General features: G+C 52.7%; 8 protein-coding genes and 1 non-coding gene across 14 annotated transcripts; 5 read left to right on the top strand and 4 right to left on the bottom strand.

Annotated features, from left to right (window-relative positions):
• Window positions 1-26741: 26741 nt before the first annotated feature.
• On the top strand, window positions 26742-32259 carry Entpd2 (ectonucleoside triphosphate diphosphohydrolase 2). 2 transcript variants are annotated; one of them, XM_004654108.2, is made up of 9 exons: window positions 26742-26884; window positions 28336-28453; window positions 29032-29182; window positions 29341-29500; window positions 29580-29807; window positions 30301-30555; window positions 30642-30761; window positions 31451-31585; window positions 31672-32259. In XM_004654108.2, the coding sequence occupies exons 1-9, from the start codon at window positions 26768-26770 to the stop codon at window positions 31873-31875; spliced, it is 1488 nt and encodes a 495-aa protein (XP_004654165.2). In that variant the 5' UTR covers window positions 26742-26767; the 3' UTR covers window positions 31876-32259. The 2 variants fall into 2 exon arrangements, with proteins under 2 accessions (XP_004654165.2, XP_045015765.1); XM_045159830.1 differs by lacking the exon at window positions 28336-28453 and having other exon boundaries at window positions 26794-26884.
• Window positions 32260-35754: 3495 nt separating this feature from the next.
• Window positions 35755-41791, top strand: Npdc1 (neural proliferation, differentiation and control 1). 2 transcript variants are annotated; one of them, XM_004654107.2, is made up of 10 exons: window positions 35761-36071; window positions 38767-38913; window positions 40015-40149; window positions 40244-40417; window positions 40523-40589; window positions 40667-40751; window positions 40845-40924; window positions 41182-41278; window positions 41387-41526; window positions 41698-41791. In XM_004654107.2, the coding sequence occupies exons 1-9, from the start codon at window positions 35960-35962 to the stop codon at window positions 41477-41479; spliced, it is 990 nt and encodes a 329-aa protein (XP_004654164.1). In that variant the 5' UTR covers window positions 35761-35959; the 3' UTR covers window positions 41480-41526; window positions 41698-41791. The 2 variants fall into 2 exon arrangements, with proteins under 2 accessions (XP_044997689.1, XP_004654164.1); XM_045141754.1 differs by having other exon boundaries at window positions 35755-36071; window positions 40247-40417; window positions 41387-41791.
• Window positions 41792-49130: 7339 nt separating this feature from the next.
• Fut7 (fucosyltransferase 7) lies at window positions 49131-52027 on the top strand. The gene is given in 4 exon segments (XM_012947818.2): window positions 49131-49202; window positions 49984-50088; window positions 50897-50909; window positions 51012-52027. Coding segments are annotated over 4 exon segments (1206 nt in total).
• Window positions 52028-55853: 3826 nt separating this feature from the next.
• On the top strand, window positions 55854-76434 carry Abca2 (ATP binding cassette subfamily A member 2). 3 transcript variants are annotated; one of them, XM_045149875.1, is made up of 49 exons: window positions 55854-55962; window positions 59371-59464; window positions 59775-59777; window positions 60502-60613; window positions 60710-60873; window positions 61114-61241; window positions 61402-61512; window positions 61797-62015; window positions 62395-62762; window positions 62984-63143; window positions 64168-64296; window positions 64400-64567; window positions 64648-64744; window positions 65070-65243; window positions 65314-65416; window positions 65510-65624; window positions 65743-65933; window positions 66110-66260; window positions 66352-66556; window positions 66700-66864; window positions 66970-67150; window positions 67234-67446; window positions 67705-67901; window positions 67993-68175; window positions 68408-68592; window positions 68704-68824; window positions 69130-69366; window positions 69445-69651; window positions 69910-70012; window positions 70104-70423; window positions 70503-70716; window positions 70805-70910; window positions 70997-71108; window positions 71214-71274; window positions 71362-71536; window positions 71622-71737; window positions 71814-71961; window positions 72042-72165; window positions 72294-72426; window positions 72505-72622; window positions 72747-72925; window positions 73710-73851; window positions 73971-74105; window positions 74240-74343; window positions 74424-74516; window positions 74610-74712; window positions 74805-74942; window positions 75019-75219; window positions 75708-76434. In XM_045149875.1, exons 1-49 carry the CDS (start codon window positions 55897-55899, stop codon window positions 75741-75743), a joined length of 7308 nt encoding a protein of 2435 aa, XP_045005810.1. In that variant the 5' UTR covers window positions 55854-55896; the 3' UTR covers window positions 75744-76434. The 3 variants fall into 3 exon arrangements, with proteins under 3 accessions (XP_045005810.1, XP_045005816.1, XP_045005803.1); XM_045149881.1 differs by lacking the exon at window positions 59775-59777; XM_045149868.1 differs by lacking the exon at window positions 59775-59777 and having other exon boundaries at window positions 61057-61241.
• Window positions 76435-84905: 8471 nt separating this feature from the next.
• Window positions 84906-86885, top strand: Clic3 (chloride intracellular channel 3). The gene is made up of 6 exons (XM_004654106.2): window positions 84906-84955; window positions 85765-85874; window positions 85954-86079; window positions 86218-86324; window positions 86399-86574; window positions 86672-86885. Exons 1-6 carry the CDS (start codon window positions 84920-84922, stop codon window positions 86828-86830), a joined length of 714 nt encoding a protein of 237 aa, XP_004654163.1. The 5' UTR covers window positions 84906-84919; the 3' UTR covers window positions 86831-86885.
• Window positions 86886-87644: 759 nt separating this feature from the next.
• Paxx (PAXX non-homologous end joining factor) lies at window positions 87645-89172 on the bottom strand. Of its 2 annotated transcripts, none has more exons than XM_045131963.1 (7): window positions 89017-89172; window positions 88865-88925; window positions 88635-88684; window positions 88352-88542; window positions 88189-88251; window positions 87953-88037; window positions 87645-87864 (listed from the first exon to the last, which is right to left on the bottom strand). In XM_045131963.1, the coding sequence occupies exons 1-7, from the start codon at window positions 89133-89135 to the stop codon at window positions 87825-87827; spliced, it is 609 nt and encodes a 202-aa protein (XP_044987898.1). In that variant the 5' UTR covers window positions 89136-89172; the 3' UTR covers window positions 87645-87824. The 2 variants fall into 2 exon arrangements, with proteins under 2 accessions (XP_044987898.1, XP_044987899.1); XM_045131964.1 differs by having other exon boundaries at window positions 89013-89160.
• Window positions 89173-96244: 7072 nt separating this feature from the next.
• On the bottom strand, window positions 96245-99788 carry Ptgds (prostaglandin D2 synthase). Its single transcript, XM_004654104.2, has 7 exons — window positions 99582-99788; window positions 98637-98776; window positions 98450-98526; window positions 97691-97807; window positions 97418-97519; window positions 96823-96877; window positions 96245-96286 (listed from the first exon to the last, which is right to left on the bottom strand). The coding sequence occupies exons 1-6, from the start codon at window positions 99693-99695 to the stop codon at window positions 96858-96860; spliced, it is 570 nt and encodes a 189-aa protein (XP_004654161.2). The 5' UTR covers window positions 99696-99788; the 3' UTR covers window positions 96245-96286; window positions 96823-96857.
• Window positions 99789-114046: 14258 nt separating this feature from the next.
• On the bottom strand, window positions 114047-114153 carry LOC123458327. Its single transcript, XR_006635604.1, has one exon. It is a non-coding gene; the product is annotated as a U6 spliceosomal RNA (small nuclear RNA).
• Window positions 114154-129165: 15012 nt separating this feature from the next.
• Lcn12 (lipocalin 12) lies at window positions 129166-132651 on the bottom strand. The gene is made up of 6 exons (XM_045144345.1): window positions 132523-132651; window positions 131975-132111; window positions 130980-131071; window positions 130809-130916; window positions 130573-130674; window positions 129166-129231 (listed from the first exon to the last, which is right to left on the bottom strand). The coding sequence occupies exons 1-6, from the start codon at window positions 132637-132639 to the stop codon at window positions 129203-129205; spliced, it is 585 nt and encodes a 194-aa protein (XP_045000280.1). The 5' UTR covers window positions 132640-132651; the 3' UTR covers window positions 129166-129202.
• Window positions 132652-136496: the final 3845 nt, after the last annotated feature.

Genomic DNA, 136496 nt, shown 5'->3' with positions numbered 1-136496 from the left:
GGCGAGCGTCTTAACTGCTAAGCCATCTCTGCAACCGATTTTTTTTTTTCTGGTTTTCTGACATAGGGTCTCACTCTAGCTCAGGCTGACCTAGAATTCACTATGTAGTCTCAAGGTGGCCTCAATCTCATGGCGATCCTCCTACCTCTGCCTCCCAAGTGCTGGGATTAAAGACATGAGCCACCACATCCGGCTCTCCTTTTTTGTTTCTTCCTGACTACTGATTTTTGGTTTGCCTTGTTCTTCTTTTTCCAAGGCTTTAATGTGAAGCATTAGGTCGTTTACTTGTGACTTTTAAAATTTCTTAATATAGGCACTTAAAGCTGTAAGTTTACCTCTTAGGACTACCTTCATTGTGTCCCAGAGATTTTGGTATGTCGTGTTCTCATTATCATTTGACTCTATAAATTTTTTGATTTCCTTCTTGATTCTTTCATTGACCCATTCATCATTTAGTAGTGTGTTGTTTAATTTCCATGATTTTGTGTATGCTCTGTAGCCTTTCTTGCTATTGATTTGTCGTTTGAGTCCATTGTGGTCAGATACATGCAAGGAATTATTTCAATTTTCCTGTATTTGTTAAGATTTGCTTTGTGTTCTAATATATGGTCTATTTTAGAGAATGTTCCATGTGCTGCTGAAATGAATGTATATTCTGTAGCATTTGGATGAAATGTCCTGTAGATATCTGTTAGGTCCATTCCTTCTATGACCTCATTTAGTCCAGATGCCTCTCTGTTTATTTTTTCCTAGGATGACCTGTCAATTGATGACAGTGGGGTGTTGAAGTCACCCACCACCACTGTGTTTGGTGTTATCTGTGACCTTAGTTCTAATAGCGTTTGTTTGATGAATTTGGGGGCCCCAATGTTAGGTACATATATGTTTAGGATTTTAATGTCCTCCTGTTGGAGGGTGCCTTTAACCAATATATAGTGACCTTCCTTATGTTTCTTAACAAATGTTGGACTGAAGTCTACCTTGTCAGATATTAGGATAGCAACCCCTGCTTGTTTCCTAGGTTTGAAACACAATTTTCCAACCTAAGATAGTGCCCATCCTTTGTAGAAAGGTGGGCTTCTTGGAGGCAACAAACTGAAGGATCCTGCTTTTTAACCCAGTCTACAAACCCATGCCTTTTCCTTGGGGCATTGAGGCCATTGATATTAAGAGATAATATTGAAAGGTATGTATTCATTTTTGCCATTTTTTTGTAGTTCTTCCGGTTTTACCTTTGCTCTCTTGTGTTAACTAGTATTTGAGTATTGTTTGTTTTTTCCCAGTTCTTTATATATGTGCTTTTCTTTTTCTTCAGCATGGAGGATTCTTTCAAGTATTTTCTGTAGAGCTGGTTTTGTCTTCAAATACTCCTTTAGCCTGCTTTTGTTGTGGAATGTCCTTATTTCTCCTTCTATTTGAATGGATAGCTTTGCAGGATAAAGTAACCTTAGTTGACAGTTGTTATCTTTCAGGACTTGAATACATCACTCCACGCCCTTCTGGCTTTTAAAGTTTGTGTTGAGTAATCTGCTACAACCCTGATAGGATTGTCTTTGTAGGTAACTTGATTTTTCTCTCTGACAGCTTTCAATATTTTGTCTTTGGTTTGTGTGTTTGGTAGTTTGATTATAATATGGCGAGGGGAGGTTCTTTTCAGGTTTTGTCTGACTGGTGTTCTAAAGGATTCCTGTATCTGCCTTGGCACTGCTTTCCCAATTTGGGGGAAGTTTTCTTCTATGATTTTGTTGAAGACGCCTACTATGCCTTTGGAGTAAAATTCTTCTCCTTCTACTATGCCCTGAATTCTTATGTTTGATCTTTTCATAGTGTCCCGAATATCTTGAAATTCCCACTCATACTTTTCTATTAGTTTGTCTTTCTCTTTATTGGACTGGATTAGATCTGCCACCTGGTCTTCTAGTTTAGATATTCTGTCATCTCCTTCATCCATTCTACTGGTGAGATTTTCTACAGAGTTTTTTATTTCATTAATTGTGTTCTTCATTGCTAGTAATTCTGACTGATTTTTCTTTATTATTTCTATTTCTTTATTTATGTCTAGTATTGACCTCTTTATTTCATTAAATTAGTGTCCTGTGTTTTCTTTGATTCCTTTGATTTCTTCGAACATATTTATAATCATTCTCTTGAAATCTTTCTCAGGCATTTCCTCTAACTCATTCTCACTGGAGGTAATTTCTGATGTATTAATACTTTTTGGTGGATTTATATTGTCTTGATTTGTGGTGTTTCTTGTGTTATAATATATATATTTTTGCATCCTGGATTATTCAATGATTGGATTTTCTAGTTAGCTGGGTATTATTACATGTATCAGACAATCTGATGTTATATAACTTCAGGGTAGGAGCTTAAGGCATTAGGTGTGGCTCTCAAGACTCTCAGAGTATCTACAAAAGTGACCCTAGGTGTTGGGTTTGCCTGCTATGAGAGTATTCAAGTAGGCTGAGTGGAACAAAATACAGGCAGATTCTAAAATTTAACTAAACAATGTACACTTTCAATGAAAAACAGCTAACAGTATTTATCTAAGAGTAGGTATTATGACAACCAGATCCTGTAACTGCCCCTTAGGTGTTGGGAGCTGTAGCTGCTCTTTGACCATGTGAACTGAGGCTGTTTTTGGATCTCCGGGCACAGAGACCTTATCATATGGCCTTGGCAAACAGTCTTCAGACACAGAGGCATTTGTGGAGCAGACTTTAGGCATGTAGGCACTGTCTAGAAAGTTTTATTTTCTGTATATAAGCTTGTGCTTGCCTGAATAAATCTGAGACCTTGATCAGAATATAGACTTGGTCTCCTTCTTTGTGTCTCTTGTCTCCCATCCAGGTTAATTTCCCCTCAGGTCCTTGTTTAACTCTCTGCTGGCCAGAGCACTTAGGATGTGTGTGCCCCACCGCACCCTTAATCCTGACAACAAGGAGGTTAAGATTTCTGATCTGTTGAGGGTTCCAAGTCAGCTGTGACCAGGTGAGACCCTTCCCTGGTGTAATCCCAGTTACCTCTGCTCCTGCTTGGGTCCCCCTGTCGGTTCAAGTTGGTGTGGCCGGGTCCTGGGACCGCTGCTCTGTTCGCTGGAGCTGGGCACTGGCGGTGGGGGAGGGGAGGCTGCTGATGCTGCTCTGATTCTCTCGCTGTTCCACGTGTTCTTCTACCTTGTGATCTGCTCCTCCGTTGCTGACTGCCACTCTCCCTTCACATTTCTTGAGTTTGCGAGAGCTCCACTGTGAGTGGAAGATCCCCTCACCTGGATTTTCGTGCGTCTCAAGCCGAGTCCAGCGGCTGCAGTCCCACAGACCTGGCGCCGCCGCTGCTGGAGCTGCTTCTGCCAGCCTGTGCGGGCTCTGGATGCTCTGCATCTCTTCTACTTCTCCACTCCGTTTCAATTTCCTTTGGCTTTGTAGGCAAGTGCCTTAACCACCAAGCCGTTTCTCCAGCCCTAAACATCTCATTTTATCATGTAGCAAGAGAAAACCAGAAAACATCAGTCAGACACTCATTGGCAAGCATCTCTAACCACTGAGTGATCCTTTCAGGTCCTATGTGACTGACGTTAGCACTCAGCTTGTTCTCTGAGCCTCTCATCCTGCTCCTGCTGAGCAAGTGACAGCCACACGGCTCCTTCCTGTGGAGTCTGGCTGTGGCATGGGGTCTCTCTGCCACTGTCTTGCTGTCACTCACCACCTGGCATAGGTCACCACAGGTGGAGTCCTGGGTGGAGTCCCACGAACACGAGTGCCTTTTCACGCATACTGCTTGAATTCGTGTCCCACAGCGCTGCCTCCTCACACACAAACCCAGCACAGCAATCCCTGCCTGACCCTGTAATCTCCCACTCCCTCCCTGGATCATTAGCATTTAAAACTCATCAGTGGGGCTGGAGAGATGGCTTAGTGGTTAAAGGTGCTTTCCTCCAAAACCAAAGGACCCAGGTTTAATTCCCCAGGACCCACGTAAACCAGATAGATGCACAAGGGCGCGCATGCATCTGGAGTTCTTTTGCAGCAGCTGCAGGCTCTGGCATGCCCATTCATTTTCTCTCTCTGCCTCTTTCTCTCCTCCCAAACAAATAAAAATTAAAAAAAAAAAATTAAACCTCATCAATGTTCCACAGAGCAAACACAACATATATACCCACAAAACTCAGTCAAGGTTCTACACACAATATTTCCATATGGTTATTGGCTTTTCAAGTAGGCAAAAAGAGTAAACAGAAAGTTTGAATGTGTGTCTCCCCATAGAAATTTCCCAAATCTGCCATTTATCTAAAAATATGCCCAGTTCCCAAGTAAAGAGTTGACTAGAAGGAACAGAGAATTAGAGGACAAAACAGATTATACCTCTTGCCATACCTGGCAGTCTCAGGCTTGTCTCAAATTCACAGTGATCTGAGCCGGGTGTGGTGGCGCACGCCTTTAATTCCAGCACCCAGGAGGCAGAGGTAGGAGGATTTCCATGAGTTTGAGGCCAGCCTGAGACTACATAGTGAATTCCAGGTCAGCCTGGGCCAGAGTGAGACCCTACCTCGAAAACAAAACAACAACAACAACAAAAAAAACCTCATAGTGATCCTCCTATTTCAGCTCCCGATTATTAGGATTAAAGGTGTGTGCCACCAAGCCTGGGTCTCATTTAGTATAATGTTGGCTAAAGGTTTATTATATATAACTTTTGTTGTGTTGAGATATGCTCATTGTATTTCCAGTTTATTACAGACGTTAAAAATTATTTATTTGCAAAGAGAGAGAGAGAGAGAGAGAGTAGGGTCATGCCAGGACCTCTTGCTCCTGCAAACAAACTCTAGACACACGCACTCTGAGCCATCTCCCCAGCCCCTTCAGAACTTCAATCATAAAAGGATGTTGGATTTTTGTCAAATATCTTCTCCATGTCTATTGAGATGATCATATGATTTTTGTCCTTGGAGTCCATTATATGGCATATTTCATTTTTCGATTTCATATGTTGCACCATCCCTGCATCTCTGGAATAAACCCCACTTGATCAGGATGTGGTAGTTTGAATATGATAATGTAAATGTATGGCCCCATAGGTGCAGGTGTTTTATTAAAATTAAACTTATAACTTGGGTCCCCAGCTGTCTGGCTGGAGGAGGTGCCACTGGGGGTGGATCATGGAGTCCAGCCCTAATGTGGTTTGGGACAGATATGGATTACAGCCTGAAGGTGTGGAGAGAAGAGTTTGAGCTCTGGCTATTTGCATTTGTATAGCTGGCTGTTGGTGATTTCTCTCTCAACTTCAACCTGTGAAAGGGGGCCAGCTTCTTCTGCTATTGATAGAACTTTCCCTGGATCTGTAAACTTGAAATGCATCCTTCCTTCCATAAACTATGTCTTGTTGGGTGTTCGTCTCAGCAATGAGGAGCTAACTGCAACACAGTGAGTGATTTTTTGATGTGTTCCTATATTCTGTTGGTAAATATTTCATTGATTATTTCTGCATGTATGTTCATGAGGGAGATTGGTGTGTAATTTTCTTTTGTGTGCATGTCTTCTTTTAAATTAAATTTAATTTAATTTCTAAGGAGAGAGATTGAGAAAGGGAGAATGGGCACACTAGGGCCACTGCAAACCAACTGCAGATGTCCAGACGTGTACCACTTTGTGCATCTGGATTAACATGGGTACTGGTGAACCAGTTCATTTGGTTGGTTTTGCAGGCAGGTAAATTCCTTAACCACTGAGTTATCTCTCCAGTCCTGTCTGTTTTTTTTTTTTTTTTTTTTGCGGTGGGGGGTGTTGTTTGTTTTGAGGTAGGGTCTTGCTGTAGCCCAGACTGACCTAGAAACCTGGAATTCACTCTGTAGTCTCAAGGTGGCTTCAAACACAGTGATCTTTCTACCTCTGCCTCCCAAGTGCTAGGATTAAAGGCGTGGTGCGTGCGCCACCACTCCTGGCCTGTCTGTATGTTTTTGATATTAGGGTAATACTAGCTTCATAAAGGGAATTTGATAGTGTACCTTCCTTTTCAACTTTATGGAATTGTTTGGGAAACACTGGTGTTAGTTATTCTATGAAGGCCTGGATTCACCAGTGAATTTGTCTGGGTCTGGACTTATTAATGTTTTAGATATTTATTTATTAGAAAGAGAGAAAGAAGAAGAAGGAGGAGGAGGAGGAGGAGGAGAAAGAGAGAGAGAGAGAGAGAGAGAGAGAGAGAGAGAGAGAGAGAGAGAGAGAGAGAGAGGGCAACCAGGGCCTTCAGCAAGGCAAATGAACTACATATTCATGTGCTACCTTGTGCATCTGGCTTATGTGGGTCCTGGGGAATCAAACCTAGGTCCTTTGGCTTTGTGGGCAAGGGCCTTAATGGCTAAGCCATCTCCCCAGCCCTTACATAGAATCTTGAGAGTCAAACATGGGTCCTTAGGTTTCACAGGCATGCACCTTAACCTTTAAGGTATCTCTCCAGCCCTTTTGGACTTCTTTGAATATATATGTATAAATATATGGCTATTGTTGTTTTGTTTTGTTTTTCAAAGGTAGGTTCTCACTGTAGCCTAGGCTGACCTGGAATTCACTATATAGTCTCGGCCTCAAACTCACAGAAATCCTCCTCTGCCTCCTGAGTGCTGGGATTAAAGGTATGTGCCACCATGCCTAGCTTGTGTGTGTGTGTTTTTTAAGAGTCTCCCTGTAGTCGAGAGGCTCACTTGGAATTCACTATGTAGTCTTTAGGGTGGCCTCTAATCCACACAAAGGATCCTCCTATCTCTGCTTCCGGAGTGCTGGGATCAAAGATGTATGCCACCATAGCTGGCTCTTTAAAAGTTATTTTTTCTCTTTTCTTTTGAGGTACAGTCTTGCTGTAGCTCGGCTGATCTGGAATTCACTATGTAGTCTCAGGATGGCCTCAAACTCATGGCAATCCTCCTACCTCTGCCTACTGAGTGCTGGGATTAAAGGCATGAATCGCCATGCTTGACTAAAACATTGATAGTGTTTGGCTAGCTGTGTGACAGAGAGATTTAAGTTTTACCTTATTAATAGCTGAGAAACTTTGTGCTTCATTTAGAGGGGCTGCTGAGAATGTGTGACCAAGGCCTGAGGCAGCTGCTTGGAATCTGAGTGGCCTTCTTACTTGGAAGTGGCTTGATTGAACTTTTGTTTTGTTTTGGTTTTTTGAGGTAGGGTCTCACTCTGGCTCAGGCTGACTTGGAATTCACTATGTGCTCTCAGGGTGGCCTCAAACTCCCGGTGATCCTTCTACCTCTGTCTCCTGAGTGCTGAGATTAAAGGCATGTGCCACCATGCCTGGCTCAGTGAACAATTTTTAAAAAAGAATTTCCTAAAGGAAAGGTGGAGGGAGAGCTAATCAAAATCTAAGTGGATATAAATAAATCATATGGAAGCCTACTTTTTTGGACAATGGAACACACAGAAGGCATAGATTGTTACTAAAAAAAAAAAAAAATTCAGTGCCAGGGATGGGTTACGTTCCAGTGAGTTGTTGGCCAGGGAGGTCCCTGATGACCCCAAAACATTATAGGCCATTGCTGAGGCCCTTGGTTTCCCACCAGGAATAGACAGCAAGACACTATTGCTGAAGACTCCATATACTTGGGCTGCAAGGCCGCTGAGAAATCCTGCTGGAGCTGAGCTGAAAACCTCCTCCATGTAGGCCAGCTGACAGAAAGCTGGAAGAAGCCATTCTACATGTAGTTCAATGGGAGAGAGAGAATTGACCAGTGAAAATACTCAACAGTAGATACTGCAAGCCTTAGATTTGGCCAGCCAGGTCAAATGAGCCAACAGGTACAACAGTGGCACATCTGTCATGGTGGAAACCAACTGCCCTCCAATTGGACTGGAGGCCTTCTCCATGGGAGGGAATACATCCCTGATACTGAAAACCTACAACAGGGGTAGTCATGAGCTCTAGGGGTGTAATGTCTGCTGTTATCTGGCTAAATGTATATACTATGCTCATCAAACTGCACAGCAAGCACTTCTCTTCATGTTCATATATATATATTAATGCTACTTTCACTTTTGGTTAGAGAACCTTCTCTTTTCAGATGGCAGTGATTTTGGGATGACTCAGAAGGAACCATGGTGCTGAGACGTGACAGACTGAAGTATCTCTATCACACCTTCCATGGCACAGGGTCCATTGTGGAAGAGGTGGTGGAAAGAATGTAAGAGCCAAAGAAAGGGTAGGACTCCTTACAATGTGCTCCCTCCAGACACAAAATGGCCTGGATATCCATGACCTCACAGCGCCTGACACTACATACACAAGACCATCATAATAGGAGGAAAAGATCATGACATCAAAATAAAAGAGACTGATTGAGAGGGGGAGTGGATATGATGGAGAGTGGAGGTCCAAAGGGGAAAGTGAAGGGGGGAGGGAGGAAATTACCATGGGATATTGCTTACAATCATGGAAGTTGTCAATAAAAATAAATAAATAAATAAATAAATAAAAGAGTTTCCTTTGGTCCTCTTTCACCGGGGAATTAGATTTATATAGGATCTTTCTTTAGGAGATTTTTTTTTTTTTTGGACTTCAAAGTGAGCTGGTATTTTCATACAGATGCTTCCAATTGCTGCATATTCCTGGCAGGAGCCTGTATCCAGGGAGGGGCCAGCCCTGCACGCATGTTCAGATGTGATTAGATGTTACAAGTTTATATATATATATCTGTATATATAATTTATAGAGTTTTTACAAGATGTTTTTGCCATAGCCTTAACACTTCTAATGCAACACTTCTAGACTTTTATAGCCTGGACTAGCTTGGGAGAGAAAGCCGCAAATTCAGTTTTGTTACTTTTTGTACCGTTACTGGGTGCCAAGCTTGGGTGGCTATTCTGGGTCTGCCAGCCAGCAAAGCCAGAGTAACGGCTCCGGGCAACTCTTCTCTGAGGCACAGCATATGGCTTGTCAGCCCACACTGGCAGACTTGGTTTCATTAACCCAGCCAACAAACTTTCCAAAAAATAAAGACACAGTGGCTTTGATTTCCAAATATATATATATATTTGGGCGGAAAGATGGCTTAAATCACTTGCCTGCAAAGCCTAAGGACCCATGTTGATCTCTTCAGATCCCATGTAAACCAGACAAAAAAAGTGATGCAAATGCAAGGTCACACATGTGCACGAGGTGGCGCAAACTTCGCGAGTTTGATTTCAATGGCTGAGGCTCTGGTGTGACAATTTTCTCTCTCTCTCAAAAACATTTATTTATTTACTATTATTATTATTTTTTGTTGTTTTTGTTTTTGTTTTTTTCCGGTCTCATTGTAGCTCAGGCTGACCTGGAATTCACTATGTATTCTCAGGGTGGCCTGGAACTCACGATGATCCTCCTACCTCTGTCTCCCAAGTGCTGGGATTAAAGGTGTGCCCTACCATGCCTGGCTTTTATTATTTATTTATTTATTTATTTGAGAGAGAGAAAGAGGCAAACAGAGAGAGGGTGAGAGAGGGAGGAGAGGATGGGTGCACCAAAGCCTCTAGCTACTGCAAATGAACTCCAGATGCATGCACCACCTTATGCATCTGGCTTACAGGGGTTCTGGGGAATTGAATCTGGGTCCTTAGTCTTCACAAGAAAGTGCCTTAACCACTAAGCCATCTCTCCATCCTTTTCTGCTTGTTTTATCAGCTATATTCCTAGGCTTGTAGGTCAGAAGTTATATCTTCAGGGCAAGAGCTCAAGCAGCTAGATGTGGTCTCTATTGACCCAGCCTCATAGAATTGCTTGCTGTGCAAATGTCCTAGTGGCAAATTAACAACAATGGTCCTTTTGACTTCAATAAGTGCTGATGGGTAAATGAGCAAATGAAATATGCTAGGATTTTGGCTACTTGGAAGTTGGAGGAATGTAGAGTGAGTTGAGGGCGAGTATTCACTTTGAAAAGGTAGAGGTGACACAAGTATCTGAAAGAGGAAAATTGGGGATTTTAGAGGTTACTGAGGCTATAGAAGGTAGTAGTATGGCGGGGAGGGGGAGGGATAGGGAGGAGAGAAAGTGGAAAACAAGTTAGAAAAGGACAGAAAGTAAACTGGATGTGGTGGCTTATATCTTAATCCAAGCACTTGAGAAGCTGAGGTAGGAAGAGTTCAAGACAAGACTTGATACGTAGTGATACGTAGTGAGTTCCAGGTCAGCATGGGCTGGAGTCAGACTGTGCCTTCACTTTGTTGTCTCAGGGTGGCCTCAAACTCACAGAGATCCTACGGCCTCCCACATGCTGGGATTAAAGCCATGCCCCACCATGCCCAACTCAAACATCTGTCTAAGGGTGATTTGCCCAATAACTATGGCATGTTCACACCCTGGAATACTAATCATCCATAAATTGGAGAAGGCAAGGACTTGGATGGGCTTCGGGGAAATTATGCTGAGTGACAAACGGCTAATTTCAAATTCATATACTTACATGATATTGTTATATACTATGCATCCTTCCACCGTGATGAAATACCATGATTAGAGACACAGAATTGCCCGTGGGGTCCAGAGTCTGCGGTGGAAGAGGGGTTGGGCTAGTAAGAGAGGCCTTTCAGCCATGGGGAAGTTGAGTGTCACAGTAAGGCACTGTTGTGTAAGCCTGCATGTGATAAGATCGCATAGAACTGCACACACAGAGATGAGCATGTCTAGTGTAGCACAAACAAGTTTCACAACCTCTTGGTTTCTTCACCCTTGCCCTATTGTTATATTCAATGTCAGTACTAGTGAGCCTCTGGAAGAGAGAACGGGCTCGCCAGGGCCTCCAGTCATTGCAAATAAACTCCAGATACATGTGCCACCTTGTACATCTATCTGGCTTACTTGGGTCCTGGGGAATTGAACTTGGGTCCTTTGGCTTTGCAGGCAAGTGCCTTAACTGTTAAGACATCTCTTCAGCCCTCACTCTTTTGGGAGGGGAGGTTGAGGTAGGGCCTCACTCTAGTCCAGCTGATCTGGAATTTACTATGTAGCCTCAGGGGAGCCTCAAACGCATGGTGGTCCTCCTACCTCTACCTCCCAAATGCTGGGATTAAAGACATGTGCCACCATGCCTGGACCCCCACCCCTTTTAAAAAATGTTTTTGTTATTTTTTATTTATTAATTTGAGAGCAACAGACAAGAGAGAAAGAGGCAAATAGAGAGAGAATGGGTGAGCTGGGGCCTCCGGCCATTGCAAATGAATTCCAAATGCATGCGCCCCCTGTGCATCTGGCTAATGTGGGTTCTGGGAAGTGGAGCCTCCAACTGAGGTCCTTAAGCTTCACAGGCTAGCACTTAACTGCTAAGCCATCTCTCCAGCCCCCACCACTTTTTAAAGCAAGGCCTCTCTCTAGCATGAGCTGATCTGGAACTCATTCTGTAGCCCAAGTTAGCTGCAAACAAACTCCAGACACATGCGCCCCCTTGTGCATCTGGCTAACGTGGGTCCTGGGAAATCGAGTCTTGAACCGGGTTCTTTAGGATTCACAGGCAAGTGCTTAACTGCTAAGCCATTTCTCCAGCCCCAAAATATATTTTTTTTTAATTTGTGTGTGTGTGTGAGAGAGAGAGAGAGAGGGAGGGAGCATGCCAAGGCCTCCAGCAAATGAACTCCAGATGCATGCACCACCTGGTAATCTGGCCTACATGGGCCCTGGGGAATTGAACTGAGGTCCTTTGGCTTTGCAGGCAAGCACCTTAACCACTAAGCCATCTCTCCAGCCACCATAGGTCAGGCTACGGGTCACAATACCATACCATATACACACACTCATACACACAAGCAAAAAAGGGAGGAAAAAAAAAAAAAAGAATCAGAACTTGGCATGATGGCACATACCTGTAATCCCAGTTGAGGCAGGAGGAGTCTCACAAATTCAAGGCCAGCCTGGATTATATAACAAGTTCCAGGCAGTCAGGGCTGCAGGTAAATGAGACCCTGGTCCAAACAAAAATAAGCAGATAATTATTAAATTATTACATTTATTCAGGAATATACGAGAGGGGGGACCCCATCCCAACTATATATATTTAAAACATAAAACACCCCCAAAATGAAAACAAGCACAAAACATGTTGATTTGTATATGTTTCTTGGTTAAGGGTCTCACTCTAGCTCAGGCTGACCTGGAACTTACTCTGTAGTCTAGGCTTACCTTGAACTCACAGTAATCCTCCTACCACTGCTTCTTGAGTGCTGGGATTAAAGGTGTGCCCCAATAGTTATTTATTCATTTGCATGCATCTTGTATGTGTCTGTCAGGGTCTCTTACTGCTACAGATGAATGCCTGTCTGGCTTCACTTGGTGGCTAGGGAAGTGAACCCTGAGCTAGCAGGCTTTGTAAGCAAGTGCCTTTAACCACTAAACTATTTCCCCAGCCCCTAATCACACTACTTATTTCTTGTTTGTTTGTTTTCGAGGTAGGGTCTCACTCTAGTGCAGGCTGACCTGACACTCACTCTGCAGTCCCAGGCTGGTTGACTTCCTACATCTGCCTCCTGAGTGCTGGGATTAAAGGTGGGTGCCAACCCCAGCTAAGCACACCTTTTTTTTTTTTAAAGTTTTTTGAGATAGGGTCTCGCTCTAGCCCAGGCTGACCTGGAATTCACTATGTCTTAGGGTGGCCTCGAACTCATGGCAATCCACCTGCCTCTGCCTCCCGAGTGCTAGAATTAAAGGTGTGCACCAACATGCCAGGCTTTTGTGTGTGTGTGTGATTTTTCGAGGGAGGGTCTCACTCTAGCCCAGGCTAACCTGGAATTCACTATGTAGTCTTAGGGTGCTATTGAACTTACAGCAATCCTCCTACCTCTGCTTCCCAATGTTGGGATTAAAGATGTGTGCACCACACCTGTCAAGATTTATTTATTTTAGAGAAACTGAGTGAATGAGAGAGACAGAGAGAGGAGAATTGCATGCCAGGGCCTCAGCCACTACAATTGAACTCCAGATGCTTGCCTAGTAGGCATATGTGCTTGCTTCACCTCTGTGCATCTGGCTTATGTGGGATCTGGATAGTCGAACATGGGTCCTTAGGCTTCATAGGCAAGCGCCTTAACTGCTAAGCCATCTCTCCAGCCCAAGATTTATTTATTTATTTTTGTTTGTTTTTATGAATCAGGGTCTTGCTCTCATCCAGACTGACCTGGAATTAACATGTAGTCTCTGTGTGGCCTCAAATTCATGGTCAATCCTCCTACCTCTGCCTCCCAAAGTGCTGGGATTAAAGGTGTGCGCCATCACGCCTGGCTCCCAAGCTTTGTTTTTAAGATGTAAAGTAACATATGTGGGCTGGAGAGAAGGCTCAGTGGTTAAGTGCTTGCCTGTGGAGCCTAAGGATCCCAGTTTGAGGCTCAACTCCCCAGGACCCACGTTAGCCAGATGCACAAAGTGGTGCATGCATTTGCAGTGGCTGGAGCTCTCTCTCTGTCTCTTTCTCTGTCTGTTGCTCTTAAATAACTAAATAATAAATAAATAAAAAGACGTTTAACATGTGTATCACAGAACATTAGAGTTTTGTAGATCAGGTGAAAATAGAAGAATGTCTAGATAAAACATGAACAAACAAAGACATAGAAGTCTGAGGATGTGGCCTTGGAATAACATTTAGTCTGGCAGAAATGTGTATAAATAGAATCATTTTGAAAAGAGGACCAGGAGAGAGATTTTTTTTGGTGGGGGGGTTCGAGGTAGGGTCTCACTCTAGCTCAGGCTGACCTGGAATTCACTCCGTAGTCTCAGGGTAGCCTTGAACTCATGGCGATCCTCCTACCTCTGCCTCCCGAGTGCTGGGATTAAAGGCATGCGCCATCACGCCTGGCTAGGAGATATATTTTTTTTAATCATCTTTTTTTTTTGTAGCTTTTTGAGGTAGGATTTCACTCTAGTCTAGTCTGACCTGAAAGTCACTCCGTATTCTCAGGGTGGTTTCAAACTTACGGTGATCCTCCTACCTCTGCCACTTGTGCCTGGCTTAAAATCTTTTTATAGGTGTGGCATAAGCAGTAATGATCTCCAGAACAATTGTCACAACATCAGGAGTGGGCGTGGTAGAGGTGGAGACGGCAGCAGCCTCTCCCACCGCTCACCTCTGTCCCCACAATTGCTGCCCCTGTCCTGAGGGGTGGAGATGGGAGAAAGGGCAGCAGCAGTAATGGCAGTTGGGGGTGTCTGGACTACACAGGTCATCTTTAGGTATTGGATACATAAAATTTGTAAGGAATGAGAGAGCTGTCACTACTCTCATGCCTACGTATGTAAGACCCTATGGACTCTACTAGAAAACCATGGACCTGATAAACACTTTCAGAAAAGCTGCAAGATACAAACCATAAAAAGAAGTACCCTTTGCCAGGCATGGTGGCGCACATCTTTATTCCCAGCACTCAGGAGGCAGAGCTAGGAGGATCACCATGAGTTCAAGGACACCCTGAGACTACATAGTGAATTCCAGGTCAGCTTGAGTTAGAGACCCTACCTTGAAAAAAAAAAACCTTTTTTATATATTCCATATATTCCAATAATAACTTCCTGAAAAAGAAATTAGAAAAAATATCCCATTCACAATATCTTAAATATTAAATATTTTATTTTTATTTATTTATTCGAGAGAGAGTATAGTAGGCAGCTTCAGGTTTGCTGAGATGAACTTCCAGACCAGGCACAGTTATGGAGGAAAGGATATTTATTGAAGCTTACAAACCCAAGGGAAGTTCCATAATGGCAGAAGAAGCTGGCTTGCCTTCACAGGTAAAAGCAGAGAGAGAAGCATAAGCCAAAAGCCAAAAGCCAAAAGCCAAAAGCCACACAGCACAGCACACTTCAGGAACTCCAGTTAGGCACTTTGCATATCTTTAGATTGAAATCTCAAACCCACCATTGCATCTTTTTTTTTTTTTTTTTGGTTTTTCGAGGTAGGGTCTCACACTGGCTCAGGCTGACCTGGAATTCACTATGTAGTCTCAGGGTGGCCTCGAACTCACAGTGATCCTCCTACCTCTGCCTCCCAAGTGCTGGGATGAAAGGCATGCGCCACCATGCCCGGCTTCCATTGCATCTTAAGATTTGCCCAGTGACACTGCCTCCAGCCAGGTGGCTGTAGATGTAAACTACAAACTAATAAAACACTAAATAAATTGGGGGCCATCTATTCAAGCTACCCCACACACAGAGAGAGAAAGGCAGGTAGAGAAAGAATGAGTGTGCCAGGGCCTCCAGCTACTTCTAACAAACTCCAGATGGGTGTGCAACTTGTGCATCTGGCTTATGTGGGTCCTGGGGAATTGAACCTGGGTCCTTTGGCTTTGCAGGCAAGCACCTTATCCACTAAGCCATCTCTCTAGCCCTCAATATTTTTCAATGTGTTGTAGTGAATTATATTAATGAAAAACCATGGCTTCCTCAAGACATGCAGAAAACACGCTACAGAAAACTTAGGCTTTTTGAGGTCCACGTTGTGTTTGGAAATCATGGCAGGTGGTGGTTCTCCATGATGTGCGTGCTGGGAAGCCTTGGGCTTTTGGTGATGGCCTGTGTGTGGTTTCTGCTAAGACCACAAGAAGCCAAGCTTCAGGTGCCATCTTCAAAGTGATAGATGGATCTCTAAGAGTAACAGTGGAGACAAGCAGGACCTTCCTGAGTGGGCACCAGAAATGAGAAAACCATAGCGTAGTGGCCTATCTAACTTGGCTCTGAAGCTAAGATCAACTGAATACATGTTGACTCCAAAGTCTGGCTAGGATTGAATGTACTGGCTATGGACTATGTGGACTATGTGAAATACGCTGAGCTTACGGATCTTCCTGATGATATTTCTGCACATGTCTTGGCCTGTTACTGAGGCTGAAAAGAATCTAGTGGCCATGCTGGCAGCCTCCCTACACCTGGACTTGGACTTGGTCCCAAAGCGGAAGAATGCTGTCTCCCAGGATGGGTAGAGCCCTGCTGCTGTTGCATCGCCCAGAAAGGTTAATCAAAGAACCCTTGGGTTTCCTCTTCAGAAGTTGCCAAGGAATTTGAGTGATGGAGATCATCCCAGAGAACCTTTGGAAGTACATGAAATCAAGGTGTGCCTAGAACATGCTATTAACATGTGTGCTCTGTTGCCAGAAGTGAAGGGGGAAGAGATGCTAGACCTAGAAAAACATTTATCAAATGTGGATTTCTTGGGTTGGAGAGATAGCTCAGCGGTTAAGGCACTTGCCTGCAAAGCCTAAGGACCCAGGTTCAATTTCCCAGAACCCAGGTAAACCAGATGCATTTGATGTTGCATGCTTCTAGAGTTCGTTTGCAGAAGCTGAAGGCCCTGGTGTGCCCATTCTCTCCCTCTCCCTCCCTCCCCACCCATTTCTCTCATAAATAAATAACAACAAAAACAAAAAAAGAACAACTCAGAAGCCAGGCATAGGGGCACACACCCTTCATCCCAGCTGTCAGGAGGCAGAGGTAGAAGGGTCGCCGAGAGTTCAAGGTCACCCTGAGAATACATAGTGAATTCAGGTCAGCCCGGGCTAGAGCAAGACCCTACCTCAAAAACAATAACAACGACAACAACAACAACAAAAAAAACTCAGTCTAAAATATTATTCAGCGTTAAAAAGACATGAACGGGCTGGGGAGATGGCTTAGTGGTTAAAGTGTTTGCCTGTGAAGCCTAAGGACCCATGTTCGACTTCCCAGATCCCATGTAAGCCAGATGCATAAGCTAATGCATGCGCAAAGCTGCACATGTGTGCAAGATGGCTCATATGTCTAGAGTTTGATTGCAGTGGCTGGTGGCCCTAGTGTGCCAATTCTCTTTCTCTCTCACTGACTCTCGCTCTCACTCTGTCTCATAGAAAAAGAGAAGCCGGGCATAGTGGTGCACACCTTTAATCCCAGCACTTGGGAAGCAGAGGTAGGAGGGTCGCTGTGAGTTCAAGATCAGCCTGAGATTACATAGTGAATTCCAAGTTAGCCAGGGCTAGAGTGAGACCCTACCTCAAAAAAAAAAAAAAAAAAAAAGAGAGCAAGAGAGACTGATTGAGAGGGGGAGGGGATATGATGGAGAACAGAGTTTCAAAGGGGAAATTGGGGGAGGGACAGCATTACCATGGGATATTGTTTACAATCATGGAAGTTGCTAATTATATTATATATATATATCTCCAGTCTGAGACTGGAGAGATGGCTTAGCAGTTAAGGTGTTTGCCTGCATAGCCAAAGGATACCGGCTCTATTCTCTATGACCCATGTAAGCCAGATGTACAAGGGGGCACATGAATCTGGAGTTTGCAGTGTCTGGAGGTCCTGGTGCACCTGTTCTCTCTCTTTCAAATAAATAAATAAAATATATATTTTTTTAAAAAGGGTCAGTCTGTTGGGTTTCCCCCCCACCAAAATAAAAAGACATGAACAATTGGGTGTGGTGATACATACCTTTAATCCCAGCACATGAGAGGCAGAGGTAGGAGGATCACCATGAGTTTGAGGCCAGCCTGAGAATTAGCAAATTACAGGTCGGCCTGGGCTAGAGCAAGACCCTGCCTAGAAAAAACAAAACAAAACAAAAAATAAAAAGACATGAGCTATCAGGCTGTAGAAGAGCATGGAAGAAAGTTAAACACACATAATGAGGTACAAGGAGCCCCTGGAGCAGGCTGTGTTCTGTGTGGTTCCAGCAACATGATGTTCTGCAAAAGATGACGCAAAGCTGGGAGTGGTGGTACACGCCTTTAATCCCAGCACTTGGGAGGCAGAAATAGGAGGATTGCCATATGTTTGAGGTCACCTTGAGACTACATAGTGAATTCCAGGTCGGCCTGAGCTAGAGTAAGACCTTACCTTGAAAAAAAAAAAAAAGTCATGCCAGGCCAAATGAGCCAACAGGTGCAATAGTGGCACATCTGTCATGGTGAAAACCAACAGGCTTCTAATTGGACTGGAGGCCTGCTCCATGGGAGGGAATACATCCCTGATACTGAAAATCTAAAACAGGGGTAGTCATGAGTCCTGGGGGTAACGTCTGCTGCTGTCTGGCTAAATGTACATACTATACTCATCAAACTGCCCAGTAAGCATTTCTCTTAATGTTCATACACGTATATTAATGCTACTGTGACTTTTGGTAGAGAAACTTCTCTTTTCAGATGGCAGTGACCTTGGGATGACTCAGCAGGCATCATGGTGCTGGAAAGAAGTGGCAGGAGTTCTCAGCACTGCAATATCTCTATCACACCTTCCAAGGCTCAGGGTCTATTGTGGAAGAGGTGGCATAAAGAATGTAAGAGCCAAAGGAAGGGTAGGACTCCTTACAACATGCTCCCCTCAGACATAAGATGGCCTAGATATCCATGACCTCACAGTGCCTGACACTACCTACACAAGACCATCATAATAGGAGGAAAATATCATGATATCAAGATAAAAGAGAGACTGATTGAGAGGGGGAGGGGATATGATGGAGAATGTAGTTTCAAAGGGGAAAGTGGGGGAAGGGAGGGCATTACCACGGGATATTTTTTATAATTATGGAAGTTTTTAATAAAAAAATTGAAAAGAAAAAAATATTTGTTCATGAGCTGGGCATGGTGGTGCACACCTTTAATCCCAGCACTCAGGAGGTAGAGGTAGGTGGGTCACCATGAGTTCGAGGCCACCCTGAGACTACATAGTGAATTCCAGGTAGCCTGATCTACAGTGAGACCCTACCTCCAAAACATATACATACATATATATATGGCTTAGTGGTTGAGTGCTTGCCTGTGAAGCCTAAAGACCCCGGATCGAGGCTCAATTCCCCAGGACCCATGTTAGCCAGATGCACAAGGGGCGCACGCATCTGGAGTTTGTTTGCGGTGGCTGGAGACTCTGGCGTGCCTATTCTCTCTCTCTAACTGCCTCTTTCTCTCTCTTTCACTCTCAAATAAATAAATAAAAATACACAAAAAAATAAAAATATTCAAATAAGTAAGTAAGAAACAAAATATTTTTAAAAGGAACATTGTTGTTAATTTGCTACTAGGAACATTTTTGTAACAGGCATGTCCAACAGCTTGGGTCATCCCTACCTGTACTCTGGGAGTTATATAGAAGCCACATCTGGCACCTTGAGCTCCTACCCTGAAGCTGTAATTTCTTATCTACACACTGATAGCTAGAAAGCACAGGCATTGCAATAACTCGAGATGTAATAACTCTATATACAATAAAACAGGAAACACAAAAAAATCAAGGCAATACAATTCCTCCAAAAATTTTAAGTCTAAAATAATGACCTCCAATGTGACTGAATTAGGTGAAATTCCAAAGAATTTAACAGAATGATTGTAAGTTGTTTAAAGAAATCAAAGGGGCTGGAGAGATGGCTTAGTGGTTAAGCGCTTGCCTGTGAAGCCTAAGGACCCCGGTTCGAGGCTCGGTTCCCCAGGTCCCACGTTAGCCAGATGCACAAGGGGCACACGCGTCTGGAGTTCGTTTGCAGAGGCTGGAAGCCCTGGCGCGTCCATTCTCTCTCTCCCTCTATCTGTATTTCTCTCTGTGTCTGTCGCTCTCAAATAAATAAATAAAAAATAGACAAAAAAATAAAAAAAAAAAAGAAATCAAAGGATGCTGGACATGATGGCGCACACCTTTAATTTCAGCACTCAGGAGGCAGAGGTAGAAGGACTGCCATGAATTTGAGACCACCCTGAGACTACATAGTGAATTCCAGGCGAGCCTGGGCTACAGCACAAGACCCTACATTGAAAAAGCAAAAATAAAAATAAAATAAAATAGGGCTGGAGGCATGGCTAGGCGGGTAAGGCACTTGCCTGCAAAGCCAAAGGATCTAGGTTCAATTCCCCAGGACCCATGTAAGCCAGATGCACAAGGTGGATTTTGTTTGCAGTGGATAGAGGCCCTGGCATGCCCATTCTCTCTCTCTCTCTCTCTTTCTCTCTTTCTCCATATATATACATCTGCCTCTCTCTTTTTCTCAAATAAATAAAAATATTTAAAGATTGAGACTACAGAGTGAATTCCAGGTCAGCCTGAGCTAGAATGAAACCCTATCTTGAAAAAACAAATAATAATAATAATAAAATACAGAAATCAAAGGAATTAAGGAAGCTGATATAAACTATGAGTAAGGAAATAGAAATAGTGAAAAAACACCAATCTGAAATAATAGGAATAAAAAGGCTCTATAGAGCATGACTATAATCCCAGCATTTGAGAGGCAGAGGTAGGGGAATCACATGAGTTCAAGGCCAGACTGGGACTACAGAGAGTGTTTCAGGTCAGCCTGGGCTACCCTACCTTGCTTAAAAAACCAAAAAGAAAAAAAAGTCTCACAAATAGAATGGATCAAGGAGAGGACAGAATATCTGTGTTTGAAGACAAGGTGAAACTAGAGCATCCCAACAACACAACAACAAACTAATAAGAAGGTATGAGTGGGAATTTAAAGACATTCAGGACACTATAAAGAGATCAAACGTAAGAATTCAGGATATATCAGGACTGGTGGTGCATGGTTTTAATCCCAGCACTTGGGAGACAGAGGTAGGAGGATCACAGTGAGTTCAAGGCTTCCCTGAAACTACATAGTGAATTCCAGGTCAGCCTGGGCCACAGAGAGACCCTACCTCAAAAAGAAAAAAAAAAACAAAACAAAACAGAGCCGGGCATGGTGACACACCCCTTTAATCCCAGCACTTGGGAGGCAGTGGTACGAGGATCCCCGTGAGCTCAAGGCCACCCTGAGACTACATGGTGAATTCCAGGTCGGCCTGAGCTAGAGTGAGACCCTACTTCAAAGAGAAAAAAAAAAAAAAGGACATAGTGGTACATGCTTGGAATCCTAGTTACTCAGGAGGTTGAGGCAGGGAGATTGTGAGTTTGTTGCTATTCTGGGATATACAATGAGATCCTGTCTTGAAACAAAACATACAATAACAACAACAACATCAAAGTAGACAGAAAGTTTTCTTCCCTAAGGCACTGGGAATGAATTCCATGATGGGGGTAGAGTACCAGATTCCTGAATGGAGACTCTGCCAAGCACAGCCTCATATCTGACATGTGTTGGGGGTTAGACAGGAAGACAGGACACTCACGACACACAGGCCCATGTGATGATCATTCTGGGACACCCAGTTCTCCACACAGAAAAACATGAGCTGGAATCGTTTCCTCCCATCCCACGCACTACACCACCACCAGATGGATGGAAGGCTCTCCACCAGCCAACCACAGGTCTCTAGGGAATATCCAATGAGTTCACTGTAGTTTACTCAGACACGAGCCCAACCGAGCTGACCTGGACAAGAGGGCAGACTCTTTAAGGGTTTCCATGATTTCCCTGCCAAGCGCCTGGTGCCCAGACCACACACATGAGTCTGTGAGTCAAGTAGTTCATGATGTTCCTGGAAAGACTATGGCAGGCTGGAAGGGAAAAGACTCGCTCTCTCTTCAGAAACAGGGGCAGAGTGCAAACGGAAGCCTCAGAGGGTCTACTCCACCCTCAGCAGCTCTTCAAAACCTAACAACTGTACAATGTCAAGTGTGAACTTGGTGGCAGAGAGAGCAGAGCCTTAGGGAAAGCTCACCAGTGTCAAAGGTGCCATCATATTGGATCACAACTTGGCATCTAATGACACTGAACACACACCTATGCTGTGACCATCAATTTGGCTTCAAGTCCACTGTTCATAGCAGCTCCCTCTGTCCATTTGGAATACTCATGTAGCAGAAAGATCCAGCAATGAGAATACACAAATGATACACCTTCAATGTCAACAGGACTGAGTCTCAAAACCCCAATGTGCTGGACATGTGGTGTACACCTTTAATCCTAGCACTTGAGGCTGAGGTAGGAGGATCGCTCAAGGCCAGCCTAGGACTACAGAGTTGAGTGAGACCCTACCTCAAGAAACAACAACAACAACAAAAATCCAATATGATGAGTTAGGGAGGTGGCTCAGAAGTTAAAGGCATCTGCTTGAAAAGCCTGATGGCCTAGCTTTGATTTCCCAGTACTCATATAAAGTTGAATGCATCACATGTGGCACTCATTTGCAGTGGCAAGAAATCTTGACAAGCCCATACAAACATACACACATGCACTTAGATATATACACACAGACACATAAATAAATAAAAACAGCTGGGTGTGGTGGTGCACGCCTTTAATCCCCGCATCTGGGAGGCATATGTTGGAGGATCACTATGAGTTCGAGGCCACCCTGAGACTACATAGTGAATTCCAGGTCAGCCTAGGCTAGAGTGAGACCCTACCTTGAAAAACCAAAAATAAATAAATAAATAGTAACAACATATTCTTAGGGTTGGAGAGATGGCTTAGCAGTTAAGGCATTTGCCTGCAAAGCCTAAGGACCCAGGTTTGATTCCCCAGTGCCCACGTAAGCTGGCACAAGGTGATACCTGCATTCGGAATTCATCTGCAGCAGCTAGAGGCCCTGGCATGCCCATTCTCTCTATCCCTCAAATAAATAATTTAAAATATATACATATATCTGTCTATATAATGCTTTTTCTAGGTAGGGTCTCACTCTAGCTCAGGCTGACCTGGAATTCACTATGTGGTCTCAGGGTGACCTCGAACTCCTGGCAATCCTCCTACCTCTGCCTCCTGAGTGTAAAAAACATATTTTTAAAAACTGCAATGTGAGCTGGATGTGGTGGCTCACACCTATAACCTCAGGACTTGGGAGGCTAATTAGGATTGACCACCATGAGTTCAAGACCAGCCTGAGTTACAGAGTGAGCTCCATGCCATCATGGACTAGAGTGAGACCCTGTCTCAAAAACACAAGAAACAGAGCTGGAGAGATGGCTTCGCGGTGAAGCGCTTGCCTGTGAAGCCTAAGGACCCCAGTTCGAGGCTCGACTCCCCAGGACCCACGTTAGCCAGATGCACAAGGGGGCGCACGCATCTGGAGTTCATTTGCAGTGGCTGGAGTCCCTGGCGCGCCCATTCTTTCTCTCTATCTGCCTCTTTCTGTGTCTGTTGCTGTCAAATAAATAAATAAAAATTTAAAAAAAAAACACAAGAAACAGAAATGCAATGTAAGGATCTCTGTGAGTTCGAGGCCACCCTGAGACCACATAGTGGATTCCAGGTCAGCCTGGGCTATTGTGAAACCCTATCTTGAAAAAAAAAAAAAAAAGTAAATGAAAGAGAACACTTCAGAACAATGTCAATATAAAGCTGAAAACCAGAATAAACAATGCATTATTTAGTGAAAGAAAAGCAACAGGAGAACTGACCAGCACCAGTTCAGGAAAGTGGGTCATCAGGTGGAAGAGGGGAGCCCAGCACAGGACCACAGAAGGGCCGTCGAATCTCTAGGTGCTTATCTATACACCTGTTTCCTTCATTCTTTTTCATTTTGCTATTCTTTCTTTGACATGTGTGTGGTGTGTGTGCATGTGTACATGTATGTGTGTCTGTATGTGTGGGAACGTGCATGTACACATGTACGCACATGCATGTGGAAAACAGAAGTCAATGTTGGACGTCTTCTTCAGTCCCTCTCCATCTTATTTTCCTTGCTGAGGCAGGGTCTCACTCTAAACCAGGCTTACCTGGAACTCATTCTTTAGCCCCAGGTTAGCCCCCAACTCAGTGACCCTCTTAATTTAGCCTCCCAAGGGCTGGCATTAAAGTCATGTGCCCTCATACCTGATTATTATTATTGTTGTTGTTGTTGTTATTTTGTTTGTTTTTTCAAGGTAGTGTCTCACTGTAGCCCAGGCTAACCTAGAATTCACTATGTAGTCTGAGGGTGGCTTTGAACTCATGGCGATCCTCCTCCCTCTGCCTCTTGAGTGCTTGAATTGAAAGTGTGCACCAAAAAAAGGAGGGGGGCTGGAGGGATGGCTTAGCCGTGAAGGCGTTTGCCTGCAACGCCAAATGACTCAGGTTCTATTCCCCAGGACCCACATAAGCCAGATGCACAAGGTGGTGCATGCTTCTGGAGTTCCTTTGCAGTGGCTGGAGGCCCTGGAGCACCCATACTCTCTGTCTGTCTGCCTGCCTCTCTCTGTCTCTGACTCTCTCTCAAAAAAAAAAAAAGTGTGCCACCATGCCCAGCTCTGCTAAATTTTACTTTTATCAACTCGACCTGGGACAACACCCACTCAGTTACAAATCCATCACATTTCACAAGGCAGACCACTTCCCCTGCCGGCCTTGCCCCCCCCCCGCCGCCACCCCAGCCTTTGTAAAGTCCACTCTGTAGAACAGGTGGACTCCTCCCCATGTCCACAATCGGTGTTCAAGAACATGGCATGCTTACTGTGTATGCCTGGAACCTTGGGCCTGCAGTAGGCACCCAACAAAGGCTTATTGGCCAGTTGAATGAATCCATGAAGAAAGGAAGCCCTAGAGAGGACCTTTCCCAATGAAGGTGTCAGCCACTGGACACAGTAGGAAGACTGAGGAAAGGGCAGCCAAGGTCTGGGCAAACCCAGCGGGGGGTGGGGTGGGGGAAGGCCGAGCCGGCCCAGGGTAAGGGAGGTGTCTGATTCTCTGCTTCCACATTCCTCTGCCTCAGCCTGAGCCAAGACACACATAGCACACATCTGGAGCCCACCCCACCCGGGGCCCAGGGCCACTGCTCCCTGTACAGCTCCAGCTTCCGCCTTCATCCTAGCTGTTCCCAGCTCTCTGCCTCCCGCCCTTCCTGGCAGGCTAGTCTGGGCACTTGGCCATGAGGTTGTCTCTTCAGGGCAGGGCCAGGCAACCTTACCTCTGTCTCTGGCCCCATCTTCTCAGACTCTGTACAGAGTCTTGCCGCCTCAAATCCCTGCTTACTCATCCAAAAGCGGTTGAGAGCATCAGCCCTGGTAAGAGAGGGTGAGCTGGCAGACCTGTGACAGCAGCCTTTTTCAAGGGCTGTCCCCTCCTCTTCAGGCCTCTGGTGCTGCTCTCTCCTCTGGACTTTCTCGGGTGGAAGAAAGGGCTTTTTTTTTGTTTGTTTGTTTTGAGGGAGGGGGATAGGGTGGAGAGAGCTAATGGAAAACTGGGGTCTGGTGCCCAGTGCTGACCACACCAACAGATTCCCTTCTGGAGCCCCACAGGCTGGGCTTTGAGGAGCCTGAGTGACCTCTCATGTTCCCACCACTCCCTCCAGGGTCCTGGGCTGGAAGAAAGACGCCTTTGCTAAGCTCGGGACACCAGACCCTCAGCCTGGGCGGCAGTCCCAGCCCAATTGTCCCTGCTTGCTCTTCTGGTCAGTGCACTGCCTCCTTCAAAGGCCATTCAGCTCCCGCCGCCCTGATCCCTGGTGGTCTTGCCTCATGGCTCCCTGCTGCCCCATGGATGGGAGTCTTTGTGTTGCTGGAATTCCCATCTTGTAAGGGCATGAAGCAGCATGCATGGCTCCTGGCCAGGAAGTCCTGAGTGCCTGGTGAGGCCAACTTACTGGGCAGAGGGGAAGGGCAAGCTTGTATTTGATCCAGCAGAGAACCCTTGTCTATCTCCCAGTTAAAGTCCAGAAACGTGTTGCTGACCTGCACCCTAAGCTTGCCCTGGGACTCCTTTCCTTATTCTGTAGAGTAAGGCCTAGGCATAGAAGACCCTCCTACCCTCCTTTGAAAATCTTGTCTGGTCTCCTGATTCTAGACCTTTATGCCTCCTTCCCAGGCAATAAAGGCAGTGAAAGAGTTAAAGCGCAGGGCGTAGGACCCCACCAGCCCTCACTTTCTCCTCTTTCCTGAGCTTGGTATGACAGTAGGCCATCCCTGCCCCTTTCTGCCTATGTCCTCCACTGTCACCTTAGAACAAATCTGTGTGAGGCAGTCGGCCCTAAGCCTTCCTGCTGCTCAGCTCATTGCCCAGGCCAGCAAGAACAAGTCTCTCTGTGCATCTGTGTGCCCGGAGCTCCCTGGGCTGGCAGGCCAGGGAGCCCAGGCCTGGGTCAACACAGCCACCAGGCTGGTCCTATCTTTTGGGGAGGGTACCCCAGGAACCACCTGGCGCTTACCAGCCCTGAGAGTTGGCACTGGAGCCAACTGCAAGTTCTATTTTTTTTAAAAAAATTTTAATATTTTATTTATTTGCAAGAAAGAGAGAGAGAGAGAAAGAGACAGAGGGAGAATGGACTCCCCAGGGCCTCTAGTCACTGCAAACGAACTCCAGACGCATGTGCCACCTTGTTTGTGCATCTGGCTTACGTGGGAACTTGGGAATTGAACCTGGGCTCTTGGGCTTCAGCGCCTTAACCTCTAAACCATCCACCCAGGCCGCTCCTGCAAGTTCTTCAAGCAGATGCCGAGCCCCTGCATCCTCCTGAACCTCCCGTCAAGGTCTACGGGGCTCTAGTAGCTGAAGTTTAGTTCTGCTAGCGAAGGAATCCGACCTCCTTTCTCCAAGCCAGTGTTAACTTTGGCTCCGAGGGCGCAGAACACCTCAGAACCAGGCTGCCTGCGAGTCAGCCTAGCCCAGGTATCTTGCGCCTCCCACGACTCCCCAACAGGCCTGGGCATTCCCTGGTACTAGGTGGGCAGGAAAGAGGAGCGTGGCCGATGGCTGCGGGGAGAGCCCCCCACGGCCGCCACCCCCGCACGGACCGAGGGCGGCTGACTCACCCGCGCCGCTTAGGTCACCTGCACCAGCGGAGGGGGCGGTGCGGGTTCTGGACGGGCCCCGTGGTGGGCGGAGCCTTCAGTGGGCGGGGCTTACCCGAGCCCCGCCCCGGTTCCTAACTTGGCGGGGTCCCCGGGCGCCGGGGCCTTCCCGCTGCCCGCCACCCCCGGGGTCCCCGCCGCGTCCTTTTGCGCGCGCCCAATGGCCGGAAAGTTGCAGTCCCTGTTGCCGCCGATCCTGCTGGCTGTGGCGGGCCTCAGCGGCCTCTTGCTGCTGTGCGTCCCCACCCGTGACGTCCGGGAGCCGCCCGCTCTCAAGGTGCACGCGCCAACGCTCGCGCGCGTCCGGGGAGCAGCGCGCCGGGGCTCGGGGTGGCGTGGGCTCGGGTGGGGCAGGGGAACGTGGAGCATGGAGATCTCCCGCGCGGCACCCCCACCCCCAACCCCCGGGCAGGGTCCCAGGACCTGCGCCGATCCCCCTGCGTCCTCTGGCGGCGCTTCCGGGGCCGCACGAAGCTAGAGGCCAAAGTCATGGCAATCCCTCCGGCCGTCCCCACGGCCACTGAGCCGGTCAGTGCGTCCGAGGAGCTGTCTGCCGCGCCCCGCACAGGCGGTCTCCGTCTCCCCTGGCCGCGGTTAGAGAACCTTGCTAAACCCCGGTTGGGGGGTGGGGGGACGGGTACCTGGAGCCAGAGCCACCTTTGCCCTGCGCATCCGCGTGGCAGCGCTCTGTTAGAGGAGTTTTGGGCTCTGGACTCAGCCCTAGATTAGGGGTGATCAACACTGGGCAACTAAAGACCCTTCCCAGCCTGGGGTCCGAGCAGCGAGAGGGAGCACTGCCTTGGGAAGGGGTTGGAGCCTCCAGGCAAGACCTCTGCCCCGCCTCCCTTCTCACTCCACCCCAGGTCCTAGTCCTGAAGCCTCCGGCCAGGGCAGACTCCTTTAACTCTTTACCGGGTGTGTGAGAGGAATGGAGAGCCAAACCCCATGAACGCAGACAGAAAGGGGAGTTGATGGGGGAAGATTTGGATCAGCGGACCTCCCTGGCTCTGGAGGAGTTCCCTAGTGTGGGGGAGGACGGGAACAGCCTTTTCCCAGGCTGGAACTGGCAACTGCCCCAGGCTGGTCTCCAGCCAGGCTCCCCCAGCTGGAGAGCAGGCCCTTGGGGCAGATGCTAGAAAAGGGCACTTGTATGCTGGGCACAGAGAGATTCCCTAGCCTGCAAGGAAGATGCATCCAGTACCCTCTCGGCTCTGCAGAACTCACCTTTAACTGTCCCTGACTTTGAGACCCAGGGATGGGCTGTGGATTGGAGGCTCACATCCACCTTCAGCAAACTTCTTCCTGGGGCCCCTTCCTTCCACATGCTCAGATTGAGCAAAGGCTCAAGTAGAAAGAGGCAGAGTGGGGAGGAAGCAAGAATGGCCACTCAGCTTTCTTCGCCCTTGAACGGAGGACCTTGTGTCTCCAGGGCAGAGTTCCAGATGTGATCCTGGGACCCTCTGTCCCTGGCACAGTCCTCCAGTTGCCCTCAATAGGAAGGCTACTTCCTAGTGCCTGGCATGCTGGCTTCAGGCCCACAGTGGGGAGGGGTGACCGCAGGAGATCTTGATGACTCTTGTCCCATGCAAGCTGCATCACTGTGGTTGCCCTTGGCCTTGTCTAAGCACCGCCACATTACAAGGTGAGGGTAGAGACATGGTGCATTAAAGGGCATGGCTTTGAGAGTTCTCAGATCCCTCATACTGACTGACCACCCCCCACCCTCAGTATGGCATTGTCCTAGATGCTGGCTCTTCACATACGTCCATGTTTGTCTACAAGTGGCCAGCAGACAAGGAGAATGACACGGGCATCGTGGGCCAGCACAGCTCCTGTGATGTTCAGGGTGAGGCCTCCCCAAGCACCAAGTGTGCTCCAGCCTCGACACTTTAACTCCCAGCCGGCTCTTGGGGGTCCCTGTTCCGCCTTAGCCTTGCAGGCACGCTCAGTCGTGCGCCTCTTCTTGATGCTGGGTGGGGCTCACTTCAGGCCAGAATCCAGAAAGAGAGGCTGGGTCCTCTGGGCCTGGGAGGGGTTGGGGCACTTGTTGTTCTGGAATGAAAGCCCCAGGGAACTCGTGGAAAGTTGGGGGTTTGCCCACAGGCCTCTATTCTGTGGATGGAGCAGGAGTGGCTTTGAGGATCTAAGGGGCACATCTAGGCAGGTCCCATGGAGGCTGGGCTGGTAACAAAGCCCAGTGCTTTGTCCTGGCACCTGTGCCCACACCCACCAGGCAGGTAGCAGCTTCAGAGACTCTGGGTGGCATCCGGACCCCTTTGTCTCCAAACTGGGTGTCTCTGAGAGTAAGCTGGGAAAGGTGTGTCTCAGCTGCCACCTGCATAGGAACTCAAAACCTCAGCCCCCCGCTGGCTTGTGTCCCACCTCGGGCTTGGGCCTGGGCCCATCTCCTCTCTCTCTCTCCAGGTGGGGGCATCTCCAGCTATGCAGACAATCCTTCTGCGGCTGGCCAGAGTCTGGTTGAATGCATGGAGCAGGCACTTCGGGATGTGCCCAAAGACAGACACTCCAGCACGCCCCTCTACCTGGGAGCCACGGCAGGCATGCGCCTTCTCAAGTGAGTAGCTGCACTCTGACCTGGTCCAGGGGTCCACACAGCCTTCTGTGGCAGCACTGGGTGGAGACCTCCTCCCTGGGTAGGCTTCAAGGAATGTATGGGAGCAGGATCATGACCATCTGGGGAGGAGACCCCTCAGAGTTCTCCCCACTTCACAGCCTGACCAGTCCGGAGGCTGCATCAAGTGTGCTAGCGGCAGTGACACGGACGCTCAGCCAGTACCCCTTTGATTTCCGCGGTGCGCGCATCCTCTCTGGCCAGGACGAAGGGGTGTTTGGCTGGGTGACTGCCAACTATCTCCTGGAGAACTTCATCAAGGTGGGCCCCACAGCTGGCCTAAGGAGCCTGAGGGCTTGTGTGCCTGCTCACTGGCTGACCCAACCTTCACTCTCCACAGTTCGGCTGGGTGGGCCGGTGGTTCCGGCCAAGGAAGGGGACGCTGGGGGCCATGGACCTGGGGGGTGCCTCCACACAGATCACCTTTGAGACAACTAGCCCAGCTGAGGATCCAGCCAATGAGGTCCACCTTCGGCTCTATGGCCAGTACTACAGCGTTTATACCCACAGCTTCCTCTGTTATGGCCGAGACCAGGTCCTCCAAAGGCTGCTGGCCAGTGCCCTCCAGGTACCTCTCCACTGCCCAAGTGCCAGGGACAGGCCCCAGAGCAGAGCCTAGAAAGCAGCTTAGACTGACTTCAGGGGACTCAGAAGGGCCCTTCTCCTGTGCGGACACACACATAGTTGTGAGGCCCACAGTAGCCAGGCCTTCATGATGACCTTCCTCTGTGGTACCAGGTATCTGCTCAGGGTTTCTCCAGCCAGCCAGGTTTTCCTTAGCTGGAGGATAGGTAGGGAGAGGCCCTGCAGGAATAAGGCCCTGCAATGGAAAATTAGAGAAAGGAGAACCAAGGATATCCCAGAGATCCCCGAGTGCTTGACCAAGAGGTTCAGTGTTTGTTCAGCAGGTAGTGAGCAGTCATAGATTGATTCCAAACGTAAAAGTGATGCTAGTCAAGTTCAGCTTCTGGGGAGTTTTTCATGCTGTCACTCTGGAATGGGGTGGTAGGCAGTGACTGGAGAGGGGATACCTACCATCTGCACTCTGGATGTCCCTCCAGACATATCACTTCCATCCCTGCTGGCCGAGGGGCTATTCCACCCAAGTGCTGCTCAGGGAGATATACCAGTCACCGTGCACCATGGCTCAGCGGCCCCCGAACTTCAACAGCAGTGCCCGGATCAGACTGTCAGGGACCAGCAACCCTGCCCTCTGCCGTGACCTCGTCTCTGGGCTCTTCAATTTTTCCTCCTGCCCCTTCTCCCGCTGCTCCTTCAATGGGGTCTTCCAGCCCCCTGTGACTGGGAACTTTATCGTGAGTCCTGGAAAATGGAAGCGGGAAGCAGGTGGCCCTACATGCCCCTGAGATCTGAGGATGGTATGACTGTCCCCCCCTTGTAGGCCTTCTCTGCTTTCTACTATATTGTGGACTTCCTCAGGACTGTGATGGGGCTGCCTGTGGGGACCCTGCAGCAGCTGGAGGCAGCCACAGTGACTCTCTGCAACCAGACATGGACTGAGGTGAGGTCTGCTATCCACCTCTCTGGTCTGTGCAGGAAATCATGGCTACCAGGCTGCAGCTGTCCCAATCATTCATTCATTTGCTCTATGTGCTGAGAGAGTCCATAGGCCTTTCAGAATGCCCTGTCTGGTGGGATAGCTTCTGTAGACTCAGGAAAGAGCCAGGAAGTAGTGGGGGATAAGGAGCTAGGTGAACTGGGACTTCTGTGGTTTCCTGGAGGCCTGATCCTACAACCGAGATCTGAGGGACAAAGTAAAGGGGGCACCCGTGAGATTGGAGCAGACAGGAATAGAGGGGTGTGTATCTGGGACAGAGTGTGGCGGAGAATGGCCCACCAGTGGGAAAGGAATACTGGAGACTCCACAGGGCTTGGGAGGTGAGGTGAGGTGTTGAAGATCGACTCCTAGGTTTCTGACCCTGCCGTTGGTGGGACACCAGTGCCAGGTAAGAAAGCATAGAGAGGTCTGGTAGCTGGAATGTGAGGTGCCCATGTGAGAGTCCTGAAGAAATGTGACAGGCCCCATTCTAGGCTTAAAACTTCCTAGGGAGTCTCATAGAGGTGGAGCCAGGAAGTCCTACTCAAGCCTGAGCCCATAGCAGTAATGCTGGGAAGGGCCTATAGTACCCTGTGGGCCACGATTCCCCGTGGTCGGTCAGCCCAATGGTGTCTCTCCTGCTCACATCCTAGCTGCAGGCCCTGGGGCCCAGGCAGGAGAGCCGCCTGGCCAGCTACTGCGCGGGGGCCGTGTTCGTACAACAGCTGCTCAGCCTCGGGTACCGCTTTGACGAGCGCGCCTACAGTGGAGTACTCTTTCAGAAGAAAGTGAGTGATGGGCGGGACCGAGCCAGAGGAAGGGTTGGGGGTTGCTCTCAGAAGCTGATGCCACCTCCTCCCCCTCCCCCCTCCAGGCAGCAGACACGGCGGTGGGCTGGGCCTTGGGCTACATGCTGAACTTGACCAACCTGATCCCTGCGGACCGGCCGGGGCTTCGCAAGGGCACCCACTTCAACTCCTGGGTCGCTCTCCTGCTGCTTTTCTCCGTGTTGCTCGTGGCTGCTCTGGTCCTGCTGTTGCGCCAGGTGCGTTCTGCCAAGTCACCCGGCGCCATCTAGGGGTGTCGGGGGAGCTGCTGGCGAATCTGCAGTACCCCTCACCCTCCATCCACCCACCATGTCTCTGGCCCTGAGCTAGCTGGCACCGAGACACTCCGATGCCCACAGGCACAACAACTTGCAGGTGGGCTTTTGCGGCTCACTCCAGCTTGTTCAGTCCCTGAAGCCCCCCCTCCTTCACGCCTGGAGTTCACATTATTCCTCCTCTCTCTTTTCTTGGGGTATCCTTTGGCCTGGGACTCAGCGTCAGGCATTCAAGGAATGGGACCTTTGTTCTGATCATCCGGGCCCTGGGAACTTCCCCTCGGGTCTGGGCTTGTAAGTGGAGCATCAGAGCCTACTAGTTAGGAGCCAGCTCAGCACCTACATGTACAAATTTTGTAATAAAAGTGTTTTTTTTTTTTTTCCTAGAGCAGTGAATTGTTCATAGGGCGGGGCATCTTTGTTGTTGCCTGTCCTCCCTCCTTGCCCTTGTGCAGTCCATTCAGACCTGGTCCCAAGAGAAAACACTCCCTCTTCCTGCTTCCTTCTTTCAGGTGCCGACCGACCGTGGGGGTGATGGGAGCATGGGGTAGTATCTTAGTCTCCTCTGATCTGCAGAGTCACCCAGGCCCCCAGGTCCCAGGCTGTAACCTAGATGGAACTTGAGGTTGAGCCCCAAATTCATTGCACCTGTAGATCTTCTACAGCCCTGGAGGACTACATGTACCTATAGCCTAAAGCTTTAAGTTCTTTGTTCTCTCGGGATGGAAAGGTGCGCCTTCTGCTACTTCTCCCCTGCCCACTTTCTTTTTTTTGAGGTAGGGGGTCCCACTGTAGCCCAGGCTGACCTGGAATTCACTATGTAGTCTCAGGCTGGTCTCTAACTCACAGCGATCCTCCTACCTCACCTCCTCATTGCTGGGATTCAAGGTGTGTGTCTCCACGCCTGGCTTTTCTGCCCACTTTTATGAGAAGTGAGCTCAGACACTATTTCTGTTTCCTTCGTGCCCTGTGGACCGGAACAGAGGTGGTCCTTGTTCTGCACACACCTACACACACACTTGCACACACACGCACATATACACTCCCCTCTGCCATTTAAGAATGTTTTTATCTATTTATTTGCAAGCAGAGTGAGGAGAGAGGCAGACAGAATGGATGTGCCAGGGCCACTTGCTGCTGCAAATGAAATCCAGATGCATATGCATCTGGCTTTACAATCAAACCCAGATCATCAGGCTTTGCAGGCAAGCACCTTAACTGCTGAACAATCTCTCCAGCTCCTTTCTGGCTTTTTTTTTTTTTTTTGAGACATTTTGCAAACCTGCAACAGCTAGTCCCAGCTTTGATGTTGTGAGACTGAGGGAATGAGAGGAAGTTAGGGTTGGGTAACTCAACCTTGTCTTTCTTTCTTTCTTTTCTTTTTTCTTTTCTTTCTTTCTTTCTTTTTTTTTTTTTTTTTTGTTTGTTTTTCTAGGTAGGGTCATACTGTAGCCCAGGCTGACCTGCAATTCACTATGGAGTCTCAGGGTGGCCTCGAACTCTTGGCTTGCTGGGATTAAAGGCATGTGCCACCATGTCCCCCCCCCCTTTTTTTTTGCTTTTGTTTTTCAAGGTAGGGTCTCTGCTGTAGCTCAGGCTGACCTGGAATTCACTACGGAGTCTCAGGGTGGCCTCGAACTCTTGGCAATCCTCCTATCTCTGCCTCCCATGGGCTAAGATTAAAGGCATGTGCCACCACATCTGGCTTCTTTATTATTAAAAGTTTTTTATTTATTTTTTTTTTTGAGGTAGGATTTCACTCTAGCCCAGGCTGACCTGCTACCAGGTCACCACCAAGCCCAGCTATAAATATTTTTTAAATGTCTTTTATTTATTCATTCATTTATTTATTTAAAAGTTTTTTGTTTATTTATTTGAGAGTGACAGACACAGAGAGAAAGGGAGAGAGAGAGAGAGAGAGAGAGAGAGAGGGAGAGGGAGGGAATGAGAATGAATGGGCGCACCAGGGTCACCAGCCACTGCAAATGAACTCCAGATGCGTGCGCCCCCTTGTGCATCTGGCTAACATAGGTCCTGGGGAATTGAGCCTCGAACCGGGGTCCTTAGACTTCACAGGCAAGCACTTAACCGCTAAGCCATCTCTCCAGCCAAAGCCATCTATCCAGCCCTTATTAATTTATTTTTATTTTATTTTATTTTGGTTTTTCGAGGTAGGGTCTCACTGTGGCCCAGGCTGGCCTGGAATTCACTATATAATCTCAATCTGGCCTCGAACTCATTACGATCCTCCTACCTCTGCCTCCCGAGTGCTGAGATTAAAAGCATGCGCCACCACACCCAGCTAAAAGTAAATATTTTTTTAAAAATATGGCTGGAGATATGGCTCAGCAGTTAAGGTGCTTGCCTGCAAAGCCTAAGAACTTGAGTCCAATTCCCCAGTACCCACACAAAGCCAGATGCACAGAGTGGCACATGTCTGGAGTTTGTTTGCAGTGGCTGGAGGCCCTGGTGCACCCATCCCCCCCTTTCTCTAGCTGCCTCTTTCTCTCTCTCAAATAAAAAAAAATTTAAATAAATTAATAAGCCAGGCGTGGTGGCACATGCCTTTAATCCCAGCACTCGGGAGGCAGAAGTAGGAGGAACACCATGAGTTCAAGGTCATCTTGAGATTCCATAGTGAATTCCAGGTCAGCCTGGGCTAGAGGGAAACCCTATCTCAAAAAAACAAAAAAAAAAAAAATTTTTTTTTTTTTAATTTAAGAGAGAGGCAGAGAATGGGCAACCAGGGCTTCTAGCCACTGCAAACTAACGCCAAATGCATGTGCCATCTGTGCATCTGGCTTTACCTGGGTACTGGGGAATTGAACCTGGGTCATTTAGCTTTGCAGGCAAATGCTTTAGCCACTAAGCCATCTCTCCAGCCGTTTTAAAAATGTTTATTTAGATGGGGAGGTAATATGATGGAGAATGGAATTTCAAAGGGGAAAGTGTCAGGGGGAGGGAGGGAATTACCATGGGATTTTTTTTTTATAATCATGGAAAATGTTAATAAAAAATTTAAAAAAGTTTATTTATTTTCAAGCAGTGAGAGATAGAAGAGAGACAGAGAGAACATGCCAGGGCCTCCAGCTGCTGCAAATGAACTCCAGATGCATACACCACTTTGTGCATCTGGCTTTACGTCAGTACTGGGGAATTGAACCCTGGTCATTAAGCTTTTCAGGCAAGTGCCTTAACCTCTGAGCCATCTCTCCAGCCCCCAACCTTGTTTTCTTGAGTGAGCCAGAGGGACATTTGTGAGTGAGATGGGGAGTATGCTCAGGTAACAGCAGATGAAGGCTAGAGAAAGGCACCGTGGATGCTCTATTGTCGTACTTTAGGGAGCTGAAGACCTTCACCTGAAGTTGTGACCACCTTGGACAGCTCCCAGCTGGCTTTCAGCAGCAACTCCAGGTCACTTTTGCCCCCTGGTGGCCTCATTCGGGAACCGGCCTGGATGGTCTATAATTGTGAGCCTTCTGAGTTTGCTTTTATCCGTGAATCCCAGAGTCCTCGTGCATTTTGGGGGACATGAATCTGTACACCTGTTTACCTGTGCGCTCTGGATGTTCCCCTAATCCAGGATCCTCTGCTCCAGAGGAGTGGGAGGTGAGGACTGAGCAGTCTGGCGGGGAAGAGGAGAAAGGAAGGGATTGCATCCTGGGTACGTCCACTCCCAGCCAATCCCAAATCAGATTTCAGGGGAACGAGGGGACGCCCTGCTACAGAGGTCGCCGGAGCGGAGGTGCGGCCGAGAGGCCTGGAGAGAGGGGACCAGAACTGGAGAGAGGGGACCAGAACTGGAGAGAGAGGGAGGGCGGTGGCGTAGCGGCGCCGTCCCGCCCCCGCAGGTGGACCGCGCAGGCGCATTCCCGTTGCGCTCGCCTGCGATCCCCGGTGCCTCTATCCCGGATCCTTTGCCGCAGCGTCAGCGCCGACGCCTCCTCTTTTCCTCCTCCGCCCCCTCCGGCTCGTCGGCTTCTCGCGTCGCCGGTGTCCGGAGCCTGTACCGAGCCCAGGAGCACCGGGTGCCATGCTACCCGGGCGGATGCGCTGAAGGATGGCGACGCCGATCCCTCCGCCCGCCCCGCGGCACCTGCGGTTGCTGCGGCTGCTGCTCTCCGGCCTCGTCCTGGGAGCGGCCCTGAGCTGTGCGGCCGCCAGCCGCCCCGGTGAGCGTGCAAGCGAGCGCTCGGGGCGCAGGCTGCGGGACGCTGGGGGCCCGGATCGCCCTGCGGGGACCCGGGCTGCGCAGCGACGACCACGACCTGGCCTCGCCCGGGCCCTGGGGCCACGCAGGCCTGGAAAGTCGTGCAGCCGCGCAGGCCCCACCTAGCCAGGGATGGGGGTAAACAGGCCAGGCCCGATGAAGGCCTAGCTGCATGAGTCTTCTCTCTCAGCTCCCAGGAGGCGAACCTGGATTTCACGTGCTTTGTGTCTTTGTCTCTGGGTCCCTGAGCCAGTCCCGTGTGTGTCTCAGGAGGTCTGTGTGCCCGCAAGGATCTGGCGTTCCAGGGGCTAGTCGTGGAGATAGATAACTGTGCTGCTGTGTCTCTGGGGTTCCCGGTGTGTGTGTGTGTGTGTGTGTGTGTGTGTGTGTGTGTGTGTGTGTGTGTAGGTTGCTTTCCAGTGCTTGTCGGCCTTGCTTCGTGTCTGGCTTGCCTCAGGGTAACCCAGGCCTGGCCTGGCCTGCTTTGACTGGGTCTGAGGGCTCCAGGTCTGGGGTCTCGCGTTTTACTTAACGTGGTAGACGCCCCCATCCCTTGCCCTGTAGCGCTCTAATACCTTTTGGACTGAAGGTTGTGAGTAGATTCTCCAGGACAGTGATGAGCCCAGGGATCATGGAGATCTTGCTTCACAGATGGCTCCTGAAGCTCCAGGATCCACATCTCCCCAGGGGCGATCAAGTGGGACATGGTGCCCATATAGTCACTGAGTTCTCCTGGCAGCCGTGCAGGAGAGGTGCTTTTATCCCATCTTACAGATGAGGAAACTGAGGCACAGCTGGGGTGATAACTGATCTCATTCTGAATGTATGGCCTTAAGATCTGGGTTGGCCTCCTGAGCACAGCAACCCTGGACAGGAGGTTGCAGTGACCAGAGGAAGCTCCCGAGGAGGCTGGAGGGCCAGATCAGGCCTGGCCAGAGGTGGTGGAGACCACCTGCTGGCGCCTCCTCAAGGAATGGTACTATGGGGCGGGGGGCAGTGCTGAGCCTCGTGGGCAGATGGTGTCCTTACTTGTCCATTCTGCAGCTGCATGCCCTCCTTACTGGGAGACCTGACACCACTCCCTAGGCATCCCCCTTCTCACACCCAGTGCCCAGGAGTCAGTAGCCCTGAGTGGGTGGAATGCCAGCCACTCACCAGCTGCTATTGCTCCTGAGACTCCTTTCCACCTCCATGTTGGAGGGGGAGGTGTTTCCACCCAAGACTACACAGGCATCAGCCATATCCTCCTGAGTCCCTGGTAGGTAGGAGGGGGAGTCTACAGAGCCATGGGAGCATCTGGAGCTCAGTCAGTAAGCCTTCTGCTACAGACCTCTACTGCGAGCCTAACCGGATTATCAGCACCAGGACAGAGACTGCCTGGCTCCCTGATACCCAGCTGGTGGGTGGGGTTGATCCAGGCATGTGTCCTGGCATGGGTTTAATGTTTAACTAGCCCAAGTCTCAAGTCTACCCCACTGATGCTGGAAGCTACCGACCCATCCTGTGAAAGGTAGTGTGTGTGTGTGGGGGGGGGGGAATGGTACCTGGCCTGTGACCCTGTGCCCTCTTGCCATCAAAGCTGCTGGGATTTATTTGCAGGGGCCTCTATGCTAGGTTACTAAGAAAACCAGGCCAGACCCACCAAAGTCTGCAGGGCACTTTTCCCCACATCCTTCTGTGCTGTGGTGGCCCTGCCTACAGTGTGGGTGGCAACTGGACTACTGAAAGGAAGGATCCAGATGGCCAGAGACACCCACCAAGCAGGATTGATGGTCCTGCTGGTTACCCCCTTGACTACAAGGAGTAGTCAAGGATTGCTAAAACAGACTATGGCTTTGGGTTGGGAACATTCCTTAACTTTGAAGCAGCCAAGCTTCTGCATTCTCCTGGGGAAAGTAAGGCACAGAGGACCCCTGTTTCTATCCTCCAGCATCAGGATGGGTCTGATTAGCATGTGTAAGCAGAGCACACCGGGGTCAGGGCTCCAAATCAGGTAGATGAAAGTGTGGCTGGGAACTAGGGCCTAGCCTGGAGTCCCCAGCACTGCTTAGGCCAGACCTGTCCAAGCTTTGGGTGAATCTAGCCACCTCTATCTTAGGTCTCTCCAACCCCAGTGACCCCGCTGCCCTAGCAACAAGCCAGGAGCTAGTTAAAGGCCAGCCAGACTGAGCGTTTCTATGGCCTTCCAGATTCCATTTGAGGTCTGTAGGATGATGTGGTGAGGTCTTGAGGGTAGACACCCAGCATCTTTGCTGCTCCTGAGCCAGAGAACAGTGCCCCACCCTCGGCGGTTCCCTACAGGGTTTCTGCTCATTCTGAGACACGTGGAGGTCAGAAGGCAGCTTTGGAGGGCTGCACATCCCTGCCCTTGAGGGCTGGCTGGAAAGTTAGGGTCAGTTTCCCTTTGAGGGTTGACTCAAGCCTGGGAGGTGGACTGTGGGGATTGGGTGGGGCAGGGTAGTAGCTCCCATAAGGCTTAGGATTGTTTGCTTCCTGGTTCTGAAACTTGGCAGTGGGGAGGAAGAGCCTGCCCAGAACAATGGCCGGAGCTAGGCCTGGCCAGCTCTGAGTGGGAGGGGCTTGTGACCAGGACTGTTGCTGCTCAGGGGCCAGGCCAAGCGGGCTGTGACTGGCCCTGCCTTCTGCTTCCTTCTCAGATACAGCCGCCTGTCCTGGGAGCTTGGATTGTGCCCTGAAGAGGCGGGCAAGGTGCCCACCAGGTGCGCATGCCTGTGGGCCCTGCCTTCAGCCCTTTCAGGAAGACCAACAAGGACTCTGTGTACCCAGAATGCACCGGACTCCTGGTATGTATGTGCAGATATAGGGGAAGTGGATGGATGAGGTGACCTCTCCTCCCTTCCTGTCCTAAGGTCCTATGGGCCTGTACCCCTAAGCACCTTACAGTCTCATGTCAGTGGCCACCAGGTCCCCTGAGCTTTGTGGGGTGCTCAGGTCCAAGGCCAGGGGGCTGGTTCTTACAGCTCTGGGAGCAGTCCCTTCATCCTTTCCAGATGTGCTGGCCTACAGCCTGCAGCTGAACTGAGGCCTAGGGCAGTGAGTCCCTCCTAGGCCAAGGGGTGACCTCAGGAGAGAGGAGGTCAGAGTATTTAGGCCTGGAACCACCTGGTCTGCCAAAGCCCCCTTCTAACCCCCTCTGCCAGATGCCCACTTCTGTACCCTGTGCCTCTCCGTTGCGCACTTCACTGGCACGTTAGTGAGCCCTGGGGGTAGCCATCCTCCCATCTGTCTGACTGGATGTCCCTTTAGGTGTGATGGGGGCTTTACATAAAAGTGTTAGGTGTGTGGCCAGCTAGGTTACCTAGGAGGAGGTGGCAAGGAAGGGGGTACTGAGAAAGAACAAGCAGGGTTTCTGTCAATGGGGTGCCTCCTGCTTCTGCTCTTTTGGGCCTGTGCATGTGTGACCACACGGGAGCTTCTTCCTGGAGTATGACCTACCCAGTGGGAACCAGATGGGGTCCAGGCACCTGCCCAGCCTTACAGGAGCCCGTCTTTGTGACCATTTAGCTGGTGAACGTTTGGGCATACATTAGCTTCTCTCTACTCCTGGGAGAGTTACCATCTTCTCTGGGCCAGAGAAAGTGCCTGTGGGCTGGCCAGCAGAGGGAGTATGCTCTCCCTGCACTCAGACAAGGCACTCCCTTCCCTCTCCTCTTTGTGGCTCTCTTCACAATCTTCTAGTACCTTCCCCCGTGCCCCTCCCCACCTCTACTTTTCCTGGGTACCACTGCTGCTGGCAGGGAGCTCTCTCAGTTGCTATGGCAACACGGGAAAGAGAAAGCTGGGATGGGTTCCTTCATCTCAGGAGACCACCTGTGGCAGGTGTTGTCTGGGGACTCTTGAGAAGCTGGGACCCTCCACACCACGGCCCCCCTCCCTCTCCTCAGGGGTGGGCTTGCCAAAACCCAGACTGGAAGATGAGATCGACTTCCTGGCCCAGGAGCTGGCCCTGAAGGAGGCGGGACACGTGAGGCTCACCGTACAACCCCTGCCTGAGGCCCGGCAGAAGCTCCTGGAGCCTGGTGAGGCCCCTCTTCCATTGCCCTGTACCTCTGTACCTGCAGCTTGGGTCACAGCCCGAGTCCTAATGACTTCACCTGTCTGTCTCTTTCTCAGCAGCTACCTTGGGGTTTTCAGAGCGGGGTCAAGGACTGGAGCCGAGCCTCCCCTCCACTCCGGGAGCCTCCCCACCCACGCCGCGTGCCTCCTTGGGTTCCCCTGTGTCATCTGGGCCTGTGCACATGTCCCCGCTGGAGCCCCAGGGTGGGCGTGGCGATGGCCTGGCCCTTGGTAGGTCCCGCTGAACCGAAGTCTGGCTGGCTGGCTAGCTGGCGGGGGCAGGCTGGAGCAGGCCCTGCAGGACGCTGTCCCTCACCGTGCCCCTCCCTCTGGCAGTGCTGATCTTGGTGTTCTGCGTGGCCGGCACCACTGCCCTCGCCGTGGCAGCCCTGTGCTGGTGTAGGTGAGCCGCCAGCTCCCGCGGCGGGTGGGCGGGGCAGGGCACCACCTGTGCCGCGGCCTCAGCTCCACTCCCCGCAGGCTGCAGCGAGAGATCCGCCTGACTCAGAAGGCTGACTACACGATAGCCAAGGCGCCCACCTCACCGGCTACGCCGCGGATTTCGGTGGGTGTCCCCGCTCCGGTCACCCCTATCCTGCCCACCTTGCCCCCAGCTTGACACTCACACACACCCCCACTGCCCTGCCCTCCTCCACAGCCTGGAGACCAGCGGCTGGCACACAGCGCTGAGATGTACCACTACCAGCACCAGAGGCAGCAGATGATGTGCTTGGAGCGGTGAGCGCCCCCTCTGGGACCCAGCTACTGCCCCTGCCCTGAGGCCACACCACTACCTGCACCCACTTGTAGCCCCCACACCCCACCTGGCCATCTTAAACCCTCACCTATCCGCAACCTCTTATGTCCTGGCCCACCACTCTGACCCCAGCCCACAGCCCCCACCCAGGGCTGTGGTACGTTGAGCGCCCAGCTCTGGTCTGGGCCCATGGCCCCTGGAGAGTGCGCAGAGGACCCAGCCATCCCGCCCCCACCAGGCATAAGGAGCCTCCCAAGGAGCTGGAGTTGGCCTCATCGGACGAGGAGAATGAAGATGGCGGCTTCACAGTGTACGAGTGCCCCGGACTGGCCCCAGTGAGTGCTGGGCTAAGATGTAGCGGGGGGTTACCCACTTTAGGGTCCCTCCTCAACAGGACTGCTCCTCACCCTGCCTCCTTGGAGCCTGACCTAGCATCTTTGCAGACCGGAGAGATGGAGGTGCGCAACCCTCTGTTCGACCACGCCTCGCTGTCAGCACCAGTGCCTGGTCCCAGCTCCTCGGCCCCTCTGCAGTGACTTGGAGGCCAACACCCACTCGCCAGCCAGCCGGTTGCAGCCCACGGGTGGGGAGGGGCAAGGCCTGGCGTTTCCCATCGAAAGGAACACGTTGTGACCCTCTGCGTGCTTCTGGCTGGGGGGGGGGGAGGCACCAGCCCCCAGGGCCCCTTGCCAGGGAGATTCCCCACCTTTTGTGGGAGACCTAGCATCTGCTTGCACCTCCTCTTTCCGGTCAGAATCCCCAGGCTTGAGGAAGTCTTGGATCCCTACAGCCCAGACATGGATGGGGAATTCTGAAGAAAAAGCCAATTAAAGCCTCTTTCAAACCTGCATGTGGTTTCTAGTTTGTTGATGGTGTAAGTTCTCAGCTGCTTGCCTCCCATTGAAGCCCTGGTGGATAGACCCTGTGTGAGGGACTTGGGGCCTCCTCCTGAAACCCCAGAGAGAGAGAGAGAGAGTACCATTGTAAGGGACTGAGAGGCTGGGGGAGGTGGATACAAGACCAATCCTATTCTCTGAAGTGGGGCCTTTCCCCTGAAAGGGTTTATGTTGGCTTACAGACTCGAGGGGATGAGGAGAGGGTGGACATCACCTCCTGGCCAACATGAGGTGGACAATATCACCAGGAGAGTACGCCAAACACTGGCAAGGCGAAGCCGGTTATAATACCCATAAGCCTGTCCCAACAATACACTTCCTCCAGGAGGCTTCGATTCCCAAATTGCCACAAACTGGGGACCTAGCATTCAGAATACCTAAGTTTATGGGGGACATCTGGATCAGACCACCACAGAGTAATGGCTAAAGCTGTAATTTGGCTTGCCACTATCCCATACTTGGGGGATGGGTGCTGTGTGCTCAAAGATGCTGGAATCAGGCCAGCACTAGGCCAGACTATAGAACAGGGTTTGGGAGCCAGAATCATCTGCAGCACTAAGGCCAAGGAAGGCAAAGATTGTGTTCAAAAACCCCTCAGTTGGGGCTGGGAAGATGACTCAGTGGTTAAAGGTGCTTGCTTGCAAACACTGTCAGCCTGGGTTAAGTTTCCAAACTAGCTGGGTGTGGTGGCACACGCCTTTAATCCCAGCACTTGGGAGGCAGAGGTAGCAGGATCACCATGAGTTCGAGGCCACCCTGGGACTACATAGTGAATTCCAGGTCATTCTGGGTTAGAGTGAGACCCTACCTAGAAAAACCAAAAACTAAAAAAATAATTTAAAACATCCCCAAACTGTCCATGTAAGTCAGACATAAAAAGTGGCTCAAGTGTCTTAATGTTCATTTGCAGTTGCACAAGCCCCTGGCATACCCATAAACACACACATGCAAGTAAAGACCCTTATTTGTTGCTGGGGTCAGGGTGCAGACTCTAGACAGCACAATAGGGAAGACAGAGCTGACTAAGGACCAGCAGGGCCCTAAAGATTGAGTGGAAAGGGGGTTGCCCCTGCTTAAAGCTACTAGCTTGTTCCAAGCAGTATATTTTTGGGAGCCAAGTCCCTTCAACCAGGAAGTACCTCCTGGACCCATATGTAACCATAAGCTGGTCCTCTGTGTAAACCTGCTTCCCTCTGGGCATTAGTGTGGAGGATGGTCAGGAGAGAGCTGAGCAGCAAGCATGGCATGTGTATGTCTACGGTCACTTATCTGCAGGGGAGAAGACCATAACGGAAATGGGATGGCTTCATTGTTTGTTTTGTTTTTCGAGGTAGGGTCTCGCTCTAGCCCAGGCTGACCTGGAATTCACTATGTAGTCTCAGGGTGGCCTTGAACTCACGGTGATCATCCTACCTCTGCCTTATGAGTGCTGGGATTAAAGGTGTGCGGCCCCATACCCAACTAATGCCATTTTTTAAACTTTATTTTGTGTGTGTGTGAGAGAGAGAGAATTGGCACTCCAGGCCCTCTAGCCATTGCAATTGAACTATAGACACATGCGCCACCCACAGCCTTGCGCTTGTGTCGCCTTGTGCCTATGGCTTATGTGGGACCTGGGGAGTCGAACATTAGTCGTTAGGCTTCTCTGGCAAGTGCCTTAACTGCTAAGCCATCTCTCCAGCCCTTTATAAACTTTAAAAAAATGTTTTGGTTATTTACTTATTGGAGAGACAGAGAAAGAGGCAGAGAAAGAGAATGGGTGCACCAGGGCCTCTAGCCACTGCAAATGAACTCCAGATGCATGTGCATCTGACTTTCGTGGTTACGGGTGAATTGAACCTGGGTCCTTAGGCTTCACAAGCAATTGCCTTAACCACTAAGTCATCTCTCGAGCCCCCCTTTTTAAATTTTTTTAAATTATTTTTATTTATTTATTTGAGAGCGACAGAGAGAGAGAGAGAGAGAATGAGCATGCCAGGGCCTCCAGTCACTGCAAATGAATTCCAGATGCATGTGTCCCCTTGTGCATCTGGCTAACGTGGGTTCTGGAGAATCAAGCCTCAAACTGGGGTCATTAGGCTTCACGGGCAAGCGCTTAACTGCTAAGCCATCTCTCTAGCCCTCCCAGCCCCTCTTTTTAAAAAATAGTTTTATTTATTTGAGAGAGCAAGAAAGAGAGAAAGAGGCATACAGAAGAGAGAGAGAGAGTGAGTATGGGCACACTAGGGCCTCCTGCCTCTGCAAAGGAACTACAGATGCATACACCACTTTGTATATCTGGCTTTATGTGGGTACTGGGGCATTGAACCCAGGCCTCTAGTAAAAGTGTGTATTTTGCTGAGTTTTTTTGGACTTTTTCCCCCCCTAGGCTGCTTTGGCGTGGTACCTACGCCGCCATCTTAACCGGAAGTCAGGCCTCTAAGCTTTGCAAGCAAGTCCATTTAACCACTGAGCAATCTCTCCATGCCTCTTTATTTATTTATTTATTTATTTTGGTTTTTCAAGGTGGGGTTTCACTCTAGCCCAGGCTGACTTGGAATTCACTATGTAGGCTGGTCTTGAACTCATAGCCTCCCCAGTGCTGGGATTTAAAGCACCATGCCCAGCTACCCTTTAAATTTTTTATTGACAACTTCCATAAATATAAACAGTATCCCATGATCCCAATCCCATCCTACCACCTTCCCTTTCTCCCTCTCAAATACTCCCTCCACTGAATCCCCCTTTCCAGCTAGTGTCTCTTTTACTTTGATGGTATCAGTTTCCCCATGCCCTCTATTGTGCAGGTCTGTGTGCAGCAGCCACTGTGGGGTCATTTGAATACCACGGCCACGTTGTGTCTGGAAGACAACAGTATTGCAAAACACTCCTCTTCCGTTGGCTCTTACATTCTTTCTGCCACCTCTTCTGAAATGGTCCCTGACCCTTGGAGGGTGTGATAAGAGATGTCTCATTTAGTGCTAAACACTCTTCTGTCACTTTTTAGCACATTGATGTGTTTTGAGTCACCCCAATGGTTACTGCCATCTGAAAAGAGAAGTTTCTCTTACCAAAAGTGAGAATAGCATCACTATATGGGCATAAACACAACTATGTTTTTGTTTATTTTTATTTATTTATTTGATAGTGACAGAGAGAAAGAGGCAGAGGGAGAGGGAGAGGGAGAGGGAGAGGGAGAGGGAGAGGGAGAGGGAGAGAGAGAGAGAGAGAGAGAGAGAGAGAGAGAGGGAGAGAATGGGCGCGCCAGGGCCTCCAGCCACAGCAAATGAACTCCAGACATGTGCGCCATCTTGTGCATCTGGCTAAAGTGGGACCTGGAGAATCAAGCCTCGAACCTGGATCCTTAGGCTTCACAGGCAAGCGCTTAACCACTAAGCCATCTCTCCATCCCTCTAAACACAAGATATGACAGCTGGTCAATGGGGAAGAGGCTTCCAGCTCAGCTGCAGCTTGATTTCTCAAGGGTCATACATTTCTACTGTCACCCTTTATGGTCTGACATTCTGGGCATCCTCAGTCTGTTCCTACAATCCCTGTGCCCGTTTTCTGAAGCCTTGTGGAGGAGGCGTCCCCCAGTAGCAGCTGCAGTGAGCTAGGAACCTGCTGGCTTGAGCTACAATGGCCCCTTGGCTCGCTTACCCGGCTAACCTCTGCAGCTCAGTTCCCCTCCCTACCTGCCTTGTTTGTTCTTCTTGTGTGTGTGGAGGGGCAAGGGGCACTGTGTGTGGCGTGTGCATGCGTACATGCCCGTGCGGCACTCACGCACTCACTTGCCACAGGGTGTGTTTGCCTGCAGTGGCTGGAGCACGGCGTTGAGTGTCCTGCTCCATCGCTCTTCCATCCATTCTTACCTGGGCCAGATTCTCTTACTGATCCTGGTGCTTGCTGGTTTTTTTTTTTTTTTTTTTTTCCCCTTGAGTTCTAGCGATTTTTCGCTCTCTGCTCCCCCATGGGACTGGTGATACAGACGTGTGTGGCCTCGCCCAACCTGTGGGTCTCTCAGGCCTTTTCAGGCTCTCACGCTTGCACAGGAAGTGCTCTTAATAGCTGAGGCATCTCCCAGCCCCCACCTGCCTTTATATCTTCTATCTGTCCCAGGTGAGGACCAACACAGAGTCCCTTGAGTTTATCCAAACTCCAAACACACAAACTTCATTAGCCGCCTTCCCTCCCACAGGCCCTCCTGTGCGGGTGGGCTGCTTGGAGCCCCCACTCACTCCTGTGGGTGAGGAGCCTAGTTCTCACCCTCTTTCCCTTTGCTATTAGCTCTCACTGCTGCCCTGTTCTTGTTTCAGGGCCTTTGCTGAGGGGAAGGTTGTCTGGCATCAGCAAAAGTCCAGTCTTTTAAAAAATATTTTATTTGTTTATTAAAGAGAGAGACAGAGAGGCAGAGAGAGAGAGAGAATGGGCATGCCAGGTCCTCCAGCCACTGCAAATGAACTCCAGATGCTTGTGCCACCTTGTGTGCATCTGGCTTTACATGGGGAATTGAACATGGGTCCTTTGGTTTTGCCAGCAAGCACTTTATTTGCCAAGCCATCTCTCCCGCCCTATTTTCACTTATTTATTTCAGAGAGAGGGAGAGAGACAGAAAGAAAGGGAGTGAGTATGGGCACACCAGGGTCTCCAGCCACTGCAAACAAACTCCAGACACATGTGCCACTTTGTGCATCTGGCTTATGTGGGTACTGGGCAATCGAACCTGGGTCCTCAGGCTTCACAGGCAAGCACCTTAACCACTAAGCAATCTCTCCAGCACCAAAGGCCAGTTTTTTTAATTATTTATTTTTAGAGAGAACGAGAGAGAGAGAAAGAAACAGAGACAGAGAGAGGAGAGAGATTTTTGGCCCAGGGCCTCAGCTACTGCACTCAAACTCCAGATGCTTGTGCCACCTAGTGGCCATATTCGACCTTGCATTTGCCTCACCTTTGCGTCTGGATGACGTGGGATGTGGACAGTAAGAACATGGGTCCCTAGGCTTTGCAGGCAAGTGCCTTAACAGCTAAGCCATCTTTCCAGCCCAAGAAAATTTATTTCTATTTATTTACTTCTGAGGAAGAGGGAGAGAAAAGGAGAGAGAGAAAGAGAGAAGGAGAGAGAATGGACATGGCAGGGCCTCCAGGCACTGCAAATGAACTCCAGACACATGCACCACCTTGTGCATCTGGCTTACATTGTTTGGTCCTGGGAATCGAACCTGGGTCCTTTGGCTTTACAGGCAAGCAGCTTAACCCCTAAGCCATCCCTCCAGCCCCAAAAGACCAGATTCAATGCTTCCCTGAGCCCACCTAAGCCCATCTGAACCTTCATTAGGCCTGACCCCCAGCATCCCATCAAAGGAAACCCAGCAGGATGTGCCTACACTTTACAGCTTCCGTGTCTTAGCAGAACCTGCCTGATGCCACTCTGAATATGGATGTCAGAGGGTGACCACTTCCACCCCAGCATAGCTATACCTGGGGTAACAGCCATCTGCTTGCTTGGAAGATACTCTCAACCTAACAAGACTCTGGCTCGAGCTACAAAGGCCCCTTGGCTCACTCTGCAGCTCAGTTCCTCACCCTACCTGCCTTGTTTTGTGTTTCTTGTGTGTGGAGAGGTAGTGGGCGGGGGGTGGCGCATGCGTGCGTCCACACCCGTGCGGCACTGTGTGTGTGCGTGTGTGTGTGTGTGTGTGTGCGTGTGTGTGTGTGTGTGTGTGTGTGTGTGGCACAGCACGCAGGGTGCTGTGGTCCTCCACTCAACAGCTCTAGAAGACGGAGCCTCCCAGCTCCAGCACCTGGGAGGTGACGTCCCTGGACCTGCCAGCCTGCATGGGGGGGGGGGGAGGGCTGCACATTCTGGGTGCTTCAGCCTTCCACCAGCTGTGTGGCTCAGTGGTATGTGTCTTGGTGCAGAACAGGGAAGGACATGCAAAACGTGGGGTGCAGTGCATGGGTCCCCAGAGAACCAGCTCTTGGCAGATCTTGGAGCTGGCCTGGGTGCAGCACCTGGACAAAGACGAGGATACGTTGGTGGCCCGCTGGCTTGATTGGAAAGAATGAGAAGGGAGCTGCGGACACATTACAACTCTCTCCAGCTCTCAGGTGGCCCAGAAGTTGATCAAGACGGCTGGTTCCTGGGACTACCTTTGCGTTGCCTGTGGGCCATGCTCCCCACATCAAGGCCTCCTTCTCTGCCTGCCAGCCTCCAAGGGCTATTTTCTAGGTACACACAGTCCCAAAAGCAAGCCCAGACAATCCCCAGAGCTCCCAGCCCCCAAATCCTAAGACTGTATTCTCGGCTGAGTGAGGCTCCAGTGGGGCAAAGCCACCCAACCGTGGGATTTATGACTGACAGCCCAAACCCTTAAATTTATGTGGGCTCACTTTTGGCACGAGTACGTGGCTTTGGAAAATGGCCACTAGGCGGCGATCGAGATGCATCAGGACTCTGCCCTGCTTAGTTTGGGGTATATGTGGGGGGCGGGGGATTAGGCAGGCAGGCTCTGTCTGGCTCCCAAAGGCACCCTCAGAGCGCATGTCCCTAGTTCTCCTAATGCCCCAGATGCTGTTGTGCGCAGGACATCAGTTTGTAGGCCAAAGGCCTACCATGGTCTAAAGCAGGGTCCATGGGACCTCTTCACTGATGTTACTCTTCCCTCTGGAAGGGTCTGCCTGGGTTCTGAGAGCTCCAGGCTGCTCAACTGGGGTTGGCTGCCCATTATGTCCCAGAGAGCCCTGTGATCCAGGAAGCCTGGGGAGGATGTAGGTTGCCTCCCCCAAGTTTTCCCTTTGACTCATGCTTTCTCACTCCCCCTCCCCCCCTTTTTTTTTCTTTTTTTTTCTTTCTTTGTTTTGTTTTTGAGGCAAGGTCTCACTCTAGCCCAGGCTGACCTGGAACTCATTCTGAAGCCTCTGGCTGGCCTTGAACTTATCTACTTCAGCCTCCTGGGTGCTAGGGTTAAAGGCGTGCACCATCATGCCTGGCTCTATCAACCCCCCTCCCCCGCCCTTTTCCTCTTTCACTCTGACCCATTTCTGGGCCAAACCTCAGAGCCCATTTCTCAGTTAACATGTTCTCACGATCAGGGGCCCCACCATGGCTGCCAACCTGAGCTGGCATTCTGGGTGTGGGGGGTGGTGGTGACAGCGCCCAGGGCAAGGTGGGGGTAGGCTCCTTCAAATTTGACAGGTTGTGGGTGTGGGCGAGGCAGTGAGGCAGTAACAAGGGCCCTGGGTAGCCGGGCAGCACAAACAGGAAGGACAACAGGCCCTGACAGCCAGAAGCCAGTGGCCCCAGGCTGGCAGGATGGCCCCCTTCCTGCAGTACCCAGAAGCCTGCTGGTGCCCACCACAGGGAGAAGAGGTAGAGCTGTGTGAAGTGAGGCCACTCCCCTGGGGATATCCTGTTGGGGGAGACCTGGGGAAAGATGCCAAGGGTAGGGCCAAAGGCCCTGGTGCCATTGTGGTCATCTCACTAAACACAGAATGACTGGAAGGCCACGTACTTCTGCTCCATGGCTACCTTCAGATGAGACTCAGGCTGTCTGGATGGTTTCTAGTGGCTTCCATACCCTCTCTTCCCCCTTTAGGCATTACACAAGAGCTCCACCACAGCCTAGAGGTTATGCCCAGTTGTGGGGGGTGGAGCACCTCTGAGGGGCCAGACAGCCACCCTCTTCTGCTCCTTCATGAGTTTGCTGCCAGCCGCTTGGTTCCTGTCTTAACGGCAGCCTTACTGTCACATGAGGCTGAGGCTAAGGTAAGCCAGCAACTCCGAAGACCCAGGGCTGAAACAGGACACAGGGCTGGGAAAGGAGGCAGGCCCTGAGAATGGCGTTTAGGCAGCAGATCTCATTCACGTTTCTTTCCTTCCAGACTCCTGGATCCCATGTAGAGTCACAAAGCGTTCTGGGCAACAGAGTGGGAGGCGGGGTGGCAGGGGGTGGAGGAAGCCAATGGATGACACCTGGGGCTGAAGCTCTGGGTCACCCTGTTAGGCCACCCCCACCTGGCCTACACTGGCTAGCTGCATCTCCTGCTCCGTGGTGAAAGGAGAAGGGATCTGGCCCCTAGGCTATAGGCCAGACCACCAGGGTTGGTTGGAGGGAGGCCAAGGGAGACTAAACCTTAGGCTGGGACCAGCCTTCCTGTTTCTGGAGTGGACACCAGCCCCCTGCCCACCAGCCTGCCTGTCCTCGCCAGGGACACACTGACTCCTTCCTTTTCCAGCCTGGAAAGCCCCTTCCTAGGGCAGCAGGAAGGGAGTAAGTGACCCAACGCTCTTCCCAGTCCTCCCCCCCGCCCCCCGCCACCAGGACCCTAGGCCCAGCCAACGTGCAGGGCGCCTACGTGCATAGGTCTCTGGGTGGAGAAGAAAATGTACCCCCAGCCCCTGTTCGGACTCTATACAGCCCAGGTCTGCCCTTGTGGGCACGTGTCTTTTAGGATCTGTGATGGGTCCCCAATCTGGGGATAAAAGAGAAAAAAGAAAAAGAAAAGAAGATACTGGGGACAAGGAAGTGCTCAGAGGTGGGGTGGGGGTGGGTTCTGGTAGACAGCTGAGCACAGCAGTCTGTAACACCCAAGGATCTGGGACAGCATGGCCAGCCTGACGGGGAGAATTGGGGAAGTGGGCCTGTAGCCTCGTGGAGAAGTACAGGTGTCCTGGGGCTGTGTGGTGAGCTGTGGCTGGGGATGCCCATCTGCAAATCGGGCACTTTCTCAGGGTGCTCACCCTCCTCCTCTGCATGCGCAGCCGCTCATCTCTGAGCCTCTCTGGGGAACAGCAGTGGTGGGCAGGGGTCCCTGACTTTTGGCCCTCTTCCTGTGACCATCCTCTCTCCTAGAAGTGGGGGAGGGGTTAGTGGTTGATGCCAAAGGCCGCAGGGGCGGGGTGGGGCAGGAGTGGGAAGGTCCCCGGCTTCCCTCACCTTGGGTAGATGAAAGGAGCGTGCCTCTCGGGGCAGAGGTTGAGTGGAGGCATAGCTGTGATTTTAGGACGCCTTGGTCACGGAGCCTGCTGTGATTTGACAAACTTCGGTTTCTTGAGTGACTGATTCTGGAAGTCCCTAGATGAACAATGCTGGTGAGTGACTGGGCCTCACGGAGGCCTGGCTGGGGAGGATGGGCACCGTGGATGTCCCTGCGCCTGAGGTAACCAGGCTGTTCTGCTCTTGTTCTGCTGCAGGGTGCAGCTCCACCCGGAGGCTTCGGGCCTGGGGGGGCCTGGTGGGGGCTGTCATACTCACAGCCCTCTGGCTTCTTTGGCTTCTGGGATCAGATCCTGGGGGTGTCCTGGAGCCCCAGCCAGTAGTTACCATCCTCATCTGGCACTGGCCTTTCACCGACCGGCCCCCAGAGCTTCCTGGAGACACCTGCATCCACTATGGCATGGCCCAATGCCGCCTGAGCGCCAACCGCAGCCTGCTGGCTAGTGCAGACGCTGTCGTTTTCCACCACCGAGAGCTGGAGACCCAGAAGTTCCACCTACCCCTGGCCCAGCGGCCCCCGGGACAGCCGTGGATCTGGGCCTCCATGGAGTCTCCCAGCAATAGCCACGGTCTCCGCCACCTTCGAGGCATCTTCAACTGGGTCTTGAGCTATCGGCGTGACTCGGACATCTTCGTGCCCTATGGCCGCTTAGAGCCCCGCTCGGGGCCCACGCCCCCGCTGCCAGCCAAGAGGAGGATGGCCGCCTGGGTGGTCAGCAATTTCCAGGAGCGGCAGCAGCGTGCGAAGCTGTACCGGCAGTTGGCACCTCACCTGCGGGTGGATGTGTTCGGTCGTGCCAGTAGGAGGCCCCTGTGTGCCAACTGTCTGTTACCCACCATAGCCCAGTACCGCTTCTACCTGTCCTTCGAGAATTCACAGCACCGAGACTATATCACTGAGAAGTTCTGGCGCAATGCACTGGCAGCAGGTGCCGTGCCTGTGGTGCTGGGACCCCCTCGGGCCACCTACGAGGCTTTTGTGCCACCAGATGCGTTTGTGCACGTGGATGACTTCAGCTCTGCTCGGGAGCTGGCTGCCTTCCTTGTCAGTATGAACGAGAGCCGCTACCTTCGCTTCTTTGCCTGGCGTGACCGGCTCAGTGTGAGATTGATGCATGACTGGAGGGAACGCTTCTGCGCCATCTGCGCCCACTACCCACACCTGCCCCGAAGCCAGGTTTACGAGGATCTTGAAGGCTGGTTTCAGGCCTGAGCTCCTGCTGGCAAGAGAGGCTGTGTGACTGGCTTTTGAAATAAAAAGAAAAAACCACCACACATCCGGCCTCTGTGGGCGCCATGGGGCTAATGTGAGGCTGGGGTCAGAGACCAGAACGCAGAGAGGAGTGAGGAGCAGGCTGGGCTGGGAGGCCAGAGGAGAAGGCTGGTGGGCTTCAGACAAAGCAGGATCCCGAAGAGAAGAGCAGGGAGGGAATTAATGGGGTGCATGTTGCTAAATCCAAGAGGGAAGGTTGCTGAACGTTCCTGTTCATATCTGAAGCATGTCCTGGGTGGATCGAGGCTCAGATGAAGGGGCGCAGGTGGTGTCTTTGACACCGATGACACCCCAACCTGTGGTTTGTGAGGATGAACCCCAGACCCCTGAACCTCCAAAACTGAGGGTCCCTGGCTGGGCACAGTGACTCACACCTTTAATCCTAGCCCGTGAGAGGCAGAGACAGGAGGATAGCCATGAGTTCAAGGCCACCCTGAGACTACATAGTGAATTCCAGGTCAGCCTGGGCTAGAGTGAGACCATACCTTGGAAAAAAAAAAAAAACAAAAGAACTGAGGGTCCCCGGAACTCTGGGTACAGTCTGCGTGACAGGCCCCGGGGAAGGGAGTGAGCACAGTGCAGCTGGTTTTAGCAGCCACAATCCACTCAGGAAAAGACTCATCCAACAATAAAAACAGGGACATGAATCTCCTGGATCAGGTTTCCAAGGCAACAGAACCTTACCGGCTAACCCTCCCCTGCCCATTGTATCCTTTGCAGCCAGGAGGCTCTTGAGTTTTTGACTCCATCTTGCCCGCTTAACCCCGGAGCCTTTACTCACTCCGTGTCTAAAAGCCTTAAGTAGCATTTTAACAGGGACTTCCCCCCCCCCACTTACTCCTTGCTCCCAGAGGTGGGAGGAGAGTTGAGAATCAAAGTCAGACCCAACTCGCGTTGGAGGTGCCACATAAGACAGGACTTAGGTTGGAGAAATGTCTGGTGCAACAGGGCCCGATTTGTCACTTGGAGTTCCTTTGGGATGGCTGGTGACAGCATGGGCCATGGGGGTGGTGAGGGGGGATGAGCTGGGAGGACTCTGCTGCCACGGGGAGCTCCTTGTGGTGGACTGGGCATAGAGAGAGGGGAGGCAAAAAAATGGGATGAGCCTGTGGGTATACAAACAGGGGTCCTACAGGCTGAGGTCCTTGGGTGGTTGGGAGCTCAGGTTTGTTCCTGCCTAGGGGGTGGGGTAGCAGTGCAGGCAGGAAGCCCCCCTTCCTCTGTGGCTTGTGGGAAAGGCCTGCCCATGGCTTCCTGCTCTGACCCAGCTCCGTGGGCTCGCTGGGGAGAAGAAAGTGTCCTGAGCCTGGGAGCACGGAGAAGGGGTGTGTGCTTACCCACCTGCCTCTCCTCAAAGAAGGAGCTGGGAAGTGGTAGGAAGCTACTCCTCTGAGGCCTTTCATTTACTCTAAGGGCGGCCTCTGTGTATCCTCAGCTGGACACCACACACCCTTGCCCCTCCCATTCACAGGTGGGAGACCTAGCCTCTTAATTAGCTATCAGAGCCGCTCACAAGAGCACTGGAGCCAGCGGACTCTGCTGCCCTCTGCTGGCCACATGAGGCACAGACCCTGAAAACAAAAACCTTGTGCCAAGCCTTCTGAGTCCCTCCCTGGGCCTGGATCCAGCAGGTGTCCTGTCACCCCTGTGGTCTGACTCAACACCAGACTCCTTGAGCAGAGGCCAGACTTGCTGGTCATGGGGAGACATAAAAAGCTATACAGAGAAGGGACAGCCTGTCCCCACGAAGCACCCCTTCTATCCGGGAGCCAGCAGTTCTTGGGGTCCCTTCGAGTTGTCTTGTTGCTTAGAGCGGCAGACTGGGCAGAGCAGCCAGGCCCGTCCTGCCAACCACAGTGGTTTCCTAGAGCTTATAATGCTTTAGCACTATTTTGAATATAAATCTCAGGATAGAATTGGAGCTCTCACTGACCCTGGCAGTTTCCAGTTCTGCCCTCCAGTCTCTCATGGGGTCCACCCAGTGATTACTACCTGATGGCCACCTTCCTGGTGGACATTACACACAGCCCACTGACCCCAAAACCCACATGGATGATACAGGTAGGCTACAGTGACTGCCTGCTAGTGATGCCAGACAACTCCAGTCTGCTTACTGTAAATCCAGTTAAAACTCTTTGTGAGGGGCCTGGAGAGACGGCTCAGTGGTTAAGGCATTTGCCTGGGAAGCCTGAGGGCCCAGGTTTGATTCTCCAGGTCCCATGTAAGCCAGATGCACAAGGTGGCACCTATATCTAGAGTTCAATTTGCAGTGGCTACAGGCCCTGATGCACCCACTCTCTTTCTTTCTCGCTCTCTGTCTCAAATAAAAATATATTTTAAAAACCTCTTTGTGAGAACCCTTTTGGATGACACCTGGGCCTGTAAAGACTTGACTTAGGAGCTGTCCCCACCTGCACTCCTTGTGTGTGAGCGCCTCTGCACCCCCAGACTCTGTCAGGCAAAATGCAATCTTCATTTCCACCTGCGTGTATTCTGATCATGGAAGGGTATTCTCTATCCCCCACCGCCCTTTTTGAGACCAGGTCTCATGGTAGCGCAAGTTGGCCTTGAACTAGCTATGTATCCAAGGATAGCCTTAAAACTTCATCTTCTTGGCGCTTGCCTCACCTTTTGTGTGTCTAGCTTATGTGGGATCTAGAGAGTTAAACATGGGTCCAAAGCGGGGCTGGAGGGATGGCTTAGTGTTTAAGGTGTTTGCCTGCAAAGCCAAAGGACCCAAGATCAATTTCCCAGGACCCACATTAGCCAGATGCACGAAGGGGGGACGCAAGCATCTGGAGTTCATTTGCAGTGGCTGGAGGTCCTGACGTGACACGCCCATTCTCTCTCTCTCCCTCTTTCTCTGTCAAATAAATTAATTAATTAAAATAAAATATTTTTAAAAAGAAAGCTACCTTCATCTCGCCTCTACCTCCTGAGTGCAGAGATTACAGGTGTGCACCACCAGGCCCGATTGATAGTCTAAAAACCGCCAGTCACCAGTGGCTCATCAACAATACAAGGAGCAGAGAAAGTCCTTGGGGTGGGGGGCGGGGTAGATAGACAAGGTCAGCTCCTCACCAGGCTCCTGTTCAAGGTCATAAGTAAAGGAGTTCTCATAGGATGCTGCCTCTCGGAGCCTTGAGGCCACTGCCTGCCCTGCACAGATGGGCTTTCCAAATGGAGGTACGTCTGTCCTGTGAATGGACCACTGACCCTGGCCCACAGTGCTCCTGCCTCCCCACAGGCGGAGGAGGGCCAGGCCAACCATGCCCTGATGGGGACCAAGCCTCCTCTTCTAGCTATCCCTCAGGTCTCCAAGGGGACAGTGACCACCTTGTTGGAGTCCTGCTGTGAGAGTAGCTCGATTGGGGGAGGGGCACAGGTCTGGAGGCCCCTGGGAGGAGCGTAGAGCGACTCGGGTCTCCCAGGTCCCAGAAGGCATTTAGACTTTGGCTTGTGAGGGGCCCTGAACATTTCACATCCACCGCGTGGGGGGGCTGAGCTGGGAAACCTAGGGCTTGGGCACTGCGCGCAGGTGTGGGCGGGGCCTGGGCGCGGCGGGGACCCGTGCGCCCTCTGGCGGTCACGGGCGCGCCGCGGTGCCTTTAAGCGGGGGCGGCGGGCACGGGCTCGTGAGTCGTTGTCGCCGCGGCCGCCGGGGCGGAGCCAGCGCGGATCCGGTCCCGGACGCCCGAGCGCCCCGCCCCCGCGCGGGCGATGCCGAACGGCGCGGCGGGCAGCGGGGCCCGGCGGGGCGCGCAGAGGAGCGGGCCGCGGCGCTGAGGCGGCGGGAGCGCGGCCCCGCCATGGGCTTCCTGCACCAGCTGCAGCTGCTGCTCTGGAAGAACGTGACGCTGAAGCGCCGGAGCCCGGTGAGCGACCCGTGCACGACCGACCGACCGGAGCCGCAGGCCGCGCGCTCGGATCGTCGGGGGGGGGGGGGGGGGAGGTGCTCTCCGCGTGCACGTCGGGCGGCGGCCGGGCGCGCGCAGACCTCGGGCGGGCGCAGCCGGAGACCTTGCTCCCGGGGCACGTCGCCCCCCGCGGGCGCCCCGGCCTCGGGGAAGGGGGCTCGGGGGCCGTGCCCGAGCGCCGCCCGCGCCCGCTGACACTCGCGGCGCGAGGCTGAGTCACGGGCCAGCGCCCTCCGCAGCGCTGTCTGGCCGGCTGGGGTGGGGGGCAGGTGGCCCCTAGACTCGGCTCAGGGGCGGCTTGGGTTCCTGGGGCAGAGCGCTGTCTGGGGCACATTATTCGGCTCAGGGGCTCTGCGGGCTTGGGCTCCCACCACCCCTGGGCAGGGACCTGTCCCTTCCCTTCTCTACTCTTCTGCCCTTGGGCACGCACCTGAGGCTGAAGCTGGCCCCAGACAGCTTCTCCTCCTCCGCGTCTTTTCTGCGTCCATCCTGGCATGTCCACAACCCTTTGCTCCTGTTTTTCTCACCCCTGAGAATGTCCTTGTGGTGCCAGCTCAGCCAGCCAAGTCCCAGCACCCCTTTGTCCTTTAGGGCCAGTTTCCCCTGAGGCTGCTCTGCCAATCCTCCTGCCCCAGGCCTCCCCTCTGTGAGCTGGGTCCTGCTGAATGGAGCAGGGCACCAGGCTCCTCTGCACCTGTCCAGGGCAGCTAGGACACACGACTATCATGGTCAGGAGCCCTGAGCTGGGAGCAGACTAGGGGACGCGGAGAGAGGAGGGTAAAGACGCCCAGGGGGCCTAGGTCAGTCTGGGTGTCTAAGGAGGCTTGGGATTTTTCCAGGGTGGAGTCCAGAGCTGGAGGAGAGCCTGAGGAGGGATGTTGCCCAGAGTAGACCCTGGGGACCCCATGGGCGTCAAACTCCCCTTTTCTGTTCCTCTCTTCAAGTGCACAACACAAGACTTTGGGCTGCAGGCAGGTTGGGGGGCTGTGGTCATCACCACAGCCTGGCAGGCTTTCTCTGGGCACCTGGTCCTGGCTGATAGCCAGGGTTGAATACATATTCCCTGCTCAGAATGCCTGGGGCTAGCTGGAGTGGGGTCTGAAGGAGCAGCCTGTGCCTCTGGCTGTTGGCTCACTGCGGACAGTGTGGCAGAGCCAATGCAAAGGAGTGAGGATGAGGGCATCCTTTAGTATTAGCCCCAGGATGCCATCAGGAAAGCACCAACTCCCCCCCCCCGCCCCCGAAAAAAAAACACTTGGGAGCAGAGCAGAGGTTAAAACACGACCCTGGAGGCTCTGCAATGGCAATGGATGCAGTGATTATGGGGACACATGGTAGTCAGGTGGAGGTGTCCACTGCCCTCCCCCCCAAGACTGACCTCTACGTGCTAGGCTGGAGCGCCCCATAGGACTTTACCAGGCTCCCATAGTACAGCATTCCCAGGGGCCAGTTAGACCACAGCTGAGGTCTTTAGCCTGCGGCCGCAACCAAGGACTTACTTTCTCCAGGAGGTCTGAACCCTCGCTGGGCTCACACCAAGGTGCTGGGGTTAGTGGTCACCAGGCTGATTTCCTGTGAAGGACCTTGGGCTTCCAAGCTGGGCTCCTGAGCCAGGTCTGGGTGTGTGCGCTATGCTGGGGTCAAGGTTTACCTGTGGCAAGTTCAGTCCAGAGGCGTGGGACTTGGGGCCTTTTTCCTGCCTGCCTCCTGTTCTTAAGTGCTGTGCCTCAATTTTGTTGTCTGTGAGCTTGACCCTCTCCAACAGCTGGATGTGAGTCTACCTTGGGGCCACCGTCCGACCTTGGTCGAGGAAAGGGGTCCATCTGCACTGAGTAGCCATGGTGGAAGGCTGCAGCGTCACCCTTTGGTCTTGCCTGCTCTTGCTCTTGGCACAGCATAAGGCCTAAGGAGGGCAGCCCAGGCTGAGAGTGATTGTGTAGGCCCTGGGACATTGTAGAGGCACTGAGCTGGTCTTGAGGGACAGAGGTTGATCACTCGCCGTCACTCAGGTTGGGGCACCTATGTGCTGCTGGACCTGTGTGGCCTGTCTGTAACCAGATGCCCCTGTGGTACCCGCTGCCTGCCAGCTAGGGATCTCCTCTTCCCAGCAGCTCCTGTTCAGCTGTTGCTATAGCAATGGGGGAGGCAGCCTGGCCTGTCTGTGCTGCAGTTACTGGGGCGGAGGTACCCATGGCAGGGCGGGTGTTAGTGGAGCTGACTCTTGGGCTATGACCCTTGCCCCCTGGCCATCCTGTGTGTATAGACACACCCCTGTCCCCTCAGCTCTGGTTGGGGGGGGGTGTGCACACAGTGCCTCCTCCTCAGCTGGGCCTGGACTCGATCCTGGGTGGGGAGGGAGCGGAGGCTGGCACGGGCTGTGGCGGGCGTGGGGTGTGGACACACAGCAGGGTGTTCTGGATCACAGAGTGCTATTGTCAGAGCGCAGCAGGCCTAGCCAGGGACAAGCCAAGCGTGACCCCACAGCACTCCCGGGGGCAGGGACGCCCGCTCCAAAGTTGGCTCCAGGGTAGTGATATGGATGAAGAAGACCTGTGCTGCGGAGCCATGGAGGGGTGCTGCCTCGGGTGGGGGAGGGTCAGGCCCCTTAGAGGGCTGTTGGCGGGGCCTGCCCCACACATCACTTGGCCCTCCTCCAAGTTGGGATGGGGGCAGGAGCTGGTGAGGTTTTTCATTTTCCAAGTGACATTGGGAAGGAAGCCCGAGCCCAGGGTCTCAGTACTTCTGGCTCACCTTACTCCAGCGGGTTGAGGGGGGCCGGGGGGGCTGCCTCAGGGACCCATGTGTTAGAAGCTCAGGGCCCTGGGCTCAGGCTGGACCTCACTGACACTAGGCTTCATTTCCCCCAGACCCTTGCATAGAGCTCCGTCCACAGGGGTCCCAAAGGTGCAGCAGCAGAGGGAAGGGGGCGCCCCCGGAAGTGTATGGGGAGCTGAAGGCAAGCTGAGAGCCTGCATGGCAGAGATGGTCTCGCTTAACGGGCTGGACAGGAGAAGATGAGCTGGGTGAATGTGTGGGTCAGAGTCGACGGCAGGCTGGCTCATTCGTCCCCGCTGGCTCTTCAGTTTCCTCATGGGGCCGGTGGTCCTCGGCTGGCTTGGAGAATCCAGGCTGGGGACCGAGTTGTTGGTCACAGACAGCTTTCAACCTCTTGGTGCTGTGGGAGGGGCCAAAACCTTGGCTGGACCCAAAGAACCTGTGCTGAGTTTTGTGGTCCCTGGGAGCACGTGGCTGGGCTGATCTTTGGAGAGGTTAGGAAGGACAGAAGTCAGCACGTGTCCATCGTGTCCAGTCCTGGGCAGATGGTGGACAGACTGCATGTGACCTCATATGGCCCACCCTTTCCAGTGGGTCCTGGCTTTTGAGATCTTCATACCACTCGTCCTCTTCTTCATCCTGTTGGGGTTGCGGCAGAAGAAACCGACCATCTCTGTGAAGGAAGGTGAGGCACGGGCGTGGCTGGGCACAGGAGTGAGCGGGGAGGGGCAGGGATCCTCCGCACACGTCAGCACGAGCGTGTTCCTGTCCCCGTGACTCCTTGAGGCTCTGGCCCATGGGCCTCCTCCCCACATGGTCCTGGCCGCGTCTCCTGGCTGGGCTGTGGAGGTCATGGCTGGCCATGGTGGCCATGAGTGACAATGGTGCCTATTCCTGGCAGGCTCAGATACTCACTGGTCTCCTCTGTTCTGTTTTGACCCCGCCCCCCCACCCCGCATGGTCTCTTGTCCTCCTTCGGCCCGGCCCGCATGCAGTCTGTAAGTGAGCGGCCACCTCCTCCTTGCTGGCCCGGGTGGCAGCCGTGGATAGCCCGGCGGGTTGTCCTGGTGCGGCTTAAGCCCCCTTCCTGCTTGCATTAACAAGTCCCTCCTAGTAGCTGGGTCCTGAAGAAACCCTTGCCCATGGTCAGGAACTACTAGCTCACGACTTGGGAGTCGCGGGCTATGTACAATATGGGTGGTGGTGGATGATGAAGGGTTAGGCTGCTTGGCTAGCTTGTACCCTGGTCAAGAAAGGGGTGTCTCCCTGCCAGGGGAGTACGTGGGATCACCTGACCATGCCTTCTAAAGATGGGGTGCCTGGGCTAGCCTGGGCTGGGGCTGGGTTGGCCTGCTTCTCACCCTTCAAACTCCTGTGGGCTCCTGCACTCACTCTGCTAATGAGTTGACCTGAGAGGTCAGAGGTCACCACCCAGGGGATACCTTGTATGCTCCCCTGGGCGCTCTGGGAACAGGTTGGGGGGAGGGCTGCCAGGGCATTTTGGGCTTTGCAAGAGGTCAAGGAGTGATACTCGGGGAGACAGAGGGGAAGGGATGGCAGGTGGCACTCTGACCTCTGACCTTCAGAGTCATTTGCCTCAGCACAGCTAGGGGCCAGCTGCTCCGTGCCTCCACCCTATCTGCCTGCAGCTGCTTTTCCTTCCTGACCTTCTCTAAACATCCTTCTCAGGCCCCTGTCTCCCCCCATTCTCAATTCCCCCAGCCTTCTACACTGCAGCGCCCCTGACATCCGCTGGCATCCTGCCTGTCATGCAGTCCCTGTGCCCTGATGGCCAGCGTGATGAATTTGGCTTCCTGCAGTATGCCAACTCCACGTGAGTGCCCCCATCTTGTTCCTCAGGATTCATCCAGCCCTCCCACCCCACCCCACCCCCCCGTCCCAGCGAGTGACATCTTTTGTGATGGGGCAGGGTCACCCAGCTACTGGAGCGCCTCAACCGGGTGGTGGAAGAGAGCAACTTGTTTGATCCAGCACGGCCCAGCCTAGGCTCTGAGCTCGAGGCCCTGCGGCAGCGCCTGGAGGCCCTCAGCTCAGGCCCCGGCGCCTGGGAGAGCCACTCCTCTAGACCTGCAGGTGCGTCCTGTAGGGGGCGGCCGGCGCGGGGGTGGGGGGGGTGGGGGGGGCTGAGCACTGCTCTTAGCTAGAAGGCTGCCTCTCTGCCCCTGGGTCCCTGCATCGGCACTGTGCCGAGTCCCTCACCTGTGCACTGGAGCTGGGCCCAGCACAGTACTGGTGGCTTTGCTCTGAGCCCTTCAGGGACACCTCAGCCCCAGCTGGAGCCGGCCCCTCAGTCCCATCCTCCTGCCTGTCCAGTGTCCTCCTTCTCTCTGGACTCGGTGGCCAGGGACCGGCGGGAGCTCTGGCGTTTCCTCACGCAGAACCTGTCACTGCCCAACAGCACAGCCCAAGCCCTCCTGGCTGCCCGCGTGGACCCTCATGAGGTGAGGAGGGGCATATACCAATGGTGGACACCCTGGCCGTGCTTCTGTGCCCTTCACACAGCCCCTGGCCGTGGCAGTAGGGAAGGGACTGCAGAGGCAGCTGAGCCACCCTCAAGGCTCTGGAGCCCCTGCCTAAGCTGCTCTCCCCCACACAATACAGGTCTATCGCTTGCTTTTTGGTCCTTTGCCTGCCCTGGATGGGAAGTTGGGTTTCCTCAGGGGCCAGGAGCCCTGGAGCCGGCTGGGGGGCAATCCTGTGTTCCGGATGGAGGTAAGGGGCCTGTCCCTGGGAAAGAGGTGGAAGAAAGAGACCTCTTTGATTATACAGAACTCCTCCTGGGGGGGGGGGGGTTGTCATATGCATGGGGAGGTGGAGGTAAGATGACGACATAAGTGTCTCTCCCACCCCACCACAGTTTGTGGAACCCAAGCAGAGTCAGAGCAGTGGCTGGACAGGGACTTGGGCTTAGGGGGCCTTGCTCAGGCCCTTGGTCACCTCTGGGTTAGGATAGAAGCCCCCTGTGGCCTTAGTTGTCTCCTGTGACTTACTTCCAGGAGCTGCTGCTGGCTCCTGCCCTTTTGGAGCAGCTTACGTGTGCACCGGGCTCCGGGGAGCTGGGCCGGATTCTCACCATGCCCGAGGGTCACCAGGCAGCCCTGCAGAGCTACCGCGATGCTGTCTGCGGCGGACAGGCTGCGGCTCGTGCCCAGCGCTTCACCGGGCTGGCCACTGAGCTCCGGAACCAGCTGAACTTGGCCAAGATTGCCCAGCAGGTGAGGCCATGCCTGCCAGCTGGCCGGCAAATCTGCTGACCAAACTGGAGGAGGTACTGGGGCCACTGGGAGCCCAGGTAGACAGGGAGGGCTCTGATCTCATGATGTGCCTGGGAGGGCTCCTGCGGTTGGGAATCAATGCCCCCTCCCCAACCAAGACTCATGCCCCAGCCATGCCCATCTCTCTCACCCTAGCCTGTATCTCTAGCCCTAGCCGGGACTCCCCTCACCTGAGGCCAGCCTCTCCTTCCCCCAGCAGTGTTCCCTGAGGGTGTCAATCTGGCTCCAGTTCTCACCTCCGTCATGTCCTTGAGTCATCCCTAGCCAAGCCCACCGTGCCCCCAACCTTCATTGTTCCCTATCTTCTGTTTTCCCTTAGCTGGGCCTAGATGCCCCAAATGGCTCCGACTCCCAGCAGCAGGCTCCCCCGTCACAGAGCCTGCAGGCGCTTTTAGGAGACCTGCTTGATGCTCAGAAGGTTCTACAGGATGTGGATGTCCTGTCTGCCCTGGCCCTCCTGCTGCCCCAGGGCGCTTGCACTGGCCGGGCTCCTGCGCCTCCAGCCAGCAGCCCGAGTGGGGTGGCCAACAGCACCGGGTTGGGGACGAGCACAGGCTCCAATGCCACTGCTGAGGAGAGCACCCAGTCACCAGCTGCCCCAGCTTCTGCAGATACACTGCAAGGCCAGTGCTCAGCCTTCGTGCAGCTCTGGGCTGGCCTGCAACCCATCTTGTGTGGCAACAACCGGTAGGTTAACGGCAGGGGGGATGAAGGGTTAGGTGCAGGGTGTGGGAACAATAGGGAGGTGACCCCATTTTCTGACCCTCGTGCATGGCCCACAGTCAGCAGGTCACACTTGGCATCTGCCCCCACGTCTAAGCCCACCCCATGCCCACCAGACACACCACCTCATCCTGATGCTGTGCCCCTAAGCCCCACCCCTGCTCCTGACGCTCTGCCTCCCCCAGTACCATTGAGCCTGAAGCACTGCGGAGGGGAAACATGAGCTCTCTGGGCTTCACAAGCAAGGAGCAGCGAAACCTGGGCCTTCTTGTGCACCTCATGACCAGCAACCCCAAAATCTTGTATGCGCCGGCGGGCTCTGAGGCTGACCGTGTGATCCTCAAGGTGTGTGGGTCAGGCACATTTGAGTCTTGAGCTATGCCTGTCTTCCAGCAGGAGCACAAGCAAGGGTCTGGGCCCCCATGCGGAGGCAGATGGGTAAAATTGGCAAGGATTAGGAGCAGCTTTGTGCAGGACCTGGCCACTGGCCCTTGAGGTGTTTTTTTGTTGTTGTTTGTTTTTGTTGTTGTTTTGTTTTGTTTTTCAAGGTAGGGTCTCACTCTAGCTCAGGCTGACCTGGAATTCACTATGTAGTCTCAGGGTGGCCTCGAAGTCATGGAGATCCTCCTACGTCTGCCTCCCGAGTGCTGGGATTAAAAGCGTGTACCACCACGCCCAGCTGGCCCTTGAGTCTCAAGGTGCCTTTCAGAAGGAACTGCAGAGTTTCAGAGCCCAGTTGCAGAGGCTGTTGGCAACTGAACTGCTGGGTGCTCCTGGGGACTCTTATGGAGTTGCATCAGAAGGGTTGGCTGGCCTGGCCAGCGTGTTCCCCACCCCTCAGTCTGAGACTGGCCAGGGCAGTGCTGGCAGACGAGGGGAGGTGTCCAGAGACAGCACTCTCCCCAGCAGAGGCAAATGGGCGGAACATTGAAGAGGTTCATTAAAGGTTGGGGAGAGATCTTATTTGGCATAGCCTAAGCCAAGGCTAGAAATGGACCCATCAAAGCCTGGGCATAGGGAGTTTCTGGGACAAGGGAGAGAGATGAGGGCTACACATCAGGGTGCTTGGAGAAGGTTTGAGGAAGAAGCTTATCAGGTATGCATGGGTGCTAAGGGAGGTGGAGGTCAGAGCAGCTTTGTTGCCAAGGGACACAGCAGAAGGAGTCTATGTGGGTGCTGCAGAATGTGGGGAGGTGTGTGGGAGATTCTGGGTGGGAAGTTTGGCCAGAGCTGGGTGGGTGGCTGTTGGGGACAGGCTGGTCATTTGGGAAGGTGACTAACTGCTTTGAGGAGGGGAGTAAATGGAGGATCACTACACTGGCTGGAGTCCTTCCCGGAGCCCCGTGCCCCACGTCTTCACCCTTCACAGGCCAACGAGACCTTTGCCTTCGTGGGCAATGTGACACACTATGCCCAGGTCTGGCTCAACATCTCTGCCGAGATCCGCAGCTTCCTGGAGCAGGGACGGCTACAGCAGCACCTGCACTGGCTGCAGCAGGTGCTTGGGGCCCAGGGCTGGAGTGGAGGGTGCAGGTAGAGGGCCCCTGTGCCCACGGCCGGCAGGCACAGGCCATGTCCTGAACCATCCCTTCACTCTGCAGTATGTGGCTGAGTTGCGGCTGCACCCTGAAGCACAGAACCTGTCACTGGAGGAGTTGCCTCCTGCCCTGCGCCAGGACAACTTCTCACTGCCCAATGGCACGGCCCTCCTGCAACAGCTAGACACAATTGACAATGCAGCATGTGGCTGGATCCAGTTCATGTCCAAGGTAGGGGTGGGGGAGCCCTGTATCCCCTTCTCCCGCCCCATGTGTGACCAGGGCCAGTTCCAAGAATGCTCTTTTCCCAGGTGAGCGTGGATATCTTCAAGGGCTTTCCTGACGAGGAGAGCATTGTCAACTATACACTCAACCAGGCCTACCAGGACAACGTCACTGTATTTGCCAGTGAGCTTCTCCCCTCACTCCTGCTCTGCCTCATGTCCCCTGGGACCGTTTTCTTGCCATCTTGTCCTTTCCTCATCTGCTATTAACCCTTCTGTTCCATGGCCTGACCCTTCTCCCAGCCTGCCTCTTCTGCCCCTACATGCTAACTACACTCCGGTCCCATTCTTGGCTTTTTAGCCCTGCCCCACCTTTCTTGGATCCCTTTCACCTGCCCTTGGCTCCACCCCTGCCACCACCGTCTCTATAGTACCCCCTTCCCAGCATGTTCTGCCCCCTCTTTGCCCTCCTGCCACACCCCTCAGCCCCACCGGCCTCCTGTCCCCAGGTGTGATCTTCCAGACACGGAAGGATGGCTCCCTTCCTCCCCACGTGCATTACAAGATCCGCCAGAACTCCAGCTTCACTGAGAAAACCAACGAGATCCGCCGTGCCTACTGGAGGCCAGGGCCCAACACGGGCGGCCGCTTTTACTTCCTGTACGGCTTTGTGTGGATCCAGGGTAAGGAGCTGAGTCCCGGTGAGGTGGGGGAAGGGGGCTCACCTGACCCTGAAGCCACCTCTGCCCACAGACATGATGGAGCGTGCCATCATCAACACGTTCGTGGGGCACGACGTGGTGGAGCCTGGCAACTATGTACAGATGTTCCCGTACCCCTGCTATACCCGCGATGAGTGAGTGTCAGTTTGCAAAGGGACGGGGAGGGGGAAGGGCTCAGATTCGAGTCCCCCCTCATGCCTGTGTCCCCCCCACACCACCACCACCAGCTTCCTGTTTGTCATCGAGCACATGATGCCGCTGTGCATGGTGATCTCATGGGTCTATTCAGTGGCCATGACCATCCAGCACATCGTGGCAGAGAAAGAACACCGGCTCAAAGAGGTGGGCCTCACGGCTGGCTGCGGTCACCCCTTCCGGCAGGCGACAGGGAGGGTAGCATTGTCCTCCCCTGCCTGGCCCCTTCCCCAAGGTGCTCTCTCTCCTGCTCCCAACCCCACAGGTGATGAAGACAATGGGCCTGAACAACGCCGTGCACTGGGTGGCCTGGTTCATTACGGGCTTCGTGCAGCTGTCCATCTCGGTGACGGCGCTGACCGCAATCCTCAAGTACGGCCAGGTGCTCATGCACAGTCACGTGCTCATCATCTGGCTCTTCCTGGCTGTCTACGCCGTGGCCACCATCATGTTCTGGTGAGCGCTCCAGGGGACCTGGAAGTTTGCCGGGTGCAGGCATAACGCTCCCTTGGAGCTGCTTTGAGTCCCGTCACCCCCCACCTCCCCCTCCGGCAGGGCCCCTGTACACAGGTGGGCTGTGGACAAAGGGCCGAGGGTCACGTGACTGATCGCCACATGGCTGCCTGCCCCAGCTTCCTGGTGTCCGTGCTGTACTCCAAGGCCAAGCTGGCCTCAGCCTGTGGTGGCATCATCTACTTCCTGAGCTACGTACCCTACATGTATGTGGCGATCCGTGAGGAGGTGGCCCACGATAAGATCACAGCCTTCGAGAAGTGCATCGCGGTGAGGGGCTTGGCCGGGCTGGGATGGGGCGGGGTGCCTTCCTTCCCCTCCCCTCTCCCCACCAAACCCACTGACACCCCTGTCTCCTCAGTCCCTGATGTCCACAACGGCCTTTGGCCTGGGCTCCAAGTACTTTGCACTGTATGAGGTGGCAGGTGTGGGCATCCAGTGGCACACATTCAGCCAGTCCCCAGTGGAAGGGGATGACTTCAACCTGCTCCTCGCTGTCACCATGTTGATGGTGGACACAGTGGTCTACGGCGTGCTCACGTGGTACATCGAAGCCGTGCACCCAGGTATGGGCCTACCTGTGGAGGGGCCCAGGGTGGGGCTGGCTCTCTGGGCTTGCTGTTGAATGAGGCATGGGTGGCCCTTGTGGTGAATGGTCACCTCCAGGCTGTAAGTCAGCCTCCCCTCTCCTTGTCTTCCGGGCCCCCAGGAATGTATGGGCTGCCCCGGCCCTGGCACTTCCCATTGCAGAAGTCCTACTGGCTGGGCAGTGGGCGGGCAGAGGCCGGGGAGTGGAGCTGGCCGTGGGCACGTGCTCCCCGCCTCAGTGTCATGGAAGAGGACCAGGCCTGTGCCATGGAGAGTCGACGTTTTGGTGAGCAGAATGTTAAGCTGGGGCAAGCACTGGGTTTGTGGGGGGGGGGTGTCCAGGAAAGCCTCAGTGCTGCCCCCAACCCTGCTGACTGCAGTCCTCCTGCAGAGGAGACGCGTGGCATGGAGGAAGAGCCTACCCACCTGCCCCTGGTCGTCTGCGTGGACAAGCTCACCAAGGTCTACAAGAACGATAAAAAGCTGGCCCTGAACAAGCTGAGCCTCAATCTCTATGAGAACCAGGTGGTCTCCTTTCTGGGCCACAACGGGGCCGGCAAGACCACCACCATGTGAGTGTCTTGGCACAAGAGGACGTAGCCGGGGAGAGGGTTAGGGTTCCTGCAGGGAATGGTGAGCCTCCTTGTTCTCCCAGGTCCATCCTGACCGGCCTCTTCCCGCCCACGTCGGGCTCGGCCACTATCTACGGACACGACATCCGCACAGAGATGGATGAGATCCGCAAGAACCTGGGCATGTGCCCGCAGCACAACGTGCTCTTCGACCGGCTCACTGTGGAGGAGCACCTCTGGTTCTACTCGCGGCTCAAGAGCATGGCACAGGAGGAGATCCGCAAGGAGATGGACAAGTGGGTGCAGTGAGGGGCAGGACACGCCTGGGCTGTGGGGTGTGAACAGAGGCAGGGGCTGTTCAGATGTGAAAGTCAGTCCAGGGCGTGGCAGTTGCGGGTGGGGGGGGGCTCTCTGTGGTCCTGTCTGTCGCCCTTCCATCTTTCGATCACCCTCTTGTCCATCACCCTCCCATCCGTTGACCTCCTACTCTCCTGTCCACCGCTGTCCCATCCATCACGCTTCCATCTGCCCGTCGCCCTCCTGCCCTGCCCCAGGATGATCGAAGACCTGGAACTCTCCAACAAGCGCCACTCACTGGTGCAAACACTGTCCGGAGGTATGAAGCGTAAGCTGTCGGTGGCCATTGCTTTCGTGGGTGGCTCCCGAGCCATCATCCTGGATGAGCCCACTGCCGGCGTGGACCCCTATGCCCGCCGTGCCATCTGGGACCTCATCTTGAAGTACAAGCCAGGTGAGTGGGTCCTAGGTTAGCCAGGGTGGGTACAATTACCCCTACCTCCCTCCATGCCCTCCCCCGCATCCCGGATGTGGATCTGCCCTAGGCCGCACCATCCTCCTGTCCACCCACCACATGGATGAGGCCGACCTGCTGGGGGACCGCATCGCCATCATCTCCCATGGGAAACTCAAGTGCTGTGGCTCCCCGCTCTTTCTCAAGGGTGCCTACGGCGACGGGTACCGCCTCACGCTGGTCAAGCGGCCCGCAGAACCCGGGGCCCCCCAAGGTCTGTGCTGAGGCCGCCCTGAGCTGGCCCTCTGGCAACCCCTGCCCCAGGGCCCCCTACCTGTGACCCCAAAGTGGAGAGGGGCACCCTAACCCTCCCTCTATTAGGCCCAAATGCCTGGCGGGTTTGAACTCCTCTCTTTAAGCCCCATCTTGACCTGGCTGGGTACCTACCCAGCGCTCGTCTTCCCCGGCACCCAGTGAATTCTTCCCTGCTCCCCTTCCCTTCCCAGAGCCAGGGCTGGTGTCCAGCCCCTCAGGTCGTGCCCCGCTGAGCAGCTGTTCGGAGCCCCAGGTGTCTCAGTTCATCCGCAAGCACGTGGCCTCCTGCCTGCTAGTCTCTGACACGAGCACCGAGCTCTCCTACATCCTGCCCAGTGAGGCTGCCAAGAAGGGGGCCTTCGAGCGCCTCTTCCAGGTGTGGGGGGCTGAATTTAGGGGCGGGGGGTTTGGGACAGGCCTGCGGAGGAGGTGGGTACATTTCTGCCGGCGTGCCCACTGCTCCAGCCTCACTGAAGTCCATCCACAGCACTTGGAGCACAGCCTGGACGCACTGCATCTGAGCAGTTTTGGGCTGATGGACACCACGTTAGAGGAGGTGTTCCTCAAGGTGTCTGAGGAGGACCAGTCCCTGGAGAACAGTGAAGCTGGTGAGAGGCCCCAGGCCCACTGATAAGCCCGCCTCACCCCCACAGGGCGGGTCCTTGGGCCTCTCTGGTCTCTGGGGGACAGACATCCTGGGTGGGAGTTAGGGGCTGGGCCTCTCAGGGTCAGCACAGGCTCCCGGGAGGGTGGTGTGATGGCCACAGGCCCCGGGCGGGCAATGAGCTAGAAGATGTGATCCGGCTGAGCTGCGATCCTGGGCACGCTGGGATTGAAGGCAGGCCTGTGGGGAGGGGAGTCAGTAGCCATTAAGCCCTTTTCCCTCTCTCGCCCTGGCCACTCTTTTGAGCAGATGTGAAGGAGTCCAGGAAAGATGTACTACCTGGGACGGAGGGTCCAGCACCCGTGGGTGGTCAAGCTGGCAACCTGGCCCAGTGCTCAGAACTGGCGCACTCACAGGCGTCGCTGCAGTCTGCATCTTCGGTGGGCTCTGCCCGTGGCGACGAGGGAGCTGGCTATGCCGATGTCTACGGTGACTACCGTCCCCTCTTTGACAACTTGCAGGACGCAGACAATGCCAGCTTGCAAGGTGGAAGCTGCCGGGAAAAGGGGAAGGGTCCCGGGGCATGGCATGGGGCTGGCCGCTCACCCCTGCCTGTCTGCGCAGAGGCAGAGGTGGAGGCTCTGTCACGAGTGGGCCAGGGCAGCCGCAAGCTGGAGGGCTGGTGGCTGAAGATGAGGCAGTTCCACGGGCTCCTGGTGAAACGCTTCCACTGTGCCCGGCGGAACTCCAAAGCACTCTGCTCTCAGATCCTGCTGCCCGCCTTCTTCGTTTGTGTGGCCATGACCGTGGCACTGTCTGTTCCGGAGATCGGTATGACTGCCGGGCCCCAGTCAGGATGGGGCTAGAGCTTGTATCTGACCCATGGCTCCACTGTCTCCTGGGCCTTCTGGGGTACCCCCCGCTTCTGCCCTCTGAACCTTATTCAGGGCCTCATAGGAGAGTACTTTCTGCCTCCTAGGGAGACAGACTCCCAAACTTAGGTTCTCTGCATGTAGGGAAGCAGGAATGACAGACAGGGGCTGCTGGTAAGTGGTTGGCACCGGCTCAGGTGTTCTGCTCACCCACCAGGTGACCTGCCTCCACTGGTCCTGTCACCGTCCCAGTACCATAACTATACCCAGCCCCGTGGCAACTTCATCCCCTATGCCAACGAGGAGCGCAGGGAGTACCGGTGAGGCTGTACCCCGGACCTGCTGTACCGTGGGTGTGGGAGGGAAGTGAGACACGCAGCCCCCGACTCACTGTCATTCCCCCCCTCCCAGACTGCGGTTGTCGCCGGATGCCAGCCCCCAGCAGCTGGTGAGCACATTCCGGCTCCCGTCGGGCGTGGGTGCTACCTGTGTGCTCAAGTCTCCCAGCAATGGCTCCCTGGGGCCCATGCTGAACCTGAGCAGTGGAGAGTTCCGCCTGCTGGCTGCACGGTTCTTCGACAGCATGTGCCTGGAGTCCTTCACACAGGGCCTGCCGCTGTCCAACTTCGTGCCACCCCCACCCTCGCCTGCCCCATCCGACTCCCCTGTGTCCCTGGATGAGGACTCACTGCAGGCTTGGAACACCTCTTTGCTACCCACGACTGGGCCAGGTACTAGCTCGTGGAAGGCTGCCAGGGGCACGGCCATGAGCGTCGTCCATCTCACGGTGCCATTACTGTACCCACACAGAGACATGGACGTCGGCACCTTCTCTGCCACACCTAGTGCGGGAGCCTGTCCGCTGCACCTGCTCTGCGCAGGGCACCGGCTTCTCCTGTCCCAGCAGCGTGGGTGGGCACCCGCCCCAGATGCGAGTGGTCACAGGTGACATTCTGACTGACATCACGGGCCACAACGTCTCAGAGTACTTGCTCTTCACCTCCGATCGCTTTCGGTTGCACCGGTACGGCAGCTGGGAGTGGCTGAGGGCAAGGGGCGGCCACTCACCGAGTGCCCGGCCTCACTGCTGCCCTCCCCATCTGTCTGCACAGGTATGGGGCCCTCACCTTTGGTAACGTTCAGAAGTCAGTCCCGGCTTCGTTTGGTGCCCGGGCCCCAGCCATGGTGCGGAAGATTGCAGTGCGAAGGGTGGCCCAGGTGAGTTGTCTCCCCAGGCCTCCCGGTGCTGCGACATTGGCTCTCAAGCTCATGGGTCTGTCTCTGAGTCCCTTGTCCTGTCCCAGGTGCTCTACAATAACAAGGGCTACCACAGCATGCCCACCTACCTCAACAGCCTCAACAACGCTATCCTGCGTGCCAATCTGCCCAAGAGCAAGGGCAATCCTGCCGCTTACGGTGAGAGAGAGAGGGGTGTGGCCAGGGGGGCCCAGAAGGCCACCCGGTGGAGGTGGGCCAAGCCAAGACGGAGCAAGGGCCTGAGGCTTCCCTCTTTGTATGTAGGTATCACTGTCACCAACCACCCCATGAACAAGACCAGCGCCAGCCTCTCCCTGGACTACCTGTAAGTGGGGCAGGCTGGACAGGGGGTGAGGCGGGGCCCGCCGTGGTCCCGACGGCTCCGTGGGAGCTGAGCTCGGTCTCCTCCTAGGCTGCAGGGCACAGACGTGGTCATCGCCATCTTCATCATTGTGGCCATGTCCTTCGTGCCGGCCAGCTTCGTGGTCTTCCTTGTGGCGGAGAAGTCCACCAAGGCTAAACACCTGCAGTTCGTCAGCGGCTGCAACCCTGTCATCTACTGGCTGGCCAACTACGTGTGGGACATGGTGTGCCCTCGCACGGTCCCTTCTTGTCCCTGTCGTCCCCGGTCTCTCTGTCCCTGCCCCTCACCAGCCACCTCTGCCTTTGCAGCTCAACTACCTAGTCCCGGCCACCTGCTGCGTCATTATCCTCTTTGTGTTTGACCTGCCAGCCTACACGTCACCCACCAACTTCCCAGCGGTGCTTTCTCTGTTCCTGCTCTACGGGTAAGGGGCGTGGGTGGGTAAGCTGGGCATGGGTGTGGCCAGAGCCACCCAGTGACCACTGTCTCCTACACCGTAGGTGGTCCATCACGCCCATCATGTATCCGGCCTCCTTCTGGTTCGAGGTCCCCAGCTCAGCCTACGTTTTCCTCATCGTCATCAACCTCTTCATCGGCATCACGGCCACCGTGGCCACCTTCCTGCTGCAGCTTTTTGAGCATGACAAGGTGGGTGTGGCTGTGCCTGTGGCCTGGGCAGCGGGTCATAGCCTCAGGCGGAAGTGCTGAGGCTGTGCCTGGCCCCCTAGGACCTAAAGGTCGTCAACAGTTACCTGAAAAGCTGTTTCCTCATCTTCCCCAACTACAACCTGGGCCATGGGCTCATGGAGATGGCCTACAATGAGTACATCAATGAGTACTACGCTAAGATAGGTGAGGCCAGCCCTGGGCCAGCAGCGTGGGTCTTCGGGAGGCCACGGGATACATGCCTGGTCCCAAACCTAGGGAGTTCCTCTGTGGGGGTGGCCGCCCCCACAGAATCCGAGCCTACTCCTCCACAGGCCAGTTTGACAAGATGAAATCCCCATTTGAGTGGGATATCGTCACACGCGGACTGGTAGCCATGACAGTCGAGGGCTTTGTGGGTTTCTTTCTCACCATCATGTGCCAGTACAACTTCCTTCGACAGCCACAGTGAGTGGAGGGTGACGGCAGGGACCTGCGGTGGGGTGGGTGGCCTTGGCCCGGCCCTTGCCCATTTTCCTGCCTTAGACGCCTGCCCGTGTCCACCAAACCCGTGGAGGATGACGTGGACGTGGCCAGTGAGCGGCAGCGAGTGCTTCGTGGGGACGCCGACAATGACATGGTCAAGATTGAGAACCTGACCAAGGTGGCCGTGGGCTGTGGGGACGCACCCCGGGAAGGGAGGCGGGTGGTGGGACAGGGTCAGGAACGCAGGGACAAGGCTGCCTTTCCGCTGGCCCTGTCCACTGAATGAGCAGGCCCCTCGCCAGGTATACAAGTCCCGGAAGATTGGCCGCATCCTGGCTGTGGACCGCCTTTGCCTGGGTGTGCGTCCTGGGGAGTGCTTTGGCCTCCTGGGCGTCAATGGTGCAGGCAAGACCAGCACTTTCAAGATGCTGACGGGAGATGAGAGCACAACGGGGGGCGAGGCCTTCGTCAACGGGCACAGGTGGGAAAGCCAGGGAGGTACACAGGTGCAGGGTGGGATGGGGTGTGACCATGCCCTTGGTGCACAGGTGTGGGGAGTGAGTGCACCTCATTTTTTTGTTTGTTTGGTTTTTGGCTTTTCGAGGTAGTCTCACTCTAGCTGACCCGAAATTCACTATGTAGTCTCAGGGTGGCCTTGAACACGCGGCGATCCTCCTACCTCTGCCTCCCGAGTGCTGGGATTAAAGGCATATGCCACCCTGCCCAGCTTATTTGTTTTTGTTTTGTTTTTTAATATTTTACTTTTATTTATTTGAGAGCATGAAAGAGGCACAGAGGGCAAGAGAGAGAGAGAATGGGCACACCAGGGCCTCCAGCCACTGCAAGCAAACTCCGGATGCATGTGCCACCTTGTGCATCTGGCTTACATGGATCCTGGGGAATCAAACCCAGGTCCTTTGGTTTTACAGGCAAGCATCTTAACCACTAAGCCATCTCTGCAGCCTTCCACTTGTTTTTAAAACTATTTCGTTTATCTATTTGCAAGTAGAGGGGGGCCAGAGAGAGAAAGAGAGGGAGAGAGAATATGAACAAATGAGAGAAAAGGGTACACCAGGGCCTCCAGTCGCTGCAAATGAATCCCAGATGCATGTGACGCTTTGTGCATTTGGCTTTACAAGGGTACTGGGGAATTGAACCCTGCTCGTGAGGCTTTGCAGGCAAGCACCCACCTTACTGCTGAGCCGTCTCTCCAGCCCCCCCCCCCGCCCCGCCCCGCCCATTTGCTGACTGCCGTCTGTCTCTAGCGTGCTCAAGGACCTGCTCCAGGTTCAGCAGAGCCTCGGCTACTGCCCTCAGTTCGATGCCCTGTTTGACGAGCTCACAGCCCGCGAGCATCTACAGCTCTACACACGGCTGCGTGGCATCCCCTGGAAGGATGAGGCACGGGTAAGGGTGGGCACGGGTAATCGTGGGCAGGCACACCGGGCATGTGTGCGCGGTGGGTGTGTGGCCGTGTGTGGCGGGTGTCTGGACGTGAAGCGCCTGCCTGCCGTTGGCCCTGCCAGGTGGTGAAGTGGGCTCTCGAGAAGCTGGAACTGACCAAGTACGCGGATAAGCCAGCTGGCACGTACAGCGGCGGCAACAAGAGAAAGCTGTCCACGGCCATCGCGCTCATTGGGTACCCCGCATTCATCTTTTTGGTGAGCCCTGCATGGGGGCGGGTACCCCTTCTGATCTTCCAGGGCTAAGGGGATCCAGTGCCTGTTAAGCCTCGGAGCAGGAAGGCGGTGCCAGGTCGAGTGGGCGGTGTCGCTGACTGACCTGACCGCCCTAGGACGAGCCCACCACTGGCATGGACCCCAAGGCCCGGCGCTTCCTGTGGAATCTTATTCTGGACCTCATCAAGACAGGGCGCTCGGTGGTGCTGACGTCACACAGGTACGTCCCCTGCAGCGCCCCGCCCCCGCCACGCCCCCCAGTAGGCCCCTTGGGTACCAGTGCGTGCTGTCTGCCCCCAGCATGGAGGAGTGTGAAGCCCTGTGTACGCGGCTGGCCATCATGGTGAACGGACGTCTGCGCTGTCTGGGCAGCATCCAGCATCTGAAGAACAGGTGAGTCAGGCCAGAAAACTGGTCCACGGAAGGAGGGCGTGGGGCTCTGGCCGCCCCACAAGCGGCTCTCGGTCACGGCTGTGCCCGCACCAGGTTTGGAGACGGCTATATGATCACTGTGAGGACCAAGAGCAGCCAGCATGTGAAGGACGTGGTGCGGTTCTTCAACAGGAACTTTCCTGAAGCCATGCTCAAGGTGGGCGGGGGCTTGGTGAGGGTTGCGGTGGGCCCTGCTCCTGCTGGCCTCTGACCCCTGACCTCTGACCTCTGGCCCCTTGACTTCTCCAGGAGCGGCACCACACAAAGGTGCAGTACCAGCTCAAGTCCGAGCACATCTCCCTGGCCCAAGTGTTCAGCAAGATGGAGCAGGTGGTGGGCGTGTTAGGCATTGAGGATTACTCTGTCAGCCAGACCACCCTGGACAATGTGAGTGTATCGCACGAGGGGGGCATGCCATCTTGGTATGCCCAGCCCTCCCACCACCCCCACTATTTGCGCCCAGGTGTTTGTGAACTTTGCCAAGAAGCAGAGTGACAATGTGGAACAGCAAGAGGTGGAGCCCTCTAGCCTGCCGTCCCCACTTGGCCTGCTCAGCCTGCTGAGGCCCCGGCCCGCACCCACGGAGCTCCGGGCCCTGGTGGCTGATGAGCCTGAGGACCTGGACACAGACGACGAGGGCCTCATTAGCTTCGAGGAGGAGCGGGTGAGCACATGGCATCCTCTCTGCCACTGCCAGGTGCTACTGCCTGCCAGCCCACCCAAAAGCTCAAGCTACAGGACCCAGATAGGAGGATTGGCAGTGGATGTGCCCGCTTCCCATAGGTCATAGGGTAGAGGGGTACTTGTGCCTGCTGAGGCCTGCCTGGAGTGGATTCTGGAAACTAGAATGGACAGAGACCAAGTGCAGAGATCAGAACACTTGGGAAGCTTTGAGGACCACAGACCAGAGGTTGGGGAAAGAAAGGACCAGAGCCCAGGAACAGGGAAAGAGACAAAGTCAGTGGCCACCAGACGGGCCAGAAGTCTAGACACCAAGAGAGTGCCTAGTGGGGAGATGTCTAGAGGCAGGAGCTCCCATTGGGATCCCTAGTGTTCAGACAGAGGCAGGGTACTACTGTGGGGGTGCCTTCAATGCCCCCTCCCGGTTGACAAGGACGCATGGCTAACTCCTGACTATCTGCTGTCCGCCAGGCCCAGCTCTCCTTCAATACGGATACACTCTGTTGACCACTGCAGCTGAATCAGGGATGTGACTATGGGGACAGAAGTTAGGCGGTGGCCATGACCTCCAGTCACACATGCCAGGCCCTGGAGAGGCAGGTTCAGGACCAAAGGGCTTCTTGCCCTCCTCCCGCCCACCACCATCCTCTCCTCGCCCTGCGGTCTCTGTGGCCGCCATCTCCCAATTGTGCCAAAGGCTAGCCCGGCCCTGGGCTGCACACACCCTCACCCTGCTTTGCCTTAAAGCCTTGGGGCCTGGCCCAGCCCCTCACCCTGTCCAGCGCCGTCCACCTTCCCAGGGTGACATGGGCTGCCCCAGGTATCCTGTAAGCCTCCACCGCGGCCCCAAGTCTGGCCAGGCCTGGCCTCCTCCTCCTGCATCTTTTTACTGATAGCCGAGGCTGCAGGTGGGAGCTGGGCAGCTCGCCTGTTTGCTTTGCTTTAAGAAGTGGATCCCTAGCCCTGCTGCTGTGCGGAAGCAGACACGTGTGGGGAGCTGTGGACATGGCTGCCTGGGCCCTGGTGGAATAGCAGGAACGGAGAAGCTGGCCCTGCTGGCTAGTTGAGGGGCCGCCCCCTCCCTGCCCCCTCCAGCTGCCATTGCTCTCCCACCCAGCTTGGCCCTTCCTGCCACCCACCTGGGAGCCGGACCTGTACATAGCACACAGATGTTTTCAATAAATAAGAAAAAAGGGTATCAGAGCCTGTGGGGGGGGGGGGCAGGGAGAGGGTGTGGGCAAAGATGAAGGTGGGCCACTGGGCCAGGTTACAGCCACCAATACTGCCTGGACCAGGTATGAGGGGAGGGTCGGTGGGTGCCAAGTAGCGGAGCTGAAACAGTCTGAAGATCGTCTCCCCTCCCCCACCCCACAGCAATGGGCTCCTCCCTTGGGAACAGGTCCCAGATGGCCTTGCAGAGACGCTATGCCATGCCAGTCACCTAGTACTCATGCCACCCACGTGGAAGGACCCCGTGGTGGCCTCCAGTGGCTGGGGTCTCTGTCCTGCACCAACAAGGAACTGAGGCCTGCTAAGAAGAGCACATCCCACACCCTGTGCCCAGGCTCATGGGTACTGGGATCTTGGCACAGTGCAAACACCATTTCTGTGCTTATCCACTGCAAAGTAAGCATCAGCCGCCTTGTCCCGAGTGCAAGGACCTCCCTGGAGACAAGAAGGACACAGGACACAAGCCCTCATGTATATCCTATATAGCTTTTTTGTTTGTTTGTTTTTCAAGGTAAGGTCTCGCTCTAGCTCAGGCTGACCTGGAATTCACTCTCTACTCTCAGGCTGGCCTCGAACTCACCGATCCTCCTACCTCTGCCTCCTGGGTTGGCTTTTAAAAAACAGAAGCCGGATGTGGTGGTACATGCCTTTAATCCCAGCAGAGGTAGGATTTCCATGAGTTCAAGGCCACCCTGAGACTACATAGTGAATTCCAGGTCAGCCTGGGCTAGGGTGAGACCCTACCCTGAAAAAACAAAAACAGAAAAACATTCAGGGGGCTTTAGAGATGACTTAGCAGTTAAAGTACTTGCCTACTAAGCCTAAGGACCCAGGTTTGATTTTCCAGGGCCCACATAAGCCAGATGCAAAAGGTGATGCATGAGTCTGGACTTTGTTTGCAGTGGCTGGAGGCCCTGGCACACCCATTCTCCCCACCCCTGCCTCTCTCTTTCTCTCTTCAATAAATAAATAATATATATATATTTTTTAAATTTGGATCTGCCGGGCATGGTGGTACATGCCTTTAATCCCAGCACTCGGGAGGCAAAGGTAGGAGGATCGCTGTGAGTTTGAGGCCATCCTGAGACTGCATAGTGAATTCCAGGTCCGCCTGAGCTAGAGTGAGACCCTACCTTGAAAAACCAAACAACAACAACAACAACAAAATTTGGGATACAGGAGCTGCCAGACTGCTAATACCCTGGCCTCCTGTCCACTAGGCCAATGGGTCAAGCGGACTAGCATAGACTGGTGCAGCCTGGCAGCAATGGACCGGAAGCCCCTGCTGTAAGTGGCCAGAGTCTACAGTCTGGAGGCGCTTCTCACCTTTTGCTTTCTGCCCCTCACCCAGGATAGAGTTGACAAGTGCAGTGTTCTGGGTGGATCTGATCATTTCCCCCTTCACTCGTAGTTGAACATTTTTGGCATGAACACCAGGGGGCGATGCTGTGCCCAAGGCCAGGACCCTCCTGGTGTGTCCTGACAGCGGTTCCTGCTCCCCACTGAGGGCGCCTTCTTCAGCTGTGAGAAGTCCCAGTGGGTGCTTTACATTACAGAAATTGCCTGTCACCCAGGTCTGGTCACTATACAATGGACATTGTCTATTTCATTTGGTGTACCTTTTTTCTCACCACTTGCTTTTAAATTGTATCAGTGTGGATTCATGGGCCAAAAAAAAAAAAAAATAAGCATGCTATCATTCAGTACGGTCGGCTTTGTGGTAAATTCTATAGTAAAAATATGCAAAATAGGGCTGGAGAGATGGCTTAGCGGTTAAGCGCTTGCCTGTGAAGCCTAAAGACCCCAGTTCAAGGCTTGATTCTCCAGGACCCACGTTAGCCAGATGCACAAGGGAGCACACGTGTCTGGAGTTCGTTTGCAGCAGCTGAAGGCCTTGGCACACCCATTCTCTCTCTCTCTCTCTCTCTCTCTCTCTCTCCATCTGCCTTTCTCTCTGTTGCTCTCAAATAAGTAAAAATAAACAACAGCAACAACAACAACAAAAAAAAAAAAATGCAAAATAAACCAGGCATGGTGGTGCACGCCTTTAATCCCAGCCCTCAGGAGGCAGAGGTAGGAGGATCGCTGTGAGTTCAAGGCCTCCCTGAGACTACATAGTGTATTCCAGGTCAGCCTGGATAGAGTGAGACTATACCTCTAAAGACAAAAAACAAAAACAAACAAAAAAAAACCAGTTACTAGTTTTGTGTTAACTTTTCCTAAAGAGACATGTCGGTACCCTCAGGGTAATGCTAGCATCAAAATCCAACTCTGTGAGTACTGAGCTTATTGGCGTTACTTACAGAGAAGGGAGGAGGGTGCTTAGGGGAGCATGGGTGACTCCAAGGCGTCTCTGGCGCTCCATGCATACCACTCAGCAGTTGTTTACCACTTCTGTCACCTTGGGGAGAGGGCTTGTGATTTCAGGGGCTTCCCCAGACCTGAGATGTTTACTCTCTCCATCTCAAGAGCCTGTCTCCTCCCTTCAGGAGGGAATGTTTTGGTTGGGAGGAACTTGCTATGCAACAGTAAGTATGCAATTCCATTGTCGCTTAAAAAAAAATCCATTTTATTTACTTACTTGAGAGAGAGAGAATGAAGCAGAGAGAGGGGAAAAAAAAAAAAGGCACACCAGGGCCTCCAACCGCTGCAAATGAACTCCAGATGCATGTGTCCCCTTGTGCATCTGGCCTACGTGGGTCCTGGAGAGTCAAATCGGGATCCTTTGGCTTTCAGGCAACCGCCTTAACCACTAAACCATCTCTCCAGCCCTTGTTTTTGTTTTTTCAAGGTAGTGTCTTGCAGCTCAGGCTTCCAGGCTGACCTGGAATTCACTCTGTACTTTCAGGCTGGCCTCGAACTCACTGGTCCTCGTACCTCTGCCTCCTGAGTGCTGGAATTGAAGGCGTGGACCACCACGCCCGGCTCCACTGTTACATTTTGTAGGCCCACACCGCCTGGGGCTTGGCCAAATGGAGCCCTCCAAGTGGCCTATGTCCTTTGTTGTTGTTTTAGATAGGTTCTCATCATATATAGCTTCAGCTATGTACAATGATCCTCCTGCCTCAGCCTTCCGAGTGCTGTGTGGGATTACAGGCATGCAACGCCATGCTTGGCTTGACCTGTGTCCTTCTGACCTGTCCCCACAGTTTCTGAGCTCACCTTTGCTCCCCTGGCCCACGCCCATTTCAGCCATCCCTCCCTCCAACGAACCTCAGCACAACGCTGTGGGCTGCTCTGCAGAGCAGGGGCCCGGGGCTTGTGAACGACGCACTGAGTCCTAGGTTCAGGAAGCTGAACGTTTGAGAGCAGGTTCTGCGTGTGGGGTCCTGGTGGGGGCTCTTTCCAGTTACAGGCTGCTTGCGTGTTCTGTGGAGAGAACACCGGAGCCCTTGGGGGCCCTTTGCATAAAGGCACACAGATTCCATTTATAAAGGCACCCATCATATGCTCTAGTCACCTCTGATATCCCACCACTACCTAATCCTTCACTGTAGGGGTGAGAGTCTCAACACTTCAGTTCTTGCGATGAGAGGACATTCTGTCCATGGCAGAATCCTTTGGGAGGAATGGTCTCTGGACGCAAGAGCTCTGTGCTGTGGCTTGGCTACTGCCATGGGAGAGTCACTGGTTCCAATGTGCTTTCTGCCTACCCAGCTCAGAAATACCTATGCAAGGGCTAGGTGTGGTAGCGTGTGCCTTTAATCCAGCCCTCAGGAGGCAGAGGTAGGAGGATTGCCATGAGTTCACTTTGAGACTACCTAGTAAATTCCAGGTCAGCCTGGGCTAGAATGAGACCCTACTTTTGATAAACCAAAGAAAAGAAAGAGAAATCTATGCAAGTCCCCACCAACACTCCAATGCACCACAACCCCCTGGCCTCTCACTTCAGAACAGAGCTGTTAGGGACTAGGCATGGCTCATGCTTGTAATTGCAGCACTTGGAAGGTGGAGGCAGGAAAGTCAGAAGTTCAAGACAAGCCTGGGCTATATAAGACCCTTTCTCAAAAACCAAACATCCGCCAGGCAAGATGGTGCACACCTTTAGTCCTAATACACGGGAGGCTGAGGTAGAAGGATTGCTGTGAGTTCGAGGCTACCCTGAGACTACACAGTGAATTAGTGAATTCCAGGTCAGCCTGCCCTAGAGCAAAACCCTACCTCAAAAAACAAACAAAACAAGCAATCCCCCCAAACCCAAAACAAAACAATAGCAACAAAAATCATACACGTGGGCTGGAGAGATGGCTTAGCGGTTAAGCGCTTGCCTGTGAAGCCTAAGGACCCCGGTTCGAGGCTCGGTTCTCCAGGTCCCACGTTAGCCAGATGCACAAGGGGGCGCACGCGTCTGGAGTTCGTTTGCAGAGGCTGGAAGCCCTGGCGCGCCCATTCTCTCTCTCTCCCTCTATCTGTCTTTCTCTGTCTGTCTCTCTCAAATAAATAAATAAATAAAAATTTAAAAAAATAAAAAATATCTTTATATAAAAAAATCATACACGTAAAACAGAGCTATTAAAATTTTGAGGGCTGAGGAGATGGTTTAGTGGTTAAAGACGCTTGCTTGCAAAGCCTGTTAGCCCATGTTCCAGAATTCCCCATTGCCTGTGTTGAGGGCTCTGGTGTTCAGGGAAAGGCTTCTGGAAGACAGTCTATTCTGTCTGTGAGTGGAAGGGTCCAGATCAGGGAGGAGGCACCAGCCCTGAGCTCAGCGGACCCGAAGTGCTCTGCGTGTGGTGGCAGGTTTGGCCTGGGCAGGCTACCAGCTCCAGCCAAAGTTGGTGGCAATAAATTTTTTTTTTCTCACTTTTCTGGGGGAAGGGATGGAGGACTGAACTGAGGGCCTTGCACATGCTAGGCAAGTAAGTTTCCCAGCCTGGCCCTGAGCTTGTGATCTCCCCGTCTGACCTTCTGGAATATCTATGATGCCAGGCCTGTGCCACCAGACCAGGATGCTTTTCTCCGTTCTTGTAAACATTCACAGAAAACGTGTGTTAGACAATTCACACCCTGCAGCTGGACGGAACAAAAGCTGCTATCTGTTCCTCCCGTCAGCTGGCACTTCTTGCCAACGACTTCAATTTCCTGTTCTCCCCCGTTTGGATCAGTTTGCTGTGGCAGCCTTACAAAGTGGGGAGAGAGGAGAGTGTTAACAGAAATCTCAATCACAAGATCACAGTCTGAGGTAGGTTAGGACAAGTTGGCTCCACTGAGGCCCTTCCCTAGCTCCTGGGGCTTTGCGGACAGTCTTCCACGATCCTTGTCTAGCAGGTGTCACCTCACCCTCCTCTGCCTTCATGTTCAGGGGACGTTCTCCCTGTGTGCACGTCTCCATGTCCAAATATACACACACACACACACACACACACACACACACACACCCAGGACTCTGCTATTGAACAAGCTCTCTACCGCTCAGCTACACCCTAACCACTTATCTCCCACTTTGATAAGGACACAGTCACATTGCATTCTATCCCACACTCAGTTTTTTTTTTTTTTTGTTGTTTATTTTTGAGGTAGGGTCTCGCTCTAGCCTAAGCTCACTTGGAATTCACTCTATAGTCTCAAGGTGGCCTTGAACTCACATAGATCCTCCTACCTCTGCCTTCCAAGTGCATTAAAGATTAAAGGTGTGCACCACCATGTCTGCCCACACTAATTTTTAACTTGATTACCTTTCAGAGGACACTATCTCATTCTTCTTTTTTCTTGTTTTACATTCTTTAAAAATTTTTTTTGTAGGGCTGGAGAGATGGCTTAGTGGTTAAGGCACTTGCCTAAGGACTTAGGTTCGATTACCCAGAACCCACGTAAGCCAGATGAACAGGATGGCACATGTGTCTGGAGTTCGTTTGCAGTGACCAGAGGCCCTGACGTGCCCATTCTCTGCCCTCCCCCATAAATAAATAAAAATAAAATATTTAAGAAAATAATTTTGTGTATATGTACAGGCATATATTATGTATGTGTACGTAATGGCATGGGCATTCCACTGTGGGCATGTGGAGGTCAGAGGACAACCTTGGGTGTTGGTCCCTGCTTACACCTTTCTTAAAGCAAGGTCTCTTGTTCACTGCTGCATTCAAAAGGTTAGCTAGCCTGTAAGCATCAGGGATTTTCCGGTCTTCAATTTCTGTCTCACTGCAGGAGCACTAGGAAAACAGACACTCATGCTACTGTGCTTGGGTCTGAGGCTCTAAACTCAGGTCTTCACACTTGCACAACAAGCATTTAAAAAATATTTATTTATTTAGGAGAAGGGGCAGAGAGAGAGAGAAAGAGGAGGCTGGAGAGATGGCTTAGTGGTTAAGGTGCTTGCCTGCAAAGCCAAAGGAACTTGGTTCGATTCCCCAGGACCCATGTAAGCCAGATGCACAGTGTGCTGTATGCGTCTGGAGTTTGTTTGCAGTGGCTAGAGCCCCTGGTGCACCCATTCTTTCTCTCTCGCTTTCTCTTCCTCTGCCTTGTTCTCTCTCTCAAATAAATAAAAATAAAAACAGATTAAAAAAAAAGAAGAAAGGGGGGTGGAGAATGGGCATGCCAGGGCTTCTAGCCACTGCAAACGAACTCCAGATGCATGCACCTCCTTGTGCATCTGGCTTATGTGGGTACTGGGAAATCGAACCTGGGTCCTTAGGCTTGGCAGGCAAGCACCTTAGCTCCTAAGCCATCTATCCAACCCACAGCAAGCTTTTTAACCTACTGAGTCATCTCTCCAGTCCCTAACTTCACATTCTGAGTCCCTGTGGACTAAGGCTCCAACATATGAACTTGCTTGGACATGGGGAGACAACCAACCTCTCAGACTGTCCACACTAATGCATACGTTTCAGCCCACTTCCTGTCCCCTTCTCCGGGGGAAGCAGTGAAATGGGGTAGCCAGTACCCTGGGTTTCAGGAATAAAGTTAGGGCTCACTCCAAGGGCCAAGGGCACAGGAGTGGAGCATGCCAAAGACTCCAGCTACCTACAGACTGGCACAGGATGGGCAGCCACAACTCTCTGCCTGTGCCCGAGGTGAGCCATTGTCAGGCGTTTGGTTGCTCTGTGCCTCTTCTTGGAGCCACTGCTCATGTCCCCTGCCCACTTCTTCCCTTTCGTGGATTTGTAAGGGCAGCTTTGCCATATACAGGAATGCATACGGGATGCCTGATGACCACTGGCATCTGTGGAAGACGTCTCGGGGGGCTTCTCCATGGTGGCAGTTTATCTTCAAGGAACACAGGAAACTGGAGGGAGGAGATGACCACGTCATTGAGAATCAGCCAAAAGACTGGCCCTGGGAGTTGAGGCAGAGGCAAGATGGAGAAAGAATTGAGGCGTTAGCACAGAACCCGAGCTCCAAGGATACTTGAACTGCAAGCAGCCTGTCTGGGAGCTCAGCCCAGGGTGAGGTCAGTCTGTGGCTGAGGCTCTCGCCAGGAGCCAGGTGGGTGAATAGATGAGTGGGCAGGTGTGGAGCCACATTGTCCCGGCCAAGCTGCACCACCCCAACCCCAGGGTAAAGGCAACTAACCAATGCTGCCCCTTAGCCTGTGGATGGTGCCAGTCCTTTGTGGGCAGCAGCTCCCCTGAGGCTCTCTTGCCACCAGAAGCCAGCATAGCTAGTAGCCCAGAGAGGAACTCCCCACTGCGGATTCCAGTGGAATTGAGAGGCCCCAGCAGAGAGCAAGTACATTGCCTGGCACGTGGAATGTACCCTGGCCTTTTCCTTCCAGCTGAAGCCCATGCTGCCAATCCCCCTCCCCCAAGGCCAACAGATGATCCTGTATGGACAGGGTAGGGATGTGGAGTCCACAGCTGCCTGTGCTGGGCACGGTCAAACACCAGAACTGGGCTTATCAGGCGTGAGTACCTCTGGAATGCGGGCCTGTCCCGAGGGCAGAAGCCCTACCTGATTGGACGCTGGCTGCGGGAGGGGGCATTTCCTCCTGGTAGTTTTATCACACAGATGGACAAACAGGTTATTTCCCACCTGTCCCTGTCCTCTGTGCTGAGGCCTTGACAACATGCACTCTTTGCAGGGAGGGCTGTGGGATAGGTCCTGCGCCAGGTCAGTGTGGGTGATTCTAGTTCAGAGATGCCCCTTCAAGGCTTGGCACCCCTCACAGCGGGGCTCTTCTTTCCTCCCCATCCTCCGGTCTGCATCCACCACGACCGTTCCCCATCATGCTCACAGTGAGACATCAATGTTCTTTTTACTGTGTGCCAGCCTCTCACATCCACAGCCGGCCCCCAAGACTCCGGCTTTCTGTGGTCACTGTCATGAGTGGACACCGTGGACTTGAGCTCACATTGCAAAGGCAGAAGGCTCTGCCCAGGCAGCTTATCCACCCACCTAGGTGGCTCCATGGGGCGGGGCCCCCAAGCTGGGGAGGGCGGAGCACCCAGGGAAGTCTTAAAGAGCTCTCAGGTCCCGCCTCTTGCCCCACGCCCGAAGCCTCAGCTCCCACCATGGCCGAAACTGCTAAGCTTCAGCTGTTTGTGAAGGTTCTGGGGCAGCCTGGGTTGAGGGGTTGGGGAAGCTGGAGGGTGGTGCTTTGCTTTCTGATGTAGGCTGAGGGGTGGGTCTCCCCAGTGGTGTCTGAGCCCCTTCCTCTATGGTGAGCTGGGACAGCCCCACACAGGTTGAATAAAGTGGGGCAGTCTAGGGGAGGGGCCACCCCAATGGGAATGGAATCTTGCTTGGGTCTTGCTTGCTGCCTTAGCTTCTGGGCCTGGCTCAGGCATCTTAGAGGAAGGCCCTTGTTGGGAGAGGTGCCATTTAGGCTGTTGGCATCAGAGGCCTCACTGGATATGGGGGGGGTCCATGTGCTAGGAGAGCAGGGATGGGGGCTGGCTGGGCAGATCAGCTAGCACCCAGAACTGGGGGGGGGGGCTGGCCTCTCCCTTACCCCTCCCTCAGCCCCAAACTGGGCTGCCCATCCCAGTGACCAGTTGGGTGGGTGAATCACTCAGAAGGCTGGCTGGCCAACCCCACCCTGTAGCCAGCCTTTGGGTCTGAAACCTGATGTCTAGCCCTGCCCAGGCTCTGAAGATAATGTTGCACCAGGGGCCCCAGCCCAGGCCCAGATTCCGCCCCTGCCTCACCTCCAGGTTCCCAGCTGCCCTGTGCCCCTGATCACTCTAGGGACCAAGTCAAGGGCTCTCACTGGACACTTGGAGAGGCCATGCCCCATCAAGCCAGAACTCTGGCATGGCTCCAGAGCCATTGGCAGTAGAAGGCAGAGTCCCACCCAGGCTGGTGGTCAGATGGCAGGGTTTGCTCCCGGCTTGACAACCCTGCTCCACCTACCCAGGCCAGTGAAGATGGTGAGAGCGTGGGGCACTGCCCTTCCTGTCAGCGGCTCTTCATGGTCCTGCTCCTCAAAGGTGTGCCCTTCACGCTCACCACGGTGGACACGCGCAGGTGAGAACCCGCCCTGGACCCCCTCCTTGGCCTCTACCCACTTCAGGCCAGCCGCCTCCCTCCAGCCTGATGTCCACAGGGCTTTGGATGTGCTGAAGGACTTTGCACCAGGCTCCCAGCTGCCCATCCTGCTGTACGATGGGGATGCCAAGACGGACACGCTGCAGATAGAGGAGTTTCTAGAGGAGACGCTGGGACCACCCGAGTGAGAGCCCAAGTGGGTGGGAGGGCCAAGATGGGGCCCAAGAGAGAACACCCTGGGCAGTTTGACAGGGAGGGGCGCTTTGGAGCACAGTGGGTTCTGAGGGTCTGACTGGAGCCCCCACATCGCCCAACCCTGCAGGTTTCCTAGCCTGGCACCCCGGTACAGGGCATCCAATACAGCAGGTAACGACATCTTCCACAAGTTCTCGGCCTTCATCAAAAACCCGCTGCCTGCACAAGACGATGGTGAGCCTGAGCTGGGCAGGCGTGGGTGAGAGGGTGGGCCCGAGGCCAGGTCTTCACTGTGTCTCTGTCCCCAGCTCTGTACCAGCAGCTGCTGCGTGCCCTGGCCAGGCTGGACAGCTACCTGCGCACACCCCTGGAGCACGAGCTGGCACAGGAGCCCCAGCTGCGTGAGTCACGCCGCCGCTTCCTGGATGGCAACCAGCTCACACTGGCCGACTGTGGCCTGCTGCCCAAGCTGAGCATTGTGGATGTAAGCGCAGGACGGCTGGCCAGGGCAGGGGGCAGGGCCCTGGAGCGAGGCCTGACCCTGTTCTGAGGCTCTGACCTGACTCTTCTTGTGCCCACAGACTGTGTGTGCCCACTTCCGCCAGGCGCCCATCCCTGCGGAGCTGCAAGGAGTCCGCCACTACCTAGACAGCGCGCTGCAGGAAAAAGAGTTCAAGTACACGTGTCCTCATAGCTCTGAGATCCTGGCGGCTTACCAGCCTGTTGTGCACCCCCGCTAGCGTACCCTACCTGTGCCCACTCATCTGCCACCTTATAAAGATCTCTCTTCCCTGAGTGAGCGTGTCCTGAACATCCCAGTGACCAGAAGCCCACAATGACCTCCACCCCAAGCCCACGGTGAAACGCTCAGGTCAAAATGACAGCCCAGAATGGCTCGGGAAGAACCCAGAGCTGTCCTCCCTTGTGGTGACGGAGCATAGGCCTGGGGCCTCCTGAAGTTGCCCAGGCACAGAGGCGTCAGGGATCTGGGGGACTGGATTAGTCTCCCAAACCAGTCAGGCCAGAGCTGGGCGGGGTGCCCTGGATGGCCGAGGGTGGGGAGCAGAGCCCCATTGAGCCCAACCTCAGGGATCCTGGCCAGGTGGGTGGGAGCAGGCTCATATTCCTCAGCTCCACCCCAGGCTGTGCGCCAACTCCACCTCTTGTGGGGGCTTCCACTGCCTGGCACAATGTGTTGGCCTTCCAAATGTGCATCTGCCCAAAATGACTTCTTGGTGCATCTTTGTGTGGGGCAGGGGCAGCCTGTCCTGCCTGGCTAGGACCTGAAAGGGTGGGACCATCGTGAGTCTTGGGGAGCCCTGACCCTACCTGGATGGGACCCCATCAGCACCTGGGCTGGCCGTGCTGGACAGGCCTGAGATTTTGCTGCCTCAGACTCAACTAGGAGGAACCTCCTCCAGAGAGCTCAGAGCCTGGTGCACCTGTTTACATCCTGTGGCTCCACGCCTAGAGTGTGCCAAGAGGGTTCTCTTGTCTCCTTCCCAGGCCATTCGCCACCTTGGCAATTTCCTACCAGTCCATCTGGCTAGCAGCTCTACCAGAGGAAGAAGTTTATTTGTTGGGGAAGGGACTTAAGAAACAGTCTTACTTCTGCCTAACAACAGGATGAGCCAGTGGAGGCAGAAGAGGGTGTTATGTCTGGTGGGTGGGGTCTTGAGCCATCCCTCTCCTTGAAGGCAGGTTCCTGGTAATTTTACACGTTTTGCAGTATCTTCAGGACTCGTCAAAGTCTACACCACTAGCTGGTTTCTTACTGTGAGAGAAAAGGGGGCGGGTTAAGCCATGGAGGTGTGAAGACAGGGGAAGGGACCATCATGAGAGGGACAGATGATGGACAGTACCTTCTGAAGCCAGGGTTGATGAGGGACTCGCCTGGACACCGTCTCCTGACTCCAGGTCCAGAGCCACCTCTCTGGTGATCAAGTTCTAGCAGAGAATCAGATTGAAGGTACTTAAATCAGAATCCCTGACCACGCCACGATCCACACAGATTCTCTCCTGGAGCTTCGAATGCCTGGGGAGACAGTTCCAGAGAAAAGAAGCCAGCCTCAACCCATATCTGAAGTCTACCCTTTACCTGGTAAAAACAGCTGAGGCCCTGCTGATCGGTGGCTCTTCCTGGGGCTGACAGGTGTCACTTCTGCAGATAGGAAGAAAAACATGCCACCTCACTCAGTGCCTGAAGGGGCAGCAAGACCAGGGTCCCAAAGTGAAGGGGCAGGTGCCCACGCACAACCGACCTGCCAGCTGTTTCTCTAGACTGCACACACGCTCTGCCAGGCCTAGAGTCAGCGCTTGCAACCTGGGGGCTGCCTCTGGGCCTGGTACCTTGGAGAGGCTGAAAGCCAGGACTGCGGGGCCCCCTGATAGGGTCAGTGATGCTCCGTCCTCCTGCAGGCTTACCGTCATGGCTTGCTGCTGGCAAGCTGCCCTGGGGAAAGAGAGGAGGCGAGGTGGGGCTGTGGTCGCGTATCACTGGCCCCAGACCCCCATCCACACTACCTCCCTGTGTCTGAGGCTCACCTGAGCCGGGAGGTGAGGTCCTCAGTCGCACTCAGGCCAAAGCGGGATTTCTGGGGGGCACAGGGACATGTAGCTGGCTGCTGGGGCCCTAAAACTATTGGCCATCCCAAACCTGTCCAACCCCGGAAACATGCAGGACCCCAGGTCGACCTGAAGGACTGCATTATAAGGGCGGGGGGTGGGGTGGGGGAGTAAGGGGGTGCCAGGCTCCCCCCAGTGTTGTTACGCACGAGCGCCGCCAGGCTGTCGGGCGAATGGCAGGTGCTCCAGAGCTCCGCGCCGTCCGTCACACTGGGCGGGAGTGGCTGTCAGGCCCGGTGCCCGCTGCGCTCCCGCACCCCACCCACCCACCCCCCGAGGCACCCCCCCCCCACGCACGCACTAGAGGCTGAAGCCGCCGCGGTCCCCATCCCCCTCCAGCTCGCAGTAGCACACGAAGCGGGGAGGGCCTGAGCCCGGCGGCAGCGTGCAGAGCAGCGGGGACCACCGAGGCGGCCCCATGGCAGCGGGGCGGGATGTCGTCCAGAGACGAGCCCGGCAGGGGCCCGGATGGCGCTCGCTCTAGGGCGGGACTTCCGGCGCGTGCAGGGGCAGGGCTACGGGCAAGGGAGCGAGCTGCGCGTTCAGGACCAGCGGAGCGGGGTGCGGATCGCGGGCCCGCAGGAAGCTGGTGGGGCTGGGGGCGGGGCTCACTGAGAGGGGCTTAGTGGGCGGGGCGGGGCTTGAGGTCAGGGCTTGCCTCGCTGCTGGGCTGGGGTGCAGGGGGGGGGCCGGGATCGAGCTGGCCGGGGGGAGGGGAGGGGAGGGTCTCCTGAGCCATAGTTCATATAGATGGTCTCACCGTGTGTCGGTTCAGCGGTGCCATCTTGGCTGTAGCCCTGGTGCCCACGCAGAGGCCTGTTCAGCTCTCTTCACTTCCTGTATCCCTCTATCCCGTCTAGCGCTCCTTCTCTTTTGCATCCTACCCCCAACATGCTGGTCCCAGTGGCCGGGAGCCACTGCTTCTGTACAACGCTTTAGGAACGGACGCAACGCTTTCTTGTGCTTAAGTGCGACAAGTCAAAAAGCAAAAGTAGCCGGGCGTGGTGGCGCACGCCTTTAATCCCAGCACTCGGGAGGCAGAGGTAGGAGGATCACTGTGAGTTTGAGGCCACCCTGAGACTGCACAGTGAATTCCAGGTCAGCCTGGACCAGAGTGAGACCCTACCTCGGAAAACCAAAAAAAAAAAAAAAAAAGTCGCTATCTCCAGAGAGGGAGCTAGAGCACACTGATCCCTGCTCCAGTAGTGGACCTGTCTTGATCCCCAGAGACTTGGAGGTCACACAGCTTGTTGTCCTGAGTTGAATTCTGGGATAATTCACCTCCCAGTGGTAGGTGATGAGTGCATGCCCATCTCTCTCATGATGCTCCTGTTTACATAGCAACTTTGTGTCTTCCTATGGACCTTCTCAGTAAACCTTGTTAGTCGGGCGCAGGGGTGCATGCCCACCACTTGGGAGGCAGGAGTCTCGCTTTCCTTCTTTCTTCTCTCCCTTCCTTCCTCCCTCCCTCCTTTCTTTCTTTTTTTAAGAATAAGGTCTCGCTTTAGCCCAGGCTGACCTGGAATTTACAACATAGTCTAAAGCTAGCCTTCAACTCACGGTGATTCTTCGACTTCTGCCTCCAGAGTGCTGGAGTTAAAGGCCCGGCCAAAACCACCTTTTTTTTTTTTTTTTTTTTTTGGTTTTTCGAGGTAGGGTGTAACTCTACCCCAGGCTGACCTGGAATTTACGTATTCTCAGTGTGGCCTTGAACTCACAGCGATCCTCCTACCTCTGCCTCCCAAGTGCTTGGATTAAAGGTGTGCGCCACCACACCTGACTGAACTCATTTTTTCAATTGTTTTTTTTTTAATATTTTATTTATTTGAGAAAGAGGCAGAGAGAGAGTGTGTGAGAGAGAGAGAGTAAGCACACTAGCGCCTCTAGCCACTGCAAATGAACTCCAGACACGTGTGCCACCCTGTGCATCTGGCTTTTCATGGAGAAGGGGGAATTGTACCTGGGTCCTTTGGCTTTGCCAGCAAGTGCCTTAGTGGCTAAGCCAACTCTCTAATCCCAAAACCTCCTTTCTTTAAACAAACAAAAGAGGGAGACTTTATTTGAGTTTCATAGGAGAACCCACACTTCTGAGGATACAGGGTCAGTGAGCTGGGCAAGGAAACTAGAGGGATGCAGGGCCTTACTCTGGGTGAGGTGTGGCCCACCAGGGTGGAGGCAATTCTGAGAAGCAAGGGCAAGATCTGACATAGCTTTCCTCCTTGGGATTCTGGGTGGAAAACCAGCTGATGGTTGCCCCCATGTGGCCTGAGTGGGATGCTGCAGAAAATGGCAAGTCCTGGGCTAAAAACTAGCTAGAGGAGAATGAACAATATTCATTATCTAGGGACTCCTAGAGCTGTAGATGTTTGCCCTTGAAGGAAAGGAAGGGTGTTCCTGAGGCTGTGAAAGGTAGCCTTCATTTTCCCACTCCAGGCTCTTCCTGGTGAGCTCCTGGGGCTGAACACTGGAACAGTTGCAGGAAATCAAGCCTCCTCCTCTACCGATATCTCCCTCCACCTACAACCCTGCTGCTATTGTAGCTGCTCTTTTGCCCCTTCTCTTGGCTCCTGTTGAAGCTGAATGACTACAGATAGATGCAATGTGAATCAAGTGACCTCTGGAGCTCAGGTAGCGTCTCTCAGTAGACGCCTCTGGAGCGGGGAGGGTTGTGACTATGCTTTGCTCAAACCTGGGAGGCACAGCTGCACAGGGGCACCAGATGGGGGTGCGACTCTCTGGTCCTTTCCCCTCTGTGTCCTCTCCACGTCAGGTTGGGGACAGGGACACCATCTGGGCAGAATGCCAATAGCTGGACAGGCCAATGGGAGGCATCAAAGGGGCTGTCTGGTCACTGGAGTCAGGGAAGGACTCCTTATGTCAATGACTTATCAGCTCAGAGGCTCTCAAACAAGAAAAGAAATCTAACCGGGCATGGTGGCGCACACCTTTAATCCCAGCACTTGGGAGGCAGAGGTAGGAGGATCACCATGAGTTTGAGGTCACCCTGAGACTACATAGTGAATTCCAGGTCAGCCTGGGCTAGAGTGAGACCCTGCCTCGAGAAAGAAAGAAAGAAAGAAAGAAAGAAAGAAAGAAAGAAAGAAAGAAAGGAAGGAAGGAAGGAAGGAAGGAAGGAAGGAAGGAAGGAAGAAAGAGAGGGAGAAAGGGAGAAATCCACAGGCTGGAGAGATGGCTTAGTGGTTAAGGTGCTTGCCTGTGAAACCTAAGGACCCATATTTGATTCCCCAGGACCAATGTAAGTTGGATGCCCAAGGTGGCACATACTTCTGGAATTTGTTTGCAGTGGCTGGAGGTCCTGGCATGCCCATTCTCTCTCTTTCTCTCTCTCATTCTCTCTCTGCCTCTCTCTCTCTCTAAACAAGAAAAAAGAAAAGTCTGCGGGCTGCAGAGATGGCTTAGTGGTTAAGGACCTTGACTATGAAGAAGAACCCAGGTTTGATTGTCCAGTACTCACGTAAGCCAGATGCACAAGGTGGTGCATGCATCTGAAGATTGCAGTGGCTAGAAGCCCTAGCATGCCTATTCTTCATCTGCCTCTCTCTCTTTCTCAAATAAAAAAAAATATATTTTTAAAAACAAAAGAAAGAAAAGAAATATGACTGGGCAAGATGGCACATGCCTTTAATTCTAGCAGTAGGGAGGCCAGTTAGGAAGATCACTGTGAGTTCAAGGCCACCCTAAGAGTATAGAGAGAATTCCAGGTCAGCCTGGGCTAGAGCAAGACCCTTGAACTCACAGTGATCCTACTACCTCTGCCTCTTAACTCCTGGGATTAAAGGTGTATGCCACTACACCTGGTTAGGATTGAGTTTTTTAATGAAAAAAAAAAAACAAAACAGAAAAGCAGAAATAATAAAAGCAGAAAAAAATCATAGTACTTGGTGCATACAGTTGTGGGTCCACATATGTGTGTTGGGGGTGGCAATGATAGACATCACTATGCCAGGCACTTTATATGGGTACTGGGGGGTGCAAACTCAGGTTCAGGGCCTCACACTTGCATGGCAAGTAGTTTCCCCACTGGTCCATCTCTCCAGCCCTATTTAAAAAACAAAACACCAGTACTGTGGATGTAGCTTAGCTGGTAGAGTGCTTGCCTAGTCTGTATGAAGCCCTGGGTTTGATCCTCAGTACTGCATGAACTAGGCACGGTGGTGCATGCTTGTAATCCCAGCAAAGAAGGTGGAGGAGCAGAAGTTCAAGGTTATCCTCGGCTACATAGCTAGTTTGAAGGCAGCTGTACACACACACACACACACACACACACACACACACACACACCTGTATTAACACAGTAATAATGCATTTTTTATACATGTCTCCATAGTCCACCCTTGGGGCAGAGTTGGGAGTTATTCAGCTGGTCTTTGCAAGGGTGGGGCAGGCAGTGGGCAGGAAGAAGGATGGAGTTGTCAAAGAACCCCTGTGGACTGCAGCTACTCAGAATCGCATGGGGCTGCAGATTAGCAGAGCCCTGAAGGCTGAGCCCATGGGCAGTGACCCCCCTGCCCCCGACACACACCTAGAGTGCACATGGAGCTAGGTCTGCATGGCCCTCACCACGTGATTTCTGACAGGTTCACCTGGTAGCTAAGCCAGCGCCACCCTCCCAAATGTGTCAGGACCCACGGAGAGCCAGGAAGGCACCCTCAGCCTATGTAATTGAGCCTCCTGCCCGCCGAGTCCAGCCTAGACACTCGCAGGGTCTACACCAGCCCAGAACCCGTCAGGAGCCTTAGACTGCGGGGCTGAGTGGCTCTTCAAGAGGCAGATCCCTCACCAATCGCCACTCACTTTCTACCTTTCCCGGAGAAACGCGTGCCCATGCCGACGTCAGCAGAACATTCATTGTGCCTGGGGAGCTGCGGAGCCGGGTGAGAAAGCTAGGCATACAGACAGCACTGTCCCCGCCTCTACTGGAGACTAGCTCCATTGCTGCAAAAGGACCTTCAAGTGCTTGTCCCACACCCTCCCAGACAGCTCTGTGGCTGGGTGACCACGTCTCCTCATGTCCTACACAACCCAAGTGTGTGTGGTGTGGTGGTGGTTAGGAGGGACCTCCAAGGTCTGCAGGCCGCTGGACACGCACCTATGCTAACTGTGGGAATTGCATCAACACGCTGGTCTATAGAGAGAGTAGGGAGTACATTTCTGCCCTTTCCTTGGGTCCCCCATGCTCCCTATACGCCATACCCTCCTGGGATACCTGCCTGGACATTTCTTCCATCTTAACTTGATTAGGACAGTCTAAGACTGCACCTGGTACTTCTGTCCTGGTCTAGAGTACAGGAAGTGGCTCTCAGGGCCTGACCTGCCAGTTTGGGTCTGGGTTCTCCCGGTTCCTGAAGTCCTGAGCTGGGATAGGCACAGCGCTCAGAGGGAGGCAGCAGGCTGCCCTGGTTGGATTCAGACCCAGTGGAAATGCCTTCAGCTGTAGCCTCTGACCATGGGGGAAACAGTCCTGGCATGAGAGCTGAGGATGAAAAAGGGCTCTGAGTGCCTAAGGACAAGGGACAGGAGGGAGCCAGGTAGCTGGAGTCTGGACTTTGTGCCGCAGACTAAATTAGAGTCCTGAGGAGACCCAGTGGGAAACAGATGTGACATATACATAGGCAATACTCTAACCCAGATGGGGTACAGCTCCAGGGGAAAGGCTTGTGCCTGGTACCCACTGGTCTGCACTGTCACCATGCAGCTGCACCTAGATGTTCCCCAAACCCTGCTTCTGGGTCTTGAAGTACATCACCTCAAAATACTGATAGTTCTGGAAGCATACACAGAAGTTGGTTTGGGCCATGGCTGAGAGTGAGGGAAGATACTTTAACCAAGGCCCAGGAGGCTCCACACCTTTAAGCCCCATCCCAGGGATGCTGAACACCCCGGGAAGTCTCACCCCTTCGCCAATCTCTCACCCCACTCTCTCTGCTGCCAAGGCTACCGGACTGCCTCATCAGGCTTGCTGAATTGCCCATCCACAGCACCCTTGGTGAAGGTCGAGTCTCTCTTCTGGCAGCCACCCTGAGGCCTGGGGAGGAGAAGCTCCCCACGTGAGCAGCTGCCCTTGCTCTCTTGGGCAGCACCCATTCCTGCCTGCCTACTGTCCTGGGGATGCTGTACATGCACAGATGCCACAGGTCCCCTGTTGACCCTCACAGAAATCCTTGCGCTGTGACTGTCTTACAGGAGAGGAAAGACCCGCTGGGTGCACTGGAGAGCTTGCCCAGGGCACACAGAGAGTTCAGGATCCTTAGCTTCCCCTCCAGGCACACACAGCAGACGCATAGACAGACATGGAGATACTGTCCCCTCTCCCAGGCCTCCAGCTGAGCTTTCACCCTGGCCAGGAGTCCTCTGGGGAACAAGCCACGGTGACTCTTTTTTTTTTTTTTTTTTGGTTTTTCAAAGTAGGGTCTCACTCTGGTCCAGGCTGATCTGGAATTAACTCTGTAGTCTCAGGGTGGCCTTGAACTCATGGAGATCCTCCTACCTCTGCCTCCCGAGTGCTGGGATTAAAGGCGTGCGCCACCACACCCGGCATCACGGTGACTCTTGAGTCACCACTGGCCAGGCTGTCAGGAGCCTGTGGTGTCTCCCAGGTGTGTCAGGGATACCTCTGGCTGCCCCTGGCCTTCAGCTATGTCTTCTGCACACCATGGGGGGAAACAGCCCCCCCCCCCGCATGCCAGCTGAGGACAAGAAAGGGCTCTGAGTACTTAGGGATAAGGAACAGGAGGGAGCCGGGTAACTGGAGTCTGGACATCGTGTCACAGACATGAGGGTCCTGAGGAGACACAGTGGGAGGCAGAGGTTTGACATATACATGGGCAATCCTTTTACCCGGTTTGGATTAAAGCTTCAGGAAAAGGCTGGTACCTGCTGACACAACTATCAAGAGTGCGCACTCCTGCCTGCTCCCCATAGAGCTGCACCTGGATGTTCCCATACTGGCCGCCATCTGAGGCTGAATCAAAGGTGAGGCTTGCTGGGGCCTCTCCCTCTCTGGGGATGGAGGGAAGGCCCTGGCCTAAAGGAATAGAGCTGAATGACTGACCTCCACTCACCAGCCTGGACCTAACTGTAGGATGGAGCGGGGATGTAGCTGAAAGCATGGAAGCTGTGGTGAGATTGTAGCATGTGTGCGGTGGGACATCGGGCATGTCCTCACATGTCCCTTTCACTGCCTGAGTCCAGGACCCCAACAAGAGCAGACACCCTCTTTGGTGACCATGCTGAGATATTAGAGGAGGGGCTGAGAGTTGGCCCAAGGGCCAGAGGACAGACACACAGAATACAAGCATGGACTTGCTGCAGACTTTATTATTTTTCAGTCAGGACAAAGCTGGAGGGGGGTGGAGGCACTCTGGGGAGCCAAGGCTGAGGTCTCAAAGGAAAGAGCAGAATAGAGGAGTCTGGAGGGCTGGGTCACCTGGCCAGGCGAGCAGGACCCGTCGGTGGTGCAGCCAACATTCTGACCCTCGGCAGGCCCAAACCGTACTCCCAGCAAAGGTCTCCTTGGCTCAGCAAATGGCACCAGTGAAGAGTCCTCTGACCTGCCACGACCATCCTGGTCATTCCCCTGCCCCTGTCTTGCTCATCCTGACTCCCTGCAGATTTCTGCTACAGGACAGGCCTGAGCTACCCCTCCATTTGCCCAGGGCTGGGCACCTGCACCCCTCTCCCCTTCCCAGTGCCCCATTAGCCTTATTGTAGCCATTGACATTGAGACTAGATTTTCTCTTCCTTTTTTTTTCTTTTTTCTTATTTTTCAGAGAGAGCAAGAGAGAGAGAGAAACAGAGGGAGTGAGAGAGTAGAGACAGAGGGAAGATTGGCGCACCAAGGGCCTCAACCACCTCCACTGAACTCCAGACGCTTGCGCCACCTAGTGGCCATGTGCAACCTTGCGCTTGCTTCACCTTTTGTGCGTCTGGCTATCAGGCAAGCGCCTTAACCACTAAGCCATCTCTCCAGCCCAAGACTAGTTTTCTTTCTGACAGTTATACCTAGATGCCTGGTCTGCTCAAGGAGCTGGAACCTCTCCCTCAACTTAGAGGCTATCTATGTGTTGAGTGAGTGACTCTTACTTACCCAGTGAAGCCAGCCCATTGCTTGACCTCTCTCACCTATTCTTGAATGCACTTATCTGCCGAGAAAGAAAGCCAGGGGAGGGGATTAATGCCAGGCCTGGCCCATCCCCCACCACACTTCCTGCTGCTCCTCCTCTGACCCGGAGCCTCCCCCAAGACCTTGGAGGGCTGGCCTTGGTTGTTGATCTCCTAAACTTCAGACTCCATCCCATTCTTCCCCCAGCCTGCTCCTCAAAATAAAGAGGGTAGCTCTTCTCCACCTGTGTTCCTTAGGGTCACCCTACCCCCACCAGGCTGGGGGCCACTGTATCTTTTCTGGGAGTTGACAGACAGGGGTACCATCAGGAAGAGGTTCCTAGTGAAGGGGGCTACAGGCAGAAGTCTTGGAATTGGGACAGATTAACCCCTCTGTTGTCCGCCCTGCGGCCCCCTGGAACTGCTGGGCAGGAGAGCAAGTGGTAAGGCAGAGCCAACCCCTCCCTATACTTCCCCACTTGGTTCCAATCTGAGGACTCTTGCTCTAAGTTGACTCGTAATTCTTTTTCCAGCATCTTAGCCCTTTTTCTCCTCCGCTCCTCCCCACCCCACCGCCTCACCAGGCTGGGGCAGGAAAACAATTTCATCCTCTGTGAAGCCCCGGGCCTTGCAAAAGGTGGAGAATTTGTCCTTTAGCTCAGCCCCTACATTCTGGGTTCGGCCTGGTGGAAGGAGAAATGGACGGTGTTAGTGAGGGAAGGTCTGTGCTTTCCCCTCATGGCTGTGGTTTGAGGATCCTCCGCTCTAGGACCAGGCCTCCGGCTTCGGCCAATCCCAGGCCAGGCCAAGCTAAGGGATTCCTGTATATGGACCCGGTGGAGGGTGGTACTTACTGTAAAGGGTAGCCATGTGGAAGTCCTGGCCAAGGCCCTTGGTGCCCTTGCTGTACAGAAGTGCATACTGATCGTAGTTGGTCTCCACTACTGAGACAATGTGGGCACTGCCCCCATCTGGAAACCCAAGAGATGATCTTGGTTGGGGCACACAGACCCCCCCCCACACCTCTGCCCTCCACCCCTCAGGGTGGGGAGGTTCTGTGAGCTGGGCTGTGGGAAAGGGGATCAGGCCCTTGGTTCCTCAGTATGCCCCCTCCCTAATCTGGCTGCCTTCCTTGTCCCTTCCTAGTTTGGCCACCAGTCAGCTCCTGGCTTTCTGCCTGCATAAGCCTGAGAACCATGCCTCCAGCCAGAAGTCCTGGTGGAGAGGGCAGGAAACACTCAGCAGGTCTGGGTGTAATACAAGTTCTCAGCCAGAAGAGAAAGGGGGGGCAGGCTTCCTATACGAGAAATACCCCTAGTGGTGGTAACTGTGAGGAGGTGTGGGCAGGATCCGGGTCTGGTGGGGTGTACTGGGAAATTCCATCTGGGCAGGGGAGGGGCCTAGCTGAAAGTGGGTGGGCACAGAGAGAACACGGTCTCTAGAAGGGGGTTCCTCTGTCTTTCACATCTAGGTGTGTGACTGGCACAGATTCACACCTAGGTCTGGCCTTGGTTGACAGACCCTGGTGGACTGGCCACCACCCCCACCATCTCAGGGCAGTCTGCCAGGAAGGGTCTTGAGGTAGCCCCCCGGGGGTGGGACGGTCCACTCACGGGGACTATTGTAGGTGTACAGTCCTGGTTTCTGCGCGGGCTCCAGCAGCAAGGTCTCGGTCTTACACTGGTTTTTCCTGTGGGCAGATTACCCTCGAGGTCAAGTCTCAGGACTGCGGGTGTCCCTAAACCACAACAATGGGGTAGGCCTCTGGATACCTGAACCCGCCGTACCCCGATGTCCCACCTGAGTAAGGTGGAGGTGACGTTGAGGCCGCCGCCCTCAGAAGGGATTACCTCCGCCCTGCACATAAACAGCGTCTTTTTCTTCTCCCGGTACCAGCTCGAATTGGAGGCAAGGCCGGCGACGAACCAGCGCCCCAGGAACTGTAGCGAATGGCCATCGCGTAGTTGTGGGGTAGGGGAGCCCCCCCATTCCCTCTCTCCCTCCCCCCCCCCCGTCCCCTCCCGTCCCCATTCCTTGGGACCTGACTCCGGCTGGTCACGCCCACCACCGACTGACCACGCCCACCACTCCGGCTGACCCCCCATCCTTCCTCTCTGGCAGCCCCAGCCCATTTTTCTCTCCCTGGAGGTGGGGGGTGGAGGTCGAGCAAGCTTCTCCCATCCCCGCCCCGGAAAGTCGGGGTCCCAGACCCTTGGGTCTAAATCTGCATCTCATTCTTCTGGTGGGCTGAGCGCACGTCAGAATACGCCCCATTCCTGGAGGAGTCAGGGTAGCCTGGACCAACCGCGGTGGCGCGCCTGGCGCGTCCTCGCCACTTCCCGGGCACGAGCGCGCGTGGCCGGTGGTGCCTGAGTGAAGCGCGTCCTGGAGGCACTGGCTGAGAGGTGTTAGTGGGTGCACGATCCCAGCCCTGGCACCCAGGTGTGGAGTGTGCTTCCTCCGCCTCTGTCCTTATAGAGGGACCAGTGGCAGGGAAAGCAAGGTAATTGCCTCCCAAGGAGACCACCAAATGCAGGCACTTTGTGAAGGTTATGCCAGGCAGCCTCCTGGGACGTCTGCCCAGCCCTCCTCCTCTTTCAGCTGGCTCACGTCTCTCTACCCATTACAGGCATCAATAGGGCACTGAGGGATTGAGTCCCTTCTGCTGTGGGAGAAGACCTGGTCCTGAAAGTGCCCATTGCCCTGAGGGCCCAACTGCTTTAGGTTGGGGCAGGGGACCCTCACCTTGTCCTGTTGGAAGTTGGGCTGCACAGAGTCCTGGTCCTGGGCTGAGGTGTGCAGGAACCCCAGGGCCCCCAGGAAAAGCAGCCCCATCCACAGTATTCGGAGAGCTGCCATTCTTCTGGGGCAGATCAGGCGGCTTGGGCCGGAGGCCAGCAGTGTGGGCACAGCAAGAGAGCGGTAGGCAGACGGAGCAGAGGCCACTGCCAGGACCCCTATTTATGAACCAGGCCTGGCTTCTGTCCAATGGAGGCTCGTGATGCTGATGAGGTGGAGCGGAGGGGGCCGAGATCCCCAGCTGCAACCTCATTTGCCACAGGATTGGTTATGTAAGAGTCTCCGACTGAGTTCAGCCTGGGCCCTGCTGTCCCATCTCTGCGTGGCCCATCCCATCTCTAACCCCAGGCACAGAGCTGGCCTAGACCTTGCTGGCTCCACTCCTGCTGGTAAAGCCCACCTGCCTCAGCAGTGCAGATAGGTCATGGATGTGCCCGCAGGATCTGTGCTTACTTCCAACCTTGCCCTCACAGGCCCTACTCACCATTCTTTCTCCAAGCCCTGTGACCCCAGCAGGGAGCACAAAGCCTCTTTTGTACCCTTCTGTATTTGGTCACGAAAGGCCAGTAGGCCAGCTGGCCATGAGGAGCCCCTGCCAAGGAAAAGAAACTCAATCCACCCTGTAGCGGATTTGAGAGTCAGCTGTGCAGGGTACAGCTTCCCCCATGGCCAGCTCTTTGGGCTCTCGTGTTGGCCCCTTGACCCCCCCCCCCCGTAGGACGGGAAAGCAGGAGTGGGGGCAAAGGGATAAGAGAGTAGGCTCTGAGAGGCTGCAGACAACGACGGAGGACTGCAGCCTGTGGCTTCTTCCTGGTTTCTGTGACCTGGCCGAGAACCCAAAGGCCAAGGAAGAGAGCGCTGCCTACTGCTGTTGTGCCCTTCCCTGTAGCTCAGGGATTGGAGGTTTATTTAGCTTCGACAGTTGTGTAGGCAGAGAGAGCCTGGAGAGTTTCTTGCTCTCTGAGCGAAGTTGGGGCTGCTAGAGTGGCCCAGCAGGGCCCTAGGGAGGGGTTGGGGTAAGTCCAGAGATGCCTGAGGATCCATCCGTCCACTGAGCCTCCCATGCCATCTTTTTTTTTTAAATTTTTTATTTATTTATTTGAGAGCGACAGACACAGAGAGAAAGACAGATAGAGGGAGAGAGAGAGAATGGGCGCGCCAGGGCTTCCAGCCTCTGCAAACGAACTCCAGACACATGCGCCCCTTGTGCATCTGGCTAACGTAGGACCTGGGGAACCGAGCCTAGAACAGGGGTCCTTAGGCTTCACAGGCAAGCGCTTAACCGCTAAGCCATCTCTCCAGCCCCTCCCATGCCATCTTTTGCCCAGAGCAGCCCCATGCACTTACTCAGGCCATCCAGGCCCTAAACCTATGGGGAAGTGTCTGTTGGAACAGGCAGAGGTTGGGAGGTTGTCTCTGAGACCACGCACTATCTGTCCTGGCAGATCTACAAAACTTTCTTCCAGAGAGGCAGAGGATGGGGGCAGGAAAGGGAATGTGACAAGGCCTGAGCACATCAACTTAGGGAAGTCCAGTGGGTGGGGCAAAGACCCCGTGCAGTGTGGTCTTAAAGAGCTCTGGAGGGTGGAACCTTGTTATAGTTTGAACCTGAAATGCCCCTTCCTTCAATAGGTTCGTAGGGTTTTGTTTTGTTTTGTTTTGTTTGTCGAGGTAGGATCTCTAGCCTAGGCTGACCTGGAACTCACTATGAAGTCTCAGGGTGGCCTCGAACTCACGGCGATCCTCCTACCTCTAGTCCTCCCGAGTGCTGGGATTAAAGGCATGTGCCACCACACCCAGCTGGGTTTGTTTTTGTTTTCATCTTTTTGCATTTCTTTATAATAAGAGAGAGAGAATTGGTGCACCAGGGCCTCCAGCCACTGCAATCGAACTCCAGATGCATGCGCCACCTTGTGAACATGCTTGACCTTTGCACTGGCCTCACCTTGTGCATCTGGCTTATGTGGGTCCTGGGGAGTCGAACATGGATCCTTAGGCTTCCCAGGCAAGTGCCTTAACTGCTAAGCCATCTCTCCAGCCTGTTTCTATTTTTTTTGAGGTAGGGTCTCACTCTAGCCCAGGCTGACCTGGAGCTCATGCTGTAGTCCCAGGCTGGCTCAAACTCCTGGTGATCCTCTTACCTCAGCCTCCCAAGTGCTGGATTAAAGATGTGCATCACCACGCCCTGGTTTAATGTGTTTCTGTTATTGTTGTTGTTGTTTGGGGGTTTTGGTCTTTTTATTTTTTTGGTTTTTTGAGGTAGGGTCTCACTCTAGTTCAGGCTGACCTGGAATTCACTCTGTCATCTCAGAGTGGCCTCGAACTCATGGCGATCCTTCTACCTCTGCCTCCCGAGTGCTGGGATTAAAGGCGTGAGCCACCAGGCCTGGCTAATGTTTTTAAATTAACATATATTAATTGTGCATAATAATGGGCTTTATAGTTTAAGAATTTGTTCCTGAGCCGAGCAGGAGGTCTGGGCACCAGGCCTCACCTGAACGGGACAGATGTGAGTCTGGAGGCTGTCTGCCACATGTGGAACTGGGGTCCATCCTCCTTCCTGAAGGTGTGGTTCACCAGGCCAAGGATAAACCATTTACCCTGGAATCGTAGAACTAGTGACGCACAGAGCCAGCCCCGTCCCACCCCAACTTGGGTTTCTAGGACCCTTCCCCAGGTCTCCAATCTAGGCCTTTACCAATGATGCTCCAGCATCAGGCAGAGACAGGGTGACCCTGAGTAGTGGTCTCACAGCCTTCTAGAGCCTCGGTTTCCCCATATGCAGAAGAATTTGTCTCTACCTGGAGGGCCTCCATGGTTGTGGGGGGGGGGGTGACTGCTGGCCCTGTTCAGGGTTAGAGTTGGGTTGAGCTTCCCACTTGCTCCTGTCCATGGGACCAAAGGCTGCCCTGCCTGAGGGTCCATTCACTGTTTTCTTCTGTCTGGGCTGGAGACAGATCTTGTGGAAAGTCAAGTTGGGGCCTGGGATGGGGAAGGGTTCCCAGTACTTTCTGGGGCCTTGGGCCTGGGTCTGTACCATCCCTTGCAGGGTGAGACCCAACCACAGAGACTCCATCTGGGTGGAGGAGAGAGGTCCTGGGCAGCAGCGGCCTGGCAGGTGGAGGAGGTGGTGAGGTGCTGGCCTTGGGCTGTTACTGAGGAGCCTCCTCCTCAAGGAAGGGATGGGGTGGGGGAGAGGTAGAACAGAGAGGGCAGAGCCTCCTTGGTCTTGACCCAATAGAGATCAGGAAGATTTCATCACTTGACCTCCCTGGGTCCTGCTCTGGAGAGTGGCAGATGTACCCGCTGAAACCACCAGCTCCCAAGGATGTCCCCCGGCCTTGCTTCACATGTCAAGGCAGGGTCCTTTTCCCATGGGGCCTCCTGGCCTTGCCTGCCTGTTCACCCACCCCTTGCGCCGTCTGTATCCCACGCTGGGCGCAGCGACAAGGAAAGAGCTCCCGGCTCAGGTCCAGGCAGGATGCCATCGGGTACTTTCTGAGGTTCACTGTGTGCCTAGTATGGGCGGCTACCCTAGAATCTGCCCTGCTTGTCCTCGCTTGGCAGACATAGTCATCCCTACCTGGGAGTGGACTGAGTTGTTCCCTGGTCCCCCGCAAGGAGGGACAGCGTGTACTGTGCCAAGGCTGGCCCAGGGCCATCCTGCTTAGCCCACAGGTCCATCTGGGCCAGGGCCACTCATGTGGATATCATCTCCTTTGCAGACTCTTAGCCCCTCCTAACCTCTTCCTTGGATGCAGGAGTCAGGTAGCCCGGACGCTGTCGCCACCTAGCTGCGGTAGACACCTGAGGTCCATCGTGGGACCCCCTTCTTGCCTGCCTCCTCCCACCCCTTCCCCCTTATTAGATGCTGGGAGAGGCTACTGCTGGGTTCTAAAATCCCTGGGGATGGGGGGACCCTTGGGGAGCCCTGCTGGCTAGCTGGAATGTTCACTAGAAACATTGCCTTGGCCAGGTCACTATCTGTCTGTAGATCAATTCTCCGGACTCTGGGGGTGGGGTGTCACATGTGTTTGGGGACACAGACCCTGAGGGATTGAGAGGAACATCAACCACAACCTTCCTGGTGACTCCGAGGCACCTGTCAGCAGAGGAGGCAGGGCACGCACTGGTGGGCCTGGGGCTGCTCTCCTGCTTCAGGCCCTGGGTGCTCCTGTCCTTTCCCAGGGTTGAGCAGCTCCTCAGACCATAGCCAGGGGCAGCCCGAGCTGGAGCGCCTTGTCTCTCCCGCGACCCTGGCTGCCCCTGCCCTAGGCATCGCACTTCCCGAGGCCTAGTCATGGGGACTTGGGTTCATCTCAGGAGCTGAGCTGGGCGTAGCCTGGCCTGTGTACTGGCACTGCTCTGCTCTGCTCCAGGCGGGGGTGTGGTGCCAGCAAGTGCCCCAGCTAGAGTGTTAAAGTAGCTATGGAGAGTCGACTTCCCCTGCTATCATCCATGGGTCCCCTTCCTACATGATTAATGCTCTGCAAGAGTCCCATTTGTATCATGTACACACTCAGGGGTCCATATTGGATGTCCAGGCAGAGATGGCCATTCACAGGTCTCTGTCTGGTGAGCAGATTGCTCAGGGGTCCCTCCCTCTCAGACCAGAGCCACCCTCTGAAGCAGGCTCGGAGAAGGGGCTGAGTGCCCTGGCGTCCCCGTTCTTGCCTCTTGCCCTGTGAGGAGAATGGAGTGTGTGTGTGGGGGTGAGCAAGCCTCCAAAGCGACCTTGGCTGCCCAAGCCTGAGCACACAGACAGGCAAGACAAAAAGATGTGACACAGGACTTGGGCAGATGGCTTAGAGGTTGAAAGCACTTGCGTACAAAGCCTGCTGGCCTGGGTTTGGTTCCCCAGCGTGCACATAAAGCTAGAGGCAAAGTGCCAAATGCATTTTTTTTATTATTTTTTTTATTTTTTAATTTTTATTAACATTTTCCATGATTATAAAATATATCCCATGGTAATTCCCTCCCTCCCCACCCCCACACTTTCCCGTTTGAAATTCCATTCTCCATCATATTACCTCCCCATTACAATCATTGTAATTACATATATAAGTATCCTCCTCCCTTCCTTTCTCCACCCTTTATGTCTCCTTTTCAACTTACTGGCCTCTGCTACTAAGTATTTTCATTCTCACGCAGAAGCCCAGTCATCTGTAGCTAGGATCCACATATGAGAGAGAACATGTGGCGCTTGGCTTTCTGGGCCTGGGTTACCTGACTTAGTATAATACTTTCCAGGTCCATCCATTTTTCTGCAAATTTCATAACTTCATTTTTCTTTACCGCTGAGTAGAACTCCATTGTATAAATGTACCACATCTTCATTATCCACTCATCTGTTGAGGGACATCTAGGCTGGTTCCATTTCCCAGCTATTATAAATTGAGCAGCAATAAACATGGTTGAGCATGTACTTCTAAGGAAATGAGATGAGTCCTTTGGATATATGCCTAGGAGCACTATAGCTGGGTCATATGGTAGATCAATCTTTAGCTGTTTTAGGAACCTCCACACTGTTTTCCACAATGGCTGGACCAGATTGCATTCCCACAAGCAGTGCAGAAGGGTTGCTTTTTTTCCACATCCCCGCCAACATTTATGATCATTTGTTTTCATGATGGTGGCCAATCTGACAGGAGTGAGATGGAATCTCAATGTAGTTTTAATCTGCATTTCCCTGATGACTAGTGACGTAGAACATTTTTTTAGATGCTTATATGCCATTCGTATTTCTTCCTTTGAGAACTCTCTATTTAGCTCCATAGCCCATTTTTTGATTGGCTTGTTTGATTCCTTATTATTTAACTTTTTGAGTTCTTTGTATATCCTAGATATTAATCCTTTATCAGATATATAGCTGGCGAAGATTTTTTCCCATTCTGTAGGTTGCCTCTTTGCTTTTTTCACTGTGTCCTTTGCGGTGCAAAATCTTTGTAATTTCATTAGGTCCCAGTGGTTAATCTGTGGTTTTATTGCCTGAGCAATGGGGGTTGTATTCAGAAAGTCTTTGCCAAGACCAATATGTTGAAGGGTTTCCCCTACTTTTTCCTCTAGCAGTTTCAAAGTTTCCGGTCTGATGTTAAGGTCTTTAATCCATTTAGACTTAATTCTTGTGCATGGCGAGAGAGAAGAATCTGTTTTCATCCTTCTGCAGATATTTATCCGGTTTTCAAAACACCATTTGCTAAAGAGGCTGTCTCTTCTCCAATGAGTATTTTTGGCATTTTTATCGAATATCAGGTGGCTATAGCTACTTGGGCTTACATCTGGGTCCTCTATTCTGTTCCACTGATCTACATGTCTGTTTTTGTGCCAGTACCATGCTGTTTTTGTTACTATGGCTCTGTAGTATAGGTTAAAATCAGGTATGGTGATACCACCAGCCTCTTTTTTGTTGCTCAGTATTATTTTAGATATTTGAGGTTTTTTGTGATTCCAAATGAATTTTTGGATTGTTTTTTCTATTTCCATGAAGAAAGCCTTTGGAATTTTGATAGGGATTGCATTAAATGTGTAGATTGCTTTAGGTAAGATTGCCATTTTCACGATATTGATTCTTCCAATCCAGGAACAAGGGATGTTTCTCCACTTTCTAGTGTCTTCTGCAATTTCTCACTTGAGTGTTTTAAAGTTCTCATTGTAGAGATTCTTTACTTCCTTGGTTAGGTTTATTCCAAGGTATTTTTTTTTTTTTTTGATGCAATTGTGAATGGGAGTGATACTCTGATTTCATCCTCTGTGTGTTTGTTGTTAGCATATATGAAGGCTACTGATTTCTGTGTATTTATTTTGTATCCTGCTACATTGCTGTAGGTTTTGATCAGCTCTAACAGCTTGCTAGTAGAGTCTTTAGGGTCCTTTATGTATAGAATCATGTCATCTGCAAATAATGAGAACTTGATTTCTTCCTTTCCAATTTGTATCCCTTTTATGTGTGTCTCTTGCCTTATTGCTATGGCTAAGACTTCCAAAACTATATTAAATAGAAGTGGGGACAGTGGACACCCTTGTCTTGTTCCTGATTTTAGTGGAAAAGCTTCCAGTTTTTCCCCATTTAGTAATATGTTGGCTGTAGGCTTGTCATAAATAGCCTTTATTATATTGAGATATGTTCCTTCTATTCCCAGTCTCTGTAGGACTTTTATCATGAAGGGATGTTGGATTTTGTCAAATGCTTTCTCTGCATCTAATGAGATGATCATGTGATTTTTGTCCTTCAACCCGTTTATGTAATGTATTACATTTATAGATTTGCGTATGTTGAACCATCCCTGCATCTCTGGGATAAAGCCTACTTGGTCAGGGTGAATGATCTTTTTGATATACTCTTGTATTCTGTTTGCCAATATTTTGTTGAGAATTTTTGCATCTATGTTCATGAGGGAGATTGGTCTGTAATTTTCTTTTTTTGTTCTATCTTTGCCTGGTTTTGCTATCAGGGTGATGCTGGCCTCATAGAAGGAGTTTGGTAGAATTCCTTCTTTTTCTATTTCCTGGAAAAGCTTAAGAAGCAATGGTGTTAGCTCTTCCTTAAAAGTCTGGTAAAATTCAGCAGTGAATCCATCCGGGCCTGGGCTTTTTTTAGTTGGGAGATTATTGATAACTGTTCGGATCTCCATGTTTGTTATAGGTCTATTTAAGTGATTAATCTCATTTTGATTTAATTTAGGTAGGTCATATAGATCAAGGAAATCATCCATTTCTTTCAGATTTTCATACTTTGTGGAGTATATGCTTTTATAGTATGTTCCTATGATTTTTTGAATTTCTCTGGAATCTGTTGTGATGTTACCTTGTTCATCTCTGATTTTATTAATTTGTGTCTCTTCTCTCTTTCTTTTGGTCAGATTTGCTAAGGGTTTATCAATCTTGTTTATCCTTTCAAAGAACCAACTCTTTGTTTCATTAATTCTTTGGATTGTTCTTTTTGTTTCTATTTCATTAATTTCTGCCCTAATCTTTATTATTTCTTCCCGTCTACTGATTTTTGGTTTGCCTTGTTCTTCTTTTTCCAAGGCTTTAAGGCGAAGCATTAGGTCGTTTACTTGCGACCTTTCTAATTTCTTAATATAGGCACTTAAGGCTATAAATTTACCTCTTAGAACTGCCTTCATTGTGTCCCAGAGATTTTGGTATGTTGTGTTCTCATTATCATTTGACTCTATAAATTTTTTGATTTCCTTTTTGATTTCTTCATTGACCCACTCATCATTTAGTAGTGTATTGTTTAGTTTCCATGATTTTGTGTATGCTCTATAGCCTTTCTTGCTACTGATTTGTAGTTTAATTCCATTGTGGTCAGATAGAATGCAAGGAATTATTTCAATTTTCCTGAATTTGTTAAGATTTGCTTTGTGTCCTAATATATGGTCTATTTTAGAGAATGTTCCATGTGCTGCTGAAAAGGATGCATATTCTGCAGCCTTTGGATGAAATGTCCTGTATATATCTGTTAGGTCCATTCCTTCTATGACCTCATTTAGTCCAGATGCCTCTCTGTTTATTCTTTCCCTGGATGACCTGTCAATTGATGAGAGTGGGGTGTTAAAGTCACCCACCACCACTGTGTTTGGTGTTATCTGTGACCTTAGTTCTAATAGTGTTTGTTTGACGAATTTGGGAGCCCCCATGTTAGGTGCATATATGTTTAGGATTGTAATGTCCTCCTGTTGGAGTGTGCCCTTAATCAATATAAAGTGACCTTCCTTATCTTTTTTGACTAACGTCGGACTAAAGTCTACCCTGTCTGATATTAGGATAGCAACCCCTGCTTGTTTTCTAGGCCCATTTGCTTGAAACACCGTCTTCCAACCTTTCACCCTAAGATAATGTCTATCCTTTGTAGAAAGGTGAGTTTCTTGGAGACAACAAATTGTAGGATCCTGCTTTTTAACCCAGTCTGCAAATCTATGTCTTTTCGTTGGGGCATTGAGACCGTTGATATTAAGAGATATTATTGAAAGGTGTGTTTTTATGTTTGCCATTTTTGTGTGTGTGTGTGTGTTACTGGTTCTACCTGTGCTCTCTTCTGTTAACTGGTATTTGAGTATAGCTTGTTTTTTCTAGGTTCCTTATATGTGTGCTTTTCCTTTTGTTCAGCATGGAGGATTCTATCAAGTATTTTCTGTAGTGCTGGTTTTGTCTTCAAATACTCCTTTAACCTGCTTTTGTCATGGAATGTCTTTATTTCTCCATCTATTTGAATGGATAACTTTGCAGGATAAAGTAACCTTGGTTGACAGTTGTTATCTTTCAGAACTTGGAATATATCACTCCAAGCCCTTCTGGCTTTAAAAGTTTGTGTTGAATAATCTGCTGTAATCCTGATGGGCTTGCTTTTGTAGGTAACTTGATTTTTCTCTCTAACTGCTTTCAATATTTTTTCTTTGGTGTGTGTGTTTGGAAGTTTGATTATAATATGGCGAGGAGAGGTTCTTTCTGGGTTTTGTCTGGCTGGGGTTCTAAAGGCTTCCTGTATCTGTATTGGCACCTCTTTCCCAATTTGGGGGAAATTTTCCTCTATGATTTTGTTGAAGATGCCTACTATGCCTCTGGAGTGGAGTTCTTCTCCTTCTACTATGCCCTGAATTCTTATATTGGATCTTTTCATAGTGTCCCGAATATCTTGAAATTCACACTCATACTTTTCTATGAGTTTGTCTTTCTCTTTGTTGGACTACATTAGGTCTGCCACCTGGTCTTCTAGCTTAGATATTCTGTCCTCTCCCTCATCCATCCTACTGGTGAGATTTTCTACAGAGTTTTTTATTTCATTAACTGTGTTCTTCATTGCTAGTAATTCTGACTGGTTTTTCTTTATTATTTCTATTTCCCTATTTATGTCATGTATTGCCTTCTTTATTTCATTAAATTGGTGTCCTGCCTCTTCTTTGATTCCTTTGATTTCCTCTTTGATTTCCTCTTTGATTTCTTCTTTGATTGTTTTCATGTGTTCTTTGACCTCTTTGAACATATTTATAATTATTCTTTTGAACTCTTTCTCAGGCATTTCCTCTAACTCTTTCTCACTGGAGGACATTTCTGATGCATTAATACTTTTAGGTGGATTTATATCGTCTTGCTTTTTAGTGTTTCTTGTGTTATAATGTATATATTTTTGCATCTTGGATTAAGTTAATGCTTGGATTTTCTAGCTAGCTGTGTATTCTTAGCTGTATCAATTGATTTGATGTAATATATTTTCAGGGTAGGACCTTAAAGTATTAGGTGGCTCTTAAGACTCTCAGAGTATCTACAAAGATGTTCTTAGGGGTTGAGTTTCCCTGCTATAGGAGTATTCAAGCAGGCTGAGTGGAATAAAATACAGGTAGATTCTAAAATTTAACTAAACACTGTACACATTCAATCAAAAACAGCCCCGAGTATGTATGCAAGAGTAGTTATTATAATGACCAGATCCTCTATCAACAAAGAGGTTTAGATTTCTGGTCTGTTGAGGGATCCAAGTCAGCTTGTGACCAAGTGAGACCCTTCCCTGGTGCAATCCCAGTTACCTTGGGTGATTTTGGTCTCAGTCAAGTTGCTGCCTGGGTCGCCGGCTGCTGTTCTGATTTCTAGAGCTGGGCACTTGCTTTTCCTTTGGGGCAAACCAAGCCGCTGCTGCTGCCTCTGCTGCTGCCGTAGCTGCCACCGCCGGAGCCACCACCGCTGCTGAAGCTGCTGCTGCCGTGTCCACCGCCGCTGCTCCCCCCGAAGCCGCTGCTGCGGGATCTGCAGCTGCTGCCGCTCCTGGGTCCGCTGCTGCTGGGGCCGCTGGTACCAGTGCTGGGGCCGCTGATGTTGCTGCCAAACTCTGCTCCTGCTTGGGTCCCGCTGTCGGCTCAAGTTGGCGTGGCCGGTCCGGGCCACTGCTCTGTTCGCTGGAGCTGGGTTCAGGCGGTGGGGGAGGGGAGGGAGCCGCGGCTGCTCTGGTTGTCTCGCTGCTCCACGTGTTCTTCTACCTCGCGGTCTTCTCCTCCGCTGCTTGCTGCCGCTCTCCCCTCACGTTTCCCGAGTTGCGGAGAGCGCGGTGTGAGGGGAAAATCCCGCACCTGGCTTTTCCTGTGGCTCGAGTCTGGCGGTTTTCTGCTGCGCCGAGGCCGCGGCGGTTGGCCGAGCTGCCGGAGCCGCTTTTCCCGCCTGTGCTGGCTCTGCATGCTCTATAACTCTTTTTTTTTTTTTTTTAAAATTTTTTTTGTCTATTTTTTATTTATTTATTTGAGAGCGACAGACACAGAGAGAAAGACAGATAGAGGGAGAGAGAGAGAATGGGCGCACCAGGGCTTCCAGCCACTGCAAACGAACTCCAGACGCGTGCGCCCCCTTGTGCATCTGGCTAACGTGGGACCTGGGGAACTGAGCCTCGAACCGGGGTCCTTAGGCTTCACAGGCAAGCGCTTAACCACTAAGCCATCTCTCCAGCCCGCTCTATAACTCTTCTACTTCTCCGCTGCCGCCTCAATTTCCTATACACCTCACTTTTTAGTAAAAGTGTGTATTTTGCTGAGTTTTTTTGGTCTTTTTCCCCCCTAGGCTGCTTTGGCGTGGTACCTACGCCGCCATCGTAACCGGAAGTCCCCCAAATGCATTTTAAATTCCAACTTGTGTCTGCAAAAGTGAGAAGCAGAGCCCGGAAAATCCAAAGCTGGGCCAGTTTGGACCAGCTAGTCTGACTTTTTTTCTTTTCATTATTTTCTTGTCTTTCATCCTTTTCTCTCTCTCTCTCTTTTCTTTCTTTCTCTCTTTCTTTCTTCTGGCAATTGAGATTGTCAGAGACCAGAAAGCCCAGAGGCTTGTTGCAATTGGATGGATAAGGTCTTGACAAGTAAATGTCCAAGTTGCTGCTGGGCTCAGGAGGCAGAGGCACGATGATCTCATGTTCAAGACAACGCTGGGCTACGGAGTGACCCTGTCTGAAAACTAAAAGAGCTAGGCTGGGGAGATACCACAGTGGTTAACGGCACTTGCTTGCAAAGTCTGATGACCCAGGTCCGATTCCCTAGTATCATAGAAAGCCAGATGCCGGCTGGAGAGATGGCTTAGCAGTTAAGGCACTTGCCTGTGAAACCTAAGGGCTTTTGTTTGACTCTCCAGATCCCACATAAGCAAGACACACAAAGGTGAGGCAAGTGCAAGGTTGCACATGCCCACTAGGTGGTGCAAGCATCTGGAGTTCAATTGCAGTGGCTGAGGCCCTGGCACACCAATTCTTTCTCTGTGTGTGTCTTTCTCTCTAAAAATAAAAACTAAAAAACTGAAAAAATAAAATAATTGCCGGGCGTGGTGGCGCACGCCTTTAATCCCAGCACTTGGGAGGCAGAGGTAGGAGGATCGCTGTGAGTTCGAGGCCACCCTGAGACTCCATAGTGAATTCCAGGTCAGCCTGGGCTAGAGTGAAACCTTACCTCGAAAAACCAAAAAAAAATTAAAAAATAAAATAAAATAAAATAATTAAAAAGATCATTTAAAGCCAGATGCACAAAGTGGCACATACATCTGGAGTTCAGTTCATTTACAGTGGCAGGAGGCCCTGGCAAATCCATACTTAATCTCTCTGTGTCTGCCTCTTTCTCTCTGTCTCTGTCTCAAATAAATAAATGTTTAAAAAAATAAAGGGCTAGAGAGATTGTTCAGTGGTTAAGGCACTTGCCTGCAAAGCCTAAGAACTAGAGTTCAATTCCCCAGTAACACCAGATGCACAAGGTGGTGCATGAGTTTGGAGTTCATTTGCAGTGGCTGGAGGCCCTGGCACACCCATTCTCTCTAATAAGTAAAAAATTAAAATAAAGGAATTTACTTTTTAAAAAATTAAAGCCAGGTGTGGTGATACATGCCTTTAATCCCAGCATTAGGGAAGCAGGGGTAGGAGGATCGCTGTGAGTTTGAGACCACCCTGACACTACACAGTGAATTCCAGGACAGCCTGGGCTACAGCAAAACCCTACCTCAAAAAAAAAAAACACAAAAATTAATAAATAAAAATAAGAGGCTCAAAATGGAAATGGCTTAGTGGTTAAGGTGCTTGCCTGCAAAGCCTAACAACCCTGGTGTGATTCTCCAGTGCCCATGTAAAGCCCGATGCACAAAGTGGTACATGCATTGGAATTTGTTTGCAGTAGCTAGAGGTCCTGGTGTGCCCTTACTTTCTGCTTGCAAATGAGTAAATAAATAAAAAATTTTTAAATCTCAAAATAAATACAAGGGATACATGGGCTAGGACAGTGGGTAAAGCAGAGAGAGAGACAGACACAGAGAGGGAGGGAGAGAATTGCCGGGGCCTCAGCCACTGCAATCAACCTCCAGACGTTTGAGCACCTAGTGGTCATGTGTGACCTTGCGCTTGCCTGGCTTTTGTGCGTCTGGCTTACATGGGATCTGGAGAGTCGAACATGGGCCCTTAGGCTTCGCAGGCAAGCTCCTTAACTGCTAAACAATCTCTCCAGGCCAACATTTTACTTTTTATATCTCCTTGGGCTTCTCTGGGTTGGGACAGCTTCTCTGTCCCTGTCTTTTATGACTTTGCAAGTTTGGGGCAACTGGCCAGATGTTGTATAAAAGTCCTCTATTAGGGTTTGTCTGGGTATTTTTCTTACACCTGTGGTGGTGGATTTGGGAGGAAGGTCTGGGAGACAAAGTGTCCTTACTCCACAGCTGTCAGGGTCACTGTGCACATGACCTTTCCCTGCTGGTTTGACCTTGTCCACGTGGTCAAGGAACACATGCTGTGCTCTTCAGTCCCCTTGAGGGTCCCTCCCTCCTTTCACTGCTTGCTCGCTGAGGTGTGGGCCTCAGCTGGTTTAGGTCCCTGTAAACAAGTTTGCGATTTCTGAGCTCTGTAAAGAGAGCAATACTGCACACCGTCCCTCAGCTCAGTGACTTGAGATTTAGTCACACGCAGCGCACACAATGTTGTGCTGCGCCATGCTCTGCCTTTTCACCACCCTTCACGCACTAACAGACGTGAGGCTTGTGCTCCATTTGGACACAAAACTGCTAGGAGCGTTCAAGCATGGGTTTTTAAAAGGCCATGTGATTTGTTCCTCAATGGGAAATCTGGAGGAGCTGTGGAGTGTCAGGTGACAGACATGGCAGTAAGCTTTAAACAGAGACAGGCTGCTCTTCAGGGACTGTCAAATTCTAGCACAGGTTTTCTCCCAGGACCCCTGGGGAGGGCAAGAACGCTCAGAGGCACACTTGTGTCCCTGCGTCCATCCAAGACTATGGTAAGGGGACAGGACCCACGGCAGCCAAGCAGGCTCACAGTTAGGCTGCAGCTCAGCCTGGGCCCTACAGTTGCCCCTCTCAGCGTTTGGTGGTCACAGATGTCCTGGCAGTTAGCACAGGACTCAGCTGAGGGCCACAGAGGGTCCGGTGTGGATGTCCTCAAACCAGATGGAAGTTTCTCTTTTGAATGCTTCATGAATTTGTATGTCGTCCTTGCATAGGGGCCATGCTAATCTATTCTGTATCCTTCCAATTTTAGACCTTGTGCTGCCAAAGCGAGCATTGGATGGTGGTTTCTTTCTCCTGTGCAAACCCAAGCACCGGCCTGATGATACTCACAGACTGTCCACTTGGAGTGGGCCAGCCCCATGCTCAGGGTCCCCTACCACTAAAAGGGAGGGTCTCTCTGAGTTACTCCAGGAGGTTTGGGCCTCACACTGTCTTGATCCAGACCGCCACAGTGAGCTACAGAGAGAAACACCACCAGAAGATGTGATGACTGAGAGACGCATTCCAGCCACTTACCCTGGCCTGCTCTTAGGCCACCTCTGTGTTCCTTTGTGCTCTCTTCCTCAAGGGCAGCCACCACTGTGTCTCCACTGTCACCCCGAATAGCTCAACTCCACCTCCCACACCTGGCTGAGAGGCCTGAGGCTTCGAGCATGGCATCTCCCTCTGATCCCTGCAGTTAGATGTGAATGTTAGCTCTCTGGAAGGGCAGGGAAAAGGTCCCCTGAGTGTGAATCACTGGCCAGCAGTACCGAGCTCCACTGGCAAGCTGGCCTCTCTCAGGAAGGACAAGAAGAGTCCAGTTGGCCGTAGTGGCATATCCTGGTTCTGGAGCCTGGGTTTCGTTCCCTGTGCAGCCTGAGGTCAACCCCTGGGCCGCAGGTGCCCTCAGCAGGGATCCTCTGCTTGGAGTTTCCCATAGCCTCAAGGGGACTGTGCCACACCAGCCACAATGCCCACTGTCCTGGGGGAGGGGGAAAGCAGTAGAGAGCTCACCCGAGCCCCAGGGCCAACATTGGCATAGTTTCCTTTTCTGGTCCCAGGTTCAAGGTGGCCTTTCTGTGTCCTTAACAAGAAGGGGGAAGGTTTTGGGTTCCCATTCTTGCTACAGGCTCCCCTAAAGGGATTCCCAGACCTAGGGTGGGGCCACCCAGCTGGAGCCCAGGTATATGAGTGGTGCCCTGTGGTGGTTTGAATGTGAAATACTCTGCACAGCCTCACGTGTTTTGAGGACTTGGTGCCCAGCTAGTGGTAAGTTGGGAAAGTTGTGGAGCCTTTGGGAAGTAGGGCCTTGCTGAAGGAGGGGTGTCACTGGGGGGTGGACCTTGAGGTTTATTAGTCCAGCAAACTGGGTGTTCAAGTAGCTCAGTCTTGCTGCTTGCTCCCAGCTGACGTGACAAGATGTGACGCTTTGCTGTCTCCCCACCAAGATGAAACTTCCTCACATAAGATGATTTTGGCTGGGCATTTTGTCCTAGCAGCAAGAAGGTAAAAAAAAAAAAAGGAGCTGCAACCACTTCCCTACCTGACCTGACATTCATCCCTTCCCTCACTCAGAGGATCCCACTGGCCCCTGGTACATAATCATCCTCCCACACCCAGGCCCTGACCCGTGTCCTCCAGCCTGAGCTCAGAGGCTGGCCTCCTCTTCATTCTTCTGTCCAGCCTCACAGCTCCCTTGTCTCTCCCATGTGGGCAGAAGTGGACAGCGGGCAGTGTGTGGATATAGGCAGAGGGCCAGGAACCTGTGAGGACCTCTGTTAAGGGTCTGGAAGGTACAGTTGTAGTCACAATGGTGACAGGCCACAAGTGGACAGCCCTGACGCTGCACAGCAAAGGGTGTCCTTACGATCAGTGGCTTCCACAAGATCTTTGTCTCTGCCTGCCAAGCCTGGCCCCAGCTGAGCCCCTGGGAAGTCCTGATACCGGGTAGTCTAGGGTCTGTCTCCACCTGGAATGGAGCTTCCCCGGTAGACCCCGCAGCAGTGATTGGCCTGGGGCTGCAGTGTAGCACGGGGCTCCTCCCTAGCTCCTGCCATCCTGACAGACAGACCCAGGACGCTGAGCTAAACAGAGGCTCGGACTCGCTATCCTAAGCACACCCAGTGACTGACCAGGACAGGGGACCAGGGCCTGACAAGCCTGCAGGTGCCTACTTGGGAAGAGCGCAAGGCAGGCTCCAGCCTTTTCCAAGGAGCTAAGAGCTGATCTCGGGGGCTGAGAGACCCTCAGCTAGGGACTTGGTTTTTCTTCCAGGGAAGTGCGGGTGCTATGGCTGCTGGCCCCATTCCCCATCCAAAGGGGTTAACACATCCCATGAACATATCTTTTTTTATTTTTTGTTTGTTTTTATTTATTTATTTGAGAGCGACAGAGAGAGAGAATGGGCGCACCAGGGCCTCCAGCCACTGCAAATAAACTCCAGACGCCTGTGCCCCCTTGTGCATCTGGCTAACGTGGGTCCTGGGGAATCGAACCTCCAACCAGGGTCCTTAGGCTTCACAGGCAAGCACTTAACCACTAAGCCATCTCCCCAGCCCAGCATGAACATATCTTCTTCCCCTTCTCCTCTGGTCTTCCTTTTCAGCCAGCCTGCGCACCCGCCCGCACCTCAGTGTCTCTCCCACGCCTCACCCAGGCTCTCTTCCCCTCCTCTCTTCTTCATCCTCCATTCTGACTCTCATCTCTCCATCAGTCAGTTGGCTCAGCTGACATGAGAAGTGGGCTCCTGCTCATCCTGGTTGGGGGAGGGAGGGCTGTGCCTGCATCATCGTCAAGAGGGGTCAGGGCCTGCCTCTTCCCCTGGTCCCCACTCCAGAAGCAAACAGTGTTCAGAGCTGGGGTTAGCCCCTCAAGTCAACCCTTTTCAGCAGAGGGTTTCAGGTACACAGATGAGGGGTGGTTACACATCTATGCGTCCTTACCCATGGGCCAGGAGTAGAGGGACTGCTATGTCATACTGGTAGCATATTAGTTCTGGTCCTGTGGGCATCCTCTGGGAGCCCCATGGTGGGGGTGCATGTGGGTACTCCAAGGGAGACAGGGTGACAGGCCCCGTTTTCCATGAGTGGTATTGGGAAAAGCAGTTTCCCTTGGGGAAGGAGTGGTTGGAAATGCATGGAGGCCTCAGGCCTCAGGAGGTAGGTTGGTAAAGACTTGTTGGAGAAGGGTCTCCAGCGCAGCTCTGTAGCCCAGGTGCAGGCCCCTCACTGTGCCCAGGCACTTGTCCAGCTGGCCCCCTTCTCTTCCAGAAAATGGCACACTCTGCTCTGAAGCTCAGGAGGCTGGACCAGGGCCAGCAGGCCCAGGGGGGTGATGGGAGGGGCTGTTCTGAGGCCCAAATAAAGAGCCTTGTCAGATGGGGACTGGCCCTCCTCATCACAAGCTCACCCAGGGTGGTGGGTCACAGGATTCAAAGCCTGCCTAGCAATACCCAGCTGGTCGCTCTCCATCTGATATCCACCTCCCACAGTCCTGGGGGCTGGAAGTCCAAGGTCAGGTGCCTGCAGCCGGGGTTTCTCCAAGCCCCCTGCCTTCTCCCTGTGTGCATCTCAACTCCCAACACCTTTCTCTTGCAGTTTAGAAGCTCAACCAGGGAACTGAGGACACAGTCCATACAGCTCGGTCCCAGCCCTGCACCTGGCCTCCTGTGCAGGAAAGTGGCCATCCTCATTGGCCTTCATCGTTCACACCTGTGAACCCCACTTCTCCGGTCATACTTGGCCCCTGAACTGAATCTCACTGTTTGTTTGTTTTTTTAAAAAAAACACTGCCTTTTTGTTATTTTTAATATTTTATTTTTATTTATTTATTTAACAGAGAAAGAGGGAGGGGAGAGAGAGAGAGAGAGAATAGGCTCAGGGCCTCCAGCCACTGCAAACAAACTCCAAACGCATGTGCCCCCTTGTGCATCTGGCTAACGTGGGTCCTGGGGAATCGAACCTGGACCCTTTGGCTTAAGCCATCCTTCTTGCCCCGAACTTCACTCTTAAGGAAGCACAGGTGGCCTGGTTGAGGTCACACTAGTTGGTGGCCAGAGAAGGTGGAGGCCCTTGTGCTACTGGCCAAAATGGAACAGTTCCCTGATGCCTTGCTGGCTCAGTGAGTACTACCCACTGTGCTCTGGGGAGGGAAGTACAGCTACAGACCGCCCCAGAGGGCTGAAGGCTTTCTCTGGTGTGTTTCCAAGAATTAAGGCAAAGTGGACATGTGTATTGGGGGAACCCCAGGCAAGGCCATGTGCGTGCTGAAAGTGAGATTGGAGGCTATCCTAGGACCAGGTGTGATTTGGGTATGTTGTGGTGACTGTTGGGCAAGGCCATATCTCAGGGTGGCAGGCCCCATAACACCACAGTGGGGCAATGGCACCATCCAGCTCGGGCTGCTCTGGTCCCTCAAGGCCTCGGGTTCTGTGGAAAAGCAGTTCATCCTGGCCTCTAGCTCAGAGCACACTGAGTCCAGAGCTAGAGTGCCAGCCCTTCTGGCCCCTGCCTGGCCTCTCTCTGCCTGTCAGGGGTGAGGCTTCCCCTAGCTGGCACCTCTTGCACCCTGCATGGCACTGAATGCTCTCTTAGCATTCTTCCAGCAGTATCAAGGCTCCCTCCCCAGTTTGCCTCTGAATAAGTAGGACCCCGAGTCCCCGTTCCATTACAGCCTCCATAATGCTGGGATGGAATATTCCCACTCTGTTAATTCGCAGGAAACCAATAAGATGACTACCTGAGGAACAAAATCTCTTTACCAGCAAGCCTGAGAGGCCCCCTGTGTCCCTTCAGAACAGAAATCAGACAGGGGCCGGAGAGATGGCGCAGCAGTTAAGACACTTGCTGGCAAAGCCAGAGGAGCCAGCTTCAACTCCCCAGAACTCATGTAAAGCCAGATGCACAAGGTGGTATATGTATCTGGAGTTCGTTTGCAGTGGCTAGAGGCTCTGGCCCACCCATTCGTTCTTTCTCTGCCTCTTTCTTTCTCTTTCTCTCTCTCAAATAAATAAATAAATAGAAAACTTAAAAAAGGAAAATAGAAAAACGTGTCACAGGACAGGCAGCTGTGCATGTGTGTGACATGGGTCATGTGTATGCACATGTGGCATGATAGCACATGCATGTATATGTGGGCTTGCATTGTGCACACACTGTACAAGAACCCCCAGCAGTCTGGAAATTCACATCTTCCCCCCAGTGGCTGAGTCCTTGGCTGCTCATTCTCCATACTCACTCCCGTTTCCAGTTTGTCAAGAGGATACCAAAAGAAGTGCCCAGGAGGTCTGCCATTCTCCCACTGGGTTGACGCTGTCGTATTGGTGGGAGGGAAGCTTGTGCATAGGATCTGCAGAGGCCCAGGCTAGGGATGGGGAGGAAGGAATCTCCTCTCCAGTCAGATTGGGGGAAGAAGAAGGAAAGAAGTGGAAGGAGGGAGCCGCTCACCAGCCACTATCTTCAGGAGTTCTGAACTGGGACTGGAGAGATGGCTCAGCCGTTAAGGTGCTTGCCTGCAAAGCCTGAGGACACAGGTTTGATTCCCAGGGCCCGCATAAGCCAGATGCACAAGGTGGTGTATGCATCTGGATTTCTTTTGCAGGGGCTAGAGACCCTGGTGTGCCCATTCTCATTCTCCTCTCCCTCTCTCTCTCTCTCTATGCCTCTTTATCTCTCTCAAATAAATAAATAAAAATAAAAAATATTTTTTAAAAGTTCTGAACTGAACCTTTCTCCTGGGGTGACTGCAAGGAGGTCAGGTCTGGTTTTCCATGGACGGTATTGGGTAAAGCAGTTTCTCCTGGGGGAGGAGAGGCTGGAGGCCTCGGGACCCAGGAGGGAGGGTCTGAATGGGCTCCTGAGTGGCTCTTCGGCATCAGCTTAGACTCTTCCTTGTGTCTGGTCACTTGTCCAGCTGGCCCTTTCATCTTTCAGAAAACTGAAGATTCAGCTCTGCAGCCCAGGATGCTGGTCCAGACCCAGCAGGCCAGGGGGTGATGGGAGGGGCTGTTCTGAAATCAGAGTAAACAACTTCATCAACCAACTGGCTGGGCTGTGTTGGGCAGCTATAAGCCAGGGTCTGGGAGCATGAGCCGGGAGGCAGCTGTAAACTGAGCCCCAGCCCACCTCCAGATGATCCTGGTCAAGCCTAAACATTGTTTCCTGACCGCCACCTCAGCCCCATCTGACCCTTTTATACCCTGCACACTGACCCCTGTGTAGCAACCTCTGGAAACCACTGTCCTTGCAGATCCTGAAAGGGTGGAAGGGGATAGAGTTTCCCTCTTGCATCTCACAAACCGAGGGAAGCCCCACCACACTCTGTGGGGGCTTCTGCCTTTCCCCGGCTCCCCTGACTGCGAAGGGCCTGGTGGAGAGGAGCAGGTGGGCAGAAGCATGCCCCCATCTGTGCTCATAGGAGAGACCTCTCCTCTTGTCCCTGTGCTCTGTACAGCATTGCTCCTAGCTCCCAAGTCTGCACATCCCAGTACCCCCGTCTCAGCGCAGGCAGGCCCTGGAAGGTGAGTGAGAGAGGGAGCGGGCTCTGATCTGAGACCAGCAGGATGCCAGAGTGAGTGCCATCTCCCCCACTGCAGGACTCAAGGGGTCAGGGAGCTAATAGGCATGAGGAGGGTGTTGCAGTCAGGTTCACATTGCTGGTAGAAATCACCCATCCAAGAACAGCTTGTGGAAAAAGAGGTTTATTCTGGTTTACAGGCTCGAGGGGAAGCTTCACGATGGCAGGAGAAAACGATGGCATGAGCAGAGGGTGGACATCACCCCCTGGCCCATATAAGGTGGACAACAGGAACAGGAGAGTGTGCCAAACACTGGCAAGGGGAAACTGGCTATAACCCCCATAAGTCCACCCCCAACAATACACCGCCTTCAGGAGGCGTTGATTTTCAAATCTCCATCAGCTGGGAACCTACCTTTCAGAACACCTAAGTTTATGGGGGACACCTGAGTCAAACAACCACAGAGGGCCTCTGAGGAGTGGATCCAATCATCCACTCAGAAGTGTTTGCTCCCTGTGCTTTCAGCTGACTTCCAGCTCTGTTTCTCTCAGTTCACAAGGATTAGTAAAAGAAGGGATGCAACTTTGGGGGCTTTGTGCGACTGAGCTGAGCAGCAGGGAAAGGGTCATTGTCACGGCTGGAGGGCCCAGCCCCAGTTGCCAAGGGGAAGTTGGGTTCCTGTTTCAGAATGGGGCAAGGAGGTTCCCTATGGAGCTAGGGTGCCCTGGAGTGTCTCTTTTTGCTTGTTTTTCCAAGTAGGGTCTCACTGTAGTCCTGGCCGACCTAGAATTCACTATGTAATCTCAGACTGCTCTCGAACTCACAGTGATCCTCCTAACTCAACCTCCCAAGTGCTGGGATTAAAGGTGTGCACCACGCACGCCCAGCTGTCCTTGGTACGTTGATGCCTGCTGGTGAAGGTCAGTGGACATCCACAGCTTTGAATGAGAACCAGTGAAGGTCAGGCATTCTGGACCTTATGCCCTGGGCTCCTGCACCAGGTGGACACAAGTTGCGGACTTGTAATACTTCAATAGTACATGTGAGCCAGGCGTGGTGGCGCACACCTTTAATCTCAGCACTCGGGATGCAGAGGTAGGATCACTGTGAGTGAGAGGCCACCCTGAGACTACATAGTGAATTCCAGGTCAGCCTGGGCTAGAGGGAAATCCTACTTCAAAAACAACAAACAAAAAAAGGATAGTCCATGTGTGATACATGCATAATTGAGGCCTAGTGCATGTGAGGTCGTAGGCATGCAAAGCCTGCTGGCCCAGGTTTGATTCTCTAATAAACTCAGATGCATCATGTGGTGCATGTGGCTAGAGTTCATCTGTGGTGGCCAGAGGCCTCTCTCTCTTTCTCATAAATAAATAAATAATAACAACAATAAATAAAAATCCTATGGGATGTAGAAATGGATTAGTGGTTAAGGCGTTTGCTGGCAAAACCAAAGGATCCAGGTTCGATTCCCTAAGTACCCATGTAAAGCCAGATGCACAAGGTGGCACATGCATCTGGAGTTCATTTGCAGTTAGCTACAGGCCCTGGTGTGCCCATTCTCTCTTTATCTGACTCTTTCTCAAACTCTCAAATAAATAAATAAATAAAACATATCTTTTTGTTTTGTTCTAATTTTTTGTTTTTCGAGGTAGGGTCTCACTCTGGCTTAGGCTGACCTGGAATTTACTATGTAGTCTCAGGGTGGCCTCGAACTCACAGTGATCTTCCTACCTCTGCCTCCCGAGTGCTGGGATTAAAGATGTGCTCCACCATGCCCGACACATAAAGTATTTTAAATTTTTTGTTTAGCTCAAGGTATTTTATTTTTTGTGGTACTGAGGGCTGAACCCAGGGCTTCACCCATGTCAGGCAAGGGCTCTATAAACCAGGCCTCTATTTTTTGTCATGCATATGTATGTGTGGTATACAAGTGTGTGTTCCTAAGTGTGGACACATGCGTGCAAGTGTACATGCACATGTGTGTGGAGGCCAAAGGTTGACACCCGGTATGATATTAGTCACCTTTGTTTGTTTTTGTTTCTTTTTCTGGGACAAAATACCTGACAAAAATCAGTTTAAGTGGGGAAGGAGTTGTTTCAGCTCCAGGTCACAGTCCGTCATGGGAGGGGAAGCGTGGCAGAGGGAGCTTGAGGCAGCTGGTCACATTCAGCCCATGGTGAGGACACCGACAGCAATTAATGCTTGTGTCCAGCAAGCTTTCTCCTTTTCAACCAATTGTAGGGCTGGAGGGATGGCTTAGCAGTTAAGGCATTTGTCTGCAAAGCCAAAGGACCCAGGTTTAATTCCCTAGGACCAACATAAGCCAGATGCACAAGGGGGCACGTGTCTGGAGTTCGTTTGCAGTGGCTGGAGGCCCTGGCACACCCATTCTCTTTTCTCTCTCTTCCTCTCTTTCTCCCTCTCTCTCTGTCAAATAAATAAATAAAATATTAAAAATTTAAGCACACAACTTGGTTTCCTGAGCAGGCACATTTCTATGCAGCGATCAGCACTGTTCACCCGTGAACTCTCGTCTTCCCAAACTGACACTCTGTCCCCCTGAGCACCTCTTCTCCACCTGGCCCCCAGCACCGGCCATTCTCCTCCTAGTTCCTGTCTCTGGATTTGAGAACTTTGAGGACTTCTTAAGTGGAATCCTACAGCATTTGTCCATATGTGACTGGCTCAAGGTCACCTGCTGCATCACGTGCCAGAAGTCCTTTCTTTTTTTTAATATTTATTGAGAGAGAGAGAGAGAGAGAGAGAGAGAGAGAGAGAGAGGAAGAGGCAGATAGAGAGAGAGAGTGGGTATGCCAGGGCCTTCAGTCACTGCAAATGAACTCCAGATGCATGTGCCACCTTGTGCATCTGGCTTACGTGGGTCTGGGGGAATCAAACCTGGGTCCTTTGGCTTCAGAGGCAAGCACCTTTAACCACTAAGCCATTCCTCCAGCCCTCTCTTTCTTTTTCAAGAAGTGTCTTGCTATGTTGCTCAGGCCAGCCTTAAGCCCATGGTAACTCTGCTTCAGTTCCTGTCCTTCCCTCTCCTCCTCCTCTTCTCTCCCTTCTGCCTTTTCCCCTCATTTCTTCTCTTCTCTTCCACCTCCCCTTTCTCAAGACAAGATATCACTATGTTGCCCCAGCTGATCTTGAACTCCTGGGATCAAGTGATGCTCCGGCCTCAGTTTCCCAAGTAGCTGGGACTTGACGGGTGTGTGCCCTGCTTTGTTAATTAACTTAACTCACTGATCTCTAGCAGTTGACATTGAGACAGTACTGTTGCCCTTGGCTCATTAATGTCTAAATTAGCATTTCATCATCTTTTGGGTCATGGGGTGACTTAGAACTGTTAGTTCCATTCACAACTCTGCTTCTGTTGATTTTGCTATGCATTTTTCTCTAAGCACATATTACTCTATATGAAACCCATGGTGCTGGTCAATGTACCATGTCGCCTGCCCCAGGCTGGGCCTCCTTTGAGCTCCCCACTCTGCTGTAAATCAGAGCATCAGATATTATTTTCCTCCCAGTTTGATTATCTGTGGTAATGGGTAATTTTTGTTTTTGTGTCTGCAGTCCATGGAGAGCACCTGACATGGAATAAAAAAGCACAAGTAGCCAGGTATGGTGGCACAAACCTTTAATCCCAGCACTCGGGAGGCAGAGTTAGGAGGATCACTGTGAGTTCAAGGCCACCCTAAGACTACAGAGTGTATTCTAGGTCAGCCTGGACTAGAGTGAGACCCTACCTTAAAAAACAAAACAAAACAAGCAAACAAAAAACAATGAAAACAAAAACACACAACCAGACTGTGAACTCCAACAAGGATAGCAGGCTGAGACACCTGTGTAAACACAATCTCAGCCAAGATCTAGAATGTTCCATTATCCTCCGCCCTTCACCATCAGCCCTCAACCCCTGCTCAGCCACTTATGATTATGAGCCATGGATCAAATTTCTGTCACTGTAGGGAAGTTTAGAAACAGAAACTTCCCCCAGATGGCTGTCACAACACCGAGGGACAGCTATGTCCACCTCCTGCCCAAGTCACCACTCTCTGCTAAGGTTGCATTCGGAGTGGATTCTAGGGTGGGAAACAGCAACTCCAGGCCAAGGGGACTCTGGTCCACTCCCCAATGCAGACCCCAGCCAGACCTTGGGTGAAGGCAGAACTGTGAGCAGCCCAGGGACTTAGGGAGACAGGCAGCTTGGGTGAGTCTACCTGCCTGTGACTCAGTTTCCTGACTAAGGAAACTGGAGTGAATATTCAGGAATACCGGGGGAGTCATTCTGAGTTCAAGAGAAACCCTAATGTCTCAGGTCAGAGCATTCCTTGGAGGCCTGCGCCCACCCCCTTCCTGGGCCAGTCTTGGACTTTGTGGCTCCAGTGGTTCTACCCACTGTAGGACTCCTGTCCGGCCCTGCCTCTTCCCCACCCTGTCTTTCATATGTAATGTTCCTGCCAAGTGTCATGTGTGTGTGTGTGTGTGTGTGTGTGTGTGCATGTATGTATGTATCACACACTTGTGCCTGTGCAGAGGGTGTGGAGACTGTCTTCCCACCTGCCTCACCATGGCAGCACCAATGCAATGCCAGCTGAGGATTGTCCCGAAACATCTCATAGACAGACACTCACTCCGCAGCCCCTGTTTAAAGCCCCTGCGAGATTGTAGAGGATGGGCTGGAGAGATGGCCTAACGGTTAAGGCGATTGCCTACAAAGCCTAAGGACCCAAGTTCTACTCTCCAGATCCCACATTAGTCAGTCACACAAAGGTGAGACAAGAACAAAGTCGCACATGCCCACTAGGTGGCGTAAGCATCTGGAGTTCCATTGCAGTGGCTGAGCCCCTGGTGTGCCAATTCTGTATCTCTCCTCTCTCTCTCTCTAAAAACAAATATAAATAAATAAATAGAATGTGGAGGAGCCAGGAAAGGAACCCAAGCAATCAACCCTGAGGTACCCCAGAGGCTGAGGGACAGCAGGAATGAGGAGTGCTGGATGGATATTCTAGTTCTCCCCTTGTCCCGAGGACAGGTCCTGGGGATTCCTAAAACTTCCTTTGTCCCCTTGCCAACCAGAATCCCTGGGCCTGATGGCCTAGATAGAACATCCTAGATAAGACAGCCACTGTCTTGGTCCTCAGCCGCATATGCAAGCCAACCTGGACCTGGCCAGATTCAGTCATCCAAAGACCACCGTAGAGGTGATGCCCGGCTTGTGCTCAGCACACCAGAGTAGCTTCTGCTCCATGGCTCTCAGCCAAGCCCCTCCTCTCGGTGGGAACTTGGCCACTGTGGCAACAGCAGGACCGGGTGCTATAAAGGCCACCCATGTGCCCTTGTCTAGGGGTTCCAACCTGGCCTTGTTCTCCAAAACATGATCCGGATGTAATGTGGTGATGAGTCCAGACATCTAAGAGCATCATGGCCTGTGAGCTTGTCCAGGACCATGTCCCTAGAGTACACAGTTGCCAGGGCCCCTGACATTCTAAGATACATGGAGGACAGGACCATATGCTGGCATTGTATTGGTGCTGCCCGGGTTGGGGGGCAGTTTAGAGTGTTCTTGGGGCCGGGAGACCAAAGCCCAGGGAAGCAAGGGGCTGTGTGTGTCTCCGAGGGACTGCACTGTCATGAGGTTGGGGTCTGGAGAGTTGGCTGCAGTGAGGTGGCTGGAGTGGGTGGGTGGCTGGCTGGCCAATCAGTTGAAGCCGCTGTGTGTGGGGACCTGCCGCGCTGGCCTTGCATGGCTGCCAAGGGACAAGGACAAGGGAGCTGTTTGGCCTGTTGGGCTGTGGCTGTGATCCCATACCACCTCAGTGGAGTGGCAGTCCCTTCTCTCAAGGTCTGTTCTACCATGCTATTGGCAACCTGAATTTAGCGCTCACTTTAAAGGGAATAAGAGTTTATTCTGGTGCCAAATGTGAGTGAACATGGCCCAGAAACATGGATTCAGTGGCCCCAAATACCATGTTCCAACACGGGAACAGCTTCATGAGGTTTTTTTTTTTTTTTTTTTTTTTTTTTTTTTTTTTTTTGAGGTAGGGTCTCACTCTAGCCCAGGCTGACCTGGAATTCACTATGGAGTCTCAGGGTGGCCTGGAACTCACAGTGATTCTCCTACCTCTGCCTCCCAAGTGCTGGGATTAAAGGTGTGCACCACCACGCCCGGCCTGAGGTTTTTTTTATAATAATGGAACAAAGTTATAAATCAAGGTGTATTTTTTTCCCAGATATATTGGTGGAAACGCAATAGCAAAGTAAAGAAATCTCTGTTATAAATCTCAAATGTTATCTGATCACATTCTTAGCTTTTGGGTTGGGGGAAACTAGGGGTCTGTTAAGTCATATCCCAAAAGGTTTTACCTGATAGTCACAGGGATGTTAGATCAGACCAAGAGGTGAGCAATGGGGAGCTATTAACAGGATTAAGAAGGGCTAAAGAGATGCCTCAGTTGTTAAGGCGCTTGCCTGCAAAGCCTAACAACCCGAGTTTGATTCCCCAGTGCCCACATAAATCCAGATGCACAGTGGCACATGCATCTGAAGTTTGTTTGCAGCAGCTGCAGGCCTTGACACATTCATTCTCTCTCTCTCTCTCTCTCTCTCTCTCTCTCTCTCTCTCTTTCTCTCTGTCTGTCTTTGCTTGCTGCCGGGCCCCGCTGGTGGAGCCAGGTAGTGCCGAGCGAAGGACCAGGCCTGCTGGTTCCTCCCTAGGGGTTGAGGGGATGATGAACGTCAGGCGACCCAGAAACCTCTCCGGGCCACCGGAGAAAAACCACACTGAGTCAGGAGTCTTTTCGAAGCAGGAACTCACTTTATTGACACAGGTGGGTGTTTATATAATGTTGAGAACGAAGGCGGAGACTTTAGGGTGGGGTGAGATGTAAGGGCCAATAGCAAACCGCGACCTTTGAGATGATTGGTTCTAAGCGTTCATGAGTGGGGGACTCTAACTTCCTGTGCGGAAGTGGCAGGCCAGAGGCCATTTGGCCCCCTGCTGAGTCATAGCTGGGCGGAGGCAGTTTGCCAAACTTTAGCTAGGCTCAGGTAGTTCCACTAGGCCTCACGTCCAGGCCTCTCAAGGCACAACAGCTTGCAAATAAATGAAGAGTTTCTTTAAAGAGGGATAGGGGTTAGAGAGATGGCTTGGTGGTTAAGGAGCTTGCCTATGAAGCCTAAGAACCCAGGTTCAACTCCCCAGACACCACATAAGCCAGATGCACAAGGTGGCGCATGGGTCTGGAGTTCCATTGCTGTGGCTAGAGGCCCTGGTGCGCCAATTCTGTCTCCCTCCCTTCTTCTGTCATAATAAAAAGAGGGTTGCCAGGCATGGTGGCACACTTAATCCCAGCACGTGGGAGGCAGAGGTAGGAGGATAACCATGAGTTCGAGGCCACCCTGAGACTACACAGTGAATTCCAGGTCAGCCTGAGCTAGAGTGGGACTATACCTTGGGGTGGGGGGAAGAGGGTTAAAGATAGCCCAGGATAATTTGACTGCGGATCTGCAACATTCTAAATCTCCATGATCAGTGAGTGCGTTCTGATCAATCAGCCTGGTAAAAAAGACCACAGTGTGACTTCTTTCTGGAAACTTCAATTCATATCACCTTCTCTCAAGTGTGACAAATGGCTGCTGGAAGTCCTCAATACTTCCATCTACTTATCTCTCATCCATCTATCATCCATCCTCCCACTCTCTACCACCCACCTACCCATCCATCCATGCATGCATCACGTAACCAGCCATTTGTCTGTCCAGCCACCCATCAAGACAGGTATTTGTAGCCTACTCTGTGAGAATCTGGTCTATAATGAAGGACAAAGAGGCCCATGACTCTCTGAAGAGCTTGTGTGTTGGTCACAATGGAATACTGTCTGAGACTAGCTTGAGTGTTGGTCTTCCTGGGGTCATCAGGAAAAGTTTTGGGGCTTTAGATCTGTGCCTACCCTGCCCCAGTCCCATTCCAGAATGTGCTTGGCTCCTGCACAATCTTCCAGGTAGAAGGTGTGCACAGGGCCACATACCACTGCCCATGGTGGCAGGCGGACATCTTCAGAGGGATTCTAAATAGGCCACCCAGGTTTCCCCTCTTGAGTGCTAGGCTGTTCTAGGAGAGTGAAGGTCAGGCATGGGTGGACTGTCTCTAGGTTCTGATTGTTCTCTAGCAAGTCAGAGAACGTGGCTGATCCTGGGCTCTAACCTGCTCTGCCTGCCTAGATAGTGGGGCCAAGATGAGAACAGAGGTGAGAGGACTGAGCAGGGGCTGCTCTTGTGGGCTGGGCAGGATGACACTGATGCATTGACAAACACCTGCAGCGTGCAGGTTCAGGGAAGCTATTCTGGGATCATGGCCTTGGATCCTCTGTGGCTCTCGGTTTCTGACCAGCTTTCCTCTACTCTCGGTTCTCACACCCCAGAGGAGGGAGCTACCGCCACATCCCCTTTCCTAGCCTGGGATGTTAGCATCAGGACCCTCTTCTTCTCTAGGGTCTGCTTCTGCATGCCTCCTGGGACCTAAGGGTACCAGGGACATGTCCCACGGCCCAGCCTGGTCAACATGGATGGTAGAGGTGTGGTTTTGTGACTTCACACCACTGGGGGTGCAGGGTGAGAGGTGAGAGGCTAACTTGGGGGTGCTCAGAGGATGAGCTACCACAGGCCTGCAGAGTCAATGGGACCTTGTGGTGTTTTTTTTTTTTTCCTCCCCTGCACCAAGATTACAGTTGTCACACTACGGGGGCCTTGGCATAGAGCATTTATTCACGTTGAGAGCGGACGAGGAGTGGGAGCATGCTGGCAGGAAATGCTTTATCTTTCAGCAGCCATCCAGATGGGGTGACCAGCCTGATGGGGTAGGAGACACAGAGTCGGGGTGGAAGATAAGGGAGAGAGGCAGAGGGGCAGAGCTGGAGGAAGGTTTAGGAGGACAAAGCAGGGAGGAGGAAGGGACGCCAGGGAAACGGGCTGGGGGACATGCCTCCCTCCCCAGGGCCCTGCTCTGTCGTCAGCCCTGTCTAAGAACCTGCACAGCCCTGTTTGTCCCCACAGGCCCCTCCGCCTGTGACAGATCCAGTGGCCTGGCACAGGCACAGTTGAGCGTGCAAACACGCACGTGACCCTGTGTATGTGCATGTTGTGTGCAGTGTGAATCGGGAAAGTGTGGAAGTGCTGGCCTGAAATCCCAGCACTTGGGAAGCCGTGGCAATAGGATGGAGACCCCAGAACAGTCCGCGTTACATACATATGGACACCCAGTCTCAAAATAACAAACAACAGTATGCAATGTGAGCGCATGCTTGTGGAAGCAGGTGTGCGTGCGTGAACATGTGCCTGTCGGCATGTGTTCGTGTGCACATGCTTGTGTGTGTGCACGTGGCTTAACAGATGTAAAGAATCAAATGTGGGAATCAAACAGCATAATGTGGAATAGCCCTGGAGGAGGAGGGTCTTGGAAGTCTTGACCTGTCCAAGAGAACAGTTAGGCTAGGGACAGGGCCCAGCCCCAAAGCTCCGCAGCCTTGGGCTCTCAGGGGCTCTCCTGCCCAGGACTGCTCAAGCCCAGGTTCTTTCCCTAACAATCCCAAGTCCCCTGTGACCAGGACATCAGGGGTCCTGGGACGAGGGAACCAATCTGGGGAGGGGTTGGTCAGGGACAGGGATCCAGGGTTAGGAAATGGTAGCCTGCGGGCTGGAGAGATGGCTAAGCAGTTAAGTGCTTGCTTGTGAAGCCTAAGGGCCCTAGTTCAAGGCTCGATTCCCTAGTACCCACATAAGCCAGATGCACAAGGGGGCGCCTGCATCTGGAGTTTGTTTGCAGTGGCTGGAGGCCCTGGAGTGCTCATTTTCTCCCTCTCTCTCTCTCTCTCTCTCTCTCTCTCTCTCTCTCTCTCTACCTCTTTCTCTCTGTGTCTGTCTGTTGCTCTCAAATAAATAAATAAAAATAAACAACATTAAAAAAAAGAGGTAGCCTGGGACTCATGTGAGAGTGAGAGCCACGAGACCTCCCTTCTAAACTCTGGTTCAACCTCTCGGTGATTCCAGACCTCATTCATGGCCTCTGGGTATCCAGGGTGCCCACCTAAGGTTGGCCAAAGGGATTGAGAGGACCCAAGAGGCCCCACCATTTTCCAGGTCCTCGGGGTGCTGTCCCCATTTCCCATCACCCACTGCCTGAGAACCCATTACCAGTCTCATCAGGGAACATGAGGTTATTCTTTGTGAGGCCTTGGTTTTGGGCCAGGCAGAAGAACTTATCCAATGTTCCAAAAGGCAGCCTCCAGCTTCTACCTGTGGCCCGAGGAACACAGCGTGGCTCTCAGCAGTTGGTGTTAGATGGGCATCTGCCCCCAACTCCTGGGATCACCCCCGGCTGTCCCAAACATACAGGGTCTCACACAGGACCTGGAAAGGTGGGGGCTCACCAAGAAGGCTGACCCTGGAGATGGTCCTGCTGCTGGTATGTCTGAGGGACAGCACCAGGGCGAAATTCGTGTAATCAGTATCCATAACCTGCACGTCCTCGCTGTCTGCTTCGGGCACTGGCCGTAAGGAATACGGATATCAGGTTCCTGAAGTGACGCTTGTCTTCCCACCCATGTCATTCTCACCTTGGTTGTCCACAATGAACTTTCCAGGCTGGGCCGTGGGGATCAGCACATAAGACCATGTGTCACAGCGCTTGCCCCTGCGAGAGGGGAAAGGGAGTGGCAGGGGGGCGAAGGAAATTGTTTAGTCCCACCCCAGTGGAACCTAGAAAAGAATCAGCTATTCATTTGGAGAGGGCCCATGGCCCAGAAGGACACAGAAAGCTCAAGATCCTGTCCTCCCTCTCCAGGCCTCAGTCCAATTCCCCTTCAGGCTATTCAGGCTTCCTAGGAGTGGCGCCATAAGGACAGCTCCTGTGCAGCCAAACACAGATCCCCACATCCATGTGGATGTGCATGGCAGAAAGAAGGTGTTTGAAGTGGGAGGCTCCCTTCCAGGGTATGGTAGCTGATATTCAAGTCAGAAAGCCTCAGAATGGGTTGAGGGTGATTGTCAGCTTGGGCGGGCTGGCTTTCTTTTTTTCTCTTTTTCTTTCCTCCCCATGGTAGGGTCTCACTCTAGCCCAGGCTGACCTGGAATTCACTATGTAGTCTCAGGGTGGCCTAGAACTCAAGGTGATCCTCCTACCTCTGCCTCCCAAGCGCTGGGATTAAAGGCGTGCGCCACCACGCCTGGCTAGCTTGGGGCTTTCTACTGCTGTGAGTACTGTGAGATGAGAACCTGCCCAACAGCGCTCAGGAAGGGACAGGCAGTAATGGGCACAGAGAGGGAAATGAGTCCTGGTCACAGTGTTTGAGTCCCTGAACCCATGGGTACCTGAAACCCATTAACTCCACACCTCCAGGCTGATCCACCGAATGCCTCCCCTCTGGTACACAGTCCACCAGATGGGTTGGGGCTTGGCCGTGGTCATTGAGCCATGTGGGGGAAGACAGGCCTCTAGACAAGGCACTGTAGCTCATAGTGTGGCTGGGTCACTCACAGCTCCTGGGAGGCAGCCTTGGGTCCTTGACTGCGTGGGCGGCAAGGACAATCCACTCACCGGGTCATGGAGTTGAATACCTCGAGCTGGTTGTTGCTTTTCTGCTCGAAATTTGTGATGAAGGGATTCAGCAACTCCCGGTCCTCCCTCTTGAAGGCATTGCCCGCCAGGCCGAGGACAAACCACTCCCCCTGGAACTGCAGGGCTGGCCGTGAGTGGAGCCAGGCACCTCTAACCCCACCTTGGGCAGCTCACAGCCATCAGGACCCCTCCCCAGGTGGCAGCTTCAGATCTGGCCTGTGCCAGTGAGAATGCTGCGAGCCACAACCTGCCTTTGGTCTGGCAGGGAGAGGGTGGCCCCGGTCAATTGCCAGGTGATCTTCCTGAGCCTTGGTTTCTGTACATACACAGAGGGACAGAGTGATCAATGGCGGTCTGGGAGAAATGGCTAACCCAGAGGCTCTGAGAGCGGGGCTGGCGCCTGGTCAGAGCAGGGCCTGCGTGCTGGCCTCCTTGGACACGCCCACCCGTCTGCATGCATCCTCCCTCCCTAACCCAGACTCTGGCCATCTGCTTCCCTCTTCTTCTCCTCCTTGGGTATCCTATACCTGGTCACTGTGGAAGCTCTTCAGCCCAGGAGAGCCTGGTGGAGTTGAGTTCTGGCCCTGCAGGACTTGGGGCAGGAAAAGCAACAGAGCCCACCAAGGGCCCATGCCAGCAGCCATCAGACTCCAGAAAGACAGAGCCTGCCAGATGAATGGCTATTGGTGAGACCTGCCCAGAAACTGACCTCTTAATGGCTCACCAGGCTAGTGCCCCTCCCTAGGGAACCTGGAAGGAAGAAAGGTGGGTATGGAGAGAGGGTGGGCAGGCCCTTCTCAGACCCTGACCATTGCCAGGGTCCCAGCTAGGAGTGGGAAAGCCTGCTGGGGCCCTCTTGTGACTGTTGTACCTCATCAAAGTGTCCACACAGGGAAGGGGGTCACACCCCTGCTCAGGCCCACCCTATCTGTACTTCATGTCAAAGTACATGCTGTCCCAGGCAGGGTGCATGACTGTCCCAAATCCCCATAGTTCATTACCTGCAGGGCCAGCCTGTCAACCCCCCAGGCAGTTGCATGGCTTCCCACAACCAGAAACGAGTGTGGGCGCAAGCGCTGGTCAGGCTCTGGGGGTCAGGACAGCACAGGGCCAGGAGGTCAGGGGGGGAGAAGGGAGGGCCTCAAGAGCGTCTGGACACCTGAGGGCATTTCAAAGGGATTCTGGCCAGAGGGGAGGGCAGAGGCTGGGGGTGGGCCCCTGCAGCAGTAAGGGATATTCGGGAGCAGTCCTGTGGGAGCAGACCCAGTGGGGACAAGGCTCTTTAGGAGTGAAGTCCTATGGGAGTATATATCAGGCAGCTTCAGATTCGCTGAGATGAACTTCCAGACCAGGCACAGTTATGGAGGAAGGGATATTTTTTGACGATTACAGGTCCAGGGGAAGTTCCAAAACAGCAGAAGAAGCTGGCCTGCTTTCACAGGTCCAAACACAGAGAGAGAAGTTACAAGCCAAAAGCCACATAGCACACTTCAGGAACTCCAGATAGAACTAAGCATTTTGCATATCTCTGGATTGGAATTTCAAATCCACCCCCACACCTCAGGGCTGGACCCTAAGATCTGCCAAGTGACGCCTCCTCCAGCCAGGTGGCTGCAGATCTAAACTACAAACTAATAAAACACGAATATATTGGGGGGCCATCTATTCAAACTACCACAGAGTATGAACAGTGAGAGCGAGATCTTGTGGGATCAGGTCTGGTGGGAGCAGGCCCTCTGAGAGTCCCTATAGAAGGAGGTTCCCTATGGGAGGTGGGCTGTATCTGACAGGGCTGGCTGGGAGGGGGGGCATGGACAGGAGTGAGGGTTCCAACCACTGTTGTCATCAGACAATGGGCCTGGGGTGAATGGTCCTCCCTGAACCCCTTTGCACTCCAAGGGCCCCTGAAGTGTATGGTACTCCTGAAACATTAGTGGGTCAGGAGGTCCAGCCCAGGTACCTCTGGGTGACAGTATACCCAACCTAGAAGCTTCCAGCTTGATCGTCAACCTTTTACCTATCACCTGCTTCTGCCATTTCATCCCCACTCACCTCCTTTGCCCCTCACCTGGGCCACCAATTCTCCCTCACCTGCCCCTGTCCCGACTGCCTTCTCCCCACCTAGGTCCCCTACTCACCTTCTCCCTCACCCAGCCCTGGTCACAGAGGACTTGAGCTCATCACAATAGGTCCTTGGGCCTCCAGCAACCTGTCCTGGGCAGGAGCCAGGGGCCCCCCAAGGCCATGAAGGGCAACTGCTCTGCTCTTCTTAGTCTCCTTAGCCCAAGAGGAGCAAGGCTGTGGAAACTCAAGTTGGGGAGGGTGTGACTGCCTGAACCTCTGGAATGGGGTTCCGGGCCATCTCAGCCTGCTCCATGCACTGTCTTACCTACAGGGCAGGGCATTTGGGGTACCTGGGGAACAACAGCCCATAGCTTGTCTCAGGACAAGGAAAGGCAGGTCTCAAAAGCTTCTACCCAAGCAAGATCCTTGGTGGACTGGGTCTTTCCAGGCCATATGGAGCAGTACGAAGGGACCATGTCCTTCACAGATGGACCTTATGGGGTCCCTGGGCCCAAAGGAGTGCCCTGGCTCAAGGCTCCCACCCCAGAACTTTGTGCACCCCTCTTGGCAGAGCCCTCACCCAGTTCTGAGTGCTACAGTTGATTTCTCCACTGTTGAACCAGATGCTCTGGACCATGCAGCAGCTGAACAGATCGAATTCGAGGGGATCTGGATGGGATGTCCTGGAACTTTGACCATTGCCTTTTCACAATGCCAGGATATAGGGAGGACAGATGACAAAGCTCCTGCATTGAGCTTGGGGATGTGTCCTGGTCAAGACAGCTACCTCATCCCTGTACCCTGAGTCCCACCACCCTGCAAGCAGGGCCTTCCTTCCTTCCCTGCTGCACTGACTGCCCTGTGTCCCTCACCCCGGGACTCCTCTCTCTGCCACGCATTCTCCATCCCCTTGGTCCTCCCCACTGACCTTAACTGTCTTTACACAACAGGGACAGTGAGGAAAACTGCCTCCTCCATCTGCCCTGTCTCCTCTCTTCCAGAGGACTCCTGGGTGCTGACCCTCTCTCTGCTCATTTCCCACACCCCAGAGCTCTTCCACAGGATGCTCTCCTGGGTGGCAGAAGGCTCCTGGGGAGGCTGGAAGGAGCTGTCCCGTATGGAGGGGCTGTCTGTCCATGGAGCATCTGTGTGATGGGAAAGCAGGTGTTTTACTGCCTGGGTCTGCCCATGGGACTTCCAGTGCTTTGGAAGGGGCACGGTCCCTCATGTCCAGGATAAATGGGTAGGTCTCAAGGACAAAACTTGCTCTGTGCCCCACCCCAACACTGTGGTCTCATGGAAGATGGACAGTTAGATGCTAGCCTCCACAGTGTTTGAAAGCTATTTTTTCTTCTGAGATACTATAAACTACCTATTAGAATTAGAAGGCAAGATGCAAATTATAATTAATAGCCCTTGTTTTTTTTTTTAAAGAAAATACAAGATTCTCCTACTATTTTATTTTTATTTATTTACTTAAGATATATATATATATATATATATATATATATATATATATATATATATATATATATATATATATATATATATCTGATGGAACTTTTTTTGGTTTTTAGAGGTAGGGTCTCACTCTGGTAGTCCAGGCTGACCTGGAATTCACTATGAAGTCTTAGGGTGGCCTCGAACTCATGGTGATCCTCTTGCCTCTGCCTCCCGAGTGCTCAGATTAAAGGTATGCACCACCACACCCAGCTGTAATTGATCTTCTTAAACCCAAAAGATATGCAGGAGCTGGGTATGTGGTTCAATTGGTAGAGTGGTTGTCTAGCCTACCAAAGCCTCAGGTTTGGTTCCCAGAACTGCATAAAATGGGCACAGTGACATGCCTACAATTCCAGCATTCTAGAAGTACAGGCAGGAGGAAGTTGAGAAGTTCAAAGTCATCCTTGGTCATACAGCGAGTTTGGAGCCAGCCTTGGATACATAAGACCCTATCTCAAAAACAGGTGTATGTAAAGCCAGGTATGGCAGCTTACACCTGTATTCTCAGCACTTAGAAGGCCGAGAGACAGGAGGATCTCAGGTTTAAGGCCAGCTTGGGCTACACACCAAGATCCAATCTCAAAAAAAAAAAAAAAATGCAGAGGGCTGGAGATGACTCTCGGGATCCCACGTAAGCCAGACACACAAAGGTGAGGCGAACGCAAGGTTGCACATACCCACTAGGTGGAGCAAGAGGCTGGAGTTTGAGTCAGTGGCTGAGGCCCCTGGTGTCAATTCTTTCTCTCTCTCAAAAAATAAAAATAAAAATGAAGTAGGCCTTTTCTGTTAATCAATATTTCTATACCTATGAAAAAAATGAGTCTGTAGGCCTTTTCTGTTAATAAATATTTCTATACCTATGAAAAAAAAAAGAAATGCATAGAGCTGTCACTATTTTGCCTAAATTTTACAAATTTAACCAGAGCTTTGTATG

Source organism: Jaculus jaculus, chromosome 1 (assembly GCF_020740685.1).
Source record: "Jaculus jaculus isolate mJacJac1 chromosome 1, mJacJac1.mat.Y.cur, whole genome shotgun sequence".
Classification (NCBI taxonomy): domain Eukaryota; kingdom Metazoa; phylum Chordata; class Mammalia; order Rodentia; family Dipodidae; genus Jaculus; species Jaculus jaculus.
Note: the sequence above shows the minus strand (reverse complement) of the source record. Positions and strands in the feature narration are given on the sequence as shown.

Excerpts from the sequence above, each read along its gene's own strand:
- Lcn12 (XM_045144345.1), bottom strand. The coding sequence starts at position 132,639 with ATGGCTGCTGGCATGGGCCCTTGGTGGGCTCTGTTGCTTTTCCTGCCC. Across the intron at positions 131,072-131,974 it reads GTATTCAACTCCATGACCCG|GGGCAAGCGCTGTGACACAT; the intron begins GTGAGTGGATTG and ends CCCCTCTCGCAG. Across the intron at positions 130,917-130,979 it reads CCAAGGTGAGAATGACATGG|CAGACAGCGAGGACGTGCAG; the intron begins GTGGGAAGACAA and ends CAGTGCCCGAAG.
- Ptgds (XM_004654104.2), bottom strand. The coding sequence starts at position 99,695 with ATGGCAGCTCTCCGAATACTGTGGATGGGGCTGCTTTTCCTGGGGGCC. Across the intron at positions 98,527-98,636 it reads GTCACCTCCACCTTACTCAG|GAAAAACCAGTGTAAGACCG; the intron begins GTGGGACATCGG and ends ATCTGCCCACAG. Across the intron at positions 97,520-97,690 it reads CCACATGGCTACCCTTTACA|GCCGAACCCAGAATGTAGGG; the intron begins GTAAGTACCACC and ends TCCTTCCACCAG.
- Paxx (XM_045131963.1), bottom strand. The coding sequence starts at position 89,135 with ATGGGGCCGCCTCGGTGGTCCCCGCTGCTCTGCACGCTGCCGCCGGGC. Across the intron at positions 88,926-89,016 it reads CGCGGCGGCTTCAGCCTCTA|TGTGACGGACGGCGCGGAGC; the intron begins GTGCGTGCGTGG and ends ACTCCCGCCCAG. Across the intron at positions 88,038-88,188 it reads GCCTCAGCTGTTTTTACCAG|AACTTGATCACCAGAGAGGT; the intron begins GTAAAGGGTAGA and ends ATTCTCTGCTAG.
- Abca2 (XM_045149868.1), top strand. The coding sequence starts at position 55,897 with ATGGGCTTCCTGCACCAGCTGCAGCTGCTGCTCTGGAAGAACGTGACG. Across the intron at positions 61,513-61,796 it reads ATCCTGTGTTCCGGATGGAG|GAGCTGCTGCTGGCTCCTGC; the intron begins GTAAGGGGCCTG and ends ACTTACTTCCAG. Across the intron at positions 74,344-74,423 it reads GTGGTGCTGACGTCACACAG|CATGGAGGAGTGTGAAGCCC; the intron begins GTACGTCCCCTG and ends GTCTGCCCCCAG.
- Entpd2 (XM_004654108.2), top strand. The coding sequence starts at position 26,768 with ATGGCCGGAAAGTTGCAGTCCCTGTTGCCGCCGATCCTGCTGGCTGTG. Across the intron at positions 26,885-28,335 it reads GGGAGCCGCCCGCTCTCAAG|TATGGCATTGTCCTAGATGC; the intron begins GTGCACGCGCCA and ends CCCCACCCTCAG. Across the intron at positions 29,183-29,340 it reads GCAGGCATGCGCCTTCTCAA|CCTGACCAGTCCGGAGGCTG; the intron begins GTGAGTAGCTGC and ends CCCACTTCACAG.
- Npdc1 (XM_004654107.2), top strand. The coding sequence starts at position 35,960 with ATGGCGACGCCGATCCCTCCGCCCGCCCCGCGGCACCTGCGGTTGCTG. Across the intron at positions 40,150-40,243 it reads GCAGAAGCTCCTGGAGCCTG|CAGCTACCTTGGGGTTTTCA; the intron begins GTGAGGCCCCTC and ends TCTCTTTCTCAG. Across the intron at positions 40,590-40,666 it reads GCAGCCCTGTGCTGGTGTAG|GCTGCAGCGAGAGATCCGCC; the intron begins GTGAGCCGCCAG and ends CACTCCCCGCAG.
- Clic3 (XM_004654106.2), top strand. The coding sequence starts at position 84,920 with ATGGCCGAAACTGCTAAGCTTCAGCTGTTTGTGAAG. Across the intron at positions 84,956-85,764 it reads AGCTTCAGCTGTTTGTGAAG|GCCAGTGAAGATGGTGAGAG; the intron begins GTTCTGGGGCAG and ends CCACCTACCCAG. Across the intron at positions 86,080-86,217 it reads GAGACGCTGGGACCACCCGA|GTTTCCTAGCCTGGCACCCC; the intron begins GTGAGAGCCCAA and ends CCAACCCTGCAG.